The sequence below is a fragment of the Myotis yumanensis genome, unplaced genomic scaffold (genome assembly GCF_028538775.1).
Source record: "Myotis yumanensis isolate MYYU_CA2020_CCGP unplaced genomic scaffold, mMyoYum1.0.hap1 SCAF_5, whole genome shotgun sequence".
Taxonomy (NCBI): domain Eukaryota; kingdom Metazoa; phylum Chordata; class Mammalia; order Chiroptera; family Vespertilionidae; genus Myotis; species Myotis yumanensis.
Genome location: NW_027223756.1, coordinates 88,622,773 through 88,742,629, shown reverse-complemented (window position 1 = coordinate 88,742,629; position 119,857 = coordinate 88,622,773). Strand labels below are relative to the sequence as shown.

The 119,857-nt window shown below is 51.6% G+C and overlaps 5 protein-coding genes across 13 annotated transcripts; all 5 read left to right on the top strand.

The window, feature by feature from the left end:
* The first annotated feature begins 21,389 nt into the window (after nucleotides 1–21,389).
* PGLYRP2 (peptidoglycan recognition protein 2) lies at nucleotides 21,390–26,917 on the top strand. The gene is made up of 5 exons (XM_070414035.1): nucleotides 21,390–21,480; nucleotides 22,607–23,713; nucleotides 24,948–25,158; nucleotides 25,673–25,970; nucleotides 26,831–26,917. The coding sequence occupies exons 1-5, from the start codon at nucleotides 21,390–21,392 to the stop codon at nucleotides 26,915–26,917; spliced, it is 1,794 nt and encodes a 597-aa protein (XP_070270136.1).
* A 2,636-nt stretch (nucleotides 26,918–29,553) lies between these two features.
* RASAL3 (RAS protein activator like 3) lies at nucleotides 29,554–40,692 on the top strand. Its single transcript, XM_070416284.1, has 18 exons — nucleotides 29,554–29,605; nucleotides 29,737–30,071; nucleotides 32,125–32,255; nucleotides 32,384–32,462; nucleotides 32,572–32,633; nucleotides 33,004–33,074; nucleotides 33,694–33,820; nucleotides 33,908–34,006; nucleotides 34,388–34,921; nucleotides 35,279–35,423; nucleotides 35,662–35,806; nucleotides 36,620–36,856; nucleotides 36,949–37,150; nucleotides 37,254–37,372; nucleotides 38,208–38,601; nucleotides 38,874–39,031; nucleotides 39,582–39,645; nucleotides 39,750–40,692. Exons 2-18 carry the CDS (start codon nucleotides 29,750–29,752, stop codon nucleotides 39,891–39,893), a joined length of 3,033 nt encoding a protein of 1,010 aa, XP_070272385.1. The 5' UTR covers nucleotides 29,554–29,605; nucleotides 29,737–29,749; the 3' UTR covers nucleotides 39,894–40,692.
* A 1,189-nt stretch (nucleotides 40,693–41,881) lies between these two features.
* On the top strand, nucleotides 41,882–66,995 carry WIZ (WIZ zinc finger). 7 transcript variants are annotated; one of them, XM_070416283.1, is made up of 13 exons: nucleotides 41,882–41,981; nucleotides 43,302–43,569; nucleotides 48,390–48,462; nucleotides 50,057–52,182; nucleotides 53,198–53,521; nucleotides 57,460–57,630; nucleotides 58,546–59,049; nucleotides 60,088–60,486; nucleotides 61,073–61,624; nucleotides 62,693–63,220; nucleotides 63,417–63,836; nucleotides 64,126–64,321; nucleotides 65,306–66,995. In XM_070416283.1, the coding sequence occupies exons 2-13, from the start codon at nucleotides 43,365–43,367 to the stop codon at nucleotides 65,463–65,465; spliced, it is 5,658 nt and encodes a 1,885-aa protein (XP_070272384.1). In that variant the 5' UTR covers nucleotides 41,882–41,981; nucleotides 43,302–43,364; the 3' UTR covers nucleotides 65,466–66,995. The 7 variants fall into 7 exon arrangements, with proteins under 7 accessions (XP_070272384.1, XP_070272377.1, XP_070272378.1 ...); XM_070416276.1 differs by lacking the exon at nucleotides 57,460–57,630; XM_070416277.1 differs by lacking the exons at nucleotides 57,460–57,630; nucleotides 60,088–60,486.
* Nucleotides 66,996–68,940: 1,945 nt separating this feature from the next.
* Nucleotides 68,941–100,415, top strand: AKAP8L (A-kinase anchoring protein 8 like). Of its 3 annotated transcripts, XM_070416274.1 has the most exons (15): nucleotides 68,943–69,060; nucleotides 72,916–72,990; nucleotides 82,976–83,008; nucleotides 83,270–83,327; nucleotides 83,430–83,510; nucleotides 85,179–85,632; nucleotides 85,728–85,824; nucleotides 85,943–86,013; nucleotides 86,349–86,412; nucleotides 87,295–87,403; nucleotides 88,856–88,997; nucleotides 89,097–89,202; nucleotides 89,421–89,551; nucleotides 99,829–99,924; nucleotides 100,033–100,415. In XM_070416274.1, exons 1-15 carry the CDS (start codon nucleotides 69,048–69,050, stop codon nucleotides 100,339–100,341), a joined length of 1,839 nt encoding a protein of 612 aa, XP_070272375.1. In that variant the 5' UTR covers nucleotides 68,943–69,047; the 3' UTR covers nucleotides 100,342–100,415. The 3 variants fall into 3 exon arrangements, with proteins under 3 accessions (XP_070272376.1, XP_070272375.1, XP_070272374.1); XM_070416273.1 differs by having other exon boundaries at nucleotides 83,270–83,510; XM_070416275.1 differs by lacking the exons at nucleotides 99,829–99,924; nucleotides 100,033–100,415 and adding an exon at nucleotides 99,112–99,819 and having other exon boundaries at nucleotides 68,941–69,060; nucleotides 83,270–83,510.
* Nucleotides 100,416–100,685: 270 nt separating this feature from the next.
* On the top strand, nucleotides 100,686–119,370 carry AKAP8 (A-kinase anchoring protein 8). The gene is made up of 14 exons (XM_070416272.1): nucleotides 100,686–100,792; nucleotides 103,163–103,201; nucleotides 105,466–105,498; nucleotides 106,012–106,288; nucleotides 106,731–107,229; nucleotides 107,942–108,071; nucleotides 108,320–108,366; nucleotides 109,472–109,505; nucleotides 111,386–111,470; nucleotides 114,225–114,366; nucleotides 114,698–114,791; nucleotides 115,237–115,367; nucleotides 116,456–116,551; nucleotides 117,876–119,370. Exons 1-14 carry the CDS (start codon nucleotides 100,774–100,776, stop codon nucleotides 118,341–118,343), a joined length of 2,094 nt encoding a protein of 697 aa, XP_070272373.1. The 5' UTR covers nucleotides 100,686–100,773; the 3' UTR covers nucleotides 118,344–119,370.
* Nucleotides 119,371–119,857: the final 487 nt, after the last annotated feature.

The window sequence follows — 119,857 nt, the reverse complement described above, 5'->3', positions numbered from 1 at the left end:
GTGATGTAAGTTTTTTTTAAATAAATAAGGTTTAAAAGGAAAACCACTAAAAGAAAACCATTAATTCAGTAATAGAAACAGATTACATAGGTGGGGCAAAATGGTGACAGAGGATTGTGAACAGTTGAAATTTCAGAATCAGACACCATCTGTCTGATTTAACAAAGATGGAAGAAGAAGCTCAAGATCTCTAAATTTTCGTTTGGGAAATATTAGGGCACCAATCTTTTCACAAATTCCAGAAAAAAAGAAGCAGATAGCTCAAAACTTAAAAGAGAGAATTTAAAAACAAGTGTAAGCCCAGCTGACGTGGCTCAGTGATTGAACCAGGAGGTCACAGTTCGATTCCCGGTCAGAGCACATGCCCAGGTTGTGGGCTCTATCCCTGGTGTGTGGTGTGCAGGAGGCAGCCCATCAGATGAGAGTGATTCGCTCTCATCATTGGTCTCTCCCTTACTCTCTGAAAAAAAAATAAAATAAAATAAGAATAAGTGTAAGATGCCCCCTTGCCCTAGCAGGTGGTACACTTGGACTCTTCATTTCAATAATGCTCCTTCACTCGGTGCTGGGCCCTTGGCCAGGGTGGGAGGGGCAGCGTTTTCAGGTGAAGAAGGGGTGATACAAATAATTGAAGCTTTGCTGTTTGGAGGAGGCAGAAGGGAGGCCAGGGAGGCTACGTGAAGGATGTGACATCTGAGCTGGTACTTCAGGGAGAGGTTGGATTTCAACAGGTGCCGTAGAGGGGGTGGGGCTCAGACAGAGAGAAACCGAGGGTGTGGCTGGGCAGGTGGCTTTCCCTGGCCCGGGGATGTGGGAGTGGAGGAGGCTGGAGGGGTGCAGGGTTGGGTGTGAAGGGCCTTGAAGGCCAATCCCAGGGGCTGAGGGTTGATCTGGGAAATAAGGAATCGCAGATGGTGCTTGAGCATGGGGAAAGCCCCATTCTGATTGGTTGTTTTAAAACACTTTACAGCCCGCCTGGCGTGGCTCAGTGGTTGAGTGTTGACCTATGAACCAGAAGGTCATGGTTCAATTCCTGGTCAGGGCACATGCCCAGGTTGCATGCTTGATCCCTAGTGGAGGGTGTGCAGGAGGCAACCAATCAATTATTCTCTCTCATCATTGATATTTCTCTCTCTCTCTCTCTCTCTCTCTCTCTCTCTCTCTCTTCCTCTCTGAACTCAATAAAGATATATTTAAAATTTTTAAAATAAACATTATTGATTTTTGAAGGGTGTGGATTGTTTTAAGGATGTGGGAGACATCCACATTGCTGACTGGCTGAATGTGGGCTTCCAGGGAGCAGAGGAGTGGAGAAGAGGGTGTCAGCCCAGCTTCTCTGCCCTCAGAGATGGAAGGAGAAACAAGTGAAAGGTCCTGGGGATGAGGAGTCACCGAGAGTAGGGCTCCTGGCCATGTGACCTGAGGCAAGACATGTGATCACTGTGAACCGCCATCCCACATAGAAATAATAGAAGAGGCTGAAACCAGTTTGGCTCAGCGGATAGAGCGTCGGCCTGCGGATGGAAAGGTCCCAGGTTCGATTCCGGTCAAGGGCATGTACCTGGGTTGCGGGCACATCCCCAGTGAGAGATGTGCAGGAGGCAGCTGATTGATGTTTCTAACTCTCTATCTCTCTCCCTTCCTCTCTGTAAAAAATAAATAAAATATGTTTTTAAAAAAAAGAAACTGGACAAACTTCAGCACATCAAGTTTGCCGTTTGATTTGCACTGTCTTAGAGGTTCTCAACCAGGGCCATTTGTCCCCTCAGGGGACATCGGGCAATGTCGGAGAGGCTGGTTGTCACACTGTGGAGGGGATGCTGCTAAACACCGGACAATGCATAAGACGCCCCCCCCCCCCCCCCCACCCCAGGGAATGATCTGGCCCCAGCTGTCATCCATGCTGAGGTTGGGGCACTCTGGGTGACCTTGAGTCTAAAAGGCCAGTGGGCCCTGACCAGTTTGGCTCAGTGGATAGAGTGTCGGCCTGTGGACTGAAGGGTCCTGGTTCGATTCCGGTCGGGGGCATGTACCTTGGTTGCAGGTACATCCCTGGTAGGGGCTGTGCAGGAGGCAGCCCCAGTGGGAGGTGTGCAGGAGGCAGCTGATCGATGTTTCTCTCTCATCGATGTTTCTGGCTCTCTATCCCTCTCCTTTCCTCTCTGTAAAAAATCAATAAAATATATTTTTTTTAATAAATAAATAAATAAAAGGCCGGTAGGCTGGCTGTCAGGGAGATCCCCAGGAGGTAGCTGGGCCTGTCCTCGGGAGTGTGTCTGTGAGTCACCCGACTGGGAAGACAGTGGGTGCCCTGGAGTGGGTCAGTGAGGCCACTCAGGGGAGGAGGAGGAGGACAGGAAGTGGGGGAGGAAACAGAAGCTGTATTGAGGGCGAGCACAGGCAGAGGCACGGCACTGGAAGTGGAGACAGCTACGTCTGAAAGATTGAGAAAGAGTGGTAATAGGTGCCCTCACCTGTGCCCAGAGGTCAAGGAGCCATGGCCCCAGGAGGGAACAGGGCTATGTGGTTAGCAGGTCACCAGAGTCCTTGGCCTGGCAGCAGCCAAGGTCCCAATGATTATGATCAGAGTGGGAGGATGAAAGTAGAGGCAGCGGCTGGGTTAGGAAGATGGTAGCAGAAAGACATTGGGAAGTGGGTCAAGGTGGAGTATGGCTGGGGTGAGGGAAGGGCTTTTTCTTGGGCTCCAGAAGCTCATGACAGACTTTTAGGGGCAAAGATTTAAAAAAAGAGAGAGAGAGATCCCATCATGCACTGTTGATGGGGATGTAAAATGGTGCGGCCGCTAAGAAAAACAGTTTGACAGTTCCTCAAAAATCGAAGCATACAATTACCCTACGCCCTAGCAATTCCACTCCTAGTGTATATCCAAAAGAATTGAAACCAGATACATGTACACCTGGGTACATGGGACTCAGTCAGATACATGCACACCTGTGTTCATAGCAGTCCTATTCGAAACTGCCAGAAAGTGGAAACAGCCCAAGTGTCCATCAGTGGGTAAATGGGTGAATACATGTGGTCCATCCACACAATGGAATGTTATTCAACCATAAAAAAGAAATGAAGCTCCTACAACATGGATGAATCTCAAAAACATGCTGCGTGAGAGAGGCCAGACCAAAAAAAACCCATAGTGTGTGATTCCATTGCTATGAAATGTGCAGAACAAGCAAATCCACAGAGACGGAAAGTAGATTGGCAATTGCCAGGGGCTCACTGGAGGGAGAAATGAGGAGTGAAGCCCAAACCCAGGCAAAATGGGTACGAGTTCTCCTTCTGAGGTGATGAAAAAAAAAATGGAGCAAGATAAGAGGTGATGGCTGCCCAACATCATGAATATACTAAAAGCCACTGAATTGTACACTTTAAAATTGTTAACTTTAGCCCTAACCAGTTTGGCTCAGTGGATAGAGCATCAGCCTGCGGACTGGAGGGTCCCAGGTTCAATTCCAGTCAACGGCATGTACCTTGGTTGCGGGCACATCCCCAGTAGGGCTGTGCAGGAGGCAGCTGATCGATGTTTCTCTCTCATCGATGTTTCTAACTCTCTATCCCTCTCCCCTCCTCTCTATAAAAAATCAATTAAAAAAATAATAAAATGGTTAACTTTATATGATGAGAATTTCACTTTAATAAAAAAAATAGTTGCGGCAGGAAACAGAGCGCTCAAATGGGGTAATTTGACTAGAGTTTGATGAAAGCACTATTTTCGAAAAGACAGCAGCACCTCAGGGGCTAGGAACAGCCAGGAGCCTTCACCACCCCTGGATGCCTGGGCCTGGGACCAAGAGGCCACAGTAGTCACTGGGACCTGGACCAGATAGGGCTGAGTGGGCAAGACTGCCTGGCGGGAGCTGTGAGCCTTCAGTCCAGGGACAGCCAGCCTGCATGGACCACAGAGGAAAGAAGATGAGATATTAACACCCTGACCTTACTCTCCTCCCTCCCTCCAATGCCTGCTGTGGCTCCCCATTGGTTGAACCCAATCAGAAGCCAAAAGGCAAAGGAAAGTGTTGAGTGGTTTATACAAGTCAGCCTCCCAGAGCACAAAATCTGGGGCGGAAGGGTAGACACAAGACAGGAGATAAAGGAGATTTTGGAGCATAAAGACAACAGCCATTCAGGAGTGTGGGGTGAAGGTGGGGGCAAACAGCCCCTTTCAACTCATCACTCGCCACGCTCTTCCTCAAGGTCCACACACCAGCCACTGGTGGCCATTTTCCCCAAACCCACATAGGCCACCTCTGCCACCTCTAAGCCTTTGTACCTGCTCTTCACCATGCTTACAATCCTTGTCCCTTCACCTACCCAGCTAACTCCTACTGATCCTCGGGTCTTACAAGTAGCTCAAAAGCCATATTCTGTGAAGGCTTCCCCAGCCCTGGGCTGAGGTCAAGCCCATACTCCCTGCAGCCACATCTGCTGTGCATCCTCAGTCCCAGCAAAGTTGCTCTTGGAGTGATTTGGTTAGCAACTATCTGCCTGGATGAGGCTGTGAGCTCCACGTGGGTAGACAGGGTCTTTCTCAGACCCTGTTTTGCCCAACCTCAGCTGGCAGAAAGCACATATTCATTCAACAAACATCAAGTTCATAGAGAGTCCCAGGTTTTGTTCTATACTGAACAAACGGGGTCCTATTCCTGCTCTCTAGAGAGATTACATAAAGCACAACTAGAAACACGTCATGGAAAAGAAACATAATGAAAAGGAGTAATCTATGGAATATGGACTATGGGGGGAAATCCAGCAAGGTAAGATGAGGAAGGGCTCTCTGAGAAGGTGCTATTTGAGCAGAGACCAAAAGTGAGGGAGGGGGATACGTGGAAGCAGAGCATTCCAGGCACAGGGCACAGCCTGTGCACAGGCCCCGGGGCCGGATTGTGTCTTACGGAACATCCAAGAGACCAGGGAGGCTGGGGCAGAGTAAGCAAGGCGGGAGTGAAAGGAGATGAGGGTGGGGAGGTGACAAAACGGATCGTGCAGGGCCTGAGGAAGGACCTGATGTTTTGGATATCAAAGATGGCTAAAGTCTGAATGGTCTTCCACCCTCAGCTTTCGGACTCAAGCCTCTGTGAAAGGTGGGAGCCACAGAGGGTTCTGAGCAGAGGAAGGCTGGGGTTTCACAGGTTTTAACCGGCTCCCTCTAGCTGCAATATTATGGGCCATCTGAAGAGGGCACAAGAGCGGCAGGAGGAGACCAGCGAGGTGGCCGGAGGCTTGGACCTGCAGAGCAGCAACGGAGGTACTGAGAGCTGGGAAAGCTGGTGGAATGTGACATTTATTTTAAAGGTGGAGCTGATGGGATCTGCTGACAGATTGGCTGTGGTTGTGAGATGTTAACCTAAAAGTAAAAAGGCCTTTCAAAGTGAGAGGCAACAAACGTTTATTTGAGATCAATAAGAATAGCCCTGACCCGTGTGGCTCAGTTGGTTGGGCGTCATTCGGTGCACCAAAAGGTTGTTGGTTCGCTTCCGGGTCATGGCACATGGCCAGATTGTGGGCACAATCCCGTGCAGGGGGCAGCTGATCCATGTTCTGCTCTCACATCGATTTTTTGTTTCTCTCTGTCTCTCTCTAAAAATCAGTTAAAATTTAAAAAGAAAGAATAGCTCTTTGGGAATCATTAATTCAGAGAGAAGCCCAAATAGTGTTCCAATTAGGGAAAAACACCAGGGGTGTTTATGAGAAAGGGAAGGACAACAATTACATCAAACATAATGATTTTCATTCTAAACAATGTGTTTTTGTTTGTTTGTTTTTTATATATTTTTACTGATTTCAGTGAGGAAGGGAGAGGGAGATGAGAGAGAATCATGATCGGTTGCCTCTTGCACGCCCCCTACTGGGGATCGAGCCCACAACCTGGGCATGTGCCCTTGACTGGAATTGAACCCGGGATCCCTCAGTCCGCAGGCCAACGCTCTATCCACCGAGCCAAACCAGCTAGGGCTCTAAACAATGTTTTGAATTTTCAGCTCAGTAGTCATCTGTTCCAGTAGTCATAATACCTGCTTTCTTATTATCTTTGCAAACATTTCCTCGAGGCACAATGTTGCTTGAGGCCCAGTCCAAAGGTTATTTCACCGTTTCAACATTCCAGATGTTTGAGATATAAGACATATGAGACAGTTCCTCTGGGATGGCTTCATTTGTTTGCTAACAAAGAGAAAGAGAAAAGTCACAGGTGATTTCAAGGTTTTTTACCTGGGTTACATTGAGGCTGGAGTTTTCTTTCCTTTCTTTTCTTTTCTTACCTGCCTCCCCACTCCCCCACCCACCTTTCACCCCGCCCCCCACCCCCGCAGCTGGAGTTTTCAATGGAGAATAAGAGAAAAGGGAAAAGGTGACAGAGAGAAAGATAGCAACGGAGGAGGGGAGTGCATGAGAGGGAGGAGGAGTTGATAGCAATGAAGAGCCAGATGGGTGCAGGAAGTACGTACAGGAAGGAGAGGCTCTAGGCCTCAGAAACTAAGGAGAGAGATGGAGATGTGCTCCCCTAGAAAGCGGGGAGAGTGGGGGTGCTGCTGGGGAGTGGTAGGGAGTGAGGAGGACCAAGGTGCCATGACCTCACTCTCCAGCTGGAGAGTGACTCCTCTCCGCCTGGGTCAGAAATCCTAATGGTCAGAGCACTCTGGAGGAGGGCAGACAGGCAACGTCGAAATTGGCTGGGATTAGCAATAGGATGAGTTCACAGGGAGGGACTGGGAACCTAGTTTAGGCTTCTCGGAGGAAGTAATGTATAAGTAATCCCAGAGTCACATAGGAAGGGAGGGACTGGGAACATTGCAAGCAAAGTCAGCAGAAGTGCAAAGGCCCTGGGGCTGAACAAGGGTGGCATTCTCAAGGAGCAAGAGACCAATGGGCTGGAGCTGGACACCTACCGGAGAGGAGGTCTGAGGGGTTGGTGGAAACTGGATCACGATGGTTCTAGGGCCGTGGTTGACAAACTGCGGCTCGCGAGCCACTTGCGGCTCTTTGGCCCCTTGAGTGTGGCTCTTCCTAAGCCTTAGGAGTACCCTAATTAACTTAATAACAATGTAACTACCTATATAGTTTAAGTTTAAAAAATTTGGCTTTCGAAAAAAATTTCAATCGTTGTACTGTTGATATTTGGCTCTGTTGACTAATGAGTTTGCCGACCACTGGTCTAGGGTATGCAAGTGAGGAAAGAGAGAGGAGGGGCAGAGCAGAGGGACCAGCTGGAGCCAACAACTAGAGGCAAGGAAGTACCTGGCCTTGCCTGTTGAGGGCATAGGAAGTGACCCTGCCCCCAGCTGTGCTGATATAAACTATACAGCAAGCAAAGGGAGCGAGTGGGCTGGGGCAAAAGTTACCTCCGTCAGAGAACCAGTTGTGGTTCGTGACCACAGGCCACCCAGGGCTGATTCAGCAGGATTCTGTGTGGTCCGAGGTCAGCTCCCCAAAGAGCAAAGCGACACAGCAGCGAACTGCCCCCACCCGGCCCAGAGGACCTGCCTCGGGACTCTCTCCTCACTCACTCCCAGAAGGGTTCCGCTTCAGGAAACTTCTCAAACGTCCTTGCAGGCTGGACCCAGCTACCCATCGCTGTGTGACTCTTGGCAAGTTACCCCCGCCCCTCTGAACGCATCGACCACTTTTTGTTGTTGTTTGATCCATCTGTAAATCAGAGGTGTCCTCCTCTGCCTACGTGACCACAGTCATTCTCCACAATAAGGCAGGGACTCTGATTATACCCACTTTACAGGTAGCGAGGTAGTGGCTCAGAGGGAGGCAGTCACTTGCCCCAAGTTGGGGGTTAAACCCAGGCCTGTTGGATTCCAGAGACAGTGAGGCTTGTGAGGACCCAGTTTCAGATCCTCTGTAGCAAGTGTCGGGCACCCAGTGGTGACTAGGCGGATGGGGGGCTTTCTTAGTCATTAGCCTAGGATGGTGTGGGACCACCTCTCCCAGCCTCGGTTTCTCGGCTGCAAAATGAAGACTTAGAATCCTCCACTTAGAATTCTCTCCTCTTCGGTTGTGGGAGGCATCAGAGATTTAAAGTGTGTGAAAATAAGTGGTGAGGCTTTGGCAGTTCCTCAAAAAGGTACATGTAGAGAAACAAGGGGATGGGGGGGGGGGGGGGAGAACACGTAGAGTAACCACATGACCCAGAAAATTCCACTCCAAGACGTAGGCCCAAAAGAATTGAAAAACAGTAGTCAAACAAGAGCATGTACATACATGTGCATAGAAGCACTAGCACATTAGCCCAAAGTGGAAACAACACAGATGGTCCATCCGCACGGTGAAACGGTACTCAGCCGTGAAAAGGAATGAAGCATTGACACGCAGTACAACACGGATGAGCCTCACCAACATTACGCTGAGTGACAAGGCCCAGACACAAAAGGACACACATTGTATGGTTCCTTTTATATGAAATGTCCAGGGTAGGTAATTCTTTTTTTTCTTTTTTAAATCTTCACCCGAGAATATGCTTGTATTGATTTTTAGAGCGGAAGAAGGAAGAGAGAAAGAGAGAAACATCGATCAGTTGCCTCCCATACATGGCTCAATCAGGAATAAAACCTGCAACCTAGGTATATGCCCTGACCGAGAATCAAACCCGAAACCCTTTGATGTATGGGATGACGCTCCAAGCAACTGAGCCGTCCTGCCAGGGCTGGGTTACTCTTAAAGACAGACATCAGATTGCTGGTTGCCAGGGGCAGAGCGGGGGCACCAGCAGTGATTACTCAGTCAGTATTGGGTTTCCATCAGGGGTGAGGAACATGTTCTGGAGGCCTGGATTGTACGTGGGAACTCCCTGACCTCAAGCAGTTCCACTCCTCTGCCTGAGAACCATGCAGGTGACACCCACCCACAGTGAGGTCACCGCCCTTGGACACAGGTGACTCAGCGAGAGGGCAGATAGCAGAACCCAGGATATTGGCCAAACTGACCTGGTTCATTCCCCCTGGCCAGGATATCCCAGCCAGGGAGGCCCGGAGCTAAGGGGCTGTCCTAGGCCTAGTGAGAAAACCGTCTGTTGTTGTCACTTCTCTGTTCCCAGTCTTGTGCTGACATCTCAGGAAGAGTCGGCTCTGGAGCCAGCACTCGGGAGGCTCCCAGTCCGGAGAGTATGGAATTGGACATAGACACTCCCAACCTCCAGTGTCCAGACTGAGCCAGAGGAAGCAGGCGGGAGCCAGGAAAGCCCAGAGGAGAAAGCCAGAGAAGGGGAGGCCTCCTAGAAAGGAACGGGTTTTGAAGAGCACATAGGACGCCACCAGACCAAATAAAAGGCTTGTGAGGATTTCACATCCTGGCATACTTCACTAGTGGGACTGCGAAGTGACGTAAGCAAATGAAAACGCTTGTTAAATTTTTTTATTTTCGTTCTTTGTTATCATTAGCTTGTTAATTTTTTTACCTACTTGAATACTTTACTAGTGGGGAGGAAAACTGGTGATATCTGACAAAATTAGATACGCATTTATCCACCGAGAGCAGTGGTTCTCAACCTTCCTAATGCCGCGACCCTTTAATACAGTTCCTCATGTTGTGGTGACCCCCAACCATAAAATTATTTTCGTTGCTACTTCATAACTGTAATTTTGCTACTGTTATGAATCGTAATGTAAATATCTGATATGCAGGATGTATTTTCATTGTTACAAATTGAACATAATGAAAGCATAGTGATTAATCACAAAAACAATATGTAATTATATATGTGTTTTCCAATGGTCTTAGGCGACCCCTGTGAAAGGGTCGTTAGACCCCCAAAGGGGTCGCGACCTACAGGTTGGCGACCCACAGGTTGAGAACCGCTGACCTAGAGGGAAAAACTCAATGATTCTCTTTCAAAAATAAGATGAATGAACAAGGCTTTTCATAGGAACATTATTTAAAACTAGAGGCCCGATGCACAAAATTCGTGCAAGAAGCTTGGCCCTTGCAGCCTCAGTGGCTTGCCTCAGCCCTTGCAGCCCCAGCTTCATCAGGAAGGTTGTTCAGCTATCCCGTCTAATTAGCAAATTATGCTTTTATTATTATAAATATCAACAGACTGGAAATAGCCTGTATGTCTATCAATAAGGGATGGTCGAATAAACTATGGCACAGCCACACGATGGAGTACTATGCAGCTGTAAAAAGGAATAAGAAAGATCTCTATATACTGGAAACAGTGTTAAGTAGAAAAAGAGGAAAATAGATTCATATATATATGTATATATATATATATATATATATATATGTATATATATATATATATATACACACACTAGAGGCCTGGTGCACAAAATTCATGCATGGGTAAGGTCCCTAGGGCTGGCCGGTGATCAGGGCCAATCTGTGGGGCAGCCAGCAGAGTGATCAGGGCTCCCGCTCACACCTACCTTGGCCTGGCGCCACACACTCACCAATTGCCCCACCAGTCACCCCACAGACGGTGACCGGTGGGGCAATCGGGGGCACCCCCCCCCCCCCCGCTCGCACATGCCTTGGCCTGGCCTCCCCACCAAGTGCACAAATTTTGTGCACGGGGCCTCTAGTAATATTATATTTTTAAAATAATCCCCTCAGTTCACACCCACTAGGATGGCTATTATAAAAAATAAAATAATAAGCATTGGTGAGAATGTGGAAAAACTGAAACCCTTGTGCACTGCTGGTGGGAATGTAAAATGGTGCAGCTGCTGTGGAAAACAGTATGGAGGTTCCCCCCCAAAATAAATATACAATTACCATATTACCCATCAATTCCACTTCTAGATGGGTCCTAGAAATCGAAGGCTTCAGGTTAATAGCATAACTACAGAAAGAAACTATTTCAAGTGATACTATAGCACAGTAATTTGATGGCACATCCCCAATGGGATATACCCAGAGAATAAAAAGAACCAGAAAAAAAATCTTAAACTGTTTTTTCAATAATCACATTGTTTAAACTAGTACTATTGGTATGTTATCCTGATATTTGATCTGTGTGTATTGTGGAATAAAGGAAATGTTGGTGTCATTGAGTATTTGGTATTTCAGTGTGGGGAAAAGAAAATACAGGTATAAGATTGATCAGGTAAGGTAAAAGTCATTTAACTTGAATATGAATTGGAAGTATCAGCATAAATTCATGATGTACTTTATTTTTTAAAAAATGAGGGCTTCCTACTTCTGTCCAATGAAAAGCCCTAGAGCCCTAGCTAGTTTGGCTCAGTGGATAGAGTGTCAGCTGAGGACTGCAGGGTCCAGGTTTGATTCCAGTCAAGGGCACATGCCCAGGTTGCAGGCTCAAACCCCAGTAGGAGGTGTGCAGGAGGCAGCCAATCAATGATTCTCATCATGATGTTTCTATCTCTCCCTCTCTCTTCCTCTCTGAAATCAATAAAAATATTTTTTTTAAAAGCCCTAGAAACAACAACTAACCCAGTAGCCACTAGCGCCCCTAGCACCTTGATTGTGATCTCTAAGTACCACTCTCCAATCAAAGAAACAAGAGCTCCTTGGAGAAATGACTGATCCCAGGCCCGAGGCAAGAAACATACAAGATGTTCCTGGAGTCTTTAGTTACATCATAAAGTAAGAAAGCTGCCTAAGAGTCCTGTCAAAAGAACACAGGAGTCAAAGTGGAGAGGATCCCTCTGGCCAAAGGAAGGATAATAATTGGATTATCAGTAAAGATAAGAACTGCCAGGTATTGACCATTTCAGTAACTTCATGGGTACATAATGTAAGAAATAAGGCGAGCCCCCAAATTTGGGGGTCCTGGTAGAACACAAAGCATCCTCCGGAGCCAGGCAGCAAGGCAAACACCTTTACTTCTGCACGTCGTCTGGGAGCACACGCACACCAAGCAGGTGGTCTGCTTGGCTTTTTATCCTGACACACGTGACCTGTCCCTCATTCTTGATTGGAGCTCAGGCACACAGTCTTTCGGGATTGGCTAATTCAAAGGGAGGGGCTGGCCTTTGCCATTTCAAGATGGTGGCCCCCAGGGGAGCTGCAAGTCATGGGGCCAACTTGGTGGCTGCCAAGTCACACAGGCCGAAATGGCGGCTGTGTAAACTGTTCTTTGACGGAAAAGATGACTTGTGTATTCTCACAATAAACAGATAGAAAAGGAATCTCATTCTTTACCTTTGGAGGATGTTAGGGAGCCCAGTAGTTATTTTGGAAACAAGGGGAGAAAAAGAGCCGAGACCGGTTTGGCTCAGTGGATAGAGCGTCGGCCTGCGGACTGAAGGGTCCCAGGTTTGATTCCGGTCAGGGGCATGTACCTGGGTTGCGGGCACATCTCCAGTGGGAGATGTGCAGGAGGCAGCTGGTCGATGTTTCTCTCTCATCGATGTTTCTAACTCTCTATCTCTCTCCCTTCCTCTCTGTAAAAAATCAATAAAATATATTTTTAAAAAAAAAAGGGGAGAAAAAGAATCAAGCATTTATCTTGCCTTTCCCATGTGAATTGTACCATTGGGTAACCAATTGGTAGAGAAGAGGATGTCTCTCTTTCCACAGGTATTCCAGCTAACAAATGAAGAAAAGGTAATATCATTTTTAAAAATATTTTTTATTTATTTTAGAGAGGAAGGGGGAAGGGGAGAGAGGTAGAAACATCAATGATGATAGAGAATCATTGCTGGGCTTCCTCCTGCACACCCCACACTGGAGATTGAGCCCACAACCTGGGCATGTGTCCAGATGGAGAATCGAACCCTTACCTCCTGGTTCATAGGCCGACACTCAACCACTGAGCCACACCTTCTAGGCAAATATCATTTTAACATCATTCAGTTGTAGCTTCTAATGAATTAATAGATCTAGGCAATGAACATCAATGTGAGATAACATTGCAGAAGAGAACCAGTGGGTGGAGGTTATAGAAGAAATAAGGCGGCTCGCCTGGCCAGTGTGGCTCAGTGGTTGAGCATCAATCCAGGTACCAAGAGGTCACTGGTTCGATTCCCAGTCAGGTTACATGCCTGGATTGCGGGCTCGAGCTCCAGCAGGGACATGCAGGAGGCAGACAATCAATGCTTCCATCTGTCTCTCCCTCACCCTTCCTCTCTAAAATAAATTTAAAAAATAATATGGCTCATGAGTTGACACATGTCAACTGGATGATAGATATACATGGAGGTTCATTATACAATATTTTGAATATGTTTGAAATTTTCTATCTATATAATAAAAGCCTAAGCGACCATTATGGCAGAATGACCAGAATAACTGGTTGCTATGATGTGCACTGACCACCAGGGGCTCAGAGCAGGAGCTGCCCTCTGGTGGTCCGTGTGCTCCCATGAGGGGAGCGCTGCTCAGCCAGAAGCTAGGCTCATGGCTGGTAAGCAAAGCAGCGGCAGTGGCAGGAGCTCTCCTGCCTCCGAGGTAGCACTAAGGAGCAGCAAGCCGAGCAGTAAGGAGCAGTGAGCAGGCGGGTGGTAAGGAGCAAGGGGTCCCAGACTGTGAGAGGGCACAGGCCAGGCTGAGGGACCCCCCTCCCCTCTTCCAGTGCACAGATTTCATGCACCAGGCCTCTAGTTTAGAATAAAATGTTGAAAGCCCTTTGCCTTGTGGCATTCTATTGAAACAGGTTATCATACCTAGAAGCCTATAGGTGCTAGGTAAATATTTCCCAGGGAGTACCAGCATCTGGTCCCATTTACCCCACACTGATTCTTGGCCTCTCGCAGACCGCCGAGGGCTGAGCTTATGATTTCACTAGAATATCCAGTGTTCTCAGTTACAAAACTCCCTCCTCGCCTGTTCCAGGACCAGGTGTCTGAGAGATTAAATCTCACCTCTACTCTCCCAGAAACACACACCTTAGTCAACTTCTGCCTACCGGGGACTGGAATAGGCCCAGCTAAAGGCTGTAGGGTTGATTACTCGCCACCACAATTTGCTTTTCCTTTTAGCAAATTGAGTTCAACCAATTCTGGAACTGGCCTTCCCTGGCTTCAGTGATTTGGCTGGAGTTCCAGACTGGCTTAAGGCCCAGCCCTAAGGCCCAGCTGGCTGCCGAGGGGCCAGAGCCAGCAGGAAAGCCTGGGGTTGGACAAATGCCCCAGCTGCAGAAATAATACGTTACCAGAATGTGGGAATCCGGTCCTAACAGACTGTGGGCTGGACCTCTGCTGGGGAGTCTGGGCAGGTGGGTAGAGAGGCAGAAGTGACTCCTTACCCTAGCATACCGCCAAGTGCTTTCCACATACTAGATTGTCCTAGATCGTTTAACTCTCACAGTAACCGGATGAGGTTGGTACTATTGTCCTGTTTTAGAGATGGGCAAAATGAAGGCTAGAGATTAAGCTACTTGGTCCAGCTAGTAAGCAACAGACTGAGAATTTGAATATGGGTGAGGGGCTGAGCATAAGTCAGCAAACTTTATTAAAAGTCCATATAAACATAATTGCACAACAATCCTATATAATAAAAGAGAAACATTCAAATTAACTGTCCCTCCACCACAAAGATGGCTGCACCCACAGCTGAGGCTGAGTTCCCATAACAAGCCTTAAGGAGCAATCAGCAGGGACCTGAGGCTGCGCGCCCCCCCCACCCCCCGTGGGGCTTGATAGGGGACCTCAGGCTGCACCTCCCACCCGGCAGGGCTTGATGGGGGACCTCAGGCTGCGCCCCCCGCCCTGGTGCCAGGCCAGGGGACCTAAGGCCGTGCCCCCACCCTGATGGGGTTTAACAGGGGACCTCAAGGTGCACCCCCTGCCCCAGTGCTGGGCCAGGGGATCTCAGGCTGCATCCCCCACCCTGGCACCGGGGCAGAGGACCTGAGGCCGTGCCCCCCCCACCCCAGCGCCAGGCTGGGGGACCTGATACTGCCCCCCCCCCGCCCAGCAGGGCTTGACAGGGGACCTCAAGGTGCACCCCCACCCTGGTGCTGGGCCAGGGCACCTCAGGCTGCTCCCCCAGCCCCGGTGCCAGGCCGGAGGAACTTAGGCTGTGCCCTCTGCCCTGGTGCCACGCCGGGGGACCTCAGGCCATGCCCCCTGCCCTGGCACCAGGCCAGGGGACCTGAGGCTGTGTCCCCCACCCTGGGGCCAGACCAGGGGACCTGAGGCCACGCCCCCCTACCCAGGGGGACTTGACAGGGGACCTCAAGGTGTGCCCCCCACCCTGGTGCTGGGCCAGGGAACCTCAGGCCACGCCCCCCACCCAGCGGGGCTTGACAGGGGACCCTCAGGCTGCACCCCCCCCGTCCCAACGCCAGGCTGGGGGATCTCAGGCCTCGCCCCCCTGCCCTGGGGCCAGGCCAGGGGACCTGAGGCTATGCCCCCCACCCAGCAGGGCTTGACAAGGGTGGGACCAGCCAGGTCTGGATCTAGCCCAATGAGGGGGGGTCGGCTGGGTCTGGGTCTCACGCAATTTTGAGGCACACGTGGGTGGGTGGGGACTTGACTCTGGGTCCCATGGTGCACCCCAGACTCTGACAGCAGGAATATTTTCATATACATTTACTAATTTTCTTTCATCTCTGACACTTCTATTATAGAGAAAGGGCAAATAGCAATATTAAAATATTTCCTCTAATTCCCTTTTAATGTGCATGAATTTCGGGCACCGGGCCACAAGTTTGTATATAAAGCTTGATTAAACCTATGTTAAAAAATATTTTAAGGACCACATAAATCCAAACCAAATGAAGTTACTATCTGTACCCCCCACATTCACAATAGCCAAGACATGGAAACAACCTAAGTGTCCACTGATGGACATATTTGTATGATTCAGTCATAAGATAAAAGAAAATCCTACCATTTGTGACAGCATGAATGGAAGTTGAGTGAAATAAGTGAAATTATGCTAAGTGACATAAGTCAGACAGAAAAAGATGAATACTGTATGATCTCATTTACATGTGGAATCTAAAAAAAAAAAAAATCAACTCATAGAAACAAAGAGTAGAATGGTGATTGCCAGGGGCTGGGGGATGCTGGTCCAACAGTACAAACTTCTAGTTATAAGATAAATAAGTTCTGAAAATCTAATGTACAGCTTGGTGACTATAGTTAACAATACTGTATTATATGCTTAAAAGTTGCTAAGAAAGTAGGTCTTGAAAGTTCTCACCACACACACACACACACACCAAAGGAAAGTATGTGAGGCAAAAAATGTGTTAACTAATCTTATTGTGTTAAACATTTTGCAATATGTACAAATATCAAAACAACTCATTGTGTACCTTAACCTTACACAATGTTATATGTCAACTAGTGGCCTGGCGTACGATTCATGCACACTGAAAGGAAATTAATTAGAAGAAATATTTTAATATCGCTATTCGCCCTTTCTCTATAATAGAAGTGTCAACCAAATTCACGATTGACAATGACAGATGGAAACACATGCGTGCGATTGGCACCAGCGAAAGCTTTATATGTATCATGCATGCACGAGTCAACTTAGCCTTTTATAGATATAGAACAAACTTGCTTAATTAGACCTTTCTGATTTAGCTAAACTTTTCCCAGCCCAGTGAAGCACCCCAATTTCTCTTTCAGGTAATTGTCAGCAACACAGCAGTAAATATCAACACAAGGCAGATTATCATTGTAGATCATGCAGGGAGAACAAAGGGTGAAATATTTAACTGCAGCAGAGTTTGACTATATTCTGTGCAGTGAGAAAACCTGAAGTCATTTTCAAGGCCCACCATTTCTTACTTCTTTTCAGTCGTGTCAAGTTTCTAAGCTTTCTAAATTGCCAATTTCTGGCTAATGAAAAGAAAATAGGACTCCACTGAGTCTCCCATCTGCCTATTCCAGGACTTCTGTGAGGATCAAATGAGATGAGGCACGGGAAAACGCTTCACAGACATTTTGTTACAGTGTGAAATGTTTCCACCTGGCTATAAAGCAAGTCATGTTCCTGGGCTGAAGTAACTGCAAGGAGGCTCGTGGTCGCTAGGGAGAGGAAGCCAGACGTTGCTACGTGACATCATTACCAGGGTGGAGGGAAGGACACTTAGCATATTAGCCTTTTATATATATAGATGATCTTATCTAATAAAGAGGGAATATGCAAATTGACCGCCACACCATAGTGGTCAAGATGACTGCACCCACAGCTGAGGCAGGCATTCCATAACACAAGATGGCTGCGCCCACAGTGGAGGCCGAGTTCCCATAATGAGCCTTAACAAGCAATCAGCAGGGACCTGAGGTTGTGTGGCACTGGGCTGGGGCAGGGGACCTGAGGCTGCCCTCCACACCTGGTGGGGCTTGACAGGGGACCTCAGGGAGCACCCCCTACCCCAGTGCCAGGCTGGGGGAAGTCAGGCCGCACCTCCCACCCTGGTGCCGGGCCAGAGGACCTGAGGCCTCACCCCCACCATGCGGGATTTGACAGGGGACCTCAAGGCACGCCCCCTCCCCCGGCCCAGGCCCGGGGACCTCAGGCTGTGCCCCCTGCCCCAGGTCGGGGGACCTCAAGGCGCACCCCCCAGCCTGGGCTAGGGGACCTCAAGGCACGCTTCGTGCCCCCTGCCCTGGTGCCGGGCCAAGTGACCTGAGGATGCCCCCACACACACAGCAGGGCTTGATGAGGGTGGAGCCGGCTGGGTCTGGATCTAGCCCAATGGGGTCGGGCTGGCCAGGTCTGGGTCTCGCGCGATTTCAAGGTGCACATGGGTGGATGGGGACTTGACTCTGATTCCCGTAGCGCACCTCAGACTCTGACAGGAGAAAGATTTTCATATACATTTTACTAATTTTCTTTCATCCCTGACAATTCTATTATAGAGAAAGGGCAAATAGCAATATTAAAATATTTCCTCTAATTAATTCCCTTTTAATGTGCACGAATTTCGTGCACTGGGTCACTAGTATGTCAACAAGCTGGAGGAAAGGGAGAAGTCACACAGTAAATATTTTCAGCTTTGCAGACCAGACAGTCTCTGTCAAAACAACTGAATTCTGCTGTTATGGCATGAAAACAGTCATACACAATATATAAACAAATAGGAAACGATGTATTCCAATAAACCTCCATTTTACACAAATGAATATTCCATACAATGGGATATTATTCAGCCATAAAAAAGGATCGATTTATGATAAGAAGCACTAATTCATAGTATAATGTGAATGAACCTCATATCATTATGCTCAGTGAAATTAAAAAAAAAAAAAAAGTTACATAGTGCATTATTCTGTTTATATGAAATGTCCAGAACAGGCAAGTCCATAGAGTCAGAAAACAGATCAGTTATTGCCCAGGCTGGTGAATAATGGAGAGGGGCTGGTTAGCAGGTACAAGGCTTTATTTCATGATGATAAATATGTTTTAGAACTAGGTAGAGGTGGCGGTTACACAACATTGTGACTGTACTAAATGCCACAGAAGTGTACACTCTAAAACGGTTCATTTTATGGAAGGTGACTTTCACTGAGGGACAAAAAACTGTTCACAAAACAGACAGCGGTTCCATAGGCTGTAGTTTGCTGACTCCTGCTGTACGGTGTCTCTTAACAAAACCCAGAGCTGAATAAAAACACAAGCATATAAAATCTCTGCTCGAAGCCCTGCACACAACAATTATTATTACTATTATTAGGGCCTTCATTATTATTATATTACTGCTACTAAAGTGAATATTAACTCTGGCCTTAGCCCCAAGTGTCTTTTCCTCTGACCTCTGGCCCCGATCCCAGCTTCACTTCAGGGCGCAGGGCTCTGCCTGTCTGTGCCAATGTTACTTCCATGAGGGCTGTCCCCTGGCCCTGAACAGTGACTATTCTCACGAGACCCCTAGTCTGCCTGCAGCCTGGAGGGGCCTTTGACCTACCCTGGCAGATGGGCCTCAAGAAGTGGGAGAAAAGTAGGGGTGAGGGTGATTCATCCTTGGAACCCCAGCCTTTCTGCTTCCTCCTAGGCCCAGCCTAGACCAGGTGCCTTGGAGTGTGGGTGCGTGCATACTTGTGTATGCGTGCATGTGTGTTTCACAGCCCAACCCCAAACCAATCCCACATCCGCAATCAAGCCTTTCATGTACTCAGCAATCCCTCCCTGCCACCCACTTGGTCCCCGACCTGTGCTGGGCACTTCTGGGCACCCCAAGAGGACTCAGCATCTCCTATTCTCAGGGAGATGGCACTGGACAGAGAAACTCCCAGGCCTGTATGAACAGGTCTGGGATAAAGGGGGGGAACTTCAGGCTAGGGAGCCAGGATGGGAGCCAAGGGTAATCAGAGAGGCTTCCTGGAGAAAGGGTTTTACCCTAGGACAGTGGTCGGCAAACTGCGGCTCACGAGCCACATGCGGCTCTTTGGCCCCTTGAGTGTGGTTCTTCCACAGAATACCGACTTCTGCACATGGGCCACAAAGTTTCAATCGCACTGTACATGCGCGCCCGCACGTGGTATTTTGTGGAAGAGCCACACTCAGGGGGGCCAAAGAGCCACATGTGGCTCGCGAGCCGCAGTTTGCCGACCACTGCCCTAGGAGGTCACAAATCCTGGACTGACCCTAAGGGAAATGTGGGCCGGCCATGGCATTTCCCTGGCTCAAACTCAACCCACCCCCTGCCACTAACTCCAAGCTTTAAAAGGGAATCAGGGCGGCCTCTCTGGCTGGCCCAGGAATTCCTGGCTGAAGTTGTTCTGTAAACACTTCCCCGGGGTGAAGGGTCATAATGACATTACGTTGACCTTGACCCAACCACGGGATAGTGAAAACATGCACTGGACTTGGAGCCCTTCCCAGTTTCTAGCTTTGTGACCTTGGACAACATACTTAACCTCTCTGAGTTTACCCTCCTGCTGGGTAAAATGGGCATAAGGTGGTTAAATAAAACCGCAAGGTCCCCCACAGCTGCAATCAGTGGGAGAATCAGAGGGACAAACCCGGGATCCATAGCACTGAATCAGAGTCATTCCCAGACCAGGATGGACATCAGGTGGGATCTCATGTGACAGCCAACCCCACAGCATCTCAGGGCTACCCCCCCACTCTCCCACCCCTCACACACACACACACACCCCCCACCCCCCACCCCCCCGTCTACGCAGGGCCACTGGGATTAGGGTGAGGCAAGTGAGACACAGAGACAGGATCAAAATTCCCGATTTTTCCTCCCACCTCTGGCTCCAGCAGTCTCTGCACAGCACTGTTCCCGATCCTGACTTTATCTAGCATGTTGATAGACACTTACCTAAAATGTTTGTTCATTGTGGACTTTTTGCATTCACTTTAGTCTACTAAGATATTGTATTAAAATAGTACTTATCTTGATGACTGAGATTTTCGACACCACCTTACATTTTGTATCTGAGGAGGATACCTCACTCTCCTCATTCCAGTCCCTGCCCCAGTTGGACACACAGACCACTTCCTGCCCTCGGTTCTACGAGGCAGAGGCCCGTCCCAACATCCTCAGAGGAGGAGATTTCCTCAGATTCCCCTGGGGAGTGGCCCCCATTCACTCCCTCCCCTAGCACCTTCCTCCCGAGCTCCCACGGTGCACCCCGCTTTGTGTACCCAGGGTGATGCTGAGTCCCCAGAAGGATGACACTGGATATCTGCGCAGGCCCCACCCAGGGGAACCCCAAGCCGGGCTCAGCCTGGGCATTCCCAGGCGAGTTTCGAGGTGGGAGGCCCACGGTGAAGCAATTTACACAGCAGCAGCCCCAGTCACATTGAGCCCAGCCCACCTGCAGCACAAATAAAGGGGAGGCAGTCTCACTTCAGCAGGACTCAGACACACCTGCTGAGAAGAGGGACCCCTCACTGTCAGCCCAGGTGAGCAAGAAACCAGCTCCTCGGACAAAGTCAGGGTCCAGAAGGCCCAGGCCCAACCCCTGCTTCCAGCTGCATCTAGTGGCCGGGGATCCGGAGCTGGAACTGGATGAGAGAAGACATCTCCTAGTCCCCTGGGCTCACAGTGGCCTTGGCAAAAAGACTCCCCAGCCCCTGTACCCATTCTCTGCCTGAGCCTGAAGTGCTGGCAGCAAAGACAGGAGGCAGCGCCAACTTCAGGTGTGTCCCCTCCCCTCCCCCAGCACAGCCAGTCCTACCAGTTGGGCTGGCACCTGAGAGCCCCCTGTGGTGGCCGGCAGCAGCTGCAGCTACGGAATGATCAGGAAAGGAAGGGGTAGGGCTTGCTGGATGGGGCAGTTTGTTGGAGTCTGAACTACCCGGCCTCCAGATGCCTCGTGGCTTACTGAGCCTTGACCTCCACCTGGGAGGGAAAGGTTAGGATGAGGAAGCCCCTGATGTCCTTGACTCGGGGCACTGTCCCCACGCTCCCCCTGCCTCCCGCCCACAGCTCTGCAAGAGGCAACCATGTCATTCACCCCTGGACTTTGACAGTGGCCAAAGGCACCACTCAGTTCTCCATGCCTGTCTCTTTCTAGCTCCGCTGAGGTCTCTGCTGAGGTCAACCGGATATGGCCCCTGGAAGCTGGAACCCCACAACGGCAGTCCAGGGTATCCTCTGGATCCTGCTTGGCTTGTTGCTGTGTCCGGAACCAGGGACAGGTAGGTCAGAAGGCAGAGGCCTGCGGCAAGGACAATCAATTCTGCAGAAGTATCTGCTATCCCCTCTGTGTCCAGCCCTCTACAGGGTAAGACTGGAGTCCTCAGGAGACCCCAGTCTCGAGGAACCTCCAGTCTGGGGACACAGATTCTCCCAGCCCTACAGGGTCAAGGCAGGAGTTGGGGGAAAGCCTGGGGCCAGAAGAGCAAAAATCAGGAAGGCTTCCCGGAGGAGGAGACACAGATTTAGGACAGGAAGGAGACATACTTGGGGAGAAGCAGGAAAGGGCATTTTAGGCAGCGAGAAGAACAGAGGGATTATAGTGTGGACTGTCTAGAGAAGAATCAGATTTTCTGTGTTAATAGTCCTGCTTCTGCCACTTCCTGTCTGTGTGACCTTGGGCAGGTCATTTAACCCCTGGCTCATGGAGTCATTGTGAAGATTAAATGTGTTGTTATGTGCTTTACCTAGAATGGCGCCCAGCACAAAATAAATGTTTAATAAATGTTAGCTGTTATTCAACAACCCACCCCAGCCCTGAGCCTAGCACTTCTAGGTTCCAGGTTCAGCTGCTGCCATTTCCCTCACAAGGCCCATCCTCTCCTCCCCTGAGCATCCTCCAGACACCTTGCCCTATAAAATTCCCCAAGGTCCAACCCAAAACACAAAAACTGTCCATCTTTCCCTCAAAATACCTGGGGACTCTGCCCACTATTGGCCATCACACAGCCATCACTTAGCTTTGGCAATCTCTATTGCTCACCTCCATACTGTTTCCCCTTCTCTACTCTAGCCTCCTGAACCTTCATTCTCCACAGGCAGCCCAAGGAGCAATCTTAGAATGCTAGCCTGGCTGCATCTCGCTCCTGCTCATGAAACTACCATGGCTCCCCAGTGCTCACAGATTGTCTAAGCTCCTTAACCTGTTGTCTGTGCCTCCGTTTCATCATTTACATGAGGATGGTGTTGGGGCATCACAGGGAAGTGGGGGTGGGTGGGGGAGGGAGAAAGAGAGAGAGAGGGAGAGAGAGGGAGGAGAGGGCATTGAGAAGAGGTGGAAGGAGCAGAGGGAGGCTCAGGAACAGGGGGTGCTGGGCCACGGGGTTAATGCCATCCCTCCTTCTACAGCATCCCTGCCCCTCCTCATGGACTCTGTCATCCAGGCTCTGGCTGAGCTGGAGCAGGAAGTGCCGGTCACAGAGGCCAACCACACTGTCTCTGTGTGGCACCTGTCAGCCTGGGACTCTGATCCCCATGACCCCCTCCATCACTTCCTGCTGAAGGAACGAAGTCCCAAAGTCACCAGGTTGGATCCTTCTGCGCTGAGCCCGGAGCTGCAAGGCCTGATGGAGGAGGTGGCCCAACATGCTGTGCGGGGTGGGCGGGAATACGGGGTGGTACTGGCCCCCGATGGCTCGACGGTGGCTGTGGAGCCTCTTCTGGCAGGGCTGGAAGCAGGGCTGCAGGGCCACAGGGTCATAGACTTGCCCTTGGACAGCACAGCCACCCCACTGGGTGTTGGAGACACCTTTCCAGATGTGGGAGCTGAGGTTTCTGATGCAAGAGCCACCTCCCCAGGACTCAGGGATGTCTCTCCAGATGTCAGCTCTGCAGATGTCAGGGCTACGTCTCCAAATGTTAGAACCACAGATCTCAATGTGGGAGCCATCTTTAAAGATGACAGAGTCACCTCTCCAGATGACCAAACCTCCTTGCCAGATGCCAAAGCAAAGTCTCCGACCACTGTGGACAGCCTCCTGGTGGTCACCTTGGCCAGAGACCTAGGCCTGGCCTTCCTCCAGAACCCCCAGACTCAGAGCCACCCAGGCCTGGGAGCTGAGGGCTGCTGGGACCAGCTCTCTGTCCCCAGGAACTTCAAACTCCTGGACGCTGAAGCATCACCGGTTACCACAGCCTTCCTCAACGGTGCTCTGGATGGGGCCCTCCTTGGGGACTACCTGAGTCGGGCCCCTGAGCCCCGGCCACCCCTCCACCACCTCCTGAGCCAGTACTATGGAGCTGGGGTGGCCGGAGATCCGGGACTTCGCAGCAATTTCCGACGGCAGAACGGAGCTGCTCTGACTTCAGCCCCTGCCCTGACCCAGCAGGTGTGGGGCGCCCTCATCCTGCTACAGAGGCTGGAGCCAGCACACCCTCAGCTGCAGGGCTTGAGCCAAGAAGAGCTGGCGCAGGCGGCCACCCGTGCCGCCAAGGAGTTCACTGAGGCCTTCCTGGGTGAGAAGAGCCCCCGACCCCTGTGACCCTCCCTCTCCGAGACAGACACTCTCAGTCCCATGAGGTCAGGGGGATCCAGGACTAGGGGTTCCAGAGGGAGCAATAGGGCTCTGGCTGGGGAGCCAGGGCAGCTGTACAGGTGAGGAAAGGCTAGATTCGGGTCTTGAAGGATCAATAGGAGTTTGTCTGACCCCCCCCCCCACACACACACACACAAACACACACACACTCCAAAAAAAAAAGTGAGGAAGAAGGCATTGCCAGAGATGGGCTCAGCACATGCAAAGGCACGGAGATTGCAATGGAAGTTCAGCCTATGCAGCTAGGTGAGCTGCTTCACGCCTCTGAACCCCACTTTCTTCTGAGAAGCAGGGTAAATCTTCTACCTCTTGGATTTGCTGGATGGTTTGAGAAAGATGAAGCATGTAAAGCAAGTAGCACACAACTAGAGCATAATAAATGCGGGCCAACGTTCCTCTTTCCTCGGTGTGGCTCTCAGTGTGGCTGTCTCTCCTAGGGCTCAGAGCAGGGCCAGCTGCAGAGAGTGTTGTAAAGATCCTGGGTTGAAAAGATCCTTGGAGTCTGAACTACAGTTCTTGGGGTTTATCCCTGTTGATGTTCTTTGTGAACGGTGACGCTGAGATGAGCTTGGCGTGCAGGATTAAGTTTAGAGAAGCAGAGGGCTACCGCTCGCTCAGGCAAGTAGCAAAGCCCCCAAAGCCCTCATGGCTTTTATTTGGGGAGTACAGCAAATAACAATGGAGTACAGCAAGTGACAATGACTAACAGGCATGCTTATGAGATCATCAGAGCTAAGTTATACATTACACTATTAATTTCCTATGTTATACAAAGACCCTTTCCACCTGCAGCAGGGTACCCTCCCTTGAACTTTCCATGCCCTCATGGACTATTTATCACCTTAAAGAAAGTTCTGCCTCTGAACAATAAGTCTTGCTTGCAAGACTTTGTTCTGACGTGGCCCGCTTGCAGGCCCCCGCCTTTTCCTGGCAGAATGTCCTCTTCTAGTTAACTTCATTCCACTTGTCCAGCTACAATCCCGAAGCGGGTGGGAGGCATAGCCAATATTCCAATAGAACTGAGATGCTGTTGGATCCGTGGTGAGATCCCAAAGGAGGCTGGGGAAGTGGCCCCTAGGTGCGCTCTAACGGAGGTACAGGCGGCAGAAAGAGGAACGGTGGCTCACCCCAGCCCTGGACGCCCTTCCCCGCAGGGTGCCCGGCCATCCACCCCCGCTGCCGCTGGAGTGCGGCTCCGTACCGGGGCCGCCCGACGCCGCTACGGCTGCCGCTCGGGTCCTTGTATGTGCATCACACATACCAGCCCGCGCCTCCCTGCACCACCTTCGCGCGCTGCGCGGCCGACATGCGCTCCATGCAGCGCTTTCACCAGGATACGCGTGGCTGGGACGACATCGGCTACAGGTAGGCGGGGTCTGGGAGGGGGCGAAGCCGGTTACTCGGCGCAGAGCCTGGGTGGCGGAGCCTAACGCGGCTGGGCGGGTTGGACCAGAGCCAACCTGGAGAAACGGAAGAGCGGGGCGGGTGGAGCCAAGGTGGAGAGGGGCGGGGCCTAGACGAGGGCGGGGCCTTTACAGTGGAACCAACTATGGGACCCTTGGGTCCGGGGTAAGATAGGGGAAGGAGGCGGCACCTGGGAGAGGGGCAGGACCAGTGATGAGGGCTGAGGCTGGGACAAGGACGGAGTAGTGATGGGGTTGAGCCTAAGACAGAAAGCGCTGTGAATTGAGACAATGGGGAGGGGGCGGGACAGAAAGGGGCGTGGCCAATGCCAGAGTAACCGGAGGGTTTCTGCAGTGACATTTGGTGGAGGAGTGGGACGTTGCTGGGCCAGGCATAGTGCGACCAGGCAGGACTTGGCATAGATATGGGGCAGGGCAACCCTGACGCCGCGCGGTGCCTGCCCCCCTCTCCGCAGTTTCGTGGTGGGCTCAGACGGCTACGTGTACGAGGGCCGAGGCTGGCACCGGGTAGGCGCGCACACTCTAGGCCACAATAGCCGCGGCTTCGGCGTGGCCTTCGTGGGCAACTACACCGCGGAGCTGCCCACCGAGGCCGCGCTGCGCACGGTGCGCGAAACGCTTCCCAGGTGCGCGGTGCGCGCTGGCTTCCTGCGGCCGGACTACACGCTGCTCGGCCACCGCCAGCTCGTGCGTACCGAGTGCCCCGGCGACGCGCTCTTCCACCAGCTGCGCAGCTGGCCGCACTTCGACGTGGTGAGTCTGCGACGTCCGAAGTCCGCATGACCTGGGCCTGCCCCCCATGTGACACAAGCTCAGCCCCTGACCCTTGCCTGTCTGCCCAACCTCAGCAGGCCCCTCTCTTTCCTGTAACCCCTACACTCACACAGCTTCAGCCAGGCCCCTGGTCTCCCTTGCAGCCCTTCTATTCGGGCAACCTAGTCCCAGCCTTTAAGTTGTTCTGCTCACAACATTTCCTGTCCCCTGTCCTCTGCGTGCACAACCTTAGCCTGGCCCCTGACCCAGCCAGCTTGTGGTTTGCCCAGCCTCCAATACGTCTGCGCTCACAACCAGGGCATGGGCCCTGATTCCTGCAGCAGCCCCTCTGCCCTCACGACCGCAACACCTGTACCCGAGTCACATTGCTGCTGCCTGCACAACCTCATCCCAGCCCACCTAACCTTGGCCTCACCCCGGCCCCCTACCCAAAAGACCTCTGTATACCCAACAGTAACCTAAGTGTTGTCCCTCTACCAAAAACCGCTTTGCCTGCACATCTCTGTCCAGCTCCTAACTGTGTGTTGCAGTCTTCTGCCCAGACCACCTCAGCCCTAAGGATGCTTGCTCCGCCCCAGCCTCCCTGACCTTTGATGCTGCAGCCATCTAGGCCCAAACAGCACAACCTTGGCCCCAGTCCCTCGATGAACACACACCTCCACTCACACACCTGCACAATCTCGTGCTACCTGCACACTCCCATTCCTTTTCATGAAGCTGGCCTGCTGTCCGTGTGTACCCATCCCCTCACTTTGTCCTCTTCCTCAGGCTCCCACCAGGAGCAGAGGAGACCCAGCCTCACCCCACCCCCTAGCCTCACAGTCTCTTGCCTTTTCTAGAATGTACAGCCAAGGACTGCCAAGAGCGCCTCCAGGAGATCCAAGAGGAAGCTGCCTCTAGTGACCACGGCCACAGACCTCCAATAAAGAGACTGTGTGAAGAAAGCCTGTGTCTATGCATCATCCGTGTTTGCCCAGAATCAGACCCTGAGATAAAAGTTCCAGTGCAAGTAGCGTGGGAGGCGATCCAAGGACAGATTATTCGGGGAACAAGGAAGAGAGATAGGAAAAGGAAGGAAGCTCAGAAAGGGTGCTTTACCAAGCAAGTTGGCACTGGGGCACATGGAGCTCAATCCCACTAGGGACTTCTGGAGGGCAGCATAGGATATGAATCTCAAAGTTTTCCCACCCAAGAAGTGAGGGGACCGTTGATCCTCCAACTCCCACAATCATTGGCTGAGGGCTTCTCTCAGGGAAGTGCTGATTCTCTGGCACTTTGGGGCTGCTTGTTGCATGGGCTCCATCTGTCAGAGAAAGTCCTCCAGCAAAAATTGCAGGGAGTTGGGAGTGGAGCCAGTATGCAATGAGGTGGTAAACACTCAGGGTTGCAGCAGAACTCAGGGAAACTCCGCGTGTGTGTGTGTGTGTGTGTGTGTGTGTGTGTGTGGTGAGTAGCCTGACATAGTATGAATAAGATGGACATATCTAAGGGGTGTGCACCTGCCTGAACACCCTCCTCCTCAGGACGGGTTAGAGCAGTGGTTCTCAACCTTCCTCATGCCGCGACCCTTTAATACAGTTCCTCATGCTGTGGTGACCCCCAATTTCATTGTTACAAATTGAACATAATTAAAGCATAGTGATTAATCACAAAAAAATATGTAATTATATATGTGTTTTCCGATGGTCTTAGGCTACCCCTGTGAAAGGGTCGTTCGATCCCCAAAGGAGTCGCGACCCACAGGTTGAGAACCGCTGGGTTATAGAATTTGTGAGGCCCAGCACAAATGAAAATGCAGGACCTATTGTTCAAAAAGCAAGAACTTCAAGACAGTGATAGCCGAGCATTAAATCAAATGTAGTGTGGAGCTCCTCTACGTGTGGGCTCCTGGGGTGACTGCACAGGCCACACATCCATCGAGGTGATCCTACCCACCCCACCCCCTGGATTCCAGTCTCCCTTGCCTTTTCACAAACTGTTCCTTCTCCCTAGCCTGCTCTTCCCATGGCCAGCTCCTTCTCATGCTTCAAGTTGCAAATGTCACCTCCTCGGGGAGGCCTTCCTGGATTTTTCCAGTTCAGAGAGCATTCCTTCTGCTCAGCCTCTCTACTCCAGTCTGTCTATGTTCTTCCCAAGTCCTCCTCACCAGGTAGAGATGTCTTGCATCTGTGTTCAGGATCTGTTTCCCTAACTAAACTGTGAGCTCTGGGAGGGCAGGAATCGTGTTGGTTTAGTTCCCCCATGGCTTCTCCAGCACCTAGCACGTAGTAGGCACTCAGGAAACATTTTTTTAACTAAAAGAAGGCTCTTATTATAAAGCTTCTGAAACTGATATTATCATTGTGTTGTACAAATATGGAAACCAAGGCTCAGAGAGAGGAAGTGACTTGCCTGAGGTCGCACAGCTAGAGAAGGACCAGCTGGTACTGAAAGCCACTCCTGGGCCCGATTCTACTGACTCTCATGTTGACTCATTCATTCCTTACAACGGTATTTGCCCATCTCTTTTTTCAAGAAAACATTTATTAGAAAAGTGCATCAGTGAATTTTTACAGCCCAACACATTCATAGAACCAACACCCTGCTCAAGATATAGACATGTTTGCTGGACCCAAGTGGCTCAGTGTCATCCTGAGCACTGAAGGGTTGTCGGTTCGATTCCGGTTCAGGGCACATGCCTGGGTTGTGGGTTCGATCCCTGGTTGGGGAACATGCGGAAGGCAGCCGACTGATATTTCTCTCTCGCATCTATGTTTTTCTCTCTCTGTCTCCCTCCCTCGCTCTTCCTTCCTCTCTCTAAGGATGTCCTTAAGTGAGAATTAAAAATAAGAAATAGACCTATAAAATTTATGTTATGTGACTTTCAACTCAATTTTAAAAGCCATAAAAACCATATCAGTTCCCAAAGCCTCTCATACCCCCTTTCACTAGCCCCTCCAAAGGAAACTGACATCCTGACTTATTGAACATAGTTTTGTCTGCTCTGGAGCTTTATATAAATGGAACAATACAGTGTATAGTTTTCTCTTTTTTTTCTTTTTATTTATTTATTTTTTTGCTTAGCAGTGCTTGTAAGTCATCTGAGTTCAATCATTCAGCAGTTTGTTCATTCTTCTTGCTGCACGGTATTCCACTGTGGGAACAGACCACAATTTGCTCATTCCAGGGTATATGGACACTTGGGTTGTTGTCAGTTTGGGGCTATTACGAATAGTCTATTGGGTGAACTGCTGGGTCAGAGGAGAGTTGTACAGTCAATGTTTGTCGACCAAACAGTTTTCCAACTTGAATGAATTGGTCTGCGCTCTAACCAGCAGTGGATGACAGTTCCAGGGGCTCGATGTTCTCCGCAGCACTTGGACAACAGGTGCCCATCTTGCAAAGAAGGCCACTGAGGCTCTGAGAGGGGCATATGCTGCCGCCTCTGGTCAGTGAGAGATCTGGGTTCCTGCTCTGGCACCTCCTCTCCTCCTGCATCCTGCCCACACTGTGCCCTCCCAACCTGGCCGTGGGGTGGGGTGGGACAGACAGGGTCACGTGGAGTAGCATTCAGCAGGAGGAAGCCAGGCAGTGCGCAGACGGCTGTTGCCGCTCGGGCTGATCAGGAAATCAAGGTAAGAGAGGGAGTGTGTGTGTGGCCCCCAAGGGGATTTTCTGGGGGCAGGGCTGAGAGTGGGGAGGGGGCCGAGATGAAGGCAGCATGTGGGCAGACACGAGACGGAACTGTCACCCTCTTGTTCCCCAGGAGAATCCCCACCATGGACACACTAGCAAGAAGCCAGTCCTCCAAAACCCAGCATGCAGCCCAAACTCCGCTAACCTCCTATCGCTGGCACACAGGAGGTGGTGGAGAGAAGGGAGCTGGAGGGTTCCACTGGGGCCGCCTTGCCAGCTGGGGGAGGGCACTGAGTCACCAGGAGCCCATGGTCAGCAGCCAACCTGCCCGTCGCTCGCTGTTCCGTCGTGTCAGCTCTGCGCCTCCCAAGGAGTCTCGCAGGAACCACCTCAGATTATCCAAGACCCTCTGGGGGAGGCATAAGAGCCCATCACTGGAGGCAGAGCCGGAACCAGAAGCCTCAGGTACATGGCTCCCTCATTCAGAGCTGGGGCTGGGCTGGGAGACCGGATGCTTGGGTTTTGTCTGCCTCCAGAGCATCAGCCATACAGACACAGGAAGTTGTGGGGAGTGCAAGAAGCCCAACAGGAAGTGGCTGGGGCCCAGCTGCCCTCTTCCCTCTTTCCCCCTTACCCAGGGCCTGGGGGTGTGGGGTGGGGCCAAGGAGCTGTGGGCAAGGGGGTCCAGCCTGGGGAAGACACAGGGAATGAATAGACTGATGATAGCACTATCCAGATGTCAAATGGCTCTTGGCCCCAACTGGTCTCTTGTCATATCCACTGGCCCACTCTCATCCTCTCCTGCCTGGATGTTCATCTCAGCCTCCTCCTGCTCTCCTGCCCTCCAGCTCCATGTTTTAGTTTCTTCACTTCCTTGGGCCTCAGCTTCCCCATCAATGAAGTGGGAATCATGATCCCTACCTTGAAGGGTATATGATTTCCTTCCTTCATTTATTCATTCATTGAAACAGAGGCCTGTTGAGCATTGACTATGTGCCCTGATTTAGGCACTGAGGAAAACAGCGGTGACTAAAAGAGATGTCACTGGCTGGCCATGAGACTCACAGTGTAGTGGGCACAAAAGACAGTAATGAGTATAAACAAGAAAATGACAGATAGAGCTCAGTGTTGCACAGGGGGATCTAGAAGGGTATCATGAGGATTGGAGCTCTAGAGCATGAAGCACTAGCCCAGTGTCCAGCGTATTTTAAGTGGTCCATGGACAGTGGGAGTTATTTCTCCCCCTAGTGGTAAAACAATAGGACAGATGGGTCATCTGGGAGGGTTGGTTCAGCTCTCCTATTCCTGGAAGCTCATTTAATGCTCACCATTCATAGTCTCATTTGGCAAAAGCATCCCTTCAACCTCCTTCCAGGGTATTAGGTATTGCCCACTCCATTGAATCCAGAGAGAGCTCTCTAACAAGCAGGCCTCATCTTTGAGAATGTGAGGATGCCCATGGCTCCTCACTACCCCCAGGATAAAACCTCTAACTGGCACCCAAGGTCCTGAACCAATCTCTTCCTGGACCTTCTCTTCTAGCCTCTAAGCCCTCCAAATTTTTGTTGCCCTTCCCTTTGTGTCCCTGGGCCTTGACATCTCTCAGCCTTTGATCAAGCTGTTCCTGCCACCATCCTCTCCATCTCTGTCAAAATCCAACCAGCTGTTCAAGTCCTAGCACAAACTTACTCTCTCTGGAGGCCTTCCCTGGCCTGCTGCACTATCACCACACCCTACCCTGGCCTTTTTCTATTCCTTTCTCAAACTTTGAATGTAGACCACCTTAGACTAGTTATTGATGTAAGGAACCAAGGCTGCTGTCCTGTTATCTAACTTCTTGGACCTTTGTTATTCTTGCTGATACAACCACTGTCTTGGTTAAGAGAAGGATGCTTGCCCTGACTGGATTGGCTCAGTGACTAGAGCGTCAGCCTGCGGACTGAAGGGTCCCGGGTTCGATTCCAGTCAAGGGCATGTACCTTGGTTGCGGGCACATCCCCAGTGCGGGGGTGCAGGAGGCAGCTGGTCGATGTTTCTCTCTCATTGATGTTTCTAACTCTCTATTCCTCTCCCTTCCTCTCTGTAAAAAGTCAATAAAATATATTTTAAAAAAAGAGAGAGAGAGAGAAGGATGCTTATGTCTGAGGTCCAGCTCAGTCACTCACAAGCTGTGTGAACCTGGGCAAGTCATTCCATCTCTCTAGGCTTCAGTTTCCTTCTTGGTAAAATGGGGCTTATAATAGCCCTTTTAATGGCTTTGGGGGATTAAATGAGAGAAGGCGTGTGGAGCAGTGAACACGGTACAGGTCACACAGTAGGTGGGCTGAGTCTGCCCAACGCCAGTGGAGACAAGGTCCAGAGAGTTTTGCTCAACAACTACCTGACATGGCTGCCTTGGGGGAGTGAGGGGAAGAGGAGGCAATTAGGAGGGAGCCCCGCTGAGCTTTGGTGAATGGAAAGGCGGGGTCTGAGGTTCAGGAAGAAGTCCCAGTACCCCAGCACCTCTTCCTCCACCCAGAGCCTGAGCCAGAGCCGGAGCCCCCAACCCCGCAGATCCCTGAGGCACCCCCACCCGATGTGCCTGTCTGGAACATCGAAGCCTTCACTCTGCTCGATGGGAGGCTGGTGCTGCTTGGGGGTGAGGAAGAGGTGAGAGAGGGCCTGTGGGTAAGGGGAAGGAAGGAGGGAAAGGAATGGGATAATGGGAAGCGTCTGCCTCTCCCTCGACCTGCCTGCCTGCCTTCCCTTTCTGACTACCCACTCCCACGGAGGAACAGGGTCCTCGCCAGTCCAGGATGGGGAGCGCCAGCTCTGAGAGCAGCATCCAGGTGGCCTTGGGGAACCTCAGGGAGGCAGGTAAGTAAGTGTGAGAGGTGAGGAGGGCTGGGGCATGTGGGAGCATGTCAGGGTGGGTCAGAATCCAAGATGATCCCATCTCCCAACCTTCCATCCCCGAACACCACAGACCGAGTCGCTGGAAAGACTGAGCCGGAGGCTGCTGGCTCCAACCAGGTCCACAACGTCCGGGTGAGGCATCCACTGGGGGATGGGGAGGTGGGGAGAGCAAATACTTCCAGACCCTCAGAGGTGAAAGGGGACTCTTCCTGGGTGATTTGGGGCAGATCACTGAACCTCTCTGGGCCTCAGGGTCTCTGTCAAATAGAGCTAATGGGAAGACCTCCCTCTCTGGGCTGTTTGTGAGACATCAATAGAGAATGCAGGAAAGCAAACAATTGGTGCTTTAAAATGGGAGCTATTGGTGGCCTTTATTATTCTTGCTAATGCAGCCTGAGTTTATGGTCCTCCAAGAATAGCAGATCCTCCAGGACACCCTGAGGGAAAAGGAGCTGAAGTGGGAGCATAGGGTTCTGCTCAGCTGACACCCCTCTCCCCGTAGGGGTTGCTCAAACGGCTGAAAGAAAAGAAGAAGGCCAGGGCAGAGCTGGGAGCCAGTGCCTCTCGGGATGGGTAAGAGTCTGAGGGGCTGGCGGGGCTGGGACTCAGCATTGTCCCCTCCCTCTCCTCCTGCCTTTCACTCTGACGTTCACCACATGCCCTCTGTGTCCTGCCCTGTGCTGGGCCATAGTAGGGCCACAGAAAGATCGCAGCATGGAGCCAATCCCCCATGGAAGAGTGGGAGCAGAGTCTGACACAGTAACTCTAAAACCGGAACTAAATCAAAATCCTGGTCTGACAGTGTCAGGGGAGGAAACTGAGCTGAGATCTGAATAATGGGTGGGAATTAACTAGGCCAAGAAGGGCGGGGACAGCGTTCCAGACAGAGGGAACAGCACGTGAAAAGGCCAAGAGGCCGGGTGAAGACACAAAAATAAGTCCAGTGTTACCGGACTCCAGACAACGAAGGGTTAAGTGAAGGGAACCGAAGGCTATGGTGACAAGGGCTATACTATACAAGGTCATTCAGGCCACCGTGAGAAGCTGGGTTGATCCTAAAAGTGATGGACTCAAGTCCAATTTAGGTTCAAGTCCATCCTGGCCTCCCTCCACCCTTCAGGCTGTAGGGGGTGATGAGGGGAGAGGATAGAAATGACACTCCTCCCCCCACCACCCCCACCACCCTCTCCAGACCCCCCAGTGCTCTGGGCTCTCGGGAATCGCTGGCCACACTCTCTGAACTGGACCTGGGTGCCCAGCGGAATGTGCGGGTTTGGCCATTGCACCCCAGCCTCCTGGATGAGCCCCACTGCTTCCAGGTAAATGTGGGCAACTCTTCACGTCATCCCGATCCTTGGGCTTCACGCTTGGTCTCCACCGCGACCTGGAACCCGCTTCCTCAACAGGTAACCTGGGTAGGCGGGAGCCGCTGCTTCTCTTGTCGCTCGGCTGCTGAGAGAGACCGCTGGATCGAGGACCTTCGTCGCCACTTCCAGCCCAGCCAGGTCAGCACTGCGGAAGGTCCAGGCCCCACCCCTTCCACGCTTTTGCCCGCCCGCACCTGTGCAACCGCTCTCAGACCCTCCTCATCTCGTACCAGCCCCTTGCACACGGGCCCGGGCCCTTCTTTTCAATTTGCACCCAAAGTCCCGCCGACGAGGTAGCCGCCAAACCTTCCCACCGCAGCTGCTCTTCAGCACGCAACATCCCCGATTCTCCCGGGGGATCTCAGAACAGCTAAAGGGCTTCCGCGTGGTCCCCTTGGGACCCCTATGGCCCCACTCTCTTCCCCAGGGACCCAGGGATTTCCCTGGGGACATGGGCCCGAGTTTCACCTCTGGTGCCCACCATCGAACACCCATTCCTCCCACCGCTCTGGTCCGCAGGACAACGTGGAGCGCGAAGAGACGTGGCTGAGCGTGTGGGTGCACGAAGTGAAGGGACTGCCCCGGACGGCGCCGGGAGTGCGCGTGGAGCTGTGGCTGGACGGCGCGCTGCTGGCGCGCACCGCGGAGCGGGCTGGTCCCGGCCCGCTCTTTTGGGCAGAGCGCTTCCACTTCGAGGCACTGCCGCCGGCGCACCGTCTGTCGCTGCGGCTGCGCGGAGCGGGCCCGGGGAGCGCCCCGCTGGGCCGCGCGACGCTGGCGCTGGAGGAGCTGGGCGCCCCCCGCGCGCCGTCCGCGGGCCTGGAGCGCTGGTTCCCGCTGCTCGGGGCGCCCGCCGGCGCGGCGCTGCGGGCGCGCATCCGGGCACGGCGCCTGCGCGTGCTGCCTTCGGAGCGCTACAAGGAGCTGGCGGAGTTTCTCACTTTCCACTACGCGCGCCTGTGCGGGGCCCTGGAGCCCGAGCTGTCCGCGCAGGCCAAGGAGGAGTTGGCGGCTGCCATGGTGCGCGTGCTGCAGGCCACTGGCCGGGCGCAGGTGCGTCGCAGAGACCGGGCGGACCTGGGTGACCAGACCAAGTGGCACCTGCGAGGGGCGGACACCTTGAGGGGCGGGGTCTGAGTTTCAGCTGCGAAGGGTGGGGCACCTGGAGGGGCGGGGCTTAAACTTGAGCTGCGAAGGGCGGGGCCTGAGCTGAGCCTCCGCGATAAAAGGCTTAAATTTCTGCTGTGGGGTGGAGGTTCCCACCCGTTAGGTGCCTCAGCAGTGAGGGCCAGGCCTGAGCTATAGCTATGAGGGGCGCGACCTGTGCCCAGGTGAGAGGGACTCACCAAGAGCAGGGACTCCCCCTGGCTCAGTCTACACCCAAGCAACATGACCCCCCGCTATGCCCAGGCATTGGTGACAGACCTGGGAACTGCGGAGTTGGCACGCAGTGGAGGCCGCGAGGCGCTGCTGTTCCGGGAAAATACATTGGCCACTAAGGCCATCGATGAGTACATGAAGCTGGTGGCACAGGACTACCTCCAAGAGACGCTGGGTGAGAAACATCCCCGACGCTGGGGTTGTGAGTGGGCCTGTAGAAGCCTTCCGGCAGGACCTGAGTAACCTGGATTCTGGTAGTGGGTGATGCCTCGGAGGTGCTGGGATCCAGGAGGGAACTGGGGACTCCCCAAGAGGTTAGGTGCCTCCAAAGTAAATAGAGAAGAGTTGGAGGTTGGGTTGGTGGGTCCTGGTGGTTATGGCCCTGGCCCCTGTCTGGCTGTGCTGGACTGCAGGGCAGGTCTTGCGGCGAATCTGTGCCTCCACTGAGGACTGTGAGGTGGACCCCAGCAAGTGCCCAGCCTCAGAGCTGCCCCAGCACCAAGCCAGACTGCAAAGCAGCTGTGAGGAGGTCTTCGAGAACATCATCCACTCCTATGAGTAAGAATCAGGGTTCCAGCCCCCGAGCCTGCCCCTGCCTCCCAGCCACTGTGCTAGTTGCCAGATAAAATGCAGGGTGCCCAGCTAAATGTGATGCAATATTTGGGACATAGTTATATTTTAAAATTATTTATTACTTGAAATTCAAGTTTAACTGTTATCCTGTAGTTTTTATTTGCTAACTCTGGTAACTCATCCCCAATATTTTGCCACCTAACGCCATGTAACCTGGGATACAATTCCTTGTCCTCTAACCACAGGGGACCCCATACCGTAATTCCATGCCACCTGACCCCGGTTAATATAGGACCTCAATCCTATGCCCTCTGATTTCAGGTGATGTCGTGCCTCAATCCCATGACCCCTGGCCTTAAGTGACACTGTACCCCAAATCCTATGCAAATGATCACAGGAAACCTGGGATTCCAATTTGTTGATCTCGGACTCTAGGTTAAGCTGTATGCCTAACATGTCACGTGGGACATTAATATCATGATTTCTGAACCTAGGTGACCCTGTGAGCCCATTCTATCATATCATGTACTCTGTCTGGCTAGATCTGGCTACAGGATAACAGTTATGTTATAGCTGTCCCCATGTGAACCTGTACCCCCAACTCCAAGATTACTGACTCCAGCGGTCACCACGATAGCACTACCATAACTCCTGACCCCCAAGCATCATTATCCCGGATGTCTCTAATCTTGGAACTCAGAACATAGCTGACTCCTAATCCCTGACCTTAGGAATTTGATCATCCATGAACTTTATGCCCATACACTCCCCCTTTGACCATTGCCTATTCTGTCCCAGCTGGTTCCCAGCAGAGCTTGGCACCGTGTTCTCAGGCTGGCGAGAAGCATGCAAGGCACGAGGCTCCGAGGCACTGGGCCCCCGGCTGGTGTGTGCCTCTCTCTTCCTGCGGCTCCTGTGTCCTGCCATCTTGGCACCCAGCCTCTTTGGCCTGGCACCACAGCACCCGGCACCTGCCCCAGCCCGCACCCTCACATTGATTGCCAAGGTCATCCAGAACCTTGCCAACCGAGCCCCGTAGGTGCTGGAAGGCTGGGGGTGGGGGGTATGGTTCGGCCATGGGGGTGGCAGATGCCTGACCTGACCTACCCAGTTGGACCCCGACCCAGGTTTGGTGAGAAGGAAGCCTACATGGGCTTTATGAGTAGCTTCCTGGAGAATCATGGACCTGCCATGCAACGCTTCCTGGACCAAGTGGCCATGGTGGATGTGGATGCAGCACCCAGTGGTTACCAGGGCAGCAGGGACCTGGCCCTCCAGCTGGCGGTCCTGCATGCCCAGCTCTGTACCATCTTTGCTGAACTTGACCAGGTGTGTCCTGAGCCTAGAGACCAGAACATGGGGTAGGGAAGCAAGAGGGCCGGGAGCTTCTGGCCCTGAGAGCTTCTCAGCATCCTCCCTACATGCCCCCCAGGCAACTCGTGACAGCCTGGAGCCCCTGCCCACCATCCTGCAAGCCATTGAGGAAGGCCGCCCTGTACCTGTGTCTGTGCCGATGCGTCTCCCACCACCCCCAGCCCAGGTCTATTCCAGGTAACCTGCCTGCTTGCTGTCTGGTCCAGTTCTGATGGGTGGGAGCAGGGGCAGGGCCAAAGGCAAGCACAGGGTCAGATTGGAATCGGTGGGGAAGGCAGGGTTATGTGAAGGCAGGATTATGTCAGGGGTCAGAGATGGGGTCACATTGGGGTCAGTGTCCGAAAGTGTTGGATGGAGGTCAGAGGCTGAAGATGGCTTCCTCCAAGGGGTCAGGGAGAGGCCCACAGTGTAGTCAGAGGGCAGGCACAGGATCAGACTAAAGTCCAAGGAGGAAATTGATCATTGCAGAGGTCAGGGAGAGGTCACATGTGGCATCCGAGAGAGAAAGTGACATCATGTTCAGCGATGGTCACATTTCAATGAGAGGCTGGTGATGGGGTTAAATCAGGGGTCAGAATGTGGTCAGATGTTAAAGTATATCATCAAAGGTCAGGTTCAGGTTCATATTGTAAGCAGAGGTCAGGGTCAGATGGGTCAAAGGTATGGGCAGAGTCATGTTTGGGGTCAGAGGTCAGGGACCATGGTCTTTCAGGAGGCAGACAGGGACAGTTTAAAGTCAGAGGTTGGAGGTAAGAGGGGATCAGTTAGGAAGGAAGAGGATACCCTGGTGAGCAGAGGTGGAGCCCAAGGTCAGATTGGAATTGATGCTACAGAGAAAGATCACACGGTGTCAGAGTCCAGGGCAGAGTCGGAGGTCAGAATGTGACCTCATCAGTGACTGGGTCACATCGAAGTAAAAAGATCATGGGTCTGGCCATTTCCAGTCAAAACTAGGGGTGGGATCAGCTCAGGGGCCAGTCAAGGGTCTGAGCTCCTCCATTCCACCCCCCAGCTTTTCCGCAGGGGAGAAGCCCGGCTTCCTGCCCCCTCGGGACCTCCCCAAGCACACCCCTCTCATCTCCAAGAGCCAGTCCCTGCGCAGCGTTCATGGCTCAGGAACTTGGGCCCGGCAGCGGCCAGATGAGGAGCGGCGGCCCCCACGGCTGCCCCGGCCGGTGCAGCGCACGCAGAGCGTACCGGCTGGCCGCCCGGCTCGCCGCTGCCCTTCTGCAGGACCTCGGCCGCGACCCAAAGGCTCCCTACGCACCGGCCCCAAGCCCCGCGGCCGGCCCTGGACCGGGGCCTCGGCCTCGCTGCCTCGGAAGCCGTCAGTACCCTGGCAGCGCCAGCTGGACCAGCCGCGAGACACAGACCAGGCGCTGAGCACGCACCGACCCGTGGGCAAGGTGAGGTCCGGCCTAGGTCCACGCCTGGACGGGAGAGACGAGACGGGAGGCCAGGCAGGTCTGGGTTCAGTTATGAGCGCCCTACGTTGTGTTACCCCGGGCCTAGTCCAACCCTCTCTGCGCTTCGATTTCCTCCTCTGTACAAGCCAGCGGTGTTCCCCAAGAGGCAGGGCAGCGAGGAGGCAGAGCACAAGGAACAGGAAGGTCAGGGTCTTCCGGGAGAAGAAGGGGTGGAACGGCGGGTCAGGATACAGCGGCTCCCACCCCTACAGCTGGCAGAGCTGCAGTGCGAGGTGGCCACCCTGCGCGAGGAACAGAAGATGCTGTCCGGCCTCGTGGAGTCGCTGAGCACCCACATCCGGGCCCTGACGGAGCAGCAGCAGCAGCTTCGCGGCCAGCTGCAAGACCTGGACTCCAGGCTCGGGGGAAGGTGAGCCCTGCCTTTCCATCAGCTCCGCCCTACGTGGACCCGTTAGACGTAATCAGATCGCCCAGAACCCACTGTCGTTCTGGTCCTGCCTCTCAATCAGTCCCACTCAAATTCGCCAGGCACGGTCACGCCCCCTAGGCCAGCCCCGCCCCAACACACCTAAGACCCACCTCTTGGTCAGCTCTGCCCGCCTCTAGGTGAGCCCGCCCCTCAAGTCGCCGGCTGGTCGTCTCATCAGGCCCCACCCCTCAATCAGGCCCTCTCAAACAGGTTGGGCCAGGCGCTGTCAGTCTGGGCACGCCCCTATCCCCGGTCACCACCCGGCCCTGGACGGGCCTAGCCCCGCCTCCAAGGTTTCGCTGGTCCTTTCGTCCTAGGCGTTCCAGGCTCTGATGGCCTCTTCAAGTTTACCTAGGCCCCGCCCTCTGGTCTGGGCAGACCCCTCCTCCAACTCTAAGCCCCGCCCAGGATCCCTAACTCTCCAATCAGGGGCTGGAGGGGAGGTCCCCAACTTCTGAGCTCCCCCCCCACTTACCCCTGAATTCCACAGGACCTCGCATTTGGATCCAGAGCGCGACCCTCCAAGCAGTGAGGCCCACAAGCTGAAAACTCTGGTGAGAGCCCCTGTCTGAACCCTGGGGCAGGTCTGGGCGGCGAGGAAGCAAGGGTTGGGGTACAACTCTCCCCTGGCTCTGAGCCCACTGCCGCTGCCCTCCAGGAACGCCGCCTGGCTGAAATGGAGAGTTCTCTAGCCCAGCTGAGAGATGCCGTCCAGAGCCTGCAGCATCTTCCTAGGACGTCGGGGTCCAGGAGCCAGCCCCTGCCTCTCAAAGAACTCTGCGTTAACGGAGACACCACCTGAGCTGCCCACTCCACCCCACGTGGTCTGGGAGCAAAAAGATACTGTTTTAGGGGCCCTGCCTCAGCCCTACATGGCCTACAGTGTGGAGTGGAGCTGTAGATGGCAACCAGCCTGGCACTGTGAGGTTGCCCAGTAAAATCTTGAATTCAGCAAAATTGATGGTTTCTTTGTCCCTAAGTGTTGCCAATCAGAAAGCACCCTCCCCAATTCAGCTCTCGCCAATCCTCCCCTAATTGGAGGGCTCACAAAGGGGGAGATGTAAAGAGTTTCTCACCAGTTGTGTGACTTCAGACCTTCACTCTCTCAGAGCCTCATTGTCCTCATCTGTAAATTGGATCTAAAGGTCCTTACACAGTTAAAAAAAAAAGAAAAAAAAAAAGACCTGTAGTTTAAAGTATTCAAAAAAAGTCATTCATCATTTATTAGGCCCAACACCTACTTCTTTCTCAATGAAGCCCAGATCCCACCTCCACCAACCCCCAAGCCCCAGATGAGAGCATCTTCTAGGGCCCCTGATCCCATACTAGCTCCCTCATGGCAGGGAGAGCATGGGTCTGGAAGAAGATGAAGGAAGGGGCAGGTAGATGTGGAGATAGTTGAGGTCTGTGGGTGTTGGTTGGAAAACTGAGTGAACATTTGAAATATGGGTGAGGGGTAGGATGGATGAGAGGCAAATGAATAGGTTAGCATTTGCTAGATGTTTGTGCACTAGTACATGAGTAGTTAAGTAGTTGGTTGGCTGGGATGGGCATGTCTGCCTAGAAAAGGCCAGTATCGTACTAGGAAATAAATATTTGAATTTGAGTATGTACCACATTGTATGAACATTTGTTCAAGTGTCCTGAGACTCTTGAGCTGGGCAGTGGGGAAACAGTAATGAATTAGACACATAGGACTCCTGTCCTCAAGGAATTTACACTCTAGTGGAGGAGACAGACAAGTAAACAAGCAATTGATGGATGGATGGGTATTTGGGTAGCTGGGTAGAAGGTTCTGTGTAGGGAAGAGTGGGGTTGTGTGGGTAAGTAGGTGTTTACTTGGGTGGTGGATGGATGGACAGGTAGATGAGACATGGATGGGTGCGTTGAGTGGATGTTCCGATGGGTGGATGGGTGGGTGGATTTGGGAGAGTGCCTAGCTGGCTAATGGGATCACATTAGTTATATGATAGATGGATGAGTAGATGGGAGGTGGATGGGTGGTTTGGTTTGAGTGGGTATTTGGATGGATGGATGGATGGATGGATGGATGGATGTTGGAGAGGTGGTTAGTTGACGGGGTGGGTAGATGCGTTTGGTCAGTTGGGTGTGTGGATGAATGGGTGGGGAAATGAACGGGTTGTCAGACATGCGGATGGGTGGCTAGGAGAAGGCAACAGGCCTGTTTTTGGGTGTATGATAGGGTCGACCTGGAGGCTGCAATTCTGGGGGTTGAGCGGAGAAGGGGTCTTAGCAGTGGGAACCTAGGGCAGGTCTGGGGCATGGCGGTTTTGAGGTCCAGGGTGGGTAATGAGGAAGGAGGGCGTGAGCTTGCAGTTGGAAGGCAGCCGGCTGGGGACGGCCGGCTAAGGATGGGCTGGGGGGAACCCTCAGTGATGCAGGAGTGACCCGCAGGGAACTTCTCTGCCCCTGCCCACTCTCCTGGAGCTATCAGCGAGCAGAGCCTTGGAAGAACCAGTGGGTGATGCAGAGCCCCCGAGGGCAGGAGGGCAGTGTTGTCATGGTAACAGAGCCTCGCCCGGACCCCCGGGCTGCGGGACCTGCCTGGCCACTCCCAACATGGCGCGCGCTCGCTGACCGCTCTTCTTCCCGGGGGCGCCGCTGGGGGGCCAGGGGTGGGGTGGGGGGAGGGGGGCGCCCTGGACCTCCCCATCATGGCGGCGCGGCGGGGCTGTCGCGCTTAGGTCACGGCGGCGCGCCGGGGGGGCGGGGCGGCGGGGGGGAGCGATTTAAAGGGACAATGTCCCCCGAGCGGTGGAGGCAGCGGTGGCTGCGGAGGCCGCGGCACCGGCGCCGGTAGCGGCAGCGACGGCCACACCAAAGAGGGGAGCTCCGAGCCCGGCGCCTGGCCGGCGGCGCCGCCTCCCCGGTGAGGCCCGGTCTGGCCTGGGGAGCCCGCGGGCGGGGCGGAGCCGATGCGGGGAGTGGGAGGCCCGGCCCGGCCTGGCCGGGCGGGACCCCCTGAGGCGGGGGGCGGGGGGCGGGGCGGGCCTTCAGGGGCGGGGCCTGGGCGGGGGCGGGGCCGCGCAGGTGGGGGGAGGAGCGGGGGTCTGGGGGCAGGTGTCCCCCCACCTCTGCGCGTCCCGCGGGGTCTCCTACCCCGAGATGCACGGGCGGAGGGCGCAGCTCCCGGACCTCGGTCCCCCGAGGGGTGCGCTGGCGCGGCGCCACTCCCACCCCTGCCGCTCCCGGGGGGGCGTCCAGGCGGGAGCCCCCGTCTCCACGCTGCCAAAGTGCTCGGAAGTTGCGGTCCTGCCGGTTCCCCGCTGGTATTACCCACCCGGTGGGCACCGGCAGGTGCTTCCGCCAGGCCTGGGCAGAGACCCCCGCCACGACTGGCAGTCCACGGACCGGCCCCTTGGGAGCCCCTAGGCCCCCCGGGCAGCGCCTGCAGCCAGGCCGGGAGCCCCGGCCCCGCCCCGGTTGCCTCGGCCGGCCTCCCCAACATCTCCCCAGGGAGGGCGCCTCATTCCTGCCCTTCACTTTCCGACGTTACCTTGAAGGTATTTATAGGTGTAGCGAACAGCCCCCACCCGCGTGGCTTCCCCAGGGTCCTCATTTCTGGACCAGGAGCCCCATCCATCCCTGTTGCCTGCAAACTAGAGAGATCTTGGGAGGGTGGGAGGGAGGGACCCAGGTTTGGGTGTGCATGAGGGGTGATGTTGGGGGAAAGCAAAGGGGTTGATCTGGGGTCACTTGAGGCTGTTGTGAGGGTGAAGGTGTTAATGCTGGAGAACCCTGAGGTCGTGTTGGGGGGAGGACTGGACCGTGGGAAAAGTGCAGGGGTAATGATCTTCGGGTGTAAGATCAGAGTGTAGAGATGACCTGCATGCACGCCAAGGCACGGGCATAGTGTACATGTGTGCATGGAAGTGAGGGCACAACTGGGGAAAGTGCAAAAGGGAGGCATCTGTGAGAAGTGACAGGATTAATGCTGGAATAAAACAAGGTGGCTGGGTGTGCATGTGTAAAAAAGGGTAAACTGAGGCAGCACCGGATCTGTGTAAAGAGAGGTGTTCTCTGGACACTGTATCTGGGTAGGGCCTCAGCACCATTTATTTAGTTCGCCTGGTCTGGGAGGTAAACTGAAGTACTAGGCTTCAAGGTTGAGGACTGGGGCTTCAAGGAAGGAGAAACTGAGGCAGAGTCCCTTTCCTACCTCCCTTAAGCATTGTCTCTCTGCCCCCAGATCTACAATGCCTTGCTGAGCCAGCCCAGCAGCTGAGTGCTTGGAGCCAAGCAGAGAGCATCCATGGATGGACCCCTGGTGGGCGGCCTGGCTGCCCCAGACCGTCCTCGAGGCCCTGAGAGACTGCCCGGCCCAGCACCGAGAGAGGACATTGAGGGTGGGGCTGAGGCAGCTGAAGGGGATGGTGGCATCTTCCGGTCCACCCATTACCTGCCGGTCACCAAGGAGGGCCCCCGAGACATTCTGGATGGCAGAGGTGGCATTTCTGGTAAGAGAGTGGGCCCTGTGGCCCTGATGGAGCACCCAGCTCAGTGCCCAAGGCTCAGAGAGGGCCAGGTCACCCAGCCCAGCAGGGGCTGAATTGGGGTTCAGGTTCTTCTTGGGTCCAGAGCCTTCTCTGGCACTCTGCTTAGTTTTGCATTTTACAGTTACTAAACAGAGGTTCTGTGGACCAGTTACCTGACAGAGGCCCCACAGTAAGTCACAAGGAGCTGGGACTTGAACTCAGATCTACCTGCCTTCCTCCTCTGAGCACAGTAAGTGGGTCCAGGTGCCCAGCTTAGGATCCTAAGCTCCCTTCCTGAGCCCACTTGTTCCCCAGGGTTACCCTACCTCAGTAGTCTATCCTGGCTCTCTCTTCCTGCACTTTCTTGGTGAGTCCTGCCCCTGAGCCATGAGCCAAAACAGCTTGTGCCCTCTAGTGGCAGGGGAGAGATTGGATAGTCAGGGATGCCATCCACCACTTTGTGCCTCGGTTTACCCAGCAAAAGGGGACCTCATACTGTTCCCACTTCATCAGTTATTCATTATACTCATCACCTACTATGTGCCAGTCTCTGTTCTAGGCTAGGGATACAGCCATAAATGAAGAGGCACAAGTCCCTGCCCTCAGGGGCCTGACAGTCTAATAGGGGAGACAGACAACAAGCAACTAAATACATACAGGCAGGTAGTGACAGACTCTGTGAAGGCGTTCAATAGAGTACCAGGCCTGTACCTGGGGGACCTGGGAAAGCCTTTCTGAGGGGGTGGAATTTGAGTGGAGCCAGGTAGAGGAGGCGGCTGGTGCAAAGGCCCTGTGGTAAGGAGGAGCCCAGCATATGGCTGGAAAGTGGTGGGGCAGCACAGGCTGATGCACCAGACACATCTCCATTTCCTTGGCCTGCCCTGAAGGCCTTGGTTTCCAGGAACCTGCAAGCACTCAGTTGGGGGTTTCCTACATGCTAATCCCTTTAAGTGACCATCTTTTATCATTCTAAAAAGAACTCTGTAGGGTAACCTTTGTTGTTATTATCCCATGTTAGAGATGTGGAAACAGACCATGAGGGTTGAAGTTGCCCAAGGTCATAAAGCTCGTCAGTAACCTGGCTTGACACCCCTCATCCTTAACACCATGCTCTGTCAAAGCATCCTCGACTGCCCCCACACACCCTTAGCAACACTCACGATGCTTAGCTATTTACAGAGCACCTTCTCGGGCTGGGCACTGGGACACAACCAGTGACCAAGTACACACACCATGCCCACTCTCATGGACCTTGCCACCAGGGATCAGGGAGACAGACCAACCACCAGGTGTTATAGCATAGTTGCTGGAACTACAATGGGGGAGCCCAGTCTGGCCCAGCTTGGGGGTGGGGGGTAGGGGGTGGGGAGGCATCCAGGAGTTGAGGATGAGCAACAGTGAATTAGGCAACGGGCTCCATTTATGCAGTGGCATGGAGGTGACTGGTTACACCTGAAGGTGTTATGCAGGGGTGTGGCAGGGTAAGACCTACAGGGTATCAGAGCTTAGGGAACCTTAGTGATCCCCTTTTCCAGACCTTAGTAACCAAGGCTGAGAGAGAGAGGCAGGACCCTGTCCCAGGCCACAGTGCCCCTCTAACTTTCCTGCAGAGCGGGCCCCGGACCTGGACTGTGGGAGCCCCAGGGAACAGGCTCTGAGGTCCTGGGGCCTTTTCTGGTTCTGGTTCTGAGGTATTGGGTGCTTTTTCTCTGCCTGGCAAAAGCCCCAGGTAAGTAGGTAGGTGTGTCCTTAGTGCCCCCAGGGAATCAACCTGGGCTCAGTGCATGTGCCTGAAGAGGAAGGGAATGTGGCTGCCGAGGAGGGCAAGGCCCACCCTTACTGGTGTCTCTGAACAAATGGGGGCATGAGGTGGGGATGGCTTGAAGTGGGGTCTCGGCCTGGAGGTTGGAGGAGGGCCTGGGCTTCGGACATGACGTTCCCCCCCCATCCCCTGCTGCCCTCTCAGCCTACTTCACCCCCCTTCCCTGGCATGGGCACCTGCCCTAGGAGTCTTGTGATGTCTATAAATAGGAACAGTTACTGGGGCTGCTGTTCCACTCTGAAGCCTGGGCCCTCCCTCAGCCCCACCCAGCCTTTGGAATCCCCCCAAGGGCACCCCTGGAATGGCTACCTTCAAACTTCTCCACCTGGACAGGGATGTGTCCACTGCCTCCTCTGTCCTTTAGTATGACTATTGGCCCCGCAACTTCCCTGCAGCCACCCACCAATGTCTTGGCTTCTCTGATTGGCCTCCCAGGAGCTAAGATGGTTCACATGGATGGATGAAGAGTTTGGTGTGTACTGGTATTGGGACCAGGGGGCCAGGGGATGAACAACACATCTGCCCTTGGGGAGCCTCAGGCTGGAGAGGAAATCAGAGCATGGAGTAAGCAGGGGCCTGAGGCTCTGGGGCCAGCCTCCAGCTTCCAACCTGGGACGTCTCTGACCCCCTAGGCACGCCTACCTCCTTCCTTCCCCACTACCGCTGCCTCTGTGGATGGAACATTTACTGGGACCTCCTTGACACCAGTCACCTGCCATGTGAAACTGGGTCGGTGGCTATTCCCACTATACAGAGGAGGAAACTGAGGCTTGGAATGGGAAAGCCATGCTCTTCTGGTCACCACTGGGGCCTTAAACTAGGATCTGACTCCAACGCCTAGATTCCTGGCCACTCTGCCATGCTGCCTGGCTTGGGGTTCAAGCTGCTCATGGACACTCTTCTTGTATTCCCTCTCTCATTTTCAAACCTGTTGGGGATCCTAGAAGATGGGAGTCCTTGAGGGCCCCTTGGCATGGCGACTGCCTGGGCGCCTCGTCTGACCCATAGGGACTTCTGGATCCCTACTGGCTGGGTGAGCTCCTGGCCCCCAGGTGTCTCGGATATGGGGCTCTGCTTGGCCTGCTTCCTTCAAAGTCGTTGCCACTAAAAATAGGAGCCTCGCTGGAGCTGCTCAAAGAGGCCAAGGCAGCCCCCTGGCTCATGGCATTCTTAGACAACGGCAATCGCAGAATCATCAAATCTGGGACGCCCGGAATCTCAGGAGCTTGAGGTGCCAGAATCTCAGCAGCAGGATGCCTGGACCCTGAGACTTGTGGCTGTGCTGGGGCCTGTTGCTAGTGAACTGATTGCCCCACCCTGAGAAACTCATACCTCTGATGCTTGTGGGCTTGTTCAGGTCTGGCTTTCCCAACCATCACCCCGTCTCCAGCACCACCCACCCCATCCTCCCACCCTGACACCGGCCCTCGCATCCAAGCATACCCCTGGCTCCACGTCTGTCTGCTCCAAGGGTTCTTAAACAAAGAGCGATTCTTCCCCCAGGGGACACTTTAGTCAGATCTGGAGATATTTTTGGTTGTCATAACTGCAGGGGTTGGGGGTAGGGGTTACCAACATCCAGTGGATAGAGACCAGGAATGCTGTTCAGCATCCTACCACGCATAGGGCAGCCCCTTCCAAGAATAATTGGCCCCAAATATGAATAGCACCAAGGATGATAAGCTGCTCTGGACAATGACTTTCTGAAGCTCCATCAGCAACCTCACCTTCCAGAGACCACACCCAGTCACAGCCCTTCTCTCAGGCTCAGCACAAAGACCCTCAGTCAGTGGTCACGGTCACAACTTTCAGAGCCCTCTACCCATTCCTGCCCTTATTTTACTCGGGTTCCTGACAGTCAACTTTCATTGTCCTGAGCAAATTTGATGAAGGGAGATTGGAAAAAGAATGAGCCGTGGCACTAGTCCTCTTTCTGGCCCTTCTTCAGATTGACACTAATCCAGCAATTGCATCTGTTGGGCTCTGGTTGCATGTGTTAACCTTGGCCCAGGCCGCTGGCGGGAGCCCCGATTGGTTTGCTCGCCTTGTCAGGTGGGGTAGTGGGCAGAGGAGGCGCAGACCAAGATCCCTGTGGTCACTCCAGGCCTTGGCTCCACAGGCAGATAATGGAGAGTTGGCTCTATCTGTGTGAGGGGTCCCAGGAGGGGATTGGATTCTAGGATGTAGGCCTGGAAGGGGGTCTGGAAGGCAGGGACGGAACCTCTGCAGTTCAGGCTAGAAGGCTTCTCACTCATCATCTGGCCAGTATTGTTTAGCACCTGTTGTATGCCAGGCACTGGGTGCTGCAATAAATGAGGCTGAAAAGGTCCCTGCGCTTGGGAGGTACTTACATGCTCGCAGGGAACACAGGCATGCAGTCATCCAGAGAAGGAACTAGGCAGTTTCAGGGAGTGATGAGAAAGAAATGAAATAGGTGATGGGAGAGAAAATCATAGGAGCTCACTTTAGCAGGTGGCTAGGGAAGGGCTCTTCAGGACCAAGGGCATAGCCAATGCAAAGGCCCTTGGCCAGAAAGAGTTAGTTGGGCTTGAGATTTCAGGAGCAGTTGGGGTGGAGTGAGGGGTGAAGAGAGGGAAGTGAGGCTAGAGAGGCCTGCAAAGGTCTGACCTCGCAGGCCCTTGAAGGTGGTGGTTGGGATCTGGCTTTTATCGTAGGTATGAGGAGCCAGGGAGAGTTTTTGCCAGTGTGTGACTTTAAAAAACCATCCTGGTTGCCCAGCAGGGACAAAGAGAGGACCACTGGAGGCAGCAAGCCCCTGGTGTCCCCCAGGAGAGCGAAGGAGACTCCTCCAAGGAAACCCCTTTCAGGGCTCAGGAATGTAGAGGCCAAAGGCCTCTCAGAGGCGAGGGTGGGGGAGCCGGGCCCTTGCAAGGTGCCCGGTAGGGCTTCCAGAGCTGGGGTGCGAAGGGCCCCAGCCAGGGGGACCCCAGCCCCTCAGGGTCTCCCATCTCTGTTGCAGACGGGCAGCCCCATCCCGGCCTCAACGAAGCCCTCCCCCGTGCCACCTCCGCCACCCATCGGATCAGCAGCTGGTGAGTGCCACGCTGGCCCTGACCTCAGGGAGGGCAGGGGGGCAAGTAGGATGTGCCCAGGCCTGAGAGAAGCCCCGGGAGTGAGATGGGGACCGGAGCGAATCAGGAGGCCAGGCAGGAGAAGGTAGCTCCCAGCAGGCGAGTCCCTGGGCATGCGCAGGGGGCGGGGGAGGACTGGGATGAACACAGACGGTCAACTCTCATTATCCCTGTCAGGAGCAGAGCCAGAGGGGCAGGCACCGGAGGTCGGACGCTTGGAGTCCTGTCTCTGTCAAGTGACCCTCAGAATGATACCAGGCCTCTCTGAGACTCAGTTTCCTCATCTGTAAAGTCCCTAAGATCCATCTCACCAGCTGTCTTGAGGATCCAAGGGATGTTAGGTAGGAACAGAAATCAACAGCCATGCTGAGGGCAGTGACCCTTTATTAAAAGGCTTGGCAGGTGTCACTATGGAATAATAGTCACATCAGGATTAATAATAGCTCTCTGTTATGGAGCGTTTACTGTATGCTGGGCTCCTGGCACAGGTTTACCCCACTGAATTTCTCCCGTAGCCCTGGGGGAACGGCCCTGTTAGTATCTCATGTCACCAATGGGGCTTAGAGAGGTGACCCCATGATTCCTGGCTGGCCCCTCAGTGTGGTCGACATCCCTGGTGGGGGCAGGATCTTGAAAATGAAGGGAGATGGGCCAGGAACCCATAGTAAGAACCCATATTAGTCATGGGCTGATCGGGAGCCAGGCTTCGAGCCAAGTGAAGTGTTTCCCCAACACTGCGTTGTGTCATCTTCACCCTACACTTCATGTGTGCAAGGTCCCCTGGTGAAGGGCTGTGTGGTTGGGATCATTTAAAGAAGCACCTGTCATGTGTTAAGGTTTCTTTGGTTACGGATATGGGTGAGAGTGTTCCCTAGATGTCGCATAAGGGCATGGAGACTTCTTGTTCTTGGGACTTGTCCCATTATTAGGAAAACTGAGGTCCAGGGAGGTGGCCTTACCTCCTCCCTCCTCCAAAGGAGGTCCGGGTCACTGGGGCCAGGGGCTGGGTGGGGACTTTGTATCTCTCTGACTCTGCCCTTCCAAGAGGGAAGATGCCGTGTGGGTTGGGGGAGTAACAGAGGGAGCCACATCCCTGGAGCAGTTCATGCCACAGAGTTTCAGCAAATTTGCTGGAAAGGTGAAACTAAATAAATTAAATCCCCCCAGTTCAGGGAGGACTAATACAAAAGCAGCCTGGAACATGGGTCAGAGCCTTGGGCCTTCCCAGGGGACAGATGAGAGTTGACTGTGCCACTAGTCTTGGGGGACACACCTTGTGACTACACACTCCCTCCAGTGCAACAGGGCTAGGCTATATGCATAGGTGCATCCTGGGAGCTGAATCTGGCTTTTGGTCCAACATCTCTAGAATGGTCCACATGTACCCCTCCCCCACTCCTCACCCCTACCCCGACACTCCTGGCCACTCTGAGGTCACTCTCGGGCTGGATCTCTGGGGCTTGTCTCAGGCTGCCTGGGAAGACCCCTCTCCCCTGCCCAAGGAAGGGAAACTGAGGCCCCTGGCTAACCTGTCCCCATTGGCACTTCCTTGCAGCTGCTGGGATGGAGGCAGCCTGGATTTCCGGCCAGGTTCCCCACCACCCCATCTCCTGGGCCACTTCTCTGGCCTCCCCGGTGGCCGGGGGCCCTGGGAGCACCCCCTGGTCCAGGAAGCTGGGGAGGGCATCCCATCTGAGCAGAGGTTCGAGGACTCGGTCATTGTGAGAACTGTGAAGTCCCACGCGGAGCTTGAGAGCTCTAGAAGGTTCTTGTACCACCAGGGTGAACCGAAGCTCTTGGAGAAGTCCCCCCAGGGCCACTCCAGGTTCAACTGGCTCCAAGACGCAGATGAGCAGTCCCCACCCCAGAATTCAGGGCTGCCCCTGGACCTGCTGCCCCCACCGCCACCTCTCACCTCCTTCAGGACAGTGCTGGTGCCTGGAGAGGGCACCACGAAGAACTTGGAAGTGGAGGTAGGAGCCAGAGAGCACTTGACAGACCTGGAGGGTCTGGCCCAGCCAACTTCGGAGTGGTGTCTGCCTAGGTCAGCCACGGAAGTGGCCACTCAGACCTGGACGGTGAACTCGGAGGCATCTGTGGAGCGACTGCAGCCACTGCTGCCCCCCGTCCGGACCGGTCCTTTCCTGTGTGAGCTGCTGCAGGAGGTGGCTGAGGGGGTGGCCAGCCCGGATGAGGATGAGGACGAGGACCCGACTGTATTCCCGTGCGTGGAGTGCAGCATCTACTTCAAGCAGAAGGAGCACCTTCTGGAGCACATGAGCCAGCATCGCCGAGCCCCAGGCCAGGAGCCCCCCGCTAACTTGGCCCCACTGGCCTGCAGTGAGTGTGGCTGGGCCTTTGCTGACCCCTGTGCCCTGGAGCACCACCGGCAGCTGCACCAGGCCTCCAGGGAGAAGATTCTCGAAGAAATCCAGAAGCTGAAGCAGATCCCAAACGATGAGGGCCGGGAGGCACGGCTGCAGTGCTCTAAGTGCGTCTTTGGCACCAGTTCCTCCAAAGCCTTTGTGCAGCATGCCAAGCTGCACATGCGAGAGCCACCAGGCCAGGCTGCCAAGGAGCACTTTGGGGGTGGCAGCCCAGGCCCCGACGCCACTGCCCTCGGCTATCAGCCCTATGGAGCCTCCTCAGGTCTCAGTGCTTGCATTTTCTGTGGCTTCCCAGCGCCCAGCGAAAGCCTACTCAGGGAGCATGTGAGGCTTGTGCACGCTCGTCCCCACTGGGAGGAGGATGGTGAGGCATTTGAGGAGAACCCTGCCAGCCAGCCTGGCACCAGCCAGGACGTGTATGCCCGCTTCCCTGAAGCTGCTGAGGACTACTTTGGCAACGCTGAGCCGTTTTTGGCCCCTACATGGCGGGAGAACCCTACTGGATACGACCCCAGCCTGGCCTTTGGCCCAGGCTGCCAGCAGCTGGGCACAAGGGATTTCCCACTGTCAAAGCCACTACCGCACAGCGTGGGCCAGAGGCCCCTGGGAAGGCCAGCCTTTCCCTCACCACTAGCATCCACCCCGTATTCCTTACAGCCCAGTAGAAGCAAAAATGCTGTCCATTTGCAGGGGCTCTCAGCCCCACTGGGGGACCAGAGACACCCCTGGAGCGAAGAGGAGGAGGAGGATATACAGCTGGCCTCGGAAATGGACTTTTTCCCTGAGAATGGGGCCTTTCCACCTCTCGCCGTCCCTGGCCTCATCCCTGAGCCAGCCCTGGAGCTGAAGCGGACTTTCCGAGAAGCGCTCCGATCGGCGGCAGCCTCACAAGCACAGCAGCAGCAGCTCCTTGGGATGGTACCCGTCGTGCTGGTGGCCAAGCTGAGGTCCCAGGTCTTGGCTGCGGCAGCCAGGGCACCTCCGAGGCTGCCGCCCGAGGAGCTGGGGCTGGAGGGCACCCACCCCTTGGACTTCCTACTCCTGGATGCACCACTGGGCGGCCCGCTGGGGCTGGACGCAATCCTGGATGGGGACCCCGCAATGGCGCTGAAGCACGAGGAGCGGAAGTGCCCCTACTGCCCTGATCGCTTCCACAATGGCATCGGCCTGGCAAACCATGTGCGGGGCCACCTAAACCGCGTGGGCGTCAGCTACAATGTTCGGCATTTCATCTCCGCTGAGGAGGTGAAGGCCATCGAACGCAGGTTCTCCTTCCAGAAGAAGAAGAAAAAAGGTAGGGGGGCTTCGATCCAGCACCCACCTCCCTCCGAGGCCCCCGAGACACACAGCTGGGCAGCTGAGTCTGAACCAACCAACAACCCTCACTCTAAATCCTCCCATAGTGCCAAGCTGGGTGAAGTTGGGGCCTCCCCTCTGGGAAGACCTGGGAGCCACAGCAAAGGCCACCACCTCAGAGGAGGTATGGGGATACCCCCCTGCCCCAGCCCTTCCAGCAGCTGGAGGAAGGAGTATAGGCAGAGGAGTCAGCCCCAGGCAGGGGATTTCATTGGTTTCTTCATTCAACAAATATTTACTGAGCGAGGTCCCCTCTGTTTTGAGCATTGGGGCCACAGCAGTGAATGAAGCAGCAGTCCCTGCTCTCCTGGAGTTCGCGGCCCAGTCACAGCAGTGGTGGGACCCTGGCTGGCTTCAGAACCCCTGGGGCTGCCTGTGAGGTATGCAGAGTCCCAGGCATCAAGGTTCTGATTCCAGAGGTCTTTCTTCAACATGAGCGCCCTGGGTGGTTCTGATGCTGGCAGACATGGAGGCCACTTTGGGAGGTGCTGGTATGGTGTTTTTGAGTGTGTGTGTGTGTGTGTGTGTGTGTGCTCGCGCGCGTGCGTGCATTAAGGGTGAGGGACATGGGCCGACAGCCACAAAATCAGGCAGTTATGATGTTGAATGACCAGGGCTGTGATGGGGGGAAACTCCAGGTCTTAATTGATCACTCACCCAAATGATTGCAAATCCACACCGGAGAAGTGTTTGAGGGTGCAGTCTGCGAGCTATTGAGGGGGGACCTGGGAGGTTAGGAGAGAAGGCTTCTTGGAGTGGGGGGCGATTTGGACTCAGGAGCTGACACAAGCAGGGGTATGATGGGCAAAGGGGAAGGGTGGCATCCAGATGAGGAACAGCACCAGGTGTGTGGTCCTGGGAGGGTGAGCAGTTTTAGGAGAAGGCAGGGCTGGGGCTGGAGAGTCATCTACCCTTTCCTTCCCAGGCAGTCCATGTCCTCTCTCTCTCCACAGTGGCTAACTTTGACCCTGGCACCTTCAGCCTGATGCGCTGTGACTTCTGCGGGGCCGGCTTCGACACCAGGGCTGGCCTCTCTAGCCACGCCCGGGCCCACCTGCGTGACTTTGGCATCACTAACTGGGAGCTCACCGTCTCACCCATCAACATCCTACAGGAGCTGCTGGCCACATCGGCCGCCGAGAGGCCCCCCAGCCCCCTTGGCCATGAGCCCGGGGGGATGCCTGGTGGCTATCTGACCCCTCGCAGGCCCCGTTTACCTCTCACAGTGCCCTTCCCACCCACCTGGGCTGAGGACCCTGGGCCAGCCTACGGAGATGGTAAGGGGAGAGAAGGTGGGCAGGTGTGGAGCCCTGACCCTTTGTAGGAGCCCAGAGGGATGGAAGGATGGGAGGGGGGCAGCCACTCCCCTTTTCTGAAAGTATTTCAAGTTACTCTACAAAGTACGTTGACAACTGTCCTCACAACCCTGCCACTTATGGGTCACTTCTGTTTTACCTGGGCTGGCCCAGAGCTCTTCCCAGATCCAGTTCCACCTTGCCTTGCCTGACAGTGATTTTAACATATGCTTACTGGTTCTTACCAGAAGTCAGATACTGTTCTAAGCACTTTACAAACATGAAATGTACATCCTCATGACAACCCTATAAGGGTAGTATGATGAGCCCCATTTTACAAATGAGGAAACTGAGGCACAGAGAACCTAATTAACCTGCCCAAGGTCACACAGCCAGAAGTGGTAAAGCTGGGATTTGAAACCTCAGGCAGGTCAGGCTCCCGTTCCTTGCTCTTAATGACATCTTCTGTCTAGAGCAATGCCATTTGGTAGAACTTTCTGAGATGATGGAAATCTGTGCTGTCCTACAAGGTCACCACTTGTCACATATGACTGTTGAGAACTTGAAATGTAGAGGGTTAGTCCGATCCTATTGGGCAAAGTGGCTCTAGAATCTACACTCTAGATTTCCAGTGGTGCCTAATTTGTCCGGCAGCAGTGATAAGCCCTCCCATAATTGAGTGCTTGCTGTATACTAAGGTTTCATCTCATGTATGCCACAAAGCAACTCCATGGGGCTAAAGATTGTTGTGTTCCTGTTTCACAGAGAAGGAAACTGGGTCATCTGCTTTGCCATAGCCACAAAGCAGTAGAGCTAGACTTCTGAACACCATGTTTGTGGTCTCTCTAGTGAGATGACTTGGGAAATACAGAAGTAATATTTTGGTGAAGAGACCCGGAGTTAGACATCGTGGAAGGACCCAGCCTGTGGAGCCTGATTTTGTAGAAGCCTTTACTGGACCTTGAGGCAGAGAACTTGGCAGTGAGGAATAGGTGGGCTTTGGGGAATGGAGAAGGTACCTGAACATGGAGGGTGGGGGGTGTTGTCCAGGGGTTGTTTGGGACTGAGGCTTCCTTCTTTGTTTCTTCTGTCTAGAGCTTCCAGGGTCCTACCTCAGTCAGTACTCTGGGATAGGCTGCTCCCGTCTGCAAGCCCCCTTACCAGTGAAGGGCACTTGAGGGTCCACAGAGGGGAGGGGAGGGCAATCAAAGCCCCTTCTCCTCCGTGGACAAAAGGTGACTGAGGCACAGACAGAGGATAATGGTGGGTTGGGGTCACATTTGGGGGAGAAGTAGAGTAGGGACGAGACCTCAGACTTCTTGCCTTTGCTGGAGACTGCACCCTGGGCATTCTCAGCTCACACACCTGGCTAGGTTTATGGTGTCTCAGGAGAGGCTTGGAGGCATAGCTGGCAGTTCCCAGGTTCTAGCCCTGTCCCTTCTTTGTCACTCCCACAGAGGCTTGAATGTCAGGCTCACATCCCTTACACACCCAGCAGCCAGGTTGAGCTCTGGCTAAACTGTTTTGACCAGAAGACCAGTGTGCCGGCCTCCTCCTTGGTGCTGAGGGAGCTGGCCAACCGTTAGAGTGTGAGGAAGCAGCCCGGCACTGCCCTGGCCTTGTCCTCGTGAGCGGGAGCTATGCTCAGTCTTTCAGTGAAGTGGGGAGGGCGGTGGATGGTGGGCAGGTTGAGAAGATCCTGGGAGCCTTGCCTTGAGGCAGGTTGCCCAAGATTAGGGCTAGGTCTGGGCACTGGCCCTACAAAGCTGTCCCTAAAAGCCTCTCCCGCTCCTCCCTAAGTGGGACATAGGGGGCGGGTGCCAAGTTGGGGGCGGGGCAACTGTCAGATTCTGGCCCCACCCAGCTGTCAAGGAACAGCCGGGGGCAATCTGTTTGGTGCTAGAGAGAAGCGGGTTGTGCTTAAAACGTGGTGCCGGCCGTGTCGGGAGTTCTGTAGAATTGCACAACAGTGCCGTCAGGATGATGTTGGGGGACCCTCGTGGGGGGGGATCGGGGATCTTCCAGGATGCCCGACCCGGAGGCGAGATTTCCAGGGAAGGGAACGAAGCAGGGCCCAGGGCAGCGAGCTCCGCTCGTCGGGGCTCCGGGAACCGGCAGGCTGTGCAGTGGGTGCCTGTGGACGGGCCTGAGGGCTCTCCGGGCTGGGCGGCCGCTGGCAGCCGCTGGGAGCGCGGCTTGCGTGCCGCCGGGAGCCGCGGCGCGGGCAGGGCCGGGACGATCGGTTCGCTCGCGGCGCTCGGCGCTCGGCCGGCCGCCCTGGGCTCACACCAAGGGGCGGGGCGGAGAGGAGAGGGTTCGGCGGCGGCGCTCGGCGCTCGGCTGCTCCCGCCTGGGGCGGCCGCCCCGCGTGCGCCGGAGCCAAGATGGCCGCCTCCACCGCCCAGTGCCGAGTGACAAAAGCGGAGAGCAAGGCGGCAGCGGGGCCGCGCGCGGTGGGCGTCCGGGAGCGCGCGCCCGCGGGGGCGTCGCCACCCGGCCCCCCGAGCCCGGGCCCGGCGGCCCTCCCCGCGCCGCGGCCGCCGACCCCACCCCCGCCGCTGCCGCCGCCGCCGCCGCCGCCGCCGCCGCCGCCGCGGGACGGGCCCAAGGCCGAGTCGGAGCCGGGGCCCGGGCCCGCGCCTGCGCCCGCGCCGGGTAAGAGCCCGCGCCGGGGAGGGTGAGGGGAGGACAGAGTGGGCGTCCCGCCCGCCCCGACACCCACCGTCCCGTCTCCGGGGTGCCCCTCCCCCAGGCCCTCCAGTCGCGCGGGTCCTGGGCCTCCTGTCGCCGCTCTCAGGGTCTCGGGTTTTGGAGACCATCACCGCCACCCGCGGGACCCTCGCCCCGAATGACAGGTGTCCTTGGCTCCGCGGGGGGCCCCGTGATGTCCCTCCTCGGAGTCGCGGCCTCTCCGGCGCGGAAACCCGCTCCAAGTCACTTCAGCCCCGACTCGGCCCCTGTCCCGTCTGACAGACGCGCCCACCTCACTCCGCCCGGAGACTGGGGCACAGTCCTCGGGGTCCGGCCCTGCCGGCCTCTCTGCTTGCCTTCTTCTTGTTTCCGTGGGACTCACAGTGACTAACTTAGGTCACTGGGGACCCCCCGCCTCCCTATCCCGGCGCTGAGCGCCTCCAGGGCCCCCGCCGACACCGGTCCTTCATCCTAGGAACCCTGTTCATCCTCTTCAGCACTAAACCCGGGGGGGTGGGGGGGGGGGGGCCCTCAACAGGCTCTCAGGCCTCTTTGTCTGAAAAATTAGACCGTGAAAATGCACCTTTGACGCCCTGTCCTCATGCACAGCCAGCCCAGGGAAGCTTATGGCATGATGGACGATGCTTCACAAACTTTACACAAAGTTCTGTGATCCCTGCTCTTCCTGTCCCCAGCGATGTCGTCATTCCGCTGACCCCCTTAGAGCTCGGCCTGGGAGAATAGGCCGGCTGTTCCTGCAGCCCCAGCCCCAGCTGTCCTGCTTGATTGGAAACTCCCCACAAGTCTGTCGGAGCCTCTTCCCCGTCCTGGCTCCTCATCTCTGCACTGCCTCTGCCTCTGGCCGCCCCCCACCTGTCTCCAAGGCCAACAGATGTTCCCCTCCACAAGCTCTGCCCAGAGAAAGACCTTCTCTGAGACCTTTCTAGAATGGGAGCTGTGGCTCAGACTGACACTGTGTCCTCCGACCTGTATTCAGAGACTGGGGTGGAAGCTGTTCCTGGTCTCTGCTGTCAGGGGGCAGCCTTGACATCCCCGTGTCATACTGGCTTGGGGGGTTATGGGTGGAGCCTCAGCTTCCATGGGGTGAGCCTAGCGTAGGCACCAAGGATGAGAGTGAAGCAACCCCCACCATGTCCCTGCTCTCTGCTCTTATAGGGCTAGACAGCCTATGCCTTGCTGAGGCTGAGGCTGTCTTCCCAACCTCACAGGCCTGGGTTCTGAAGAAAACACCATGGTGGCCATGGACTTGGGCCCCCCTCTGCTCCCCAGGAAGAGCCTACCTGCTCCCGGGCCCCTGGAGCAGGTGGCCAATCGGCTGAGCAGCAAAGTGGCTGCAGAGGTTTCTCATGGCAGCAAGCAAGAGCTGCCGGACCTCAAGGGTGAGTGGCTCAGGTGGCAGGGTGATGGTACTGGCCAGGTTGGTCACACTCACAGGGAGTTCTTGGACCTGGGGTTAAAGTGGGTCGCCAGGTTGGCCACAGCTTTATCCCTGGCACTGCAAGGCACCCAGGAGATACCAGCTGTCTTTTCTTGAGCAGCTGCTGCCCTGGGCATGCATGGCCTTGAGCTTCACCCTCGCTGGACGAGGGAGAGGCATCCAGAGAAGCAGTGGTGGTGGCTGTCAAGGCTCACACTCAGACCAGTTCATTGGCTGACGCTGACCCTCGTTGGCTGTGTGATCTTCCTCACGACACTGCCTTGTGTGTGTGTTTATTCTCAGGTCATTACTAAGTAGTGACAGACACTGTGCTGGACCCAGGGATGTCAGAGATGCAGGACAGACCTGGCCCTTGTCCTTGGGGGCATGAAGTTGGGGAGTGGGGAGGCAAAGAAGCAGACAGGGGTAAGGGCTCTGCAGAAGAGGGTGCAAGGCACTGCGAGACCATGGCTGGGGCCTCCAGCCCAGTGTTTGGGGCATGAATTGAGTGGCAGAGGATGGCCAGGACTTAGCTCTGTAAAGTGTGCGGCTGGCAGGTCAGTGGTTGCGTGAAAACCTGTTGCCAGGTTGGTACATTGGAGATACAAAAGGAGTTTCACCGGCTGGACCACGGTAGGGCTCTGCCACTGGCCCCTTGGGCATAATTCTTCCACTCTCTGACACTCAGTTTCCTTATTTGCAAACTGGATAGGCCAATTTCTGCCTCATTAGGGTCATTTTAAGGACCATGTGGGCTTGACCGAAGCAAAACCCTTGCACGGAGCTGACTGAGCGGGGCCCCAAGGGAAGAGAAGTGGGAGGGCAGGGCCTGTGGGACCTCACAGCTGGCTCTCCTGGCCTCTGTCTTGCCCTCTAGCCCAGAGCCTGACCACCTGCGAGGTCTGCGGTGCCTGCTTTGAGACACGCAAGGGCCTGTCCAGCCATGCGCGCTCCCACCTGCGGCAGCTGGGTGTGGCCGAGTCTGAGAGCAGCGGTGCCCCCATCGACCTCCTCTACGAGCTCGTGAAGCAGAAGGGCCTGCCTGACACACCCCTTGGGCTGCCCCCGGGCCTGACTAAGAAGTCCAGCTCCCCGAAGGAGGTGGTCGCTGGGGCCCCCCGACAGAGCCTGCTCACCCTGGCCAAGCCCCTGGATGCCCCTGCTATCAACAAGGCCATCAAGTCGCCTCCTGGCTTCTCAGCCAAGGGCCTGGCTCACCCGCCCAGCTCCCCACTCCTCAAGAAGGCACCACTGGTCCTGGCAGGCTCCCCTATCCCCAAGAATCCTGAGGACAAGAGCCCCCAGCTGTCCCTGAGCCCCCGGCCGGCCTCCCCAAAGGCACAGTGGCCTCAGTCTGAGGACGAGGGGCCCCTGAACCTCAGTGAGTGTGGGTCCTGGGAGCTGAGGGAGGTACCAGCCCTGGGAGGGCGGAGGCCTCAGGTTGGGCTATAGGGTTCAGGGTTGGGGGCAATGGAGACCGCAGTTCCTGTGTTTTGGGTCGGAGTATTGGTCACAGTGCTATGTCTCCTGTTGTGCTGGCCATGCTGCATGTTATCACCTGTCTCCCACTTTGCTGTTCTTCCCGCTGTGGCTGCTAGGCCAGCTAGGATCACCCTTGCCACTTAAGCAGCTATTCGCCTTATGTGGGCCTGAGGATTGGAGCAGTGAAGGGAACTAGCCATGCCTGCTCCCACCTGGGGGGTGTCTTGGGTCCTGCAGGTAGAAAAGTGGTCCACCTGACAGGAGGTCCCATGGTTGGCCCTGTCTTCACATGCTCTCGGCCATCAGTCCCGTGCAGAGGCATCTCCGACTTGTGCTGGGTCCAGTCTGCCTGTGGATCTGGCTAAGTGGGGTGTAGGAAGAAACCCCCTAAGTCTCAGTGAGCAGGTTTAACTTGGGTGGGCCCTAGGAAATCAGGCCTTCCCACACATCGGCGGCCCCTAGAGCCTAGGAATGAGCCCAGGGCCTTGGCCCCCTGGCCAACGGGGCACCTCAGGTTCCAGTGAAGCTGCTTCCATGGTCTGCTGTGCTTGTAGGAGCAGAGCCCCAAGCAGGTGTGCCTTCGGCTGCATGATGCTGGGCAGCCAGGCGGACCCTGCTTTGTACCTGCCACCTACCATACTTAGCTTCCATAGCTGGGGTCCCAGCGAAGAAGGCCTGAGAGCATCAGATTAGACCACTGGAATTGGGCTACTGCCTCTCTACCCCACATCCTTGAGCTCTACACACGTACATTGATGCCAAAGAGCGAGGCAGGAAGCAGGACTTTCCAGAACCTCTTAAAAATCAATCCGCGACATTAGTCTTGGACCCCGGACTGCCTGAACAGATGCGAATCACACCAGGCCCGCCTGTCTCAGTTCCCTAGGGCCGGCCAAGGTGGCGGCCGTGAACCCCCCCCTGTGTTTTGTCTCCGCAGCTTTAGATAGTGACGGGGGCAGAGAGCTGGACTGCCAGCTGTGCGGTGCCTGGTTTGAGACCCGCAAGGGCCTGTCCAGCCACGCCCGCGCCCACCTGCGCCACCTGGGCGTCAGCGACCCGGATGCCAAGGGATCCCCCATAGACGTGCTCCACGGGCTCATCAGGAGGGTCGGCATCCAGAATCGCCTCCCACCCGGGCGCAGCGTGCTGGCCCAGCTGGGGCGGCCTCCTCCCACCTCCACGGCCCTCTCCTTGCTCCCCCCCCCACCGCCGGCCAAGAAGGCCAAGCTGAAGGCTGCGGGTATGGCCAGCCCCTGGGGGAAGCAGGACCTCTCGGCCGCCGCAGCCGCTGGCATTTTCTGGGCCTCTGATGTGGAGCCGTCTCCTCTCAACCTCTGTAGGTTCTCGCTTCAGCTGCCCCCTCCTCCCTTCGGGCCCTGGAGCCCCTCCCAGGGGGGGTCGCAGCCCCCTCCCTACTCCCTCCTTGCTGGGGCAGGGAGTAGACAGGGGCCTTTGGCAGTGGGCCGATTCTGCCCAGAGATTTTGTTGGCGGTCGGCTGTTATGCCCTCCCTCTTGGCCTTTGACCTCCATGAATATGACCTTCCCTGAGAATGAAGGCCAAGGGTGGGGTGCTGCCTGTTGGTGTGATCGTGCCCATGGTTGTCCTTGGTCTGGATGGCACGTGGCATTTAGGCTGCCACTTCCTGCCCTCCTGCCCCAGTCCTTCTCGGGACCTGCAGAGCCCTAGAATCTTGGTTCTGTTTTTTTCCACCAGGACCTAGGGCCCATGGCTCTCTGGAGCTTCCCCTTGCTCCTGCTGGGTGTCTGGCCCCCCACCCCAGTCCTCAGCTCCCTGGCCTGCACCTGCCCTCAACCACTACCCCAGCCCTGTGGGCGTGCTGCAGCCCAGCTGACCAGGAGACCCGCAGGTGACAATGCTTATGATAACCATGGTGCTAACTGCCCCTTTCTTCTGCTGCAGCCTCAGGCCCAGAACCAGCTCGCGATATCCGCTGCGAGTTCTGTGGTGAGTTCTTCGAGAACCGAAAGGGTCTTTCCAGCCATGCGCGTTCCCACTTGCGGCAGATGGGTGTGACTGAGTGGTATGTCAACGGCTCGCCCATCGACACACTGCGGGAGATCCTCAAGAGGCGGACTCAGTCCCGGCCTGGAGGACCCCTCAGTCCACCAGGACCTAGTCCAAAAGCCTTGGCCAAGGTGGTGGGCAGCGGAGGTCTTGGCAGCTCGCTGGAAGCCCGCAGCCCTGCAGACCTTCACCTCTCGCCCCTGGCCAAGAAGTTGCCACCACCACCAGGCAGCCCCCTGGGCCACTCACCAACTGCTTCTCCTCCTCCCACGGCCCGAAAGATGTTCTCAGGCCTGACTGCACCCTCCCTGACCAAGAAGCTGAAGCCTGAACAAATGCGTGTGGAGATCAAGCGTGAGATGCTGCCAGGGGCCCTTCATGGGGAGCTACACCCGTCTGAGGGTCCCTGGCTGGCGCCACGGGAAGACATGGCCCCCCTGAACCTGTGTAAGTGTGACCCTGGGCAAGGCAGGGAGAACAGGTCAGGTGGGGGATTACCCCCTCCCCTCAGGATACCCAGAGGGCCCAGGTTGAAATGGAAGGGAGGATACCCAGGTTCAGAAGACAAGGAGCTCGCTGTGTGCTCCTGCTACTGAGCTGCTTCTTGAGTCTCCTTCCTACATTCAGTGATGGCAAAAAGATTCTATTTCTTGTGTCATCTTCAATTGATTGGATAGTGGCAACCAACCAGATTCCCAGGAAGAAAGATTGCAGGGATTAATTAGTGATGTCTGCCATGTGCAGGAATAGAAACCCACCAGAAGTTGCTCTGAACTGTCTCTCTGACATTTGTGGACACTAAGTGGGAGTCAGGTTCAGGTTAGATTCTCAGCTGCCCTATACTCTAGCAATATCTGACCTTGGGCAAGTTTCCTCTTTTGGAGGATAGATGGTCCCCACTCTGTATGGTTTTCTGAAGTGATGTGAAGCACTTAGCAAGGTGTCAGGTTAAAAAAGCTGCGTATGCAGTAGTTGTAATGCCCTGTCGTTTACTTCTTTCTCGCACTGTCAGATTGGCTGAGCTTTTACTGCATGCCCAACAGATGAGGATGGCCCAGCCCTAGGCCCTAGCACAGTGATTTCATGCTGCTTGGTGCCTCATGCTCTCAACTGCTCCTGCCTTAGGCCATCCCACATCCCAGTAACACTGGGAGGTGGAAGTTTTCATCTCCATTTTGCAGAGGAGGAAACAGGCTCAGTGGGCAACTGGCTTACCCAGCATCACACTGGGTCACAGTCATCCTGGCATCTGAACCCTGGATCAAAGGAGTGCTTGCTCCTTAACATATCACCATGTCCCAGGGAATCTTCTGGAAGCCAGCTAGACTTTGAGGTGACAGAACAAGCAGAAGGACTAGATGTACACCAAGGCCCCTGGAGGAAGATGAGGGAGCTGGTCCTTCGGGTCTGGGACTGCATGGACGGGTCAGCAGGGCAGTTAACACTGGCCTTGAGCTTGAAGGCTTCCTACCAGTAGCCACCTCTCTCTTTCCTCTCTTCCCCCACCCCATTCAGCATCACGGGCAGAGCCAGTGCGTGACATCCGCTGTGAGTTCTGTGGTGAGTTCTTTGAGAACCGAAAAGGCCTGTCCAGCCACGCACGCTCCCACCTGCGACAGATGGGTGTGACTGAGTGGTCCGTCAATGGCTCACCCATCGACACGCTTCGGGAGATCCTTAAGAAGAAGTCTAAGCCGTGCCTCATCAAGAAGGAGCCTCCAGCTGGAGACCTGGCCCCTGCCTTGGTTGAGGATGGGCCCCCTACAGCGGTTCCTGGGTCTGTGCAGCCCCTCCTGCCGCTGGTGCCAATGGCTGGCCGGCCAGGCAAACCAGGAGCTGGGCTGGCCCAGGTACCCCGTGAGCTCAACCTGGCACCCATCACCGGTGCCAAGCCCTCAGCCACCAGCTACCTGGGCTCAGTGGCAGCCAAGCGACCCCTGCAGGAGGATCGCTTCCTCTCTGCAGAGGTCAAGGCCAAGACCTACATCCAGACTGAACTGCCCTTCAAGGCAAAGACCCTTCACGAGAAGACCTCCCACTCCTGTAAGCAGTGGGTGGCAGGGTCTTGGGAGGGCATCTGCCAGGGCCTGCATGGCCGGGCACTGCCACACGCATGCCCACCCCCAGCAGGGGTCAAGGCCCCAGTGGGAGGCGGGGCTGTCTCCCGACCTGGGCGGCAACTTCTGGGTACCCTTGCTCCCTTGGTTCTGGGGCTCAGCAGCGCCCCCTCTGTCTGCAGCCACCGAGGCCTGCTGTGAGCTGTGTGGCCTTTACTTCGAAAACCGCAAGGCCCTGGCCAGCCATGCTCGGGCGCATCTGCGGCAGTTCGGTGTGACTGAGTGGTGCGTGAATGGCTCACCCATTGAGACGCTGAGCGAGTGGATCAAGCACCGGCCCCAGAAGGTGGGCGCCTACCGCAGCTACATCCAGGGTGGCCGCCCCTTCACCAAGAAGTTCCGAAACGCTGGCCATGGCCGTGAGAGCGACAAGCGGCCACACCTGGGGCTGGCACCTGGGGGCCTGTCCGTGGTGGGCCGCAGTGCTGGGGGTGAGCCAGGGCCAGAGGCTGGCCGGGCAGCCGACAGTGGTGAGCGGCCTTTGGCAGCCAGCCCACCAGGCACTGTGAAAGCCGAGGAGCACCAGCGGCAGAACATCAACAGTGAGTGTTGGGGGCAGAGGGTCATGAGGGCGATGGACACCAGCAGGGTCCATCACTGTTCCCCCAGGTTTTCAGCTGCGCATCTGTCTTGGAGTCACTTCCTCAGTTGCTCACCCATTCATTTATCCATCCGCCATCCCACCTGTCACCAGGGCCAGGCAGCATCCAGGCACCAGCTGCCCGTCTTACAAACCCCCACAGTAATCGCTCATCACTTGCTGAAGGAGGAACCTCCCCAGGGTCCTCATCCTCCAGCTTACCTCCCATCCCTCTCCTCCCCATTCTTCAGAATTTGAGCGCCGACAAGCCCGCCCTGCAGATACCTCTGCGGCCAGGGGGGGCGAGGAGGCCAATGACCTGCAGCAGAAGCTGGAGGAGGTGCGGCAACCCCCACCCCGGGTCCGGCCAGTCCCCTCCTTGGTGCCTCGTCCCCCCCAGACATCACTGGTTAAGTTCGTCGGCAACATCTATACCCTCAAGTGCAGGTATGAGGCCCCTGGGAGAGGGAGGGGAGGTGGGGGGTTACCTGCCTGGGCTTGGCCATCCAGAGCCTCTGAACAGGACAGGAGCTGCTCAGGGCTGGGAGGGAACCTCAACAATGCCCTGGGGTGGGCTGGGTCCAGGCTAACGGCTCCTCACAGACAGAGATGCCCCAGAGCATGAGGCTGGGACCCTGACACCTAGCAGCTTAGTGACCTTGGGCGAGGACTTTCTGCTCCATGCCTCAATATTCCCACCTATACAATGGGGTTAATAGCAGACCTACCTGATTGATTTGTTAGGGGGATTAAAAGAGTTGAATGTTTATAAAGCCCTCAGACTGTGCCTAGAACACAGTAAACTCTCAAAAAAGTGTCTTCCTGATTAAGAAAAAAATAGGTCTTAGTTTATTAATACCAAAGTCTAGGTGAGTGTCAGAGGCCAGGAAACTGGGAGTCTGGGATGTGAGAGGGCTTCCTCAGGCCACACAGGCCAAGTCAGAAGTAAGATTCAAACCTAAGTCTCTCCAGCCACTAGTTTGAGTTTGGGGCCCATGTGCTGTGAGACCTTCCTTAGGGCGGTGAGGGCTGGGAGCTGGGGAAGGGTGCATGAGCAGGGTAGGTGCTTGTTAGTGTCTGACCCTCCTTTCCCTAGCTTCATCCTTCTCTCCTAGAGCCTGGCAGGGAAGGATCTGTTTCTTTGCTCTCTCCAATCAGGGCACATGCCTACAGTCAGATGGTGGAGGTGCTTGGAAAGCCAGATGACCCCTACCCAGCAGACTGCCCTGAGCATAGAAATGGGGCTCCGGGGGACCGGGCCAGTACCCTGTGATGGGTAGAGATAGCTGATTGGGGAACATCTGGCTTCTGGGCTCCCTTCCCTCAAATCCTGAGCTGGTTCTGTCCACATTGAGCAACCTCAGGTTTGTTGGACACTCAGGGTATAGCCAGGGCACTGGCCACTCCTCCCTCTCTCTGTTCCCCACACAGGTTCTGTGAGGTGGAATTCCAGGGACCTCTCTCCATCCAGGAGGAGTGGGTGCGGCACTTACAGCGGCACATCCTGGAGATGAATTTCTCCAAAGCAGACCCTCCGCCCGAGGAGCCCCAGGCCCCTCCAGCACAGACAGCGGCGGCAGAGGCACCCTAACACAAAAGCATTCCAGATCTCTCTCGTGCCACCTCTGTCTCCTACTCCTCCTTGGTCTCCTCCTCTCTCTCTTCCTTCTTTCTTTTCCGTTCCCAAAGGAGCAAGCCAAAACCTCAAACCGGCACCCTTGGGGGCCGGGCACACTACAGCCAGGGCGCCCCTCCCCCAGCTCAAGGACTCTGGGGCCAAACCCAGGGTGTGTTCCTTCAGGCCACACCTACCCAATCCAGCCAGGGCAGCGGCCAGGTCCCTGGTGGCAGGTGATCTGGTCATGGGAGGAAGGCCAGCACTCCCCAATGTCTAGCAGCCAGGTGGGGCTTTGTTTGCCATCTGTGGCCATTTACAAGGACCCCAAAGACCCCCTGTACTGGTTCCCTCTTGCCCCGTGAATATCCTATCACACACGCACATGCGAACACACACGCACGCACGCACGCACGCACACACCTCGTGAGACCCGGGATCTGCCCCAGCCCCCCAGTTCCCAAGTCAAACGAACACATCATGCCACGGTGCTTGCTCAGGGGAAGGTACGCTCCCTCTGCGGGCCCACTGAGGCCTGGGAGCCCCCCTGAGCCCACAATGCCACGGAAATCCTTGTTGGCCGCCCCCCCTCCCCCAGAGGGGCCTTCCCAGCTGGGAAGAGCTCAGAGCTGACAGCTGCCTCCTGCCATGTCCAGGCCCCCCAGAACCTCTGGGGGCTCTGGGCCCTGGAAGGGGTGGGGTGGGACTTTCCTCCCCACTCCTATCCCCTCCCTCTTTTCACTGTTCCTTTCTATGTACAGCTCCTTAGACCTTTCACTTTTTTAAAAACGCATTTTGTGTAGAGAATAAGGAACGTGGATCTTTTTATTTTGCGATCCTGGGCCAGCTAGAAACTGGGAGCTGATCAATCTTTTAACTTTTTTCAGTGGCCACATTTTGGTTATCAATGTACCTAGAAGTATGTAAATTAGATTAAATTTCTCTTCTGGAAATACCCCGGGGCAGGCGGCCAGCGTGTGTTTTTCTGTCAAGTGGACAGGCTGGCATCAGCTGGCACCTGGGGCTGGGATCAAGCCGCCTCCACCCAGAGTCTCAGGAGGTCCTGGGTTTTCCCTTTGGCCACCAAACCAACCAGACCCAGCTGGGGATGAGCTCAAGTTCCCAGCTTGTTGGCCCTCAATGGCATGGCCGGTGTGGACTCTGGCCAGCTGGTGACGAGGCTCCTATGTGCAGAGGAGAGGAAACCGCTCTGGGCAGCTGGTCCAGGAAGGGAGCCAGGATGGAGAAGTGATTGAGGCCCAAGGGCTCTTGGAGTCAGGAGCTGACCATCGAGGGTGTGGGGGACACTGGGGGAGGGAGGAGTGCACAGCTGTTAGGACCTCTTAGCTGGGACTGGCCTGCCTTCAAGACATGCGACCTGTCGGGAGATACACATGCACCCTGAACCCCAGTAACAAGGAGAAAGCGAGCTGTTGGCTCCTCTGCAATGTTATTTATTTTCTCACTCTGCAAATGTTTATTGAACATTTCTGAGATTTTAAGATATTTTGTTGGCTGCTCCTTCTTGTTTATTGCATGTGGTTTTTCAGCTCATCGTTTTCACTCATGACCAAGGGCTGGAAAGCAGGAATGACCTCATGGGGTATAGACAGAAGAAGCCTCTTCAGCCTCCAACCCTTTTACCCCAGCCAGCACCATGTACCTGGCTGGGAAAGGGGCAAAGAAGCTATGGCAACATACCCACAGGAGCGGTCTTGTCCTTCATGCTTGACTTTTCTGCTTGTGGTCAGGACACATGCCTTGCCTGGTGGAGGAAGGGTTCCACCACTGCTGTCTATCCCGAGTGTGGGTGGGTGTATCTGAGGCTTTGGAAACAGGGAGGGTATCTCTTGGATGAGAGCTGACCTAAAGGCACTTTTTAATTTTTTTTACAAATTAGTTTAAAAAGTATAAAAGTGATATAAGCTGAATATAAAAAAAGTTCAAACGATGGAAGAACTTGCAAAGTAATATGGGAAGACCTTTCTCACCCACAATTGTGGAGGGATAGCTGTGTGAGTACTTGGATGGGTCACATATAGTTCTTACCACAGAGGGATCTTTTCCTAAAACTTCTGAGCACATCCCTTAAGTCATTTCAACTCACTCTGAGGTAGAGGGTTGAATTTATTAACAAAATCATCAAGTGAGGATAAAATGACGGCTGTGGTATGTGCTATGAAGGAGAAGTGTCCAGGGGACTGCTTTGGAGGACAGGCAGGCAGGTATCCCTGAGGGTGACACAAATAGGCCGAGTCCCAAAGCTGGAATGCACATTGATCAGAGTGTCACATGCTTTACATAAGGAGTTTCTTGCCCCACATGACAGCAAGTACTGCAGAAGCCCCATTTGTGTATGTGTGTGGGAGGAGTTGTTTCACTAAAATTTTATGGAGAATTCCAAACCTACAATGAGCCCTCAACTACTCATCGATTATTAACTCATGACCAATCTCTTCAGTTATAAACTCTTCACCCCTTCTTCCCCATCTGAATTATGACAGAAAAGTGTACAAGTCATACTTGTGTAGCTTGATGAATTTTCACAAACATGTTAAGTACCATTTTAAGTGTCTGCAGCTCTGCCAAGTAATGTCTTAGAAGTCATGAGATGCCTCTGACGCTGGATTGCACATGTCCATTCAGGGTGCTGAGGACAGGGCTGGAACCTGGCTGGGCCACTGCAGGATCTAAAGTCCAGAAGGACCAAGAAGATTTTAGTGGGTCACTCCAGCTTTAACACTTAAGCATCAAGGACTTTGAGCAAGTCATGAATTCCAAGTCTCTGTTATCTTCTTTTAAATGAGAATTCAAAAAAACAAGGTCTTTGCAGGTGTGAGGAAACATTCCAGATAATAAATTACAAACATTTATTACATATATAATAGAAACATGTTATATAAATATATTTGTTATTTTTATGTAACCATTGATAACAAAACGTAACAACTTGTACACCCAGCACTGGAGTGACTGCTTTATATATATATATATATATTTGAACCCGTGCCCAGCATCTCGTTTGGCGCTTAGTTGTAATTTTCGTTCCAATATGGCTTTACCGTGCTCATTTTGGAGCTGAAGGCCAGAGATGTTAGAAACGGCCCCTGTTGGCACAGCACCCCGTCGGGAGAGCCCCGCAATTCCAGCGGTGCCCTTCGCTGTAAACCCAGCTCCCTCTGGCGGGCCTCCAGGTCACAGACCCTCCCGCGACCCGGCCGCCCTTGAGCCACGGGCTTTCCGTAGCGCATAGCTCCGCCCCTTCGAACTCTACAGGTTATTTTTAACCAATCACCGCAGGCTTGAAATAACTAAAGGCGGGAGCAGGGCGGGGCTCTCCTGAGATTGGCAACAGCCTCAGCCATTGGTATGAGGATACCCTGAAATAGACAGTATCGTGGCCTAATAGACGTGAAGTCGGAGCCGGGCGTGAGCCAGTGCGGTCGGGAGGCGGGGCTCCGTTATATGTAGAAAGAGCCCGGGGGATTGTCACGGCAATCTCCGCGTCTGACGTGCGGCGCATCTGCCGGGTTTTCAGGCGCAGTGTACGCCGCAGCCATGAGCTACACAGGTGAGCCCGGCAGGGTCTGGAGTCAGGCCCGGGTGGGGAGGGACGGGGACGTGCCGAGGCCGCGCCGGGCTCGCCCGCGCCTCCCCCGGGGCCTGGATACCGCTCTCTCTGCGGTCGCAAAATGGCGCCGCGGACGGTCCTCTCAGGTTCGCGCCCCTCAAGCTTCGGCTCCTCGGTGCTCGGTGCTTGCACCCTCGCGCTCTGGCTCTCGGTCGCCCGAGATTTTGGCTTCTATCGCCTGTGTCCGCGGGCGGCCTCGGGGACTGAGGTCTTTTCTCCCACCACCTCCGCCCCTAGCCTGGCCTTTTCGGACCTCGCAGCCTCTGGTCGCCCTTTCTCGGGCTTCGGCCCTTGCGATCCGTCAGCGGGCTCGGCTGCCGTCGCCATTGCCTCACCGGTCCCCCCAACCCCCCACGCTCAGTGTCCCTGTAAGATGTCGCAGCTCCTCCTGCCCCTTGCCAGCCCCGGGCTGGGAGAGGCTCCAGCCCGGAGCGAGGAGTAGATATTTGGGAGGTTTGGACTGAGCAGGGCACCTTGGGTCCTGAGGGCCTGAGCCTGAGCCTTGCCTGGAACGGCTCATTTCCATGGTAATTCATTCACCATCTGTCAGATTCATCGTGTCAGGTGCTGAATAGGCAGCTGGAATACGGCAGGAATTCCTCAAGCAGCTTACAGGGCGGGGCAGACCACCCCAAGCGAACAAATGGATGTGGGCGATATTCTGGGGTGGGCAGTACCCCGGGGAGTTGTTCCATTAGGTGGGGTGCTTGGAGACCGCTAAAGAGGTGACATTTGAGCAGAAGCCAGAATAGAGGACGGGAATTAAGAATATCTGGCCCAGGGGCTAGGTCCTAGCTGCTAGGAGATGCTTGCTTCCTTAGATGTTCTGCCAGGGAGGCCAGTGGGCCTTGAGCAAAAGGGAGGGTGGATGCTGAGTTCAGATGGGGGGCTGTGATGCGCTTGCATGGCAATTGTACATCTGTGGATGAACTGGACAGCTGGGTGTGTCCTGGTGGTAATCACCGAGGCCGCTCAACCAGGAGCCCTGGACTAGGCCTCCCCCTTGGAGGGGAGTATTAGGCTGAGCAGTGTGGTTGCCTGGTAACCAGCATTCTGCTGTGGAATGTTGGGGGCTCAGAATGGAACCTGAGCCTCTGGGGCTCCTTTGTAGGCTGCTTTGTGTTGGCCTGGCAAGGAGGTGTTGCCGGGCCTCCCTCCTCTGGCACCCAGGCCAGGAGCTTGGCAAGAACCCCAAGCAGCCACCCCTTGGCCCAGCGGTTCTCATCCAGGGCCGATTCTACCGCCCAGGGGACATTTGGCAGCATCTGGATATGTTTTTGGTTGTCATGTCTGGTGGGGGGGGTGCTGCTGTCACCTGGTGTATGGAGACCAGGAGTGCTGCTAAGCATCGTGCAGTGCCCACCATGGGCCCCGCCACACCGCATTAGCTGGCTTGGAAATCAGCGATGCCAGGACTGGGCGACCCTGCCCTGGCATTTCGGTAGCTTTCCTGGCTCAGGAGGAAAGTCCGTAGGGTTGTTACTGACATCTCTATAATTTAGATGTAATCTTTTCCACTAAATCTCATTGTGATCTGGAAGACAGTTCTTTGTGGTTAGGGTCAAGACTGCTGAAGAAACAGAACATGAGTGAGTAGGTGCTGTGGGGAACTTAAAAACGGAGCATTGACATTTGCTGACAAGGACGCTGAGTTGAGAGGTCACTAATGGCCACATCTGAATTTTACCTCCAGATCTCGGAGGCTCTGATTCTGTTTGAGTGGGTGCTGAGCTAGTGAAGCTACTGAGGAATTATTAGTTTTTCCTTGCTCTTCATCAGCTGAAAACCACAATAGCTTTATGTTTTTCACTTTTAAAAAGCTGACCACTAAAGTCAAAGGCATTTTAATCATATCTCAGACAACTATTTTGCCCTTAAGGAGAAGTTCTGGAGGCCTAAGCAAATGTTACCCCTCTTACTTATAGAATGTGATTAAAATAATTTATCTTTCTGATAACTTGTCCAGCTTTTGAACTTAGTTTGTGTGTACTTGGGAAAGGAGTCTTCATCTCTGGCACTGAGAGGAAAGATGAAAGCAATGGAAACATAGGGTAGAAAAACCCAGAATCAGGTCTTACATGATACCATTTTTCTAATAGGAACCTTTATTATCTCACAGTTATTGTGTGTGAGGAATACACAAATAGTTTTGCTGGATGGTTCTGGCTTGGGATCTCACGAGGTTACATTTTTATGTTAGTCTGGACTGTAGTCGTCTCAAGGCTTGACTGTGCTGAAGGACTCACCTCCCAGGTGACTTAAACTCTCATGGCTGCTTAGGTTGATGCGGGCTGTTGGTTCCTCACCAGGTGGACCTCTCCACAGTCCTACTAGCAGCGGTTCTCAACCTGTGGGTCGTGAACAATGAAAATACATCCTGCCTATCAGATATTTACATCACGATTCATAATAGTAGCAACATTACAGTTATGAAGTAGCAACGAAAATAATTTTATGGTTGGGGGTCACCACAACATGAGGAACTGTGTTAAAGGGTCGCGGCATTAGGAAGGTTGAGAACCACTGGCACAACATGGTGGCTAGCTTTCCCTTGAGTGAATGATTTAAGGGAGAACAAGATGGAAGTCTCAGAAGTCATATTCATTCATTTTTGCAAAATTCTAGCTTGAGAGGATATTCCACAACCCCCACACCAGGATGTGGGGTAAAGAAAGACCATAATTGTCCTCACAGGTAGTTTCTGCCCCCAAATGAGTGTTGTTCCACATTTGAGGAGAACACTTGGTTTGCAGACCTTTTTGGACTGTGGATTGCAGGGTAAGGGATCTTGGCCCTGTCCCCTTTGTTGGCTGTGGTGAGGACAAAATGAAAGGATGCAGGGAAAGCTCTTAGCACCCTTCGGGGAAAATACTTGTTCAGTGTTGGCTGCTGTTGCTGTTATCTTTGTTGCTGGGGTCTTTAAGAGATGAACTAGAGAAACCATCAACAAATATGTGAATGCTCACCCCAGAAAGGCACTTGATGTATGCTTTTGTTATTGGAGGTGCTGGTTTTTATTTTTAGGGCATGAGTTGGCTCTGATGGGAGTAGGCAAATATTGCCTCTTACGGTATCTGTCATAATTTCAGTGTTATGGGTAAATCATTAAAAAAATTTTTTTCAACCTAGTTTTAAAGATAGTATTAGGACTCATTATAGTCTGTTACAATAAGCATTTAAGAGCAGTATTTCTGGTAGAGATTCAAGTTTTCCTTGCTTGGTACTAATTTATTTTAAGGTGTGATATAGTTTGAGAGTTGAGAAAATAGGAAATAATATGTATATTATATGTAATATTTGTTCCATGTAAACATGCTATAACCCAAGTAATTACATTTAAGAGGTAATTGTAATGTGTACATTTTTATTGAAAAACTAAAAATACAAAACAGTTTTGGTTTTAGATTTGGGGAAGGGTATTATTTGTCTAAACATTGTTCAAAAATAACGCTGTCCTTGTTTGAATTGAAGGTGTTTCACCTGCAATAATCAATCAGTGGTTAGATGTTTGATACAAGTGTTTTCTCATTTAGCTGAATGGTAATTTGGGTACTCATTTGAGTTACTGGTTTAAAGTATTTGAAAAGTTTTATCCAATTCTTCTGGTGTAGCAAGTTAAACATAGCCTGCCTTCCCATTGGTTAATACGTTCTGGGGTGTAATTAAAGTGTTCAGAAGCTAGAGTTTAGGCTTTCCAGTGAGGGGAGGGCCTACCAGTCTATACTAAAGGGTAGTTTTTAGGTCATTGGCAGATGGCTTGTTTGGGGAAATTAACCATGCTGTGCATATGTTTAGGCTTTGTCCAGGGATCTGAAACCACTTTGCAGTCAACGTACTCAGACACCAGTGTTCAGCCCACCTGTGATTATGGTAAGTGTGGGCCCCTGGGAACCAGAGGGTGAGTGCTCTGCCTTCTCCTAGTACCAGAGCAATCTGGTGTCTTGTTAGTGCCTTTGACCTTGATGTCTCCCTGTCTTGCTTTTCTAAATCCAAACTTGTATAAAATGGTGGGGTGGGGTGTGTAGCTGGCACTCCCTCCTTGGAGGCAATTATGGGAGAGATGTCTGTGTTATTGAACAAGTTGGAAATCTTGGGGCTGGAAATGATTGGTTCCTTTGACCCTTTAGCATTTTGTTAGAAGTCTGTGACAAACCTCTGGCTTCAGAAAATCTTCTTGAGGGTCTGGGAAGGGAAGTGGCTAATCAAAGTCAAAAGGATTGGAATGAACAGAAACCAAGCCATTAACTTAGCCGCAAAGAAGTGTATGGGTCCACTGTGCCGGAGAGGCTGCCTGTCTGAATCTAGTGAGCTTTTAACGATGTCAGGCCATTTCAAGCCAGGCAGTTCCTCGCATGTATGGTTGAGGGAAAATCTCTGGTTGATTTCTCAAATGTGGACAGACACACTAAATTTAATTCAGAAGTAGTCAGCCAACAGGGTCCATAGATATTCTGTCAGCAAGCTTCGGCAGCTGTAACTACAGATAAAGCTGGTCTTTCCATATGGAGTTCTCTGACGCTAAGTGTCTGTTGACAAAGAACCCTCTTTGGAATGAATAAGGTTGCTGAGATGGGTAGTTTGTTTTACTACTAAGGTCTGGGGAAAGACTGAGCCTACATGGTGACAGTCCCTCAGGAGTCACAGAGTAAATGCACATAAGTAAGCTACCTGAAGTATTAGCAGCTAGTCCCTGCAGGAGAGTGAGACTTAAAATATTTTAAAATTGAGTAAGGAGTTATCAGGTATTTCATAAATGAGGGAAAACTTGGTTTGCATGGCTTCCCTCTCCTGCCCTCCTTGCCTCACTCCTTTTATCCAAACATAGTACCAAATTGCCCTAACCGGTTTGGCTCAGTGGATAGAGCGTCGGCCTGTGGACTGAACAGTCCCAGGTTCGATTCAGGTCAAGGGCATGTACCTTGGTTGTGGGCACATCCCCAGTGGGGGGTGTGCAGGAGGCAGCGGATCGATGTTTCTCATCGATGTTTCTAACTCTCTATCCCTCTCCCTTCCTCTCTGTAAAAAATCAATAAAATATATTAAAAACAAACAAACAAAAAAACCATTTACACTTCAAAAAGGAGATTCTATATAAATACTAAGTAGCTTAATATAATAAACTAGTTTAAAAAAACAACAACATAGTATCAAATTGCACATCTTTTTTGAATTGTTTTCCCTCTAGTTTACATATTCTGGGTATAAGCATTTTATAAGGTGCCATTTGCAAATATTTTCTACCAAACTGTGGCTTTTCTCTTTATTCTCTTGTCAGCGTCTTTTGAAGAATACAAGTTCTTCATTTTGATGAAGTCCAAAGTTATCAGTCTTTAATAGACTGTGATTTTGGAATCACAAGAAATTTATAGTATCTAAGAAATTCATGCCTAACCCAATGTTACAAATATTTTCTTTTAAGTTTTTTCTTTTTTAAAATATGTTTTTATTTATTTTAGGAGGGGGAGAGAGAGACATAAACATCGATGTGAGAGAGAACATCAATGATTGCATCCCGTATGTACCCTGACTGGGGATCAAACCCGAAACCTGGGTATGTGCCTTGATCGGAATTGAATGGGCACCTTTCAATGCATGGTATGACAAACAACTGAGCCACACTGGCCAGGGCAAAACTGTAGTTTTGTTTGTTTTTGTTTTTTAAAGAGAGGGAGGAAGGCCCTAGCTGGTATGGTTCAGTGGATAGAGCGTTGGCCTGCAGACTAAAAGGTCCCGGGTTCGATTCTGGTCAAGGGCACATGCTCAGGTTGGGGGCTCAATCCCCAGTAGGGGGCATGCAAGAGGCAGCCAATCAGTGATTCTCTCTCATCATTGATGTTTCTATCTCTCTCTCTCGCCTCTCCTGTAGGAAGCCATCCATTGTCTTCACTAACAGAGAAGTATAAACAAGGAGCCCGGAACGCTGGTGAACTTTGAGCCCTGGCAAGGTCCAGAGCTATGCACTGATTGTTTAGTCCAGACAGTGGTGGCTCAAGCAATTTCCTGACCAAATAGTCTCAGAGTAAATCTTTCTAATATTTACTGACTTTTAAGATAGTCTGTCTGTTACCGCAATTACCTGCCTGACTAAGGGCTAGATGTGTATCCAAAATTGAATAAAAGGTTGGCAAGGCCTGGGCACGAGTGGAAGTCCTTCTCCTTGTGTTGGGCTTCCCGCCTGGCCCCCAATATTTCCAAATTATTTCTTGTCTCGTCTCTGTCATTTGTGCGCGGCCCTTCTCCAGATCCAGAACCCTGAACCACGCAGGATGTGGGTCATCACACTCTCCCTTCCTCTCTGAAATCAATAAAAATATATTTTTTAAAAAATAACGAGAAAGGGAGGGAGGAAGGGAGAGAGAGAAGGAAAAACATCAATATGACAGAGACACATTTATCGGTTGCCTCCCAAACAAGCCCCAACCAGGGATTGAACCTGCAACTTAGGTATGTGCCCTTGACCGTGAATCAAACCCGCAACCTTCTGGTGCATGGGATGATGCTCCAACCAACCAACCCACACTGTCGAGCCCTAAGTTTTCTTTTAGGTGCTTCATAGTTCTATGTTGTTTTTTAAAAGTCTTTATTGTTGAAAGTATTACATATGTCCCCTCTCTCCCCCATTCACTCCTAGCCTGTCCCCACTCCCTGCTGCTATTTTGTGTCTTTTTTGGTTCCATATAAATGTTTGGAATATTTGTTCTAGATCTGTGAAATATGCTGTTGGTATTTTAATAGGGATTGCATTGAATCTGTAGATTGCCTTGGGTAGTATGAACATTTTTAATGATGTTAATTCTACCAATCCATGAACATGGTATATTCTTCCATGTGTTTATATCTTCCATCTCTTTTTTCAACCTCATGTAGTTTTCCGAGTACAAGTCTAACTTCCTTGGTTAAGTTTATTCCTAACTGTCTTAATTTTTTGTTGCAATGGTAAATGGGATTGTTTGTTGAGTTTCTCTTTCATTAGTGGTGTATAAAAAAGCCATTGATTTTTCAGTGTTAATTTTGTATCCTGCTATATTGTCGAATTCATTTATTAAATCTAGTAGATTTTTGGTGGAGTCTTAGGATTTTCTATGTACAATATCATGTCATCTGCAAATAATGAGATCTTTACTTCCTCCTTTACAATTTGGATGACTTTTATTTCTTCTTGTTTGATTGCTATGGCTAGGACTTCAACTACTATGTTCATAAGAGTGGTGAAAGGGGACATCTCTGTCTTGTTCTTGGGAAATGGTTTTAACTTTTGCCCATTGAGTATGATGTTCACTGTAGGTTTGTCATATATGGCCTTTATTATGTTGAGATATGATTCCTCTATTCCCACTTTGCTGAGAGTTTTTATCAAAAATGGATGTTGGGTTTTGTTGAATGCTTTTTCTTCATCTGTTAGCATGATCCTGTGACTTTTGTCTTTCAACTTGTTTATGTAATGTATCACATTTATTGATTTGCGAATATTGTACCAGCCTTGAATCCCTGGAATAAATCTCACTTGGTCATGGTGTATAATCTTTTTTATTTATTGCTGAATCCAATTTGCTAATATTTTGTTGAGGATTCTAATATCTATGTTAATCAGTGATATTGGCCTGTAATTCTCTTTCTTTGTAGTGTCTTTATCTGGTTTTGGAATTAGGATAATGCTGGCCTTATAAAAAGAGCTTGGAAGTGTTCTTTCCTCTTGGATTTTCTGGAATAGTTTGCGGAATATAAGTGTTAGTTCTTCTTTGAATGTTTGATAAAACTCCTCTGTGAAGCCATCCAGACCTGGGTTTTTGTTTGCGGGGCGGGGAGGGGGGGGGGGGAGGGGGTAATTAATGCTTCCATTTTATCAGTTGTTATTGGCCTATTCAGGTTTTCTGATTCTTCCTGATTCAATTTTGGGAGTTTGTATTTTTCTAGAAATTTGTCCATTCATCTACATTGTCCAGCTTGTTGGTATATAGTTAATCATAGTATTTTCTTATAATCCTTTGTATTTCTGTGATGTTAGTTGTTACTTCTCCACTTTCATTTCTAAATTTATTTATTTGGGTCCTTTCTCTTTGTTTCTTGATGAGTCTGGCTAATGGTTCATCAACTTTGTTTATCTTTTCAAAGAACCAATTCTTGGTTTCATAGATTTTTTTGTATTGTTTTTTAGCCTCTATGTGATTTATTTCTCTCTAATCTTTATTATTTCCATCTTTCTACTTAATCTGGGCTTTTCTTGTTGTTCTCTTTCTAATTCTTTTAGTTGTAGGGTTAAATAGCTTATTAGTAATTTTTCTTGTTTTTTGAGGTAGGCCTGTAGTGTTATGAACTTGCCTCTCAGGACTGCTTTTGCTATGTCCCAGAGATTTGGGGTTGTTGTGTGTTCATTTTCATTTGTTTCCAGGAAGTTTTTGATTTCTTTCTTGATCTCATTAGTAACCCATTCATTGTTTAATAACATGCCATTTAGCTTCCATGTTTTTTACTGTAGTTGATTTCTAATTTCATTCCATTGTGATCTGAGAAGATGCTTGATATGATTTTCAGTCCTCTTGAACTTACAGAGACTTGTTTTGTAACCTAACGTGTGGTCTATCGTGAATGACCATGTGCACTTGAGAAGAATGTATATTCTGCAGCTTTGGGGTGAAATGTTCTATAAATGTCAAGTAAATCCATCTGATCCAATGTGTCATTTAGAGTCACTGTTAATTTTTTATCCAGAAGATTTATATAGTGAAGTCAGCAGGGTGCTAAATTCCTCTACTATGACTATGTTGTCAATCTCCCCCTTTAAGTCCTCTAGAAGTTTTTTATATATTTAGGTGCTCCTATATTGGGTACATATATATTTACCAGGGTTATATTCTCTTGTTGGATTGATCTGTTTGCTATTATGTAGTGACCTGTGTTGTCTCTTGTGATGGCCTTCATTTTGAAGTCTATTTTGTCAGACATGAGTATTGCCACCCCAGCTTTTTTTTTTTCCATTTGCATGGAAAAATTTTTTCTATCCCTTCACTCTCATCCTGTGTGAGACTTTTGTTCTGAGGTGGGTCTCTTGTAGACAGCATATAACTGGGTCATGTTTTTATAGCCAAGCAGCTACCCTATGTCTTTTGATTGGAGCATTTAATCCATTTACCTTTAAGGATATTATTAACTAGAGGCCCAATGCACGAAATTTGTGCAAGAGTAGGCCTTCCTTCCCCCCGCTGCCAGCACTGGCTTCCCTCTGGCACCCGGGACCCGGGCTTCCCTCTGGCCGCCGGCAGGCACCTGGGACCCGGGCTTCCCTTGCAGCCCCAGCTTCGTCTGGTCTAATTAGTATATTATGCTTTTATTATTATAGATAGGTACTTATTTATTGCCATTTTAATTCTATATGCCTGTTTCTCTTTCTTCTCATTACAGCAGTTCTGTTAGCATTTCTTTTTTTCTTTTTTTAAAAGCAAAGTTCGTGGTGTTTTTTAAAAATATATTTTTATTGACTTCAGAGAGGAAGGGAGAGGGGGAGAGAGAAAAACATCAATGATGAGAGAGAATCATGGATTGGCTGCCTCCTGCACGCCCCCTACTGGGGATTAAGCCTGCAACCCGGGCATGTGTCCTGACTGGGAATTGAACTCTGATCTCCTAGTTCATAGTTCAGTGCTCAACCACTGAGCCACACTGGCTAGGCCCTTTAGCATTTCTTGCAATACTAGTTTGGTGGTGATAAACTGCTCTAGCCTTTTTTTTTCTGGGACAGTGGTCGGCAAACTGCGGCTCGGCAAACCACGGCTCACAAGCCACATGTGGCTCTTTGGCCCCTTGAGTGTGACTCTTCCACAAAATACCAGTGTCTCACTCCTTTAACATGCAGTGCCCCGGGCCTGAACAGTGCCCAGATCTGCCAGTCGGCTCTGTGTGCTCAGGATGATAGATGTTGAATAAATGAATGCATGAGAAGCCTCTCCTTTGGTTTTCCCAAATGAAGAGGATTTTTATTTCTAAGCTTTTTTTTTTTTAATTAAATCTTTATTGTTCAGATTATTACAATTGTTCCTCTTTTTCCCCCCCATAGCTCCCCTCCACCTGGTTCCCACCCCACCCTCTGCCCTTACCCCCCCCCCCCCCACTGTCCTCATCCATAGGTGTACGATTTCTGTCCAGTCTCTTCCTGCACCCCCTACCCCCTTTGCCCCCCACCGAGAATAGTCAGTCCACTCCCTTTCTATGCCCCTGATTCTGTTATATTCACCAGTTTATTCTGTTCATCAGATTATTTATTCACTTGATTTTTAGATTCTCTTGTTGATAGATGTGTATTTGTTGTTCATAATTTGTATCTTTACCTTTTTCTTCTTCTTCCTCTTTTTAAAGGATACCTTTCAGCATTTCATATAATACTGGTTTGGTGGTGATGAACTCCTTTAGTTTTTTCTTATCTGTGAAGCTCTTTATTTGACCTTCAATTCTGAGTGATAGCTTTGCTGGGTAAAGTAATCTTGGTTGTAGGTTCTTGGTATTCATTACTTTGAATATTTCTTGCCACTCCCTTCTGGCCTGCATAGTTTCTGTTGAGAAATCAGCTGACAGTCATATGGGTACTTCCTTGTAGGTAACTGAGTTTCTTTTTCTTGCTGCTTTTAAGATTCTCTCTTTGTCTTTTGCTCTTGGCATTTTAATTATGATGTGTCTTGGTGTGGTCCTCTTTGGATTCCTTTTGTTTGGGGTTCTCTGCGCTTCCTGGACTTGTAAGTCTTTTTCTTTCACCAGGTAGGGGAAGTTTTCTGTCATTATTTCTTCAAATAGGTTTTCAATATCTTGCTGTCTCTTTTCTTCAGGCACCCCCATAATTTGGATGTTGGTACGCTTAAAGTTGTCCCAGAGACTCCTTACACTATCTTCATATTTTTGGATTCTTTTTTCTTTTTGGTTTTCCGGTTGGGTGTTTTTTGCTTCTTCGTATTTCAAATCTTTGACTTGATTCTTTCGATCTTCTAGTCTGCTGTTGGAACTCTGTGTAATATTCTTTATTTCAGTCAGTGTATGCTTAATTTCTAGTTGGTCCTTTTTCATAACCTCGAGGGTCTCACTAAATTTATCGGCGGTCTCACTAGACTTATTGAGGGTCTTACTAAATTTATCGGCAGTTTCTAGAAAATTCTTGAAAAACCTTATAAGTGTGGTTTTGAACTCTATATCCAGTAGTTTGCTTTCCTCCATTTCTGTCATTTGTGACCTGTTTCTTTGTCTCCGCATTTTTTTTTATGCTTCCCTGTGTTGATAGAGTGGCTTTCTGTGCTAGGTGTCCTATAGGGCCCAGTGGCTCAGCCTCCCCAATTACCTGAGGTGGACACTCTTGGCGCACCTCTTTGTGGACTTTGTGCACAGTCTTTTTTTTTTTTTTTTTTAAATATATTTTATGGATTTTTTACAGAGAGGAAGGGAGAGAGATAGATAGTTAGAAACATCGATGAGAGGGAAACATCGATCAGCTGCCTCCTGCACATCTCCCACTGGGGATGTGCCCGCAACCCAGGTACATGCCCTTGGCCGGAATTGAACCTGGGACCTTTCAGTCCGCAGGCAGACGCTCTATCCACTGAGCCAAACCGGTTTCGGCACTTTGTGCACAGTCTTGTTGTAGTTAAGCCTTGATTGTTGTAGGTATCACTGGGAGGAATTGACCTCCAGGCCAATTGGCTGTGAGAATCAGCTGTGTCTGCAGTGGGAGAACTTCTGTGCTGGAGACACCCTTCTGGGGCAAGACTTGCTTCAGTGGGGCTTTGGTGCTCACTGAGTCTGCCCCCTGAGTGTGTCCCTTATGGATCTGAGGTGTTGTAATCTGGATGGTCCCACTCTGACCACTGGGTACACTGGCTCTTGGATCTCTAAGGAGGTGCTAATTTAGCCCTTGCCTGAGGCTACCCAGCAGGAGCTATGGAGAGATCTGCAGATTTCTCTTTCTTGTTTGGGGTTTGGAAGTGCCCAGATGAGGCCCAGCTGTGAAGCAATGCAAGCTGCTGTGGGGCCTTGGGCCTTGTTTTGGAAGTTCTGGGTCTCTCTGATCCAGCTGCAGTTTGTTAGGTAATTTTCAGATTGCAAAGGGCCAGGCCTTTTATATGCAAAAGCCTCTGTGCACAGCTTGGGTGGGGTGGGGTCTCAGGAGATCAACAGGGCGGAGCAAGCAGCTATGGCTGCTCCTCAGTCCTACCCTAAGAGGCCCCGTGTCTCCCAGTAATTGCTGCAAGCACCTCTGAGAGAAAGCCGCCCTCGAGTTCCACCCGCTGCCAGACAGTCCAGTTTCTCCCCGTATGAGTCTGGGTCCCCAGAGACTCGCCTGGAACTGGAGTTCAGAGCAGTCGGGAGCTGGAGACTCCCTCTCGATTGGAAAAATCGTGTCCTCAGTTGCCAGCCCTTTCCATGTGCGCCTCCGTACCTCTGCACTTTACTTCCGCACCTCCTCTGAGTCTCATTGTGCTTTTCTCTTTCCTTCTACTTGTAGAGTTTCCACTCAGCCAGCCTTCCTGTGGTTCTGGATGATGTCTGTTTTTTCTTTTAGTTGTGTTTTTTTTTTTAAACATATTTTATTGATTTGTTACAGAGAGGAAGGGAGAGGGATAGAAAGTTAGAAACATTGATGAGAGAGAAACATTGATCAGCTGCCTCCTGCACACCCCCTACTGGGGATGTGCCCGCAACCAAGGTACATGCCCTTGACCGGAATCAAACCTGGGACCTTTCAGTCCGCAGGCCGACGCTTTATCCACTGAGCCAAACCAGTTAGGGCTAGTTGTATTTTTGAAGTGGTTGTGCGAGGCAGCAATTTCCGATGTTTACCTATGCCGCCATCTTGGTTTATCCTGTAAGCTTTTTTATGCTCACACTCATTAAACTTAGTGGTCATCTAAAGTCCCTCGCTGGTTTTTGATGCCTCCACATTCTGTTTGTGCACTGTATTGAGGAGGACCTCGACCTGTCCCTCATTTTCCCTGGTTCATCTTTTCAGTGTGTGTGTTCTTGCTCTGCTATGGCTGGATTCTGCCGTTCATCATGCTGCCATCTCACTGAACTTTGGTCCTGCCCTGAAATGAGCTTGACTTGTCCTCAGGGCAGAGAGAACCAGTAGGAGATGACTCTGGGCATTCACCAGAGTCATTGGGAAGTTGGGTTGTCTGTTCTCATGGATTCCCCTGGGTAGGAAGCATGTCTGCTTCATACTTTGTCAGTTCTAAGGGCTTTGTGTTCCAGAAGGAATGAATTTTTCTCATGTACTATGATAAACTCCAGAGCATATTGAGTTAGTAATCCATATTGAAGTCGTGTCTTGTCCTTCCCTCGGCTGATGTGTTCCAGCACAACACACTCACACAATTTAAGGACTCGGTGGCCCTTCCTGTTCAGGCAGACATTTGAAGGATTATGGTGGTAAGTTTCTCTGCTCCATCCAGATGGCTTTGTTGTGCAATTTGAGTGACATGACTTCAGTGCGGATGTGGACTTGGTGCTGAGCTTCTTATACAGCAGAATCTGTGTGAGGCACCGGAATCACTCTCCTTTTCCTCTAATTGGTGCTTAGCCAGGAGTTGTGTAACCTTCTCATTTGTGCTCCTTAAGGGAGTATAGGAGTCAAATTCCTTAGCTGAGAGTGTTTTGAAGGGAGACTCCTTGGATAGCAGATGGTCAGATCCCCAGAAGGTGGAGTACCAGGGCAGCGAGTGGCCTGGATCATTTCTGTGGTTCTGTCAGGCTCCAGGCTCCTCAGTTAAGGGCAGGTTCAGTCTCTTGCATCCAGTCAGATACTGGAAGTATTGTCTTCGTTTGTTCCTGAATTAAACTCTCATTATATTGTAAAACGTAATTATCCTTTTGCTTTTTGTAGGATATGGAACTTGGAACTCTGGGACAAACAGAGGCAAGTATCATTTCCATGATTGCTGACCTCTCCCTTGGGATTGAACTGTTTGTATGTTTCTGCTGGGTAGGCTGGGTGCCTTTGGGGGCTCTGGGCTGGCTGCTCCTTCACAGAAGGACTTCTTGGGTGGCTAGTGTCCCCAGATTGTCTCTGCAACAGAAAATGTCCTTGTTTCTGTGCTTGTTTCTGTGTCTGCCTCTCTCCTCCCTGGCCCGCCTCTCCCCACCCCCCAGCCATCTCTCTCTATGTCCTTCGTTGCAGGCTACGATAACTATGGTTATGGCTATGGCTATGGCCAGGATAACACCACCAACTATGGGTACGGTATGGCCACTTCAAACTCTTGGGAAATGCCTAGCTCTGACACAAACGCTAACCCTAGTGCTGTGGGTAGCACCAGTGCTGATTCCGTTTTGTCCAGAATTAACCAGCGCTTAGATATGGTGCCGCACTTGGAGACAGACATGATACAAGGAGGCGTGTACGGCTCAGGTGGAGAAAGGTGAGTAGGTGCCTGCTTAGGGGCTGAGGCTCTGCAGGCGCGCTTCTGTCTGCTGCCTGCTGGCTTCTCCCTCTCAACTGTCTCCATGTCTGCTTCCTCCCTCCTTAGTCTGTTCCTGGGGCTTTCTGCTGGGGTCCAGTGCACTGACCATATCTGGCTTTGCTCCCCTACCTCTCCCCTCCCCTACTGGCTGGAGGCCAATCTCTCCCCCAGCTTGTAGGGGAAAGAACAACTTCTGTACCCACCAAGTGGCTCTTAGGAGCAGTGTTAAGTGGCCCTTCCTTTTAGAGACAACCGTTTGGAGTTCGCATGAGACTGTCAGGGCAGGACAGATGGGACTGAGTATGAAGAGTTAGATGAGCCTTTGGGGTTCACCACGGTAGACTGGGCCATCCCCATATAAAGAACAGGGCAGATATGGACACTCCCTGGCCACTTTTCAGTACCTGACAGATGCGCACCTGTTCAGCCTCGGAAGCGGCCTACAAAGAACTGTCCCTGTCCTCGTTATGCAGGTGGGGAACATTAGGCACAGGCAGGTCACACCCATGCCCAAAGATGCCCAGGAATAGGTGGTGGAACTGGGCCTGGCACTCAGACTTGCCCTACTCCAGAGCATCATGCTATGGGTGTTTGTTACTGTCTGGACTGGTGCTAGTCCAGGAGTTCTTGGGCCCTATCAAGAGGCTTCAGTGAGGAGGACACACATTTTTAGTATAAGGTGGAGTGGAGGAGCCTAATGACTCCAGCTGACAGATGGGGGAGAGCAGAAAGTAAGTAGGGACCTGGCTGGGCACTGGTGGGGTCAAGTGAGAACTCCAGAGCCACTGGGAGGCAGAGGGACTTGCTTGCATGGGCTTTGTAGCAAGTGAAAAGTGTGGGAGGAACCCCAGGCACACCCCCTGCCCTCAACAGCCATGGTACTTGGAGCTGAGGTTGTGTGCCTGTGAGACCAGGGTGGGTCTGGGCCTGCGGGGCTTTGGTTGCAGCCGAAGTTAGAATGGCTCCCTGCAGTGCCTTGTCAACTCCTGTGGAAGGTTTGGCCTATTGCTGTGTAGGGTCAGTGCCCTAACCACCCTCATCCTCACCCCTGTCCCGGGCTCCAGGTTGATGTAATAGAGCATTTTTTTCTAGTCCTTAGGCAAGCTCATTGTTTTTCCTGGGAAACACTCTCCATTTTGTACCCCTTTTCCTTTGGGTGGTAAGGAGCTTTGGAGGGTTTTGGGGGTTCCCCCAGTCATGAGGGATGAGATCAGCACAGGTTTCTTATTGGCATTATCAGCCCATTGGACAGTTAATGTGCTGGAGGATGTTGGGATGCTCGGCTCTGTTCCTCCCAAGAAGCAACCTTCGTGTTGTGGCTACCGCAGACATGTACATGTGCTTCCAAAGGGTTAAGGGCTATCAGGTGTCTCTGCCCCTCAGACCCTCCTCCTGTCATCAGTCCTTAGGGTCCCCAGGCTGATGAGTGTCCACATGCAGGCTTGGGAATACCAGCTGAGGGACCCTTCCTGTTTCTAGAACTCTGCTCCTGAGAGGCCTTTTACCTGGCATTTCTGAACATTGAGCCCCTCCAGCAGGGTGGGTAGGTGCTGGAGGGAGGTTTGGGGGAAGGCAAAGGCAACAGGACCTGAGGCCCTCCCTGATGCTTGCCACCTGCCTCTGCAGATATGATTCCTACGAGGCCTGTGACTCGAGGGCCGTCCTGAGTGAGCGTGACCTTTACCGGTCGGGCTACGATTATGGCGAACTTGACCCTGAGATGGAAATGGCCTACGAAGGCCAGTACGATGCCTACAGAGACCAGTTTCGCATGCGTGGCGGCGACACCTTTGGCCCACGGGCTCAGGGCTGGGCCCGGGACTCCCGAAGTAGCCGGCCAATGGCCTCAGGCTATGGGCGCATGTGGGAAGACCCCATGGGGGCCCGGGGCCAGTGCATGCCTGGTGCCTCCCGGCTGCCCTCCCTCTTCTCCCAGAACATCATCCCGGAGTATGGCATGTTCCAGGGCATGCGTGGTGGGGGTGCCTTCCCAGGCGGCTCCCGCTTTGGCTTCGGGTTTGGCAATGGCATGAAGCAGATGAGGCGGACCTGGAAGACCTGGACCACAGCTGACTTCCGCGTGAGTAGAGGAGGCCTTCCCTCTTGGCTCTTGAGTGGGTGGAGGAAAGGGCCCGGAGCCATCTACCTTGACCTGGCTCCCTCTTCCTGACCTAGACCAAGAAGAAGAAGAGAAAGCAGGGCGGCAGTCCTGATGAGCCAGACAGCAAAGCCTCCCGAACCGACTGCTCAGACAACAGTGACTCGGACAATGGTGAGCCAGGGCACTGGCTGCTGCCCCTGCCCCCTGTCCCCTGCCCTCTGCCCCCTGCCCCCTGCCTCCTGCCCCCTGCTCCATGGGGCTCCTGGGCTGAGCATGTCTCCTCTTCCAGATGATGGTACCGAGGGAGAAGCTGCAGATGGCACTGAAGGTGCAGACGCTGTGGAAAAAGGCTGCAGAGCGGTGAGTGGCTCTGGCCCTGTGTGCTGTCTGCAGGGGTGCCAGTGAAGAGTGGGTTGCCCGAGCACCTGAGCCACAGAAGAGGGCTTTCACAGGCCTTCCTGAGGCAGCTCTGCATGCAAGCATGGTCACCACAGGGAGACAGGGAGCTCTGGTGGAGGGAGCGAGGCTGCGGGGAGGCCTTCCAGCCAGGGACAGAATGAGCCCTCCATGCAAAGGATGTGGGGAGAATGTGAGGCACCTGGCCCAGTGCCTGGCATGTAGCAGGGCCTTGCCATTTAGAGCCATTATAAACAACTACATATGCTTGACATTGGATTTTTGACATCGGGTCTTAGGAAGGAGAAGATGAAGAGGGAAAAGAGGAGGGGAAGGAAGACGGCAAAGAGGATGCAGACAAGGGTGAGTGTTCTGAGTGGTCTGGGTGTTGGAATGGCTCTCCCAGGCGCTTATGGTGGGAGGCATCCAGCTGAGGGCAGGATTGTGACAGAAACATGGCCAGCTTGGGCTTTCCCTTGTGGGGTTGGCAGGGGGCTCCTTGTCCTCTGTCCCTGTTCTTCCCAGACAAAGGCTGTGGGTGGCAATGGGCCCTGCCTAGCACATTGATTTTGACTTCAGGGGGGGGAACAAGAAAAAGTATGGGTGGACCCCAGGCGCATCCCCTGCCCTGGTCCCTCAGTAACATGAAGTTCAAGTCCTCAGTAGCCAGTGTCTGAGCTAGGACCCTTGGTGCAATTTTTACGGCTCTGGTTTGCGTGTCCTCTCCCTTAGCGCCTCTCCAGCCCCTGTGTTGGGAGTCCGTGTCCCCCCACCCGAGTGATGAGCGCCAGCAGGTACCTAACAGTAAATCCAGCCTCAGCCCACTATTGCCGCAGTGCCCGGTGTGGGGGTGGGCAGGGCCATGTGAGCTTTGGGGTCTTTGCCCCTGGGGGCTACACTTCAGCCCCAGCCGCAGCCTCCCTGCATCCCACCACCCAAGCCCTCCCCACCAAAACAGCCTCTCTCTGCCTTCCAGCCTCCTTGTGGCCCACTCTTTGGAGCGTGGGTGTCCTGGAGAGCGGTGGGGTCAGCACGTGTCCTTTCCTTTTAAGGCCAAAACCTAGGCCAAAACTGCTCCCTGTCCAGCCCAGGGTACCCACCTACTCGAGGCCAGAGGCCTTGCTCAGGCAGCTGCTCTCAGAATGGACCCATTGGAGTAAATGGCAGGTGATGCAGCTAGAGGCCACAGGGCCTGCCCTCACCTGTTGGAGCCAAGCTGGTAACTATGTGCCTTTGTTCCCATAGGGTCCCTGAATGCCCAGGATGAAAGTGGCCAGACAAAGCACAAGTTACAGGCAGGCAAGAAGAGCCAGGACAAACAGAAGAAGCGGCAGCGAGACCGCATGGTGGAAAGGTAACCACCTTCCCTGCAGCCCTTTGCCTCTGCCTCACAATGGGGCTGTACCAGGCCGGCAGGGCCATAGCTCTGCCGCCTCACTGCCCTCTGGCCTCCCTTGGGAGCCTCCACCTGTTTGGCCATGCATGGACCCTGCTTCCCACCCGGCCCAGCTCCCAAGGCCTGGCTCATCCCCTGTCCCTCTGTGCCCGCCTGGTGACCACTGTCGTCTTTGGCCTGAAACCTGACATTGCTCAGCACCGTTGCCCAGAAGCTCCAGTCCGGAGCGGGAGTCCGGAGGTGCACTGGGGGCATGGTGCCCCTGCGGGAGGGGGCCTGCTCATCAGAGACTCAAGGTCCAAGGTGCCTGTGCCACCACAGCTAGCTGCCAAGAGGCCACCGCCGTTCCCAGGAGAGATGGCAGCACCTGTGGGCTGTGGCAGCCTCGGGCCTGCCCTCTGCCCTGTCCACTGGCCCTGTCAGGCCAGGCCTATCTGCGGCTGAGCCCTTCACGCCCCTTGGTCGGGTCTGTCTGCCCTCAGGGCTCCCGTATTGGCGCTTGCCTCCTCCTCCTCCGCCTCAGACTCTTGCTCTTGCTGGACCTTCCTCAGCCTCGCCGGCACCTGGCCCCTGGGCTCTCCAGAAAAAGCTGACCCCGTGGCCCAGATAAGGACATCCGGCAGAGGTAGGGACCTGCCCTGAGGCCTCGGTGGCGGCTGGCCTCCTCCGCCCCTTGCCACGGCGGCCTGCTCCAGCCCAGGCCCCAGACCCTGGGCTTCTGCTGTGAACACCAGGCCCAGACAGAGCACCTCGCTCAGGTGACTCCAGGTTGCCCTCTGGCAGGCCGGGCAGGCGTCCTCCTTCCAGCTCAGACTGGTCTCTTCTTGGAAGAGGAAGATGAGGCAGCAGGCGCCCAGGCCTGCCTGCCTCCCATCCCTCCCGACACCACCCCCAAGCACTCTGAGCAGAGGATGGGCTGGGCCTTTCAGTCCCCCAGACCCCAGGAGGAAGATGCAGCACCTTTTCTGGCCCTGCCTCGGGACTGCGCACTCCACTCTGCACCTCAGGGCCACCTGGCTCACGCCAGGGCATCCTTCCTTCTGGTCCCCAGCTGGGCCAAGTACACAAGCTCCTGCCCAGCCTTGGTAGAGAGGCCTTCCGGCTACCTTCCAGCGATCCTTGCCTGTTGTAGCAGCTGCTGCCTCAGGCTTCAGCAGGCTTCAGCCTCCTGCCTGTGGGAAGGAAGAGCTCCTCCCCTGCCCCCTACATTGCAGTAACTACAGCCTGCAGACTTTCTGTCCCTTCCTACTCCCAGCCCCACTGGTCTTAGCCTGTCCCCCTGCTGGGACTGCACTTCAGAGGCCCGTGAGAAAAGCCTGTTTCAGGGCTTCGGAGCTGGGTTGGGTGAGGCAGCAGCACTGCTCCATGGGACCCTCAAGGCCTCAACCCCTCATTTCCCTCCTGTGGCAGGATCCAGTTTGTGTGTTCGCTCTGCAAGTACCGAACCTTCTATGAGGATGAGATGGCCAGCCACCTTGACAGCAAGTTCCACAAGGAGCACTTTAAGTACATAGGCACCAAGCTCCCCAAGCAGACGGCTGACTTTCTGCAGGTGAGCCTTGAAGCAGCATGGCTGCTCCACTCTTCTCAGTCCCCTCAAGACATAGAGGAGCCCCCATGAACCTTGGTCTCTCCTCGGTGTCTCTGGCAGGAGTACGTCACCAACAAGACTAAGAAGACAGAGGAGCTCCGAAAAACTGTGGAGGACCTTGATGGTCTGATCCAGCAGATCTATAGAGACCAGGATCTGACACAAGGTGAGGCAGTTCCATCTCACTCCCATCGGCATGGCCTCGGTCTGCCCTCCTCTGGTCATGATTCCCCTCTTTCCCCAGGGACTGTTTGTGAGAACAGCCTCAGGCTCACATGGAACTTACAGGGTGAAGTGAGGAGCTAGTCTGGTGTTTTTCCCAAACTCCTGGGTTTGTCTTAGGCTCTTGGTACCAGTGGCAACTCCCTCCTTTTTCCCCTATAGAAATTTCCATGGAGCATTTTGTGAAGAAGGTTGAGGCAGCCCACTGTGCAGCCTGTGACCTCTTTATTCCCATGCAGTTTGGGATCATCCAGAAGCATCTTAAGACCATAGATCACAACCGGAATCGCAGGGTGAGTGGCCATCCTGTGGGGAGGTCCTGGGGTTATAACCTGCCTTCTAGTTAGGGACTGCAAGAGGGTGCAGGGGAAGTTAGACATTTCTGGCCCAGTGCCCTCACGGAGAGGAGTGGGAAATGGAGACTCTGATGGAGAAGGTGACATCAGAGTTGGACCTTAAGGAGCAAGTAGGCTATGGAATATGAGGATCTCCATGTATATTGGAGCCAATGACCAAATTAGGTTCAGAAACCAAGCAGAAGTGTACAGTATACATGTTGCTGGAGGAGGGGTTGGACTTTAGAGGTTCATGAGGGTTGGGCTGAAGGGTCTGGGCTTGCTCCTGTAGGCAGCAAAGTTTGTCATTAAAGGACTAACAGGATTAGAGTTGGTGTTGAACTAGACACTTTGGGCCCCTGATGTGGGAGGAAGGCTGTGGCCAATGACGGGCTGCTGCACAGAGATGTGCCTCCACCTTGGGAATGAAGAGGAGGGCAGGATAAAAGTGCTGTGTAAGGAAGCAAACAGGAGGGCAGCATGAGTGAGTGACAAGGAGTCTGGAATATCTCAGATTTCTGGCTTACATACTTGGTGGACAGTGGTGCTACCATGATGGGAGGGCAGTATATGGTACAGGTAAAGGAACATATTTGATAAGGAATTGATCAAATTCTGTCTTAATTTTTGCAGCGAATGCTCAGTGCCTAGCACAGAAATCAGAGTAGGTAGGGTTGTCTTTTTTGGTTGAATGGGTGACATGTCAGGTTGGAGGATGTTGTTAGAGATCAGGTGGGGTTGGAGGGGACTGTGCAGTAGGGAGAGAGCTAAAAGGACCAGGCCTAGTAAGTATATTACAATTGATTGATTTGGGGTATTAAACCACCCTTGCATACTGGGATAAGTTCTGCTTGGTCATAGTTTATGATTTTTTTATATGTTAAGAATTTTTGCATCTGTATTTATAAGAGATTTTGGCCTGTGGTTTTTGATGATGTCTTTGATTTTGGTATCAAGGTAATACTCGCCTCAAAGAATGAGTTGGAAAGTTTTTCCTCTTATGTTTTTTTGGAAGAGTTGGTAAAGAATTGGATTAATTTTTAAACAAGAATTGGTATTACTTCTTCAAGAGTTTGATAGAATTTGCCTCTGAAGCCATCTGGACCTAGGCTTTTCTTTGTAGGTAGCTTTTCTATTACTAATTCAATTTCTTTACCTGTTATTGGTCTATTTAGATTTTTTTTTTTACTCAGTTTCAATAGTTTTTGTCTTTCTAGAAATGTGTCCATTTCATCTAACTTACCTAATTTATTAGCATACATTTATTTATAGTATTCCTTTATAACCCTTTTTATTTCTGTAAGGTCAGTAGTCCCCTTTTTTCATTTCTGATTCTAGTAATTTGAGACTTTTTTTGTAGTCAGTCTTGCTGTATATAAATTTTTGTTAATTTTATTTTCTTTATAAAGAACACTTTTGGTTTCATTGATTTTCCTCCCCCTCATTTTTCTCTTCTTGACTATATTAATTTCCACTCGAATATTTATTATTTTCTTCCTTCTGCTTACGTTTTAGGTTTAATTTGCTGTTAGTTTTACTAATTTCTTAAGATGGAAAGTTAGGTCTTCTCTGAGTGCTGCTTTCACTGCATCCTCATTTTTCATTCATCGCAAGTTATTTTCTGATTTCTCTTCTGATTTCATTTTAGATTCCTTTGGTTATTTAAGAGTGTCATTTAATTTCCATATATTTGTGAATTTCCCAAATTCATTTCTGTTAGTGATTTCTAATTTTATTCTGTGTGATCAAAAAACATACATTGGGTTTTTTTTCAGTCCTTTATAATTTACTGAGGCTTGTTTTATGGCTCAGTTTTGTGTGTGTGTGTGTGTTTTTTTTTTTTCCAGTCCTTTTTAATTTACTGCAGCTTGTTTTATGGCTCAGAATATTCTAGAGAATGTTTCTTGTGCACTTGAGGGGAAAAAAATATATTCTGTTGTTCGGTGGGGTGTTCTGTAGATATCTGTTATGTCTATTAGCATTTATAGTGTTGTTAATGCCATTTATTTCCTCGTTGATCTTCTGCCAAGTTGTATATATTAATAAAACTGGGATATTGAAATCTCCAACTATATTGTTGAATTGTCTGTTTCTCCCTTTATTTCTGTCAATTTGTATTTTATGTTTTTTGTTGCTCTGTTAGGTGCATCTATAATTGTTATGTCCTCCTGATACCGTGACCCCTTTTATCATTATAAAATGTCCCTTTCAATCTTAGTAACAGTTTTTGTTTTATATGTTTTGTCTAATAGTAGTATACCCAGTTCAGTTTTCTATGGTTGATGTTTGTATATCTTCCCATTCTTTTACTTTCCATTTACTCATATCTTTGAGTCTTTTGGATCTACAGTGTGTCTCCTATGGACAGCATATAGTTTGATCTTATTTTATTTTCCAGTTGGACAATCTCAACCTTGTGAATGGATCATTACGCCAGTTACATTTAATGTTTTATTTATATTATTGTACTTACATCTGTTCTACTTCCATTCTAGTTCTACCATTGCTTTCTGTTGTATTAAAAGTTTTTAGTGTAAACTTTAATTTCTTTAATGATTTTTTCTGTACTACATTTTTGGGCGTTATTTTCATAGTGATTTCTCTAGGCTTTTCACAAATTCTTCAAAATCTCCTTCATATATAGTAACTTAATTTTATTGATATTAAGTTACTCCTATGTAGCTCTCCACATAGAAAGTTTTTGTGTTATTGTTATTATAGTATTATATCAGTATGTTATAAACCCAATGATATAATACAGTATAATTATTACTTTAATAATATTTTGTTTTTTAAGGAAGCTGACAGAAGATAGGAGAACAGTTCCATATTTCTAGCTTTAGTTATATTAGCTTTCTTATTTCTTTTTCTGGAACTCTCCATTTGGATTATTCCTTTGGATTTGTTTACCATTTGTAGTTATTTCCTTGCTAGAGGCCTAGTGCACGAATCCGTGCACAGGTGGAGTCCGCCTGGCTGGCCCTGACCCTGATCGTGTAGGGGGCAATCGGGGGCGGGCTGGCTGGGAGGAGGGGCTGCGGGAGGTTGGGAGGGTCTGATCAAGCCCCGATAGGGCCGGTTGGCTGCTGCAGTGAATGTCATAGCAACCAGTCGTTCCAGTCGCTTGACTTTTATATATAGATTAGCCCAATACAGCTTTACTAACCCCCCTCTCTTTGTCCTATTATTGACAAATATATTACATTTCTGTATGTCATAGGCCATATAATACAAATACATAGTTTTATGTTACTGCTTTTTAAATTGGTTTGGAAGAGAGGGAAAGAAATCTGCATTTATAGTGTCTTTTATAATTATATAATTACCTTTATTATTCTTTCATGTAGATTCACTTTACTTTCTGGGATCATTTGCTTTTACTTTGAAAAACTTCCTTTGGTATTTTTTCTTTTTAAATTGATTTTAGAGAGGAAGGGAGAGGGAGAGAGAGAAACATCAATGATGAGAAATAATCATTGATTGGCTGCCTCCTGCATGCCCCCTACTGGGGATCGAGCCCTCAACCTGGGCATGTCCCCTTGACCAGAATCGAACCCAGGACCCTTCAGTCTGCAGGCTGATGCTCTATCCTCTGAGCCAAACCGGCTAGGACTTCCTTTGGTATTTCTTGTGTGGTCTGCTGGCAGCAAATTCTCAGTTCTTTATTATGGAATGTCTGTTTCACCTTAATTTTTGAAAAACAGCTTGGCTGGGCATAGGATTCTTGGTTGACAGTTTTTTCTTGAGCGTTTTAAATACTAGTATGTTATCCCACTACTTTCTGGCCTCATTTCTGATGAAAAGTCAGCTTTTAACCATACTGGGATTCCTTTTTAAAAAATGATTCATTTTTCTCTTGTCACTTCAGGATTTTACTCTTGTCTTTGTGGCTTTCAGCATTTTTATTATGATGTGTCTTTGTGGATCTTATTATTTGGAAATTTGTTGAGCTTCTTGGATGTGTAGATTAAAATTTTTCATCAGATTTGTGTGTTTTTTTTAAATATATTTTTATTGATTTCAGAGAGGGAGGAAGAGGGGGAGAGAGAGATGGAAACATAAATGATGAGAGAGAATCATTGATCAGTTGCCATTTTCTTGTTGATCTTCCTGACTGGGAATCAAACTGTGACCTCCTGGTTCATAGGTCTGCGTTCAACCACTGAGCCATGCCAGCTGGGAAGATTTGTGAAGTTTTTAGCAATTATTTTTTCTGCTCCTTTCTTCTTCTTGTGCTCCCATTATGCATAATTGGGTCACTTTTGTAAAAGGTTGTCTGAGACTGACTATTCATTTTCCTTCATCCTTTTTTTCTTTGTTTTTCAGATTGTATGATATCTACCTACCTACAAATTCGCTAGTTCTCCTGTCATTTCACATCTATTGAGCCACTCTAGTGAATTTTTCATTTTCATTGTATTTTTTAGCTCCACGATGTATATTCATTTCTTTTTTATGTCTTTTTATTGATATCTATTTGATGAGCCGGTGTTGTCATGCCTTTTCCTTCTTCCCATCCCCCAAGTCTTTTGATTGTGTTTGCTTGTCTATTTGTTTAGTTGACTAGTAAAATTATTTTAGTGCAGTCTCTTTCATCCCCACAATGTGAAGCCTCTGATATTGTGCCTTGAGGAGGAAGCCATAGGCAAGTGCACAGCTATCCTGAGATAACAGTGGTTTATACAGGGCTATCTTGGACTGTTTCTTTCCCAGACTACACTCAGGAGTTACACTCCACAAATTGTTGGTTGATTTCTCTATTTCTTTCAACAATGCATTGAGTCATTAAATTGTTCCCCAATCTGATCTAATTAAATTTGGGCTACTTTGCAGTGATCATTTTTTTTAATTCTTTGAGATTTATTCTGAACCCAGGAAGGTTCTTAGCTGTCTGTTTTACTGGTTCTTTCTGGTAACCCAGGCTGTCAGTGGTTTAGTTATATTGCTAGCAAATCTACCTGTCTCCTTTTAATTACTTTTCTGCACACACTGCACTATTTGGAGAAAGCTCAGTAAGTTTCGTTGGGAAGAGACTGAGAGCTCATGTTTTAAGACCTTCCTTTCTCTCTGGGCAAAATCTTTTGAGTTTAGGCTGTGGAGCTGGGATTGAAGACAATGGAGCACTTCTCTTTGAGTGACTCGGTTGCTTTAGAAGAAATGGTGTGGTGGGGGGTGGGTAGGTAGCTGTAGCCTCTGGTCTTGGTTTGGTTTTGGTTTGCCTCTTCTGGCATTGGACCTCTGCTTTGTGAATAAGCCAGTATTTTCAGCATGCCATGCCCAACCAAGGTCAAGCCTCCATTCCATGGGGGCTGGCTAGAAGAAGGGGGCCCCCACCTCTGCTGAACTTGCCCAGAACTTAGCCTCAGAAGCAGGTAGCTAGATGTGGACATACTGTCCCTCCTGGGAAGATAGAGCCCTTAACTGTGATGAATTGGGTATAGGAGGAGGCCTGGCGGTACTGTCTATAGTGGAGTTTCCATCATGCTGAGCTGTGAGGCAGGGAAGCCACAGATCACACTTTTTACTGAGTTTTAGTAACTTTTCCTCAATGTTCATTCATTTGCTCTATTTTCTTTTTCTTATTGATTTTTTTACAGAGAGGAAGGGGGAGGGATAGAGAGTTAGAAACATCGATGAGGGAGAAACATCGATCAGCTGCCTCCTGCACACCTCCTACTTGGGATGTACCCGCAACCAAGGTACATGCCCTTGACCAGAATTGAACCTGGGACCCTTCAGTCCACAGGTCAACGCTCTATCCACTGAGCCAAACCAGTTAGGGCAATTTTGCTCTATTTTCTTAGGATCATTTGTAGAGACTAAATAGTCAGATATTTGTTTGTTTTATTTAATGTATTTATTTATGCTAAACCTCACCTGAGGATAATTTTTCCTTTTTTTTTTAAGAGAGAATGGAAGGGAGTGAGTGGGGGAGAGTGTGTGAGAGAGCCAGTGAGAGAGAAAATCTATGAGGGAGAGACACATCAATTGGTTGCCTCCTGCACACACCCTGAACCGTGGCGAAGGATCAAACCTACAACCCAAGTACCTGTCCTTGCTGGGAGTCAAAACCATGAGCCTTTGATGCATAGGCTGATGCTCCAGCCACTGAGTGACACCAACCAGGGTTTGTTTTTTGTTTTTAAGTAGTTTTCATCAGTTTCACTAGGGAGCAGGTCTGCAGAACTTCTTAGGCTGCCATGCTGGAAGGCTATTTTCAAATTCATTTTTAGGGACCCTTTTTAACCTTAATTCCAAAAATTGATAAGGGTAATACCAAGATGAAACTGTAAATTCGTTTATTATCTTCTCTATATGAAATGCTAATATGCAAAGTGTCCCCCTGGGAGTTCGATTGCTCGCTATGACATACACTGACCATTGGGGCAGTGCAGAGTGAAGGAAGGCCAGCAGCTGGCAGCCAGGAAGGGAGGCCCCAGCCAGCAGCCAATCAGCCCTGATCTAGGGACCCTACCCGTGCATGAATTTCATTTAATACTTTTATTCTTTAACTAGAATAAAAGCATTAAATAAAATATTAGTAATTATCAATCTAGTAGTGATTCAAATGTGTGATATACTATAAGTTTGTTTCTGGAATACAAGAATAAATAAGTAACATCAGTATAAAATACTGGAAATGAAAACTTTTTATATGCAAATAAATGAGTATATTCTCAGAAAATAGGAATGATTCCAAAAAAATGTTCTTAATTCATTGAATCTGGTAACCATGTTGGGATTCAAGATAACATACAAAATATACTAGTTTTTCTCCACTATTGTAATAACCAGTTAGAAACATAAATGGGAGGTGGGGGAATCCACTTACAATAACCACAAAATGCATTGAAATAATTAGGAATGTAGATTTAAGAAGTTATAGGATCTTAAACTTCAAAGACATGAGACAAGACCTCAGTGCGTGACAGAACAGACTGTGTTCTCAGGTGGAAGAGTTAAGAACAAGACACAACAAAAACCAGTTCTCCTCACATTAATGTAGACAGTGCAATTCCAGTCAAAGTCTAGGGAGGGGTACTGGCTGAAATTATTTCAGCGTTTCATTTGTAAAGGTTAGTTTATACAGAAAGCAGTAGTGAATTCACGGCCTTACTTTGTCAGATATAACTAACTGCAAAGCCAGTGCAATTAAAAACAAAAAAGTGTTAATGGCATAGTAATAAAACTAGAACCAGAATAGAGTCAGTCTAGTGAAAGATCCCAGTGCCTTTTGGAACTTAGTATTTGTCAAAGTCAAATAAGAACCGGTCCCTTATCTGAAACCCTGGGGCCAGATCTTTTTAAGTTAATTTTTGGATTTCAGGACAGCTACACTAGGATCTGGGAGAGTGCCTTGTAGTTGAACCACCAATAATTCTTCAAATGACTCATATAAGTGGGATAAATAAAGATGGTACAAAACATAATGTCAGCTCATGTTTTGCCACCAGGTGAGTAATAGGGGAAAAGTTTTGAGTTTCGGTTTTGTAAGTAAAGGGTTGTAGACCTCTGTGTCAATTCAGCAGGGGAAACTGGTTTATCTTATAAATTTCTGGAAAGGAAAGAAAGTTGGCTTCTATCTCATACCATATATTTAAATTCCAGAAATCTTAAATGTAAAAAACAAAAGAACAAAATTTAGAAGATTATTTGTTTACCTTGATGTTAAAGGAAGCCTTCCTGAGCAAACCGGGAAACCCAGACATTGTTTTAGCACAGTTGGAGGAAGCATGGTTTACAACTGTTTTGTAAAGTACTCCGGTACTCTGCCTTTGGTGAACCTGTTTGGTAGAATTAAAAGCACCAGCATAGAATTACAATGGAACCTCAGTTCTCAAACTTAATTTGTTTTGGAAGGCTGTTCAAGAAGCAGTTTGTTCAAAAACCAAATCATCCTCCCTACACCCCCCCCCCCCCAATTAATTCGTTCCAGACCCCAAATGATTCCCTGTATTAAATCTTTCTTATATAAGGTACATGTCTAATGTGCTGCTTGATCTATAAAGAAACACTTCTTAAATTTATCAACTACCCTCTACTAGCCTTAAAGGAATCACTGTCAGCACTTGTCTTTCAAGTCAGCATGCAGCATCTTTGCATGTTCATATATCACTGCCTTCAACATGCTGTCACAGGCTAACTGCTTTTTGATTATCCAAGTCAAGTTTTTCTACTTCTTCAGTTGCCTGTGATCATTGTTTCTTTCACACCATTAGCAACTCTTGATGCCCTATTTATTTTAAAATTGTGCTAATTGTCCATTGCCAGCAACAAAAGCAAAAAAAATATTCACAGCACAGTTCCCTGAGATGTTAACAACCTGAGGTTTAGCAGAAAACTGACTCATACTGGCTCATTCTCTCCTTTACCTGAAAAATGCTTTTTTTTAAAAAAAAAACAAAACACCTTGATGTTATTTTATACATTACTACTTTTTTAGAATTATTCTTTTTTAAAATATATTTTTATTGATTTCAGAGAGGAAGGAAAAGGGAGAGAGAGAGAGAAACATCAATGATGAGAGAGAATCATTGATCAGCTGTCTCCTACACACCCCCTACTGGGGATTGAGCCTGAAACCGCGGCATTAGTCCTTGACCAGAATCAAACCTGGAACCTTTCAGTCTGCAGGGCAACGCTCTATCCACTGAGCGAAACCAGCTAGGGCTGAGAGATACTTTTTTGTCTTGCTGATGTATCAGCATGAAAGAGTTTTCAGGTTGAGAACTGAAATTTGTTTTCCGTGAACAACTTGGTAGACATTGGAATTGTTTGAGATGTGAGACCTTGGAGAACTGACTGTATTTGTTTATTTTGGTGCTGTTTGGTTATTGTAGCTGAAGTCTAGAAACAATGTAAGTGTGCCTCAGTTGGGAGACATTGTGGTGTGTGCTTAAGAGTTGGAGAGGAGCTGGTCTGTTGTTGTATCCTAATTGTTCATCTCTAACGTTTCAGTTTGAGCATGTGGGAGTTCTATTAATATTTTGCCCAAGTGGTGGAGGAAATGTGTAAAAAAACCCAAAACAACAGCAAGGCCGAGGCAAGGAAAGGGAGTACAAACAGCAAGTGAAACATGATGTAGAGTTGGCTGGGGCTCAGTAGGTAGGGCTTCCCCCAACAAAAATGACTTTATCAGTTCCTTTCTACTTATTACCTTTGTAATGATGAAGGTGCGATTTGCCTGTAGCTCACCACTGAGGAAATCACTTGGCAATTTGGTGTAAATCCTCCCAGACAAAAGACTTGCAGCTATACAGATAGTCTATCCTACATCTTTATTACCAGGGGAGAGGTGAGCCCTATTTAAGGACTGCATGGTTCTTTTGAATGCATGATCTGTTTAACCACTTCTCCACTGAAGAACACTTAGGTGCTCCCCAGTTTTTCACTACTGTATGCACGGTTCCAATTCTTAAACTTAGGATAGATTCCAGGAAGAATTGCTCAACTATTTTTACTTTTTTGTTTGTTTTTTGTGAATTCTTACCAGAGGATATTTTTCCATTGATTTTTAGAGAGAGTGGAAAGAAAAGGGAGAGACAGAGAGACACATCAATTGGTTACCTCCTGCACATGATCCCGACCAGGGCTGGGGTACCTGCCATCAAGGTACGTGCCCTTGACCGGAATCGAACGTGGGACTTTTCAGTCCGTGGGCTGATGCTCTCTATCTACTGAGCCAAACTGGCCAGGACCAAAAATTTTTACTTTAGATACATTCTATTAAACTGCTTTCCAAAAAATATAAGTAAACAGTTGAGCCCCTTGTCAGCAGTGTAGAATTACACCCCAATTACATTTGGGTGTAAGGCTTCATCTGGGAATCCTATGGATTAAAAGGATATATATCACTTAAATATACTGTTTGACATTTGTATTCCAGTTCTGTGCTTATGATGGCAGCTGGCTCTGTTCTGGATTGCTCATTTGGCTTTTAGTAGGTTTTTAAATATGTAAGCAACTCAGATTTCTGCAATACAGCTGTAAAGATGTGTTTTTACTCAGTTACATACAGTAAGTATGGTGTGGAAGAATGGAGCATTTCAGCAACGGTAAAATCAGGCCATGGCTCGCTCCATGCTTGGAGGGTGGCCACACACTTGTACTCAAGGTTCACTTAGAAACCCACACAAGGTGGAGGTGTGCAGTGAGGGAGGGCCCTGCCATCTGGCAGGTGGGGGTCTTTTGGGACCCGGAGCAGCCTCTCCATCCCCGCCTGCTCCTATCTGCAGCTCATGATGGAGCAGTCTAAGAAGTCCTCCCTCATGGTGGCCCGCAGCATCCTCAACAACAAGCTCATCAGCAAGAAGCTGGAGCACTACCTGAAGGTGAGGCGCGGGCGCCTAGAGCCTGGCTGCATCCCCAGCCCCCGCCCTTGTCCCCAGCCCTGGTCCCGCGAGTCCGTTCTCCCTTTAGCATCTGTGCCCTTCCCACAGGGCGAGAACCCTTTCACCGACAGCCCTGAGGAGGAGAAGGAACAGGAGGAGGCCGAGGGCAGCGCCCTGGATGTGGGGCCATTGATGGAAGGGGCAGGAGGCACAGAGGGTGCCGAGAGCACGCAGGCGCAGCCCCCGGTGCCCCCGGAACCGGCCCCTGGCGCCGCGTCCCCACCACCGCCGCCACCCCCCGAGGAAGACGAGGAGGCTGTGCCCCTGCTAGGCGGGGCGCTGCAGCGCGAGATCCGTGGCATCCCCGGCCTCGACGTGGAGGACGACGACGAGGAGGGCGGCGGGGGCCCCCCGTGACCAGGGTCAGGGCTGGGCTGGACGCACGTAATTGAGGCTGGAAGCCGAGCTTAATAAAGTTACTCCCACCCCGCCTCCAGGCTTGTCTGTGGGCAGCGCCAGCGGCAGGCGGAAGGTGGGACCTCGCGGCGCGGGGTGGGGGGTGGGGCGGGGTGCTTGCGGGCGAGACCTGGAGGGGCGGGGACCAGGAGGGGCGCGGTGAGGCCCCGGGGCCCGACCAAAACTCCCAAGGTGCTGCGCGCCGATGCCGACCAACCGCAGGGCCAGCTGGGGAGATGGAGGCGGGCTCACCGTGGAAGTCCGGCAATGGTATTGCGCGGAAGGAGTGACGCGTGTGCCTGGTCTTCCAGTAGCGGGCGGCGGGAGGTACGTCGAGCGCATGCGTCCGTGGCAGCCTAGAAAAAGGGGCTGCTGGCGGGCCGAGCCGAAGACATGGAGCATGGCTACGGAGGTTCGTACGGCAGCGGGTGCAGCGTAGGGAGGGTAGGCGCTTTCCGGGGCAGCCGCCGCTCGGAGGGCCGCAGGGCCAGGGACCACGCCTGAGGTCGGTTCCCGCAGCCCGGTCGTGCGGCGAGGCGGACTGGGCGCGCGCCCGCCGCTCATTGGACTGCGGTGCCGTCGCTCCCGCGGCATTACGTGCGGATTGGATGGCGGTGCCTGAGGAGGCGGGCGGAGTGCGGCGTCCTGACGCTGGGATGGGCTTCAGGGGGCGCCTTGGGCCGTCGGGTCGGTTTCTAACCCTTAGCTTCGGCGGGTCGAACCGCCTTGCTCACCGCGCCGGTGCTCACCGGCCCGCCGACTTCCCCTTCGGAAGACGCCACAAAATGGCGGCGCTGGGGGGCGGAGCCACAGTCGGCGCTCGGGGGGCGCGGAGTCCTCTCCCTGGCGGTCAGGCCTGTCCCGGGATCCGCGGGGCTCGGTGGGGGCCTCCGCGCGGCGCACGTGGCCAGGCGCTCCCGCCCCGGAATGCGCCCGGGTGGCGCGGGGTCGGCGTCCTCCCTGCCAGCTCCGCGGTGTAGCGCGGCCGCACCGGGTGAGGCTTCTGTGAGGCTCAGCCTCGGGGTCAGCCGTGGGTCTGACTCGTGCCGGCCCCGGACGGAACCTGAGGGTCAGATGCTGGGCATTTCCTTGGGCAGAGCTGGAAACCTGATGTGGCCCGGGTGGCGGCGGATGGGTGGCTCTCTTCCAGGGACTCTCTTACGGCGGCCCGGAGGTGCCAGGGCCGCGGGAAAAGGACGTGTGCCCTCTCCCCTTGGGGGTTGCAGGGCCTGTCGCAGGGGGACCTGCCCTTCATCTCCCCGGTCAGTCTCCTCGGAGCCTCTGCTCGGTACTGGAGCCGAGTTTGCCCACTGGGAACAGTTGGGCTGGACCAGGCGCAGATCCCTATCCAAGTATCTGAGGTTCGAGAAGCAGGTGACCTGGTCTTGGGAGCGGCAGCTAGAGAAGACAGTGTCTTGGAAGGGGGCAGCGTGAGCAGGATCCAAGCCGCAGGAATTGCAGAAGCAGAGAGGTTCTGAGGTGCACGGAAGTGTCCCGGGTCCTCAGCCTGACTGGGACTCATTGTTATTTGCCTTCCTGCCAGATTTTCCCGCCAGTAATCCTGTATCATACAGGCCCTTGGCTTGGAGATGCCCCCCCGCCCCCCATCTGCTAAAAACCTTTCAGGCTCGGTCAGATGCTGCAGCTTCCCTGAATCATCCTGTGGGTTTAACACCTGGAGTTACTTCCTAGGACTCACTGAGCCTTGACAGTGCTCCCTGACCGTTTCCTAGCTCCGTGGTCTTGGGCAAGTGACTTAGCTTCTCAAGCCTTTACAACAAGAAAAACAGTACCTGTCTCAAGGGGCGTCATGAAGTTATGTGAGTGGCACGTGCCCCAGAGTGAAGCAGTCGGTGCCCTGCAGTTGGTCCCGTGCTGTCAGAACCGCACTCTGCCTTCTCTGCACAGCTATGGAAGCTGCATGGTGTGGGGAGAGGGTGCCTTGCGGAGGGCAAACTTCAGTGTGACTTTGGGTCAGAGACCCTAACCAGAGCCTTAGCTCCCTGGGCTCTGAACGGCATTCTGTGAAGCTGGCTAATGTGTGCTCAGTGCCTGTTGTGCGTCAGCACACAGTAGGCAGTCAGCTAGTGGTTTGGGTTGCTCAGGTAAGGGAGATCAGTTACATTCTTGCTTTATAAAGGTGAAGTCATTTGACGGGTGTAAACAGCTGCCTGTGGACAGCTCTGTGCCACATGCAGGCTCATGGAGATGAAGAGGGGCCAGACAGATGCTATATTGGGGTCTGGAGGGACAGAGGAGCGACCAGAGGGGAGCACAGTCTGATTCTTGGGGGCAGGATGAGGCCCTGGGACTTGAAGGTGCCCCGGAGCATTGGAGGGTTCAAAGCCATATGGAAGCGAGACCTAGAGTGGCACAGTTGTGTCCAAGTGATGGGCACTTATGGGTGCTTGGTTGGTGAGCCAAGGAGGGGAACGGAGGAGTCCTAATGATGGGCTAGCTGGTGGCTCTTCCTGTGTCATCCTCAGGTGTGGGTTGAGGCTTAGGCCAAGGTTCCTCGGCAAGTGACAGGCAGAGCTGGCTCAAGGCCCCTTTCCCACCCCTCTTTTTTCTGCTTTGACCTCTGGCAGGTGGAGTGTGATGATGCAATCAGCCAGCTGTGAGAGGACCCTTAGGGAGGCAGCGTTGTGGTTATGCTGCCCTCTTGTAAGCCTGGCACTGAACTCCTTTGAGGATATCCCTTTAGGTTCTTCAGAGCCAAGTCCAAAGCACCTGTTGCTGGTGTGACACATAGGATCCTAATTCACAGGTCTTCTGTTCACAGGCTATGGGGCATGGAGTGCTGGACCCACCAACACCCAGGGTAGGTGGAACCTGCTTTGTGGGAGGCATGGGCTCCCGGGACCCCCACTCCAGGCACCAGACTGACAGCTGTTCCCGAGGCTGCACCCGGAGACAGTGGCCTGTAGCCTGGAGAGGCACACAGAGGGTGGGGTGGAGCCCAGGGGCCAGGAAACCTTTCTGTAAAGGGCCAGAGAGTAAATGTTTGGGCTTTGTAGGCTCCGTGATCCCTGTAGGACAGAAGACACCATAGACAACTTAGAAACAGATGGACAAGTCTGTTCCAGTAATACTGACGGAAGGACACTGAGGTTCTCGCACCATATGACTTTTCATGTATCACAGAGTAGTCCGTTTCAGCAGTCTGTTATTTTAATCTAAGTAAATAGCTGAGTGTATAATCAGAGACTTTTTTTTTTTTTAATCCTCACTGGAAGAGTGAAGAAAGAGAAACATCAATTAGTTATGTGCCCTGACAGGGAGCATGGGTGGAACCTGAGACCCTCCAGTGCACAGGCCGACCCTCGAACCACTGAGCACACCTCCCAGGGCTATCAGATACTTTTTTAATTAATGGACTTTATTTCTTTTTTTTAATATATTTTACTGATTTTTTACAGAGAGGAAGGGAGAGTTTTTTTTTTTTTTTTTTTTTTAATATATTTTATTGATTTTTTACAGAGAGGAAGGGAGAGAGATAGAGAGTTAGAAACATCGATGAGAGAGAAACATCGACCAGCTGCCTCCTGCACATCTCCTACTGGGGATGTGCCCACAACCCAGGTACATGCCCTTGACCGGAATCGAACCTGGGACCCTTGAGTCCGCAGGCCGACGCTCTATCCACTGAGCCAAACCGGTTTCGGCGAAGGGAGAGTTTTTTATAGAGAGTTAGAAACATCGATTAGAGAGAAACATCGATCAGCTGCCTCCTGCACACCCCCCACTGGGCATATGCCCGCAACCAAGGTACATGCCCCTGACCGGAATCGAACCCGGGACCCTTGAGTCCGAGTCCGCAGGCGGATGCTCTATCCACTGAGCCAAACCAGTCAGGGCTGGACTTTATTTCTTAATATATTTTTATTGATTTCAGAGAGGAAAGGAGAGGGAGAAAGATAGAAACATCAATGAGAAAAAAACATCGATGATCGGCTGCCTCCTGCACGCCCCCTACTGGGGATCAAGCCTTCATGTGTCCCAGCTGGGAATTGAACCTGTGACCTCTTGGTTCATAGGTCAATGCTCAACCACTGAGCCATGCCAGCTGGGCTGGACTTTATTTCTTAGTAGCTTTAGATTTATAAGATTAAGCAGGTAGTATGTAGAGTTTCATACACTCAACCTTACCTTCACCTCTACACAGTTATTCCTAGCATTTTGTGTTAGCAGGATACATTTATTACAATTAACAAGCCAATGTTTGATACACTGTTATTAACTGTAATCTATAGCTTACATTGATACTTACTCTGTAGTATATAGTTCTATGGGTTTTGACAAGTGTATAAATGATGTGTATCACATCATGAAATATTCTTTTGATTTTTTTTTTTTTTTTTTCTTCCTCAACCATTTAAAAATGTGGTTGGCTATACAACAGCTGGTAGTGGGCTAGGTTTGGCCTGGGGCCTGTTGGCTGAACCCTGCTCTGGAGTCCAGATCATGGCACTAAGTGCATTTGACCAAAATGTGCTCTAATTAATGAGCTTTTTTGCGGCATCGTCCAGGAATTTGGACAATGGCATCCTTTGTTTTCTGAGCCTGGGATTTGCCCCTATTACTGTTGGGAGGGTCACTTCTCTGCCCATCACCGAGTGTCCCAGGAAGAGGCCTTCCATGTCACTCAGACACATATGTCCTCTTGCTCAGTTGAGTTAGGGACATGGTTTTCCACTGTGCACTCTCCATGTTTTTGGCAGTGCCTGAGCTCTGGCTCCTAGTGAGTGCTGGCACTTTAGAAGGGCTCTGCCTGGGGACGTGGCCCACACTGGATGAGCTTCTGGGGAGGGCTGCAGCGTCCTTTCCCTTGCTTTGATGCGGAGACCGGGCTTGCCTAGGAGGGAAGCCCTGATTATCTTAGCTGAGTGCTCTGGAAGAAGTGAGTTTCATAGTTCCTGGCCTTAGTAGGCAGCCACAGGTGCCTCCCAGAGTGCTGCCATAGCACCTGTAGCCCTGGCCCGGGGATAGGGGAGTGAGGTGACAACTGTCCAATATCGGGTGTGGGTTGTCTTAGGAGCCTTCGTTCTGCAAGCAAAGCTCTTGTGTGTTCTTGTTTCCTCTAAGGTGCATATGGAACTGGTGTGGCCAGCTGGCAAGGTAGGCCCTTCTGGGGGTCAGTGGGTGGACACGAGGGTCTCTGGTCAGCCATCCAGAGGAGCTGGGATGCGGGAACCCCCATCTCCCTTCCCAGCTGTGCTTATAGCTCTCCTGAAGGCCTGCATGCTGGGCCTGAGGTGCTGAGGAGGCCTCGCGGGGAACTTGCAGGGGATTGTGGTTGTGTTCTGGGAGCGATATCTCTATGGTGGATCTGTCAATAGCCCAACTGCCACTCTGGGCTCTCAGCCACCTCTGTCTTTGGATGGGAAGCAAGTCTTAGGATCTGACACCGAAAATCTACTCAGAATTGAGGTCCTAGCTCCACCCTCCTCCTGATGCCTCTATGAGCTATACAAAGGCAATGTGGTGCGCAGTGTGGGTGATGCAAGCAGCACTTGGTCCCATGACCCTCTTCCTTCCCTAATGGCAGTGGGTACTCCTCTATAGACATGTCCTCCCTGGGCTGGCTTTGTGGCGGCTGAGGTCTGACTTGCCTCTTCTTCCCTTTGGCAGGTTATGAAAACTACAATTATTATGGTGCCCAGAACACCAGCGTCACCACAGCAGCAACCTACAGCTACGGCCCAGCCTCCTGGGAAGCCACCAAGGCTGGTGATGGCCTGGCGCCTGGGGGCCCTGCCATACATATGGCTTCTTATGGCCCCGAGCCATGCACTGACAATTCTGACTCGCTCATTGCCAAGATCAACCAACGTCTAGACATGATGTCCAAGGAAGGAGGCAGGGGTGGGAGCAGCACCGGTGGGGAGGGCATGCAGGACCGGGAGAGGTAATTACACACCTGATCCCTTCCCTGGGGATCCAAACATCAAGCTTTCCAGGGAGTGGGCACCTGCTCTCCCAGGAATGCTCTTCCCCGGTCCCTCCTGAGCATGGGTAGATGAGTTGGGCCTTTGTTGGGATAGAGGCATTGTAATTGGACTTGCTGCTTTCCTCAGTGGCGGGGTTTAGAGCATGGCTGTGGTTAAACTATACCAGACTCCTGATTTTGCACCAGGAGCTTAACAACCTCCCTGTTCTGTGGCCAATGGCTTGTGCCCACATTCATCAGTGTTTGGAGGGGAGGATTGGTCTGTTTCGCCTCCAGGCATTTAGGAGGGGCACGTGGTGGTTTGGTTTGCTTTCCTGTTCTGAGTGTAGGGAGGTCAGCTTTGCAGGAGGTGTAGAGATCGGACCCAGAGCATGTAGTCATGGTTGTGCTTTCTTTGCAGTTCCTTCCGCTTCCAGTCATTTGACTCCTACGACTCCAGGCCTTGTCTGCCTGAGCACAATCCCTACCGTCCCAGCTATAGCTACAACTATGACTTTGACCTGGGACCTGACCGCAATGGTGGCTTTGGCAGTCAGTACAGTGACTGTCGGGACCCTGCCCGGGAGCCCCGCTCACTCGATGGCTTCATGCGGGGCCGGGATCAGGGCCGCTTTCAGGACCGGAGCAACGCTGGCACCTTTATGCGCACTGACCCCTTCATGACATCAGCGGCCTCCTCCCAACCACTGTCTGCTCCCTGGACAGAAATGAACTACGTGGGTGGACGGGGCCTGGGGGGCCCCTCTCCCAGCAGGCCCCCACCTTCCCTCTTCTCCCAGTCCATGGCCCCCCAGTCCATGGCCCCCAACTATGGAGTGATGGGCATGCAGGGGGCTGGAGGTTATGACAACTCCTTGCCCTACAGATGTGGCCAGTCACAGACCCGGATGAGGGATCGGGTAAGTCCTTGCAAAGTTCTACCCTGCCTGCCTTGCTTTTCTTTTTAAACAGCTTTATTGAGGTAAAATTTAGAGATTGTAGGATTCACTCATTTTTACGTGTATAATTTGACTTTTAGTAAAAATGTATAGACTTGTGCAATCTTCACCACCGTCTAATTTTTGAACATTTCTGTCAACCCAGAAAGAAACTCTGTCATTAGCAGTCACTCCATATTTTCTCCCCCAGTCCCTGGCAACCACTAACACCTTTCTGTGCATGGATTTGCCTGTTTTGGTTATAACACATGAATACAATATGTGTCCTTTTGTGTTTAGCTTTTTAACTTCAGCATAACGGTTGTGGGGGGTTAAGCTATGTTGTCTTTCTTTGCCTTCTGAAAAGACCTTGTCTATCTTTGTTCTCTGATCTTACCCTCTTTATTCTTCATTCCCCTGGGGCAGTGGTCGGCAAACTCATTAGTCAACAGAGCCAAATATCAACAGTACAACGATTGAAATTTCTTCTGAGAGCCAAATTTTTTAAACTTAAACTATATAGGTAGGTACATTGTTATTAACTTAATTAGGGTACTCCTAAGGCTTAGGAAGAGCCACACTCAAGGGGCCAAAGAGCCGCGTGTGGCTCGCGAGCTGCTGTTTGCCGACCACGGCCCTGGGGTATCTTAATGGCCCGGGGAGGTGGTACATCTGGATGTGCTTGTGTCTGTAGCCCAGGTGGAGAGGGTTTGACCGCTGCGGCCCAGATGGCATGGGCAGGAAACGGAAGCAGTTGCAAATCTATGATGAGCCGGATGCCAAACAGGCCCGGGCTGACAGCGAAGGAGATTTTTCCGAAAATGGTACGCCCTGGGGGTGGGATACTGAGTTTTCAGTGGGTATAAGATGAGTCCGTTGCATGCTTAGTGCCTTGCCTGCCTGTCCGTACAGTGGACACCCAGGAACTCAAGGGTGCTGTGTGTCACCCAAACTCCCACAGTCCCCACTGTGGTCAGGATAAGCGTCGTCACTCTGGACAGTGAGCTTGGGAGGGTGAAAACCGGGCCACTGCTGAGGGGCTAACTTTTCCAATTACTTTTGTGTCTGGTAGATGATGGAGCTGGTGACTTCCGGTCAGGAGATGAAGAATTCAGGGGAGTAAGTCCACCTTCACTGGTCAATCTCCTTTGTCTCTAGTGCAGGGTTTCTTCCTTCTTCCTCACAGAGACAGGCACTGCTGCTATGGTAGACTCGCAGCTAGAGTGTTCCACCTGTAACAATCCTTGCTTTCCTGAAAAAAATTCCCAGCCCTCCTGCCCCACTCCCAGCCGTTCCTGTGTCCTTATAGTAATGTGCCCAGCTGCACACGTGGTAAGTGCAGTGGCTTTGCAGGTTGAGGCTTCCAAACGTACTGAAGACTTGCAGCTTCACGCGGGTGCTGGGCTGCACCCATGTCACTCATTCCTTCCAACCAGTCGTGGTAGACAGGTGTTCAAGGTCGGCTCCTAGCATGAGGACCTGGCGAGTGAACCTTTGCCACCCACTGTAAATTCTGATCCAGTTCTAGGCAGGGCCCTAGATCTGTGTGTATGAAGGCTTTGCACAGATGCGTCTAATGGTCAGGCCGGTTGGCGGAAGATGGGAGAAGTTGGGTACAGTGAGTTTTCAGCTTTTCTGAGGGTCTTGTCCCATGTTTTGCTTCAGTCTTGAGTCTAGGAATCACTGTGTACTTGCTGATTGGTAATTTAATCTTTGGCTTCATGCCTAAGAAATGGACTCCCTTTCCATTTTCACTTAGATGGTCATTTTTATCCACACCTAATTTTTTACAACCTTTGGTAAATACAAATAAATGGCTGGGAAACTTGGTAAAACCCATTTCCAATAAAGAGCAGTGGAAGTAGCATCCTACAAATCAGGGTTTCTTGACATACAGTTTATGAATGGGCTCCTGGCATTCCCATGTGCAGAGCTGTGCAGGTGTACATTGCCAGAGGCCGTACTTTAGCTTTAGAAAGCTGAAAGAAGGTCAGTGTCTTTAATGAAAAAGCAAAACAGATTAGTCATCACAGAATCCCAGAAGGCAACCAGTAGTGACAGGATACACCTGGGCTCTGTCCCATAGCCCTGGACCTTGTCTAGCACCTTGTGACTAGGTTCCTGGTGGCACAGCAACCACCAGGTAGTGGCAGGGGGAGCTAGGCTGGTGTGGAGAGTTCTGGAAACCACCTCACTGCCCCACTTCGTGTGTGTGCTTTTTCAGGAGGACGAATTCTTGGACTCCGGGAGGCAGAGAGGTAGGCATTGCCCATTGTCCCTTTGAACTTTCCTGCATCTGCCCAGCTGTCCTGCACTCACTGCCCAACACTCAGCTGAGCTGGGTTTCTGAGCAAGCCTGGAGCCTGGATGGAGGGGATGATGGCTCAGGGCAGAAGAGGGGCTGTGATTACTGGGCGAGCTTTGGCCATGGCACTCACCCCAAGACTTTGCTCCATTGTAAATGCAGGCTAAGGAGGGACGGGGCAGCTCACCTGTGGGTGGTGTCTGCAGCAGCTTGAGGGGTCATGAAGGGAATCTCAGAAATGCGAGAGAGAAAGAAAAGGTGCCCTCCAGCTGTCTTCTCTGTTACCCTGGTCCATGCAGGTCCCTGTACTGTTCTCCTGGGCTTCGTTATCTCCACAGTTCCTTCGATTGCCAGCCGAGGCCATGGAGCTGCCTCAGCCTTCATGGTGGGATTGCTGGCAACTGCAGCACATTGCTGCATGGGACAGAGTTTGGACACCTGCCTGGATTGGGGGCTGAGGGAAGGGGGAGGCCTGTCAGGAACACCCAGACCCAGATGCCCTAGCGGCAGGCATTGCTCACTGCTCAGCAGGCCCCGTCACTTCCAGTGCCAGAGACTTAAGGGTACAAATTTAGTGGCAAAAGCAAAGCCAAATTAAACCTCTTGGGGTGAGGAGGGGGCAGGGAGAAGCAGCCTGGGACATGGTGGCCTTGAGCTTACCCAAAAGCTACTTTTCCTATTCCCGTGGGTCTTGTAGCTGGTTTTCCCCAAGAATCACAGGCTGGTTCTGCTCCCGTCAATTCTGAAGGCCCCTGGCTTAGCAGCTGCTGCTTCCCTTATGTGTTCAGGTTTAGCCAACCCCCTGAGGTCTTCTCACTCTGTTTATTTATTGAAGCGATCATGTCTGTAGCATGGGACCACACAACACTGAGCAGCTCGTGCAGCGGGGAAATGCTAAAGCAAAGGTGACATGTTTATTGCGTGCAGGTCCTGCTACCCACCCTGGATGGCTTTGCTATTAAACAGCAGTAATAGTTTCAGGCAGTGACCTCTTGCCAAAAATCCCACACGCCCTTTTGAGAGGCTTCTGAGCAGCGTACGCCGGTCGCCATCTTCGTGGGACAGTCTCGTGACTGGCATCAGGGGTAGGGGTTACAGTTCAGATGCTTATCCAACCTTTTTTCAGTGTCTGGCCCTGCTCTGAGCCACGGTAACCTGACCTGGCCTCACGCTGGGACACTGGGCTGGCCCCAGGAGATGGATGGAGGACCGACAGGTCTCTTCCTACTTCTCTTTCTAGGATTGCTTCCCAGATAGCCCTGGGAAAGCCCTAGAGTGACAGTTTTCATGAGTGGAAGATAGAGTTCGGGCCAGCAAGGACTGACAGACCTGCTGAGGCCCTAGTTCAGAGGAGGCCTACGGGATGGTTGTCCTGGTCCACCCAGAGGTGGGACGGGGAGGTAGAACAGCTTTATTTTCTGAGGCTTCTAGCTGCTGCCTCTTTACCTAGGAAGAACTACTCTCTTAACTGATGTTGGGAGAAGACTCACTCATAAGGCAGTGGATTGGAAACGTAGGATAGGGAAGAACAGAGATCAGGTGGGCCTCAGTGTGAGTGGGATGGGTGGGCCGTGTCCCTGGCCCATCCCAGCCTTATTAGGCCATGGGGGGAGTGAGGTGTCTCCCCTGGGAACGCCCCAGGGCTCTCATCCAAGCTCATACGTGGGAGCCTTTGACAGTCCCTTGGTGCCTCAGGGTGTCCTGACCCTGCCGTGTGTGGAGGCTGCAGCAGGGCACAGGGCGCAGTGGCCGAGCTGCAGCCCCATCAAGGCCCTGGTGCTTAGCTCCTCTGTGGGCTCTGCAGAGGGTCTTGAAGGGATTTCTCTGTTGCAGAGAAGGATGACGAGGATGATGAAGTGAAGAAGAGGAAGGAAAAGCAAAGGAGAAGAGACAGGTTGCGAGACCGAGCAGCTGACAGGTGAGATGGCAGGTCAGCTGGACCTGGGCACTGTCAAGGCTCTTCTAAGCTCGTTGGTTCTTACTCTGTGATGCGGGCAGAGCCTGGTTTGAGCTGACTCCAGGTGTCTGTGGGAAGGCCTAGTCAGAGTGGTGGGAGACAAAACTTGAGAAACACGAATGGAATCATATTCTTGCCAGAGGTCCCTGTGGCCCTCATGTGCCCACCCAGACGTTCTATTACCCTTTTCCATACCCCTGGGGAGTTTCCTTGTTCCCTGGTCTGTGTCTGTCATCCAAACAACTGATGTTCATCAAGCAGAGCTGCTAAGGAGGTGACGTGGTGCGTTGTCCCAAACCAGACTCCAAATCTGGAGTTTGATTTACCAATTATACGTGTATCAACATTACCTTTTGTGCCGAGCTAGCTCAGCCAAGGGTTCGCAAGCCTGAGTGAGGGCGGTGAAGGGATGAAGAAATAACAGACAAAGAGAACAAGCTGGGTCTAGGTGGATCTTCCTGTGCCTGGCTGAGGCCACAGAGAGATCCAGAGGCCAGCTGAGCCTTTATTTTCCTGTGCAAACAAGGTAGTGGTCACCATAGTTACAGTGTTCTTGTGAGTTTCACTTGTTTTGGCAGCACTTGCTGCCCTCCTGTAGCCCATTAGCTTCCCAAGAAGGATCTAGGAAGCATCATAAGGTCAAGCCTAATTATGCTAAGAGGACTGTGCCCTTTAAGCTGGGACTTGTTTGTGGTTTTGCCAACAGGTCAGTCGGAGGCTTAACCCTATAGCCGTGCCCTACAACCTTTAAATAGAAAAGCACAAAAATGCAAAGCCCAAAGAGTGTTGGTGTGACCACACCGTGTACTTCTCTCCCTGTTCAGTGGTTATGTGGCTGCTGACTAGAAAAGTAAACCACTGGTGGCCACGGGAGCTCTTGGTTGCCAAGGTCTTAACCACACATGGCTGTTCCTCTGTGCACAGGTTCTCTTAAGGCTCACCTGGTGCAAAGAATACTCACCAAAAGGGCTAACAGAGACAGGAACTAAAATGTAGGAGCTTTCAGGTGTCACAAGAATTCATCAAAACCCTTGTAAAGGCCTAGCTTGTTGCGCAGTGGTTAGAACATCGGCCCTTAGACTAGAGGGTCTTGGGCTCGATTCTGGGCAAGACTCCATCCTGGCCCCAGTTGGGGCACATGTGAGAGGCAACCAATCGATGTGTCTCTCTCACATTGATGTTTCTGTCTCTATCTCTCCCTTCCCTTCGACTCTCTCTAAAAATAAAAATAGAAAAAATATCCTCAGATGAGAATTAACAACAACAAAAAATCCTCGTTAAATAGATGAGTAAATAGGTGATGAGTAAATAGATTTGATCTATTTACGTGCCACATGAGAACTTAGATGACATTTTTTAAAAATCTTTAAATCCTGCCCTAGTGATGGTTCTAGAGCAGGGGTGGGCAAACTTTTTGACTCGAGGGCCACAATGGGTTCTTAAACTGGACGGGAGGGCCGGAACAAAAGCATGGATGGAGTGTTTGTGTGAACTAATATAAATTCAAAGTAAACATCATTACATAAAAAGGTACAGTCTTTTTTTTTTTTTTTTTTTTTTTTTTAGTTTTATTCATTTCAAACGGGCCGGATCCGGCCCGTGGGCCGTAGTTTGCCCACGGCTGGGATAGAGCAATTATCAATTGTTGGAGCAGTTATTACAGAGGAGGCGGAGATACAGCCAGGAAACCTGTTTCTTTCTAATAGTTCTGCACATAGAGCCTGGGTGACTTTTCCTTTTCACTCCTCTGTTAGGGTATCTACAAAAGCTTGTGGCACTTGCCTAGAGATCCAAGCCAGGTGCTAGAGGTCAGCAGAATCTGGCGTTGGCAGAGGAGTCCTGAGTGCCACATGGCCTGTGTTCTTACCACAAAAGATCCAGAGGCCCTTGGGCAAAGCCAAGGGAAGCAGCACTCCACTGTGGTGGTATGCAGGTCTGCAGGCCACTCTCTCATCACCTTATAGCATGATTGCATTTGTGAGACTTTGAAATCACATGACAAAGAAACGTTAGTTTTTATCCATGAATTTGACGTAACGTGCCTTTACGTCGAACCCTGTCAGAGAATTTTTCTTAGGTCGTGTCAATTTTTTTTTTTTAATCCTCACTGGAGGATGACATGCTTAGAGAGAGGAGAGAGAGAGACATTGATGTGAGAGAAACATCGATTAGTTGCCTTCCGCACATGCTCTGACTGGGAATTGAACCCGAAACCCAGGTATGTACTCTGACCTGGAATTGAACCGGCTACCTAAAATTGAGTCACGTAAGTCCTTTGGGCCAAAAAGACTGGTATAGTAGTAAATTGCTACACAAATCATTTTCCTGAATACTTTCAAGATTGTAGTCCCAGTCCTTGAAAGAAAACTGCTATTTTTTTTAACTGTTTTATATATATATATAAATTGATTGATTGATATCAGAGAGGAAGGGATAGGGGGAGAGAGAAACAGTGATGAGAGAGAATCACTGATCAGCTGCTTCCTGTGTGTCCCTGACTGGGAATCAAACTGTGACCTACTCGTTCATGGGTCGACACTCAACCACTAACCACTGAACCACACCAGCTGGGCAGGAAACGGCTATTCTTGACTCCCCATGAGAAGTCCGAAGTCTTGGTTCAGAAACTGCTTTCCCATTTTTGTTTCAGTTCTAACCAGAAATGAACTCGTTATCCCTGCATCACTGTTCTTGCTTTTTGTCTTCCTCCTCCAGGATTCAATTTGCCTGTTCTGTGTGCAAATTTCGTAGCTTTGAAGATGAAGAAATCCAGAAGCATCTGCAAAGCAAATTTCACAAAGAGACACTGCGGTTTATAAGTACCAAACTGCCTGACAAGACGGTGGAGTTCCTTCAGGTGAAGCACACTTGGCCTCTATGACAGTTGACAGTGCTTCCCACTGACCCTACAGGTGTCAGATCCCTCACAGGGGAAGGGAAGGGAAATAAGGTCTAAACTTGGTAAAGGTTTCTATTTCCAGAATAACAGTTGGTCTGGTCCCCATGTCAGGAATAACTGAGCTCCAACCATGGTAGTTCCCATTAGTTCTGCCCACGGAGCTGCCTGGCTGTCATCCGATAGGGACTGGGCAGACACTCCTGGTGAGCTGCCTCTACTGCAGTTGAGAAATACCCACACGTGCTATCCTCTCCTGGTTTCAGTTGGTGCTGTCTCTCAACCCCTTTAGGAATATATTGTAAACAGGAATAAGAAGATTGAGAAGCGACGTCAGGAACTGATGGAGAAGGAAAGCACAAAACCAAAACCAGATCCTTTCAAAGGTGAGTTGTGATCCTAGGGGGCGTGCTGTTCTGCATGGCACTAAGGCACATGATTCAGTGCAAAGCCAGCACAGGGCTGCTGGGGATGGAACGGGAAGACCCATGGGAGGGGCACTTAGCAATGGAAACAGGCCCTCCAGTTTGGCCTAATAGATCCCAGCTCTACAGGCAAGTTAACAGTGACATGAAGCACTCTGCAGTTTTTTCCTTCCGGGACTGAAGGAGCAGAAAAGTTGGAAGTAATAATGTCCTGGTGTAGAGGCTGGTGGTTCTGACCCTGCACTCCTGCTGGAAGGCTGATGGCGCCTGTCTCAGATTCTGTCCTCACGGAATCCCTAGAGAGGGCCGCAGGGAGAAAATGCGGGCCTCGTTGGGGGCTGGAGGGGGTGGGGAGCATTACATGCATGCTGTCCCAGATCCCGTATGACTTGGATTTCATCAACAGGGATTGGCCAAGAGCACTTCTTCAAGAAGATCGAGGCTGCTCACTGCTTGGCTTGCGACATGCTGATCCCTGCGCAGCACCAGCTCCTCCAACGGCACCTGCACTCTGTGGATCACAATCACAATCGCCGGGTGAGCCCCTCCTGATGCTGGCTGAGGGACCAGCCTTCCCGGGCTTCTAGTGGAGGTTTCAGAACCTTCTGTGTCTTAGGAGGAATGCTAACATCTTTAGGGGCTCTTGCCATATCCCATCAAGCCTGCCACTTCATCAATTGATTGTATGATGCCCCCTAGTTTCTGTGAAAATGTGTTGCTTAGAATTGATTTAATACATAGTTGAAATTGTCCTGGTTTGAGAGTGTTCCCTGTAAACCACACAAATCAATTCCACATTTGCTGAAAAACTAGATTTTCTATAAACTGAGGCCAAAGGCCATTCAGAGCAGAGTGGCCTGGGAGACCCATTTGGTCCTTACTAGCTTATGGGGCCTGAGGCTAAAAATTCAGTTCGGGTCAGCAAATTTTTCTGTAAAGGGTCAAATTGTAAATATTTTCAGCTTTGCAGGCCATAAGGTCTCTGTCCAAGTCTGGTGTTGGTGGGCAAAAGCAGCCACAGATCAGATAGTAAGTGAAAGAATGGGTGTGGCTGCACTTGACCCTCTGGCTGTAGCTTGCTGATCCCCGAGTTAACATCTCTGTTCTTAGTTTACCCAGTGATGAAATGGAGCCCTCAGTACTTGCCTGCCCATCTCCCCATTTTTTGTTTGTTTGTGTGCTTTTTTAATTTTAGAGAGAAAGAGGAAGGCGGGGGTGGGGGAAGGAGAGAGAAGTAGTGATTTGTTGTTCTACTGATTTATGCATTCGTTGGTTGCTTCTTACAGCACAACCTCGGCATATCAGGATGGTGCTCTAACCAACTGGGCTACGTGGCCAGGGCTCCCCACCTCCCAGTTGCATTAAAGAGCAGCCAAAAGCACTGTATAAACAAGCGATTATTGTATGTGTGTCAAGCTGTTTTTGAGCTTTCATAGTTTTGCTATTGAACTTATTATGAAGTTAATATAACTCAAAACTGAAAAGAAAAAAGCTTACTCCTTTCCCTACTTAGTTTACAAAGCTTCTAATCTATAAATGAACAACTTGATGTAGCCTGGCTGGTGTGTTCTCTTGCTCCTGTATATGTGTCATTTTTGAAAACCTATGTGTGGTTCCCTTTGCAGTTGGCTGCTGAACAGTTCAAGAAAACAAGTCTCCATGTGGCTAAGAGTGTTTTGAACAACAGACATATAGTGAAGATGCTGGAAAAATACCTCAAGGTTAGGAGTCCAATGGATGGGAAAAGTTTTCGAAATGGAGAAAGAACTATGAGTGTGGAACTGTATCTCGAGTGCAGTGCTTAGGATTTCTGAGTCTTTTGAGGAACTGGGGGATGTTGGAATGTATCGGGCTTGGGAGTTCCACAACTGGATTTCCCGAGTCCGAGTGCGTGCTTGGGAACTCTGGGATGTGGTTCTGCTCGATTAATCTGTACAATAGTGTTGATTCTCTACATGAGAAACCTTGACTATCCATAAAATACTGAGCAAATGATGGTGAGATGCTTAAAAAGAAACATATCCAAGGTAGATAATTGTCCAAGAAAGAAGCTAAAATGAGGTTTTGCTGGCAGATCCAACTGAATAAAATGAAGGATCAAGGCGCAGGGAAGAGCCAGAGGTGCCTCAGCCACTGAGCCATAGTGACAGGAGCCGAGTAACAAAAAGTCCCAAAGAAGGGTGCCTGGGAGAGAAGTTGGAAGAGCCCCCCTGGTTCCTCCTTGGGAAGCCCGTTTCCTAAATGCTCAGTCCCATGACTTTAACTTCTAAGGCTGGTAGCTAAGCTGTAGCATAGCCTGGCTAGGACCTGTTTGCCCTCCTCTCAGTTATTAAATGGTTCAATACCGAAGGGGTGGGGTTCGATTCCCCGTCAAGGGCGTGTACCTGAGTTGTTCCCCACCTGGTCTGGGTGCCTGCGGAAGGCAGCCTGTCGATGTCTCTCTCACGTTGATGGTTTTCCCTCTCCTCCCTTCCCCCTCTCCCCATCTCCCCCCTCCTCTCCTCTTACCTCCTCCCTCTTTTTCTCTCTCTCCCTCCCTTCCTCCCTTCCATTCTGAAAGCAATGGAAAAAATATCCTCAGGTGAGGATTAACCAAAAGGAAAAAAGTACAAAATAGTTCTAGTGAAGCTTTCCGGAGATGTCTTTTCTGCATCTGTAGGCTGAGATCCTTTAGGGTTAACTCACCTGGTGTAGTTTAAACTGTTTCTCTTGCCCTGTCCAGTGTGGCTCAGTTGGATGGAGCATTGTCCCATGCACTGAAAAGTCATGGGTTCAGTTACTGGTTAGGGCACATGCTTAGGTTACGGGTTTGATCCCCGGTAGGGGCGCATATGGGAGGCAGCCCATCAGTGTAGCTCTCTCACATGGATGTTTCTGTCTCTCTCCCTCTCCCTCCTTCCCTCTCTAAAATAATAAATAAACGAATCAAGTATTTCTCTTATTGACTGCTTATCATGGAAATACGAGCTTCCACCCAGCAACCTGGGTCTGCTTCCCCTCGTTTGAACAGTTCTTTAGACCACTGACCTGTTTCTTCTTGGCCAGGGTGAAGACCCTTTCACCAATGAAGCCGTTGATCCAGAAATCGAAGGAGTTGACAATTTAGGAGGTGATGATAAGGAAGAGACACCTGAGGAGGTGGCCGAAGAAGTGTTAGCTGAGGTGATTACAGCAGCAGTGAAGGCAGTAGAGGGGGAAGGAGTGCCCACTCCAAAAAGTATTGAAACACTGGCTGAAGGGGAAAGCCCCGTGGACACTGCAGAGGCTACCAGTGGTCCCCATCCTGAACAGCCGCTGGAAGCAGGCACACACTGTGGAATGGCATCCGGGAAGGGGAACGCTGAAGCAGAGGCCGGAAGTGAGGAGGCCCAGGCTGGAAATAAGGCTGCAGAGGCTGAAGGCGAAGCAGAGGCAAAAGGCACTGTAACCATCACTGTTCCGGCCCCAGCTGCCACAGAAGCTGAAGAGGAACAAACTGATGCAGAGTCCAAAGATGTTACTCCCACAGAGTGATCCTCCTTTCCCTGTTTCAAGGGATGTGTTATATGATGCGTTGATCTTTCTTCTTTGATTTGTAAGTAGTACTAGGGTGTGTGTTACTGGAATATGCTGAAAACATTTTGGTGAAGAGACCCAGCTATTTCCTTCAGAAAAACGTACCTCATGGGCTTGTCTTAGAGCTGTGTGGCTTTCCGCCTTGGTTTGGAAGCTACAGAAGTACATTCCCCCAAGCAGCTGTGACCTTCCTATACTGCAGTTGGAATAATAAGAGTTGGGCGATTAGATTTTGATACTTTGCTTGTTAAGATTGCCCTTCCTTTATTATTATTTTGTCTGGGAGCAGCTCATTATTACTAGGATATATCTTACTTTATAAAGATTTGTTTTTTTAAGTTTAAAAATTTGCTTTGGCTTTAGTTTTTGACCTCTGCGTTTATAGCTCACTGAATGGGGCATGATTCTCACAAGATGTAGCAGAATCTTGTTAATGTGATGCTGGTCCTGTCACATCAGTGACCTCTGACAACTGCACCACTGGAGGCACACCCAGTGGCCCCTTAAGACAGGACACTTTGCCTAGGGCACTGTTTCCCAGTCTTTAATCCTTGGAGAATTACCTTCAGAATTGATCTCATGTGTTCCACCTCTGCATTACTTCAGGGGTTTTTCTTTCAATCAAGTTACTTCCTCTTAAATACATTTAAAAAGAAAACTTGATGTCCCTCCCATGAATGGAAAACCAATATAAATTGCCACAGATAAAATGCTATCTGTAAAAAATGAATAAAATGAAGTAAACATTTCGTTTTAAATACTCTTCCTTTGGAGGTTCCCGAGTCTGAGAAAGGAAAGGCAGCATGTGTTAAAGTGTAGCAAGCACTGGTTACATGTTCATATAACCAAAAGAATTGGAAGAGATCTACCTTTTGAAATGATATTGCTGGGTCTACGTCCCTGTAAACTTTTGAACTGTCACATTTGAGGACACATTGGCCAGTGGGAAATTATTTTGAAAGGTAATAAAAATATTTGATGAGCATCTACTGTGTACCAGGTGCTAATTCATGATAAAAATAAGATATGAGCACTGCTCTCAAGGAGCCTTACTAGAGATGTGAGATGAATATTTATGAAAAAGTCTATATTAGAACTTAATAAACTGTTCAGTAAGCAAGAAAATGGTGCCTCTGAATTGTCTCTGCTCATTTCTTACTGCACAGATTCAACTTACTGCTCATTATTTCTTAGTCACAGGTTCAACAAGGCCTTTGAAGCTTATCCTCTTGAGGCAAAAATTGTTGGTGACGTTGAAAATTAATAGTCTGGCCCTAACTGGTTTGGCTCAGTGGATAGAGCATCGGCCTGAGGACTCAAGGGTCCTGGGTTCAATTTCGGTCAAGGGCATGTACCTTGGTTGTGGGCACATCCCCAGTGGGGAGTGTGCAGGAGGCGACTGATCAATGTTTCTCATTAACGTTTCTATAACACTCTATCCCTCTCCTTTCCTCTCTGTAAAAAATAAAATA

Coding starts and splice junctions, on each gene's coding strand:
- PGLYRP2 (XM_070414035.1), top strand. CDS start 21,390: ATGGCCCCTGGAAGCTGGAACCCCACAACGGCAGTCCAGGGTATCCTC. Junction 23,714..24,947: donor GTTCACTGAGGCCTTCCTGG/GTGAGAAGAGCC, acceptor CCTTCCCCGCAG/GGTGCCCGGCCATCCACCCC. Junction 25,159..25,672: donor TGGGACGACATCGGCTACAG/GTAGGCGGGGTC, acceptor CCCTCTCCGCAG/TTTCGTGGTGGGCTCAGACG.
- RASAL3 (XM_070416284.1), top strand. CDS start 29,750: ATGGACACACTAGCAAGAAGCCAGTCCTCCAAAACCCAGCATGCAGCC. Junction 36,857..36,948: donor AACCTTGCCAACCGAGCCCC/GTAGGTGCTGGA, acceptor ACCCCGACCCAG/GTTTGGTGAGAAGGAAGCCT. Junction 39,646..39,749: donor CCCACAAGCTGAAAACTCTG/GTGAGAGCCCCT, acceptor GCTGCCCTCCAG/GAACGCCGCCTGGCTGAAAT.
- WIZ (XM_070416283.1), top strand. CDS start 43,365: ATGGATGGACCCCTGGTGGGCGGCCTGGCTGCCCCAGACCGTCCTCGA. Junction 60,487..61,072: donor GCCGTCTCCTCTCAACCTCT/GTAGGTTCTCGC, acceptor CTTCTGCTGCAG/CCTCAGGCCCAGAACCAGCT. Junction 64,322..65,305: donor ATCTATACCCTCAAGTGCAG/GTATGAGGCCCC, acceptor TTCCCCACACAG/GTTCTGTGAGGTGGAATTCC.
- AKAP8L (XM_070416273.1), top strand. Junction 83,009..83,269: donor GAACTCTGGGACAAACAGAG/GCAAGTATCATT, acceptor CCTTCGTTGCAG/GCTACGATAACTATGGTTAT. Junction 87,404..88,855: donor CGAGACCGCATGGTGGAAAG/GTAACCACCTTC, acceptor CTCCTGTGGCAG/GATCCAGTTTGTGTGTTCGC.
- AKAP8 (XM_070416272.1), top strand. Junction 108,072..108,319: donor AGGAGATTTTTCCGAAAATG/GTACGCCCTGGG, acceptor TGTGTCTGGTAG/ATGATGGAGCTGGTGACTTC. Junction 109,506..111,385: donor GGACTCCGGGAGGCAGAGAG/GTAGGCATTGCC, acceptor TCTCTGTTGCAG/AGAAGGATGACGAGGATGAT.